Raw genomic sequence first — 126,781 nt, 5'->3', positions numbered from 1 at the left:
CTGAAGAGACCTTGCTTATTATGTGAAAGCTGTGACACCATGGCCACAGCTGACATCCACCCTAAAATCTCTGATGGCAAAAACATGGCAGTAGTTACCACTGCACTAATTATTTTGTTAGCACTAGTAGTCAAATATATAAGGGCAAATGCTTGGACTAACCTGGGTTCTTAAGAAAACCCTAAATTAGAGTTCCGACACCATTACCTTTGACATTCTGAGTTGATCTGCCCTAGGATCCGGATCTTCATCTCAGTGCTGCTGAGGAACCAAGGAATGGATGTGGAAGCTTCACGGGCTGATGGGCAAAGCCCCTCAGCTACCCATTAACTATGGAATCATGGGGCGAGTAATCAACTTCCCTAAACCACACTTGCCAAAGAAATAAAAAGTAGGCTACAATAACACAGCTACTTTGCAAAGCTATGCAATGACTATACAACTGAACGGATGTTACGCATAGGATATAGTGTCTAGTCCAGGGTAGAACACTCAACAACTGCTTTTGTTCTCTGCATTCCCTTAAGAAACACATCATTTTCAGTTCATTCATTTCCTTTCCTTTCCTTTCCTTTTCCTTTTCGTTTCATTTCATTCCTTTATACTTTCAGAGTGAGTGCACACAGAAAGAGGGAAAGATATCCCACGGAGCCTGTCCACGCAAAACCCGACGTGGGGCTTGAACTCACAAACCTGAGGTGAAATCAAGAGTCACACCCTTAACCGACTGAGCCACCCAGGTGCCCCAACAAATGTCATTTTTACAAATCCATACAAATCCTACCTGGTTATAGAGTCTTCCTCAGCATTCTTATCTGTTCCTAAAGAAGAAAGCAAAATACATGTTAAATCAACAGAATTCCCCAGCCTTCAGTAGAGACTGTTCAGTTTTAGGATGAAACACCCCCTCACAAAGTGGGCTCTATAGCTATTGTCCTTTGCAGCATGTCCAAACCACAGCAAACAGACTCTCCCTGGCCTTATTTCCAATGGCAAACTAAGAAGGAAAGATTGCCATTCCAGTTAGGTAAAGTTCTAACCTCTTGAGACTGTCTCTTTCCATTGCTATAGAGTCTATCTCCACCCACCGCACATCACAGAGGAGGATGCTCCCAATGTGAGTGCTATGTAGTGGTTCATGATGTCATTTTTCTCAACCCTCCCCATTAGGTGACACACATCTAGAGCAATCATGCTTTTTTTCATGGAAGGCATAGGTCATCAGATCCTCTCCTGGTGAGCAACAAAACAAAACAAAGGGCAAAGAATGTCTTGAATGCCTACCTTCAATTACCAGGGAATTTTAACTTTCTAAACATTCAAAGATATCCACTGTATGATTCTAACTATATGACACTCTGGAAAGAGCAAGGCTATGGAGGTAAGGGTTGGGGTGAATGGAGGGATAAAGGGGCACAGCACAGAGGACTTTTAAGACAGTGAAACTCTTTCACACGATACCACAAAGGTGGATTCACATCATTACACATTTGTTAAAACTCACAGAATGTGTAACACCAAGGATGACCACTAATGCAAATTAGAGATTTTGCCTGAAAATGATGAGTTAGTGTCCATATAAAATGCACGACTGTTCTCAGGGTGCCTGGGTGGCTCAGTTCGTTCAGCATCCAAGTCTGGATCTGAGCTCAGGTCATGATCTCACAGTTCATGGGATCAAGGCCTGCATCAGGCTCTGTGCTGACACCACAGGATTCTTTCTCCCCTCTCCCTCTGCCCTTTTGCTGCTCACACACATGCATGCTCTCTCGCTCAAAACTAAACCAAGGAACTGAAAAAAATATACTACGAAAAATGGACCACTGTCGTGCAAGATGTTGACAACAGGGGAGGCTAGGTGTGTACGGGGGTATGGTATATGGAGACTCTCTGTACTTTCTATTATATTTTGCTGTGAACTTAAAACTTGTGTAAAAAGTAAGGCTTATTAAATGTATAGAACAACACCAACAACAAGACATGGTATCCACTGAAGCTACTCTTAGCATATATTAACGCATGATACAGTCACCTTGAAAATGAAGATAGAGATCAAAGTAACACAGTAGGGGGACTGTCTCCCATATGGAAGTATATGAAAATACATAAAGCAAAATGCAAAAATACAAAAGTTATTTGTATACTTAGGCAAGAAAACATTTGGTGAATATGATCAAATATCTTATAACTATAAACAGGGATTCAGCATATAGGAATCAAACCTGGGTTTTCCATATAATTACGAGATTTCATTCTAATTTTAAATCAAAAATCATTATGTTGATCATATCTAAGAATCATAATGAAAGCTTAGCCACATAAAAAGATTATAATGAACTAATATTGCCCTAGTAATTTTTGTGCAAATACCTACCTCATATGGATGATGAAACTGAAACCAGTACCATGGTAACCATCATATTACTTGCTAGCAAAATAAAATCTTAAGACAGCACCAAAAATTAAGTCAGGGCTATAATTCCTATGCAGAACAGGTTTCATCCAGCGGGCCAAAGATGGCTACCTTCCGAACATCCTACTTGAATGACTGGCCCTTGGTGGTTCCCTGGGATCTTGGATCTCAGGAGGGTTCCCACCATTCCCTAGCTGGTTAAGAGTCGCTCACTCTGCCTAAGTGCTGGTACAATCAATGTGCTTCAGGCCGTACACTTGATTTCCTTCTGGAAACCTGGAATTTGGGGACATGCTAAGGAGAAGATGCCTATGTGATCAGCATTTGATGAAACCTCGGGCACTGAGTATCCATAAGCCTCGTACTGGCAGACAACATTTCACTTGTGCTGCCCTAATTGCATGCTGGAGGAATTCACATCCTGCTAACTCCATAGAGAAAGGGTTCCTGGAAGCCTGCGCTTGGTCTCCTCTGGCCTTCACCCCATGCACCTTTCCTCTGTGGTGATTGGCCTTTCAGCCTGTCCCCGTACCAAACCACAGGCACGAGTACAAGTATATGCTGAGTCCTGTGAGCTCTTCTAGTCAATAATCAAATCTGGGTGTCGTTAGGGTGCTTCCAACACAACTGTGTTATATGAAATTTTTATTATTTGGGTTGATGTCTTACACGTGGTTACAGTCAGAAGGTTATGTCACAGAACACTTTTCCCGGAAACTCTTTTTCTTGGGATTTGTTGAAAATTCCTACATTCCTATATACCCATTTGAAGAAAGGTTTAAAAGGAATAGATGAAATCATGTCAGAAAGTGTGAAACAAGCAACAATCCTATTTTACTCAGAAAAAAAAACAAAAGAGAATCCTGGTGGTTGCCACTATGTTCTACCATATACAAGTTCCTCTCAAATATGAAAAATCAGTTAATCTTCTCCCACTAACTAGGTCTTAGTTCATTTTTTCTGGCAGATAGGAATCAAGAGAAGTAACAGGGATTGTTCTAGAAAAAAAACAGAACTATCAGACCCAGTATAACAACATACTATTGATTATAGTGTTTTGCTTGTTTGTGTCTTTTCCTTAATTTCTTAGAAAATTAAAAATATAGTTCACCTATTAAAGGCAGTTATTGCCAAGATAATCAAAAAGTCATAATTACTGTGTCCTCATTCCTGCTGCTCTCCTCTGTTCATCTGATAAAGTCCTACTCATTCTTCACGCCCAATTTAAATGCCTGCACACCACCTGGAAACCTCTGAATCTTCTGAGAGTTCTCTCTCACCCCCTAACTTTTGATATTCAGGAATCACAAATTCATATTAACTATACTGTTTCGGTCTCTGCTTTATCTTTCCCGTGCCAGTGCCGTAGTCAAACATGAGTTCTTAACTGATAATTTTCGCAGGGAAAAAAAAAGCCACCAAATATTATTGGTATTTCTTAAATGATTAAAAAAAGTTAACCAAAACAAATGAGAAAGACACAAGGCCCAGAAACAAAAATTAACGGAGTAAATTGAACCCCCTGACGTTTTCAATCTACACAGCTGAAAGTTTCATAATGGACTAATACTAGGCTAAGAAAACAGGAGCTTCCTCTGCCTCCCAGTCTCTATATGTGGTTTCCTATAAGCGATCCTCCATATGAGGCTTCAGCAAACTACGGCCACAGGCCAAATCCAACCTGCCATCTGGTTCTGTAAACAGTGTTTTCTTGGGGCATAGTCCCATGTCTTCACTTACATATTGCTATGGCTGCTTTCACACTACAAGGGCAGAGCTGAGAGACCACATCACCTAAAATGTTCACTGGCTCTTTAGGAAAAAGGCTTGGTGATCTGTATTTTATGCATCAACCAGAGTGTCCTAACTCAAATCTAATCTTATTAGTCTTCTGCTTCAAATTCTCCAAAATCCCTGCATCAAATACTGCTGGCTCCCTCCTTCTAAGAGCCATTCCGTATTCTTCATTCTTGCTAGAGAATCACAACTTTATTTGGATATTTATTGTCTCCATACACAGAGAAGGTGGCCTCACCCTGGCTTCAAAAAGAGAAAGGATTATTCTAAGCTAATCACAGTACCTGATTTACCAGGGACCCGTTGAGGAATGAGTGTGTGACCTAACCTAGTCTTTAAAATGTTAGAGGAAGTCTACTGCAAGCCTCTTCCTAGTGAAAAGAAACACCTAAAGAAAAGCAGTCTTTCCCACCCACTGGGTGTTCCCATGAGAATATGATACCTGGAACCGTTGCTAATTAGCCACCCCAGAAAGGAGAAATAAAAATACCACCAACTCCAAAACTGAACAAGAGACGACTGGCATCCTGATGACATCACTGAACCATCAAAACATTTCTGTTTCCTACTGCTTTAGTCACTGATAGAAGTCACCTATTATTTGCCGCTAAAAGCATTCTACCAAAGAAATTTCCCAAGGCCTATCGGGTAAGATCTACTCCTTTCTATAGCACTAACAAACTTCCATAAGCTTGTCTTACCTAGGTACTCACCTCATTCCCAACCATTGCCATAGCACACGTTTTCTACCAGCAAAACCAAGCTGCTCCTAAATCCTGCTAAGTTCACTCGTACACCTTCGCCTCTGCACTGCTGTGTACTCCACCAAACACGTAATCGTGATAGTTTACAAACACTGTCAAACACACCAATGTTGGTCCTTCTGCCTCTCTACCTGGCAAACTGAACTACTCACTCTGCACGCTTACCGTAGGTTCTACCCAGTCTTTGAAAACTCGGATTCCTCACCGGGAACTTACGGTAACTGGAACAAATGCCAATACAAAATAACAATGATAATTATAAGCTCTACGAGACTCTGGCACCTAGAAAGCACTAAACAGAGTAAATAATACAAAGGACAGTGGTAACAACAAACTCCTGGGGTGCAGAGACTGGTTTTGGAACGTTTGTATTCTACAACAGGATAACACTTAGTAGCTAACAGGCACTTAAGAGTTACTTGTGAAGTGAACAAATGGCCATGAATAAAAATGAATTCCTTTGAAAATTATTTTTAAAAACTACAGAAAGTTTCCTGTTTCAAAAACCCCAGGGACAGCTCTATTCTGTTATGAGCACCTTAATGATCCAAACACTGTCTGCTCGATCTCTGTCTTTCCTGTAACTTCCAAAACTAACTTACAGAAGGTCTTTGGTAACAGCCTACCAAGTTAAAGCTTTCTTCCTACTTTTCAGATGGTACAGTGCACTAGTGTCCGGCTTCGGCTCAGGTCATGATCTCACGGTTTCTGGGTTTGAGCCCCACATCGGGCTCTGTGCTGACAGCTTAGAGCCTGGAGCCTGCTTCGAATTCGGGGTCTCCCTCTCTCTCTGCTCCTCCCCCACTCCTGCTCTGTCTCTCCTTCTCCTTCAAAAATAAATAAAAACAGTACAACATTTTTTAAATAGAAAAAAATTAAAAAGCAACTGACTGTTACGCCAACAGTTCCAGAAAGAAGGGTGGGAGGTGTCTCTGGGAAAGGCTGTGACAGGCAGGGATGTGGCTCCTCTGAACCCAGAAAATGGGAGAAGGAAGAGTTGACTTGACTCCCGATCCTCTAGGCAAAGAGCTTCCCTATGCCACTCCACTGGAGCCTGGCTCTCTGATACTGGGGGGGAGATGTTCCCCAAAGAGGTGGGCAGAGAAAGGGAAGGAGAGAGGAAGTCGGCTTTGGTGGGACATGGGCTTGTGGCCATGCTCTCAGGGGGCACCCGGGCTGAACAAAGGGCTGACAAACAGAAGACCTGAACTTGTCCTTTACTTGTTCTCTGCCCTTGGGACATCATTTATTCTCTCTGGGCCAGTTTTCACATCCGTGCGATGGACATCATCCACCACCCGTGCTGACATTGCAGTGCTGCGGACACGTGGATGGACACGTTTGGGTTATGAGAGGTAAAAACCTGGCTCTGTGCCAGACAGACCTGGGGGTGAAGTCCCTGGCTCCGCACCCTGTCGGCCATATGCTCTTGAGCAACTCACGCCTCCCCTCCAAGCTCGGTTTCTCTGTCTCTAAAGTGGGGACAGTTGCACTCACCTCAGAAAGTTACCTGTCCACACAAGGTACGGCACAGAGTAGCCTCCAGTAAATGGAAGTTCTGATTCCTGAAACGATGTGCCCCAAGAAAGACAGAATTCAGAATCAGCCACCAACTCACTACTGTAAGCCGTGCCTTCTGACTGCAGATCCGGAGTGAATGGGCGCTAGAGGCCTTTTGCCCAAATCTGCGAGGTTCTGTCCCTGCCCCCCTGAGGCACCAAGGGGGATGCCACACAGTCTCTCTGATCAGGCGATGGCCTTGGCCTCCTGTCAGGCAGAAAGCTCATTCCATGCCCCAAACTCGGCTGCTCCCAGGAGGCAGGATGCACGCCCACACCTCTGGTCACCAGGGGCAAAGTATACCCACCCCACCACCCCACCCCCCCTCCCCGCGGCCAATAATCCAAACTAGACTGACATGGGTGGGACCTCCAAGGACGCTCCTTCTCCACGTGTGGAAACTGAGTCCTTGAGAGGGGAAAGGACTTGTCCAGGGCATCGAGGGAGCTGCTGGCAGAGCTGGGACCAGGGTCCCAGCTGGAGCCCTGCCCAGAGGCAGATGCCTTGTTCACACATTCTTCTGCCTGTGGCCCCCACTCCCAGTTGAACAGCCAACCATTTCCTTGAAAACACAGCAATTCCAGTTGCAAACATCTGGAGAGCACATATTACAACCAGGTTTGGTTAAACAATGAGCAAAGAGTCTGCAGGTTTTTAACCTGAAGGCTTTTCGGGGAGGTGCTAGAGACACCCTCCCCTAACATAGTCATCAGAATATTGTAGGTCTGTATGTTTTGTTGGAAGGTGGTCTATCTACACAGAGCTTTCTTCAGGTCCCCACAGGGCCTCTAAGAGGGCTAAACTGGAAACATCTGGGCCTTTCTGAGGAATTCCACACATCCCACCTTATTCCGAAATGCGAGAATGAGGGGTGCCTGGGTGGCTCAGTCGGTTAAGCGTCCGACTTCGGCTCAGGTCATGATCTCGCGGTCTGTGAGTTCCAGCCCCGCGTCGGGCTCTGTGCTGACAGCTCACAGCCTGGAGCCTGCTTGGGATTCTGTGTCTCCCTCTCTCTCTGACCCTCCCCCATTCATGCTCTCTCTCTGTCTCAAAAATACATACACGTTAAAAAAACAAAACAAAAAAAAAAGAAGAAGAAACGCTATAATGTACAGTCAGCCCTGGAGCTGATTCTTTCAACAACGCGGGACGCGCCACACCTAGAGACCTACACGCAGACACATATGCCCGAGCTTTCTGCGCAGGGAGGGGCAGCAACCGGTCCCGGCTTCAAGGCTGTCCTTTGGTGGCTGTCTGCCACCAGGAGGGGAGGGGCTTCTTGGTGCTCAGTGATGACACCAGAGGCGGACACCCTCAACACACATCCACAGGCGCAGAAATGAGGCCAGCCCCCAAGGGCTGCGGGCATTTGTGGTCTCAGGCTGAGGACTCAGGATACAGGGCTGGGGCAGCTCAGCAGTGGCAGGGTCCCAGGATGTGAAGTCACGTAAGGAAGGCAACAGACTCACACACAATCACACGTACACGGTCACGGCCTCTCCCATGTACACAGAGACTCATGCATCACACAGATGCACCTCATACTCGCGGAAACACATAAACACACAGACCCGTGTACACGCGATAAGAAGATGTACTTGGATATCTCCAGACCGATGCACAGACATTCTCAGAGGCACACACTCACAGCCACATGTCCTCGCCCACAGAGGCGTGTGCATGCTTTACACACACGCACACACACGGTCCAAGCATCTAAATGCTTCCCAGGAACCAACCACTACGGATTCTCCCCTCTGCGGGCAGTCCAGGGCTAGAAGCTAAAGGCTGGACTGGGTTCCCAGTTGGCCCCAAGGAGAGGGAAGGGGCAGAGGGACAGCTGAACCTTGCTTGCTTCTCACTCTACTGCATGTGGGGGTGGGGTAGGGGCTAAGGGACACCCAGCTGCCAAAACAGCAGGGGACGAGCCCACAAATGGAGTAACCCACTTGCCAGGGGCTTTCAGGGATGGGGGCGGGGGGAGTCTCTTGGCTCCTGGGGGTGGCTCCAAGCATTGAGAATTTGCGGGAAAGGGCAGATCTGGGATGAGGGGCATTTTTCCAGTGAACCTTTCCCCCCTTCCGAAGTCTGGTCTCCCTTCTGCAGCTCCATTCAGCCCCCCACCACCCAATACGCCCAGTCAGCACCCCCAGGCGCTGGCCTCACCTGACTGAGACCCAACCACAAGAGGAGGTCCTACCCACACATATCCAGGGGTGCCCCACACGCGGGGGGCCCTCCCGCTGCACCCGCCCCTGCACGCAGCATAAAAACATCCAGAGTCCCCCTATACCCCCACCCCCAAACTCGGCCGCCTTCAGTTCCGCGGGAGGTACATACCCAGCCAGGTGAGCCCCAAACCGGAAATGGCCGTCCCGCCGCCGAAACCGGCTACCTCTCCTTCCAGACCCTTCCCCGGGGGGGCTTGGAAGCCCCCTCCCCCAGGATCGCGCCCCGAGCCCCCGCCCCCGCCCCCGGCACCCACCTCCTTCTTGACGGTGCGCAGCAGCCTCCGTCGAGTGTCGGCCTGTGGGACGAGACGAGGGGGCACACGGTCAGCCAAGCGCTGGGGACGGGGCCGGGGCTGCCGTCCCGCCGCCCGCTCGCCCTGCGCCCGCTTAGCTGCGGCGCCGGAGGCCATGGCCGCTCGCGCTGCGTTCCAAGCCCAGGCGGCGGCGGTGCCGGCTCTCTGGCTGCGAGGCTTCAGCCGCGTTGGGGCGGGGCCGAGCGCCCGGTTACGTCAGGCCGCGCCGCGCCGCCGCCCGCGCGGAGGGGGGAGGAGGAGGGGGGAGGGGGGAGGAGGAGGGGGGGAGGAGGGGGGAGGAGGAGGGGGCAGGAGGAGGGGGGAGGAGGGGGGAGGAGGAGGGGGGAGGAGGAGCCGCCGCCTGCCCTGCCGCCGCGCAGCCTGGCCCCTGGCGGGAAGGTCCTCGGGGCGACGCACGCTCTGGGCCCCTACCACCCGCAGCCCCGCCTCCGCGGGAAGCCCCGCCTCCCACGCCCGGCGGCCCAGCTACCACTCCCCCTCCTTTGGGCAGGGCGGAAATGTATCCTTCATTCCTGGAGCAGCTCCTGGCCGGGCTGCAGGGAAGTGGCCTGAGGCGGTGGAGCCTGTTACGGACACGCTCCAAGCCCCATGGTTCCCATCTTTAAGATGGATGTAATAGGGGCGCCTGGGTGGCTCAGTCGGTTGAGTGTCCGACTTCGGCTCAGGTCATGATCTCATGGTTCGCGGGTTCGAGCCCCGCGTCGGGCTCTGTGCTGACTGCTGAGAGCCTGGAGCCTGTTTCCGATTCTGTCTCCCTCTGCCTCTGCCCCGACTCCGCTCGTGCTTTGTCTGTCTCTAAAATAAACAAACATTAAAATATATGTGTACGTATAAAATGGATGTAATAGGACCGCCTCTTCGGAACGATACCAGACATAAACGAGATAGTGAATATAAAGCACTTAACAGAGACCTAGGAAAAAACACCAGCAACCATAAAAGCTGCCATCATCATCATCATCATCATCATCATCATCATTGGGTCTTCCAAGATACAGTGGCTCTCCACCCAGACTGGCCAGGCCTTACGTGGCTCCCTCCCCCACACGCAGGTCACTGCGAGAGTGGCAGAGAGGGATCCTTCCAGGACCCCAATAGGGCACTTGTCTGCCAGGAGTGAGTCAGCCAAGACCCTTTGCGACCAACGCTCGTTCCACCAAGTTCCTGACCGCGTCCACCCAGACGGCAACTCGGGTTTACAAACGTTTATTGACACCTACCACATGCCAGGTTACTGTACTGAGGATACGGAAGTGAGCAAGATGGGCAAAAGCCTGCCCTCACAGGGCGTGGGAGGTAGACAGAAAAATAAATAAGCAGATGATGTGGTATGTTGGAAGTTTCTGGAGAAAACTGAAGTAGGCGAAGGAGACAGGTGTATTTTTGAAGTAGGGTGCTTGAGGCAGGCCCCGTGAGGAGATGCCATTGAGCAAAGAAGAGAAGAGTAGATTGGGGGATTTCTGGAGGAAGAGCATTCCAGGCAAAGGGAACAGCAAGTGCAAAGGCCCTGAGGTAGGAGGGTGCCACTGGGTGGGACAAATAGCTAGGAGGCCAGTGGGGCTGGAGTGGCATGAACAAGAAGGACTGGCAGTCTTCCAAGGTCCTGTTAAGGCCTTGAAGTCCACTTAAAGGACTTGCATCCTGCCCTCAAGAGCCCCCCGGGTTTCAGCCCTCCGGTCACTAGGACTGGGGACAGCTCAGAGCAGCCCTCTTGCTGAGGAGATTCAGAGTCCCTTGTCTCCATTTGTCAGTGCCATAAGCCAGAGAAGATGATTTTCACTAGCCTAGGGAAAAGAAAAGAAGCTGGAAGGATAATGGGCCTTCCCAGAGTCCAAGGGGGGCCTGGAGGACTGGGCTGAAAGCAAGGTAGCTCCAGAAAGAGAGACCCTTGGGAATAGTCGCCTGGCAAGGACGGAGTGGTTAGGGTGCCACCACTCAGGTGGAAGGAGCTCCAGGGGTTGGAGGTTCCCGTTCCAAGGAGGGAGCATCCTACTGGCCTGGCCTGAGACCTACGCCTGCTTCTTGCTGGGCAAGGGGAGTCTCAGCCACAATCCCACCACCCCACTATCTCCAGTGAGAGTCCCTGGGGAGCCCAGAGAATGTGAAATGGTTGCTTGGTAGCCAACACCCCCCCCCCCATATACTAGAACCATATATTGAGGACCCGCTGTGTGCCAGCCACTGCATTAAGGGGCTTTAGAGTTTGGGTTGCCTGCTTTCAACACAACACGGACATGAGCCCAAGCTTCACTTTTGGCCTCTTAATACTATCTTCTTCAATATATTACATTGTGAAAGGTGAAATGAAAGAGTCACTTATGTCAACAGGTTTTCAAATGGAGCCAGAGGCCAGTAAGGAGATGGGCCTTATGCACATCCTCACCGGTAGGAGAACCACAAGTGTTGGAACCGGGCCAAACTGCATGTCTTCCAGGGCCTCTGCCCAAACACCCGCAGCTTGCTATAGTGAGAGACCCCGCTTAGTGATAGCCTTAGAAACCAGGTACGGTCACCAAGTTTACTCTCCTGCCACCAACACCAATCTTGGTCATCAGAATTCTTAGTAAATGACATATACAAGCATTCCCTTTTGTCTTCAAAAACCTCTTACTTTTCTTCCCTGGATGGGGGTGGGGAGGGTAGAGGCACTCTTTTGGTTGCTGCCCACATGTGTCTTTCCCAAACTGCAATTCTGAGACCCCAGATAAATAACTTTGTTTTTATTTCAGCTCTGCCTCTTCTCTCAGTTGACAGATTACATCCTGCATCGCTAAGTAGGAATGCACAAATCCTTTCTTCACAGCTTCTAGGCCTCTTAATTTTGATACAATTTGAAACCTGTGGGGGTGGTGGGCGGAGGAATTCAAGCCCCGCACAAAGCATCTTGATATATTGATCAACCGAATTCATCAGTTGTTAACTGCGATTCATCAACTGTTAACATTTGCTGCCTTAACTTTATGTTCTCTGTCTCCCTCTCTTTACAACAAATTGCACACATTCATTGTATACATCTCGATGACTTTTCTCCTATGCACTCCCCTGTAACACCATCACTATAACCAAGGTACTAAACATACCCATCACCTCCAGAAATGGATGTGTGTTCTTTCGTGGTTATTTATTTCTTTGGGTAGGAACGTGTAGCATGTGATCTATCTCCTGGCAGGAGAGGCGTGGGAACAAGGTGTGGGAGGGAAACATGAAGGAAGCAGAGAGGGAGCAATTGATGTGATTTTATGCAAGGTGGTGTAGACAGCCATCCCTTTTACCCAGGTTTCTCCATTACTTTGCAGAGGCCTGCTAATTATTCCTCTTCTCCTTTCCCTCTCTGTGATCATTTCTTCTCCAGAGTGATCCAATGTATACAGTGTAATTCTGGATAACACCCAAAGGATAAAAGTAAATGTGTGTTTGGGGGCCACAAATTGTTGGAACTCTCATATTGTTAAGGTCTCTCTTGGACAACTCTTTATGTGAATGAAGGAACACATCTCCCCAAATACTGAACCCAGTACCCATTTTTGGTATAAAGCTTATAGGGAAAGCATGTTAAAAACAATGATGGATACCTTCCATATCAACCATTCTGGATTCACTCTACATTTCTGTAATGAATAATTTGAATACATACTTTTGGAGTTTTAAAAGATCCTACATTACAATAGACATTGCCATATGTTTTCTCCTAGGAATACCTAGTGGTGACAAGAAAGGGGTGCAGGATATAGGCCACTTTTCTCAATGAAGAAAAAATATCAAGAGAGCTATCTTGATAGAATAACCGAAAATCAAGAGATAAAACAAAACTATAAAACATATTCATAACTCCGAACGACCAGATAGAGGAGATTTTAAACCATGGAAAAATATTTTGAGCAACAGCTAACTGTCCAGTTAGTAGCAGACAGTGTTAAGAAGATCTTTATGAACATACCACGGCAGCAACAAATCAGATTGCCCATCTTCGAAGACGCTAGGTATAGATCTGAGAACTCACTCGCTATCAGATTTGAAGTGCTCAGCTCAGAGACTGGCATTTGGAAAAACGGGCATCTTACATCATTTCATCGCCATGGCAACAGAGCTTTCATGGGGAATGCAGGTGCACACCGTCCAACGTCTGCTGTGTGGACAGGTGCGGCTCTACAGACACAGGGACACCATTGGAGATTAAGTGCTTGTGTTTCAAAAGCTGAATCCTGGTCTCACACATTGTCATTCTCTGTTTTGAAAATAAATTACATGAAGGGAAATGACCTGACCCCTCCAACACCAATTATAATAACTAGTCAAAATTGCAGGGTGAAGAGGGAAAAAGAGAATATTTTGAGAATAAAGAGAGGTCCCATTTTTTTATTTGCAACACAATCCATACCCATTTCTACCAACCTCAGTCCCAGGACACCTCTAGAACAAAGTTTAAATTTTGTCCCAGATGAAATATTAGAAGTAATCATTATATCTTAAAGTAATTTAGTCAGGTTATAGACCCATTAATTATAAACACAATTTGATGTAGAGTAATTACACAGAAGGCATATTTATTTTCTTAGCAAAGGTGTGGGACAAGGAGTTTACCTTTAGCTCTTCACTGAAACACACATGCCTGTGTTTTTGATAAAACACTAACAGCTACATTAATTACATGTCTTTTCTCTACCAAATTAGTCTAGGAGTTTAGAATCAGGGATGGTACATATAGAAAAAGTCATAAAATGAAAAATAGTAATTAAAATAATATTTACATTAAGAAAAGATAATAAAAAGAAAATTTTCAGCTAAAACTAAGGGAAAATTTTCTTGTGTCAATATGGGAAAGGTGAACAGAAATGTTATCGTGTTCTTTTTGAATGGTAGAATGAGACTTCTATTAATTTTATATGTTCTAAATCTTAAGATTTTCTACTCTGCCATTGTATGTATGTTTTCATCAGAAAAACAATAGGAAAGGTATTAAATTAATATAGATTTTATAAAGGTATAAAATTAAGTAATAAAGATATGTATTTACATTGCAAAAAAAGAAAAAAAATGTCCAGGGCTTTGAGCTGAGATGCAAGGAGGACCCAGACTTAGCAGGATCCCCCGTTCTGTCTGCATGTACTACCTGGCCTAGACATGAACCCAGGACAAGGGTGACTTTCAGGATTCCAACAGGGCACAATTCTCCACCTTCCAGGTCACTGTTCTCTGATAAAAATTATGCAAAGCACATACATAGTTTTGGCTTTGCCAGTAAACACACTGGAAAAAGGAAAATCAAAAACAGTAAAACAGTGAAGCTAATGTGAGTAATATATTTTTGATCCGATCCATCCAAAATGTTAAGATTTCCACTGTGACACATGAAACGTGACCACATTTCAAGGGCTCGAGAGCCGCTCAGAGCTGGTTGCTACCGTAGAGGAGAGTGGAGATGGAGATCATTCACAGCACAGCAATAGAGTGGACGGTACTGTTCAGGATCTCCTAGGCTATACTTTAGGAACATAATGAAATAATCCACTTTGTCAGACTGAGTACTGAGAATCACATCTCTGCCTGGAATCTCCAGACCCAGAGTCAGTGTGTGACAAAACCACATCCGTGTTGCCAGGCATGGATTGGATGGTCGGCACTCAGTAATGGTTTAATCATCTAAATTCTCCATCTTGCTATCTCCTTAGCCATCTTCTTTAAAATGTGAGAAACCAATTAATTTAATGAATGTATAGGAATCATTTGAATTACCTAAAAGAATTCAGCGCTCCCCTCACCTCCCCTTGAATCCTGGCCTCCAGACTTACATTGGAGTTTCTACGAAACTTCCCTCTCTACCTCTGGTGACGTCCTTTGTTTCCAACTCCGCTGTATCTGATGTGAATTAGAGCTTCTCCGGCCTTCTGATGCTGTTTGCATACCTTTTTCTGTTCACTCACTTCTTACCTCTCTGTGTCTTTCTATTTAAAAGAAAGGAAATTCCTGTAGACCCCGTATACTTGGATCTCACACTTTTCTCTGTTCTGGCCCTGCTACTTAGTTATTTATGTCCTTATCACTTACAGATTTTTTTTTAGTTTTTAATTTCATTTATTTGTTTTTTCATTTACGCCCAAATTCGTTCGCATATCGTGCAACAATGATTTCAGGAGTAGATTCCTTAGTGCCCCTCCCCCATTTACCCCATCTCCCCCCCCCAACCCCTCCCGTAACCCTCGGTTTGTTCTCCATATTTATGAGTCTCTTCTGTTTTGTCCCCCTCCCTGTTTTTATATTATTTTTGTTTCCCTTCCCTTATGTTCATCTGTTTTGTCTCAAAAGTCCTCATGTGAGTGAAGTCATACGATTTTTGTCTTTCTCTGACTAGTTTCGCTTAGCATAATACCTTCCAGTTCCATCCACGTAGTTGCAAATGGCAAGATTTCATTCTTTTTGATTGCCGAGTAATACTCCATTGTGTGTGTGTGTGTGTGTGTGTGTGTGTGTGTGTGTGTGTATGCACACCACATCTTTATCCGTTCATCCATCAGTGGACATTCGGGCTCTTTCCATACTTTGGCTCTTGTCGATAGTGCTGCTATAAACATGGGGGTGCATGCATCCCTTCGAAACAGCACACCTGTATCCCTTGGATAAATGCCTAGTAGTGCAATTGCTGGGTCGTAGCGTAGTTCTCTTTTTAGTTTTTTGAGGAACCTCCATCCTGTCTTCCGGAGTGGCTGCACCAGCCTGCATTCCCAGACAGATTTTTAAAAAATAATCTCTATACCCCACATGAGGTTCAAACTCACGACCCCAAGATCAAGAGTTGCATGCTCCACCGACTGAACCAGCCTGATGCCCTAGGCTGAGCCTTTTTTGTGTGTTTATTAACACTAGATGTGATTATTGGTATAGTTCGATTTGGGTGTATCATTTTATTCTATTTTTTAAAAATGTTTGTTTACCTTTGAGTGAGAGAGCACAAGCCGGGAGGGACAGAGAGGGGGGGACAGAGGATCCTGATGGTGGAGCTCGAACCCATGCACCGCCAGATCATGACCTGAGCCGAAGTCTGATGTTCAACTGACTGAGCCCCCCGGGTGTCCCTCAGTTTATCATTTTCTTGTTTTCTGTTTGGCTTAGTTTTTTATTTTAGAATTGCATTTTAACTTACTGGCTTTTTAGCTGTACTGTCTTCACATAATTTTTTTAGCGGAGGCTCTAGAAGTCACAATATACATTCTCAGGTTTTCAGTCTACCTAGAGTTAATGTATCACTTCCCATAAAATGTGGAAATCTTGAGAAGTGCCTGGGGGGCTCAGTCAGTTTGGGTGTCCGACTTCGGCTCAGGTCACGATCTCACGGTTCGTGGGTTCGAGCCCCGCGTCGGGCTCTGTGCCGACAGCTCGGAGCCTGGAGCCTCCTTTGGAATCTGTGTCTCCCTCTCTCTCTGCCCTTCCCCTGCTCACGCTCTGTCTCTGTCTCTCAAATACAAGTATTAAAAAATTTTTTTTTTATGTGGAAATCTTGCAACTGTATAGGTCTGTTTACCATCTCTGTCTTTTATGGTCTTGTTATGTATTTCAAATTAAGAGGAAAAGTCTTTTATATTTATGCACATATTTACCATTTCTGATGCTTTTCATTCCTACTTAGAGACCTGGTATCATTTCCCTTTGGCCTGAAGAATTTTTTTTTTTAATTTTTCTAATGTTTGTTTATTTTTGAGAGAGACAGAATGAGAGGGGCAGGGGCAGAGAGAGAGGGAGACCCTGAATCCAAAGCAGATTCCGGGCTCTGAGCTGTCGGCACAGAGCCCGACGCGGGGCTCGAACTCACGGACCGTGAGATCATGACCTGAGCCGGACGCTTAACTGACTGAGCCACCCAGGCGCCCCTTTGGATCTGTAAACTTAATACCATTAATCAGATTTGGGAAAATTGTGGCCATTGTTTTTTCAGATTGTTTTTCTGTCCTATGTTTTCTCTTCTCTCCTTCAGAGACCTTGCCTACAAGGGCGCCAGCAGGCCTCTGTGTGGTCCCTTCCGTGCCTGAGTGTTCTGTACCCCGTTCCCACGCACACGTGCCTATCAACTTCTGCTGTGTAGAAGGTTCTCTGATGATCTCCTTTCCGTTCTGCTAAGCCCGTATAAGGAACTGACTGGATTTTGTGATTTTATATTTTTCAGTTCTACAATTTCCATTTTATGGATTTTTTTTTTTTTTAAGTTTCTGTCTCTCTGCTGGCACCTCCTGCCTTCACATTACCCGCATGATTTCCGGCACATCCCTGAGCACGGTTAGGACAGCTGAGTCCTCCCCTAACGATCGCGGACTCCCTTGTTTGCTCAGCCTGACACTGGATTATCTCGGCGTCAGTCTTGGTGGCCTCTCTTGAGAAGGGGTCTCATTCTCCCAATTCCTCACCCATGAGACGGCTTCAGATTCAGTCTTGGATGCGGTAAATGATGCGGAGAATCGGTTCTATCCTGTGCCTCCCAGATTTCCTCGGTGTGCGAGTCCCCGGGGACGGTGCCCAGGGGTGGGGCCAAAGCTGTAAGAGTAGGAGACTTCCCTAGAGCCCTTGCCTCTTCTAAGTGTCAGCGCCCCTCTGGTCTCTGCCTGCTCCTGGTTTTCGGCAGTGTATTCAGCTGGGTTTTTATATCCCGTCCAGGGTCTATAGTTCATAGTCACGGGAGGGCCGGTCGGCGTACCAGAAGCCGACCCTCTGCTATCGCACTACGGATGCGTGTGCGCCTGCATCGGTCTGCAAACTCCCAAGAGATGCGTAGATTTTGAGATCCGAAGGGGTCATTTGAACTTGGCGGAACCGTTCGGACACACCCGTTCTGAGTCTTAACTCAGTGGGATGAGACGGTGTGCCTGGTTTCGCGCGGACGCGCTCTCGTCCCGGGGAGAGCGACGCCTCTTAGTGTCGCGGTTGAGAGTGTGGATTCTGGAGACCCTGTGGTCCTGGCTCTCGCGCGGCTTCACTCGCCGTGTGGCTTTGGACACGTGAACTGGCCTCTCTTGGAATCAGGCCAGCCCCCTGTAAAAGGAGTAGGGGTAGGGTTGTGGTAGAGGGTACACAAGGTATAAATGTCCAGCGCTAAACCCTGCACAGCACTTAGAAGACACTCTCTAAGCTGTTGGTGTTATCTGATTTTTCTTTCTTTCTTTTTTTTTTTAAATTTTTTTTTAACGTTTATTTATTTTTGAGACAGAGAGAGACAGAGCATGAATGGGGGAGGGGCAGAGAGAGAGGGAGACACAGAATCAGAAGCAGGCTCCAGGCTCTGAGCCATCAGCCCAGAGCCCGACGCAGGGCTCGAACTCGCGGACTGTGAGATCGTGACCTGAGCTGAAGTCGGATGCTTAACCGACCAAGCCACCCAGGCGCCCCAACTTTCTTTCTTTTTTTAAATTTATTTTGAGAGAGAGACAGAGAGTAGGGGACAGAGCGGGGGAGGGGCAGCGGGAGGGGGACAGAGGATCCCTAGCAGGCTCGGAGCCCGACCCCGGGCTCGAAATCACGAACCAGGATCATGACCCGAGCCGCCCATGCGCCCTACGTGATCTGATTTTGCAGACGATTTTCCTGAACGAAAGTCACTGCCACGATGCCCTGCACAGAGGGGGCAGGAATTCTTGGTTGGCATTCCGCGACATGGTTGGGCAAAACGGGACAGCAGATGGCCCCGAATCAGATGACTTCAGAGGGATCACGGGGCTTCAAGTTTCAGAGAAAGAAAAACCCATTTCTGCGATCCCCTGTGATCTGTAGATTCCCCCTGGGGCAGGTGAGAGTCTGCAAGGGGGAGTGAGGTGCAGACGTACGTCCAGCATCTGGCCCGACGTTTCCGAGGCCGAAACAAATCTTGGGATTGAGCTCAGGTGTCTACAGAGGGAATCGACTGAAGTTTCAAAAGGAAGTGCGTTTTTTGGTATTTCCAAGCATGTCTTGAGTATTCGTTTCATGGTGATAGAAAACAACCTTCCAGAGGTTTTACTATGTTTTTCCTGGTTTCCGTTAATTGCTTTTAATTAATTAATTAATTAATTAATTTATTATTATTTTTACTATATCTGAACTCCCCTCCCTTCCCTTTTTTGTAATGGCTCGGGTTTTTATTTGGGCCCAAATGAGTGTTCATCGTTTGGCTGCCTGAAGTCTGGCCAGGTCTTTAATTCTTTATTTTTGTCTTTGGTCCTCTGGTATTCCTAATTTATTTTTCTTTTTTAATATCAACAGTATGTGAGTGGTGCATTTTCTGAACCCTCACATGGCCGGCATTCTGTTGGTTCGCACAGGCAAGGCCTTGACTGGGGCATCCAAACCTTGGCTTTCAAACGCCCAGATGTTTGCTATTGTTTTTCGGTGTCAGGGAAGAGGAAGAAGCTTTATGCCTGTTTCTGAGTGTCATTTCTGTTTCATTACATACGGTGTGAGTTTTTCTCCTTAGACACTTCTATATTTTCTTTCTCCTTCAATCAAAAAAGGTCACCAGGTGGGGCGCCTGGGTGGCTCGGTCGGTTAAGCGTCAGGCCAACTTCGGCTCAGGTCACCATTTCGCGGTTCGTGGGTTCGAGCCCCGCGTCGGGCTCTGTGCCGACAGCTCGGAGCCTGGAGCCTGCTTCGGATTCTGTGTCTTCCTCTCTCTCTGCCCCTCCCCTACTTGCGCTCTGTCTCTCAAAAATGAAAAAAACATTAAAAAGTCGCCAGGTTATTTCTAGGCGTGGTCTCTTCCTTAATAGTTCTTAGTATCGGGTGACCCTTTTGAGGTTTCAAGACTGGCCTTATTTTAGACCATTTTTTTCCTACTACTCAATTGTTGCTTTTTTCTCTGCTCTGTTCCCACGGAACCTGAGTTTTCTGTCGCATCCAGTCTGCCGTTTACCACTCTTCATGTCCTTGTCGATTCAACAGTTAGATTTTTCCCGTAGAAAATCTTTCTCCCTCCAGATCGGACCTGGTCACGCTGGCTTTGGTCTTATAAATGTGCACGTACACGCTGGGCTTGGCGAATCTCTTTTTTTATTTCTTTCTTCTTTCTTTCTTTCTTTCTTTCTTTCAATTTTTAAATGTTTATTTAAAATTTTAAATGTTTTTATTTATTTTTGAGAGAGAGAGAGACAGAATGTGAGTGGGGAAGGGGCAGAGAGAGGGAGACCCAGAATCCGAAGCAGGCTCCAGGCTGTCAGCACAGAGCCCGACGCGGGGCAAGAACACACGAACGGCGAGATCATGCCCTGAGCCGAAGTTGGTCAGACGCTTAACCAGATCTTGTTTCTTTCATGGGGACACGTTTCCTCTCATCCCTCAAGTTGATCTCTTTGCAAATACTCTTTTTTTTTTGTTTAACATGTCCACCTGTCCATGAATGGAGGTCTTTTAGGAGGAGATAGACGTCCAGGAGATCCTCTGGGGGCCTGTGCGGAAGTGGGCAGGAAGGGTCCAGACGCAGGACTCCCATGGAAGGCGAGGGAAGAAGGGAGGCCAGTGTAGGAGGAGTCCCAGACTGCAGCGCATTTCCCAGGAAGGTTCGGCCAAACCGACGAAGGAGCCTCCAGCTAAAGTGACCTGTCAGAAGGGGCATCTTGCCGGCTGGGGCTGCCTCAGTGCTGCCGCCGTGCTGACTGGCCAGAAAGCGTCGGCCCAAAGTGTGGCCCTGGTGGACCAAATCCTGCCTTTCCCACCTTGTAGTAGCGTTTTCTCAAACGAGCTACGTAAACTTTCCGAGCATCCGGTCCCTAAACCTGCCACGAAATGGGGATCCTATCCGTTCTCGGCTCCCGAGGCTTAAATAAGATTGTAGGTAAATGCTTGACAGCTTGTGGGTGCTCAATAAACAGAAGGTGCCGGAGTATTCTGGGGACCACCGTCGTCCGATAGAAAAGCTGCGTGAGCCGCACACGTAATCTGAAATTTTCCCACAGTCACATTAAAGAGTATAGGGGCGCTGGTTAATTAAGCATCCGACTGCGGCTCAGGTCGTGATCTTGTGGTCTGTGGGTTCGAGCCCCACATAGGGCTCTGGGCTGACGCTCGGAGCCTGGAGCCTGCTTGGGATTCTGGGTCTCCCTCTCTGTCTGCCCCTCCCCTGCTCATGCTCTCTCTCTCTCTCTCAAAAATAAACAAACATTAAAAAAAATTAAAAAAGGAAAACGAACATTTTATTGAACCCAATACATTCAAAATATCATTTCAACATGTAATCAATATAAGACAATAATAAGATAGTTCGCTTTGTTTGTTTGTTTGTTTTGTTTTGGTAATAAGTCTTTGAAATCTGGTGTGTTTCACTCGGTCCGGACTAGCCGCTGCCCTTTCCCATCTGCCAATGCTCCCTACTAGTTATTTTACTTATCAAATATCCCTCTCCCCCCACGGAGAATAAGCTCCATTCATGGCAGAGATTTTTGCCTGCTTCGTTCATGCCGGGTAATAGTTATTGAACGAGGGAACGTACTGTTGGACTAATGTGATGTATCCTATAAGGCGATAATAGAATTCCAAATATTCTCCCCGTTCATCAGTGGGTCACACGGCCCATCCACGGGGTGTGTTTGAAACCTGCGCCTGCCGACATGGGATGCCTTGGACGGCTGTTAAGGAAAATGACCGGAACTGAATGGTTTACCGAAAGCAAATCCGAGAGCAGCCCAAGCGCCCGTGTGAGAGGCTGTCTGTCCTACATGCAGCAAGGGGTCTCCATTCGCCGCCCAGCTCTGCGAGGAAGGCAGGCCCTTGTTGCCAGCAGGGGGAGCTGGGCGCCTACAAACGGGATCGGCAAGCGAGGAGGGGCTGGCGGCGGGGAGGGTCCCTCAGACCCTCAGACCCACCGTCCCCCACACAGAATAAGGGACAGCTTACGGTTAGAGGCGGCCGGCCTGGACTGGACCAGACTCAGTCCTTCCTGGCTCTTGGATTCTCCCAGTTCCCCTCTGCCTCCGCGCCGCAGCCGTGAACCCATCATTTACAGTCCCCCCCAAACCTCTGCTTCTCCATAAATGCTTCCTTCCTACTCACTCTTGTTTTCTGCTGGAGGAATTTGCATATTTGACAACCGCTTCCTTTTTGTGTTATAAAACATATTGGGGGGCGGGGCACCTGGGGGGGTGGTGCTCAGTGGGTGAAACTTCCGACTGCGGCTCAGGTCATGATCTCCCGGTGGTTCGTGCGTTCGAGCCCCGCGGAGGGCGCTGTGCCGACAGCTCAGAGCCTGGGGCCTGCCTCGGATTCCGTGTCTCCCTCTCTCTCTGCCCCTCCCCCACTGGTGCTCCCGCATGCGCAGGCCTGCTCTCAAAAACAAAAGTAAAATATAAAGAAATAGGGTTTGTTGATAAAAACAATTTTGAAAGCATTTGGGCATTCATTCTTTATGGAAACATGGGTTTTGGAAAAACGGAGAGTCCCAAACTGGGTAAAGGGGAAAGAACGGGTGAAAATGATGGCAAGATGTACGAACGGAATATCGCACCTGGGGTACAGGTAAGAGCGGCCACATATAAAAATCGTGCGTAGAGAACGCAAGATCATTATGCGAAAACAAAGATTATACCTCGGGAAGACGTCCCAGGACATACAGGGGAAGGTTCGCCGGAATTATCACTGGGGGTGTGAAACGGATTATTTCCCCTCCCCGCCCCGATCTCCACGTTCCCTACCTAATCTGTGACTTGGGGGTCGAAAGCTACTCTCCCGCCCCTGACACAACATGGCTGTCAAGCTGGGGGGGGGGGTTCCGCGTGCCACCCCGAGGTCTCCCGTACGCAGCTAGTGCCCGGAGCTGAGCGGGGAGGCTTGGCGGCCACCCTTGACCCTGAAGCCCCCAGCAGACCTCCCCCCGCCGGGCCTCCCCAGATAAACACAGCATCTGAGCGCCAGCGCTGTGCAAACACTTTCTATCTTGCTTCTCACAACCGCCCTTCAAAGCAGACCCTGTTTCCACCCCGTTTTACAGACAAAACACTGAGGCTGACCAGTACTGACCCAGGCACATGACGCAGAGAGGCCGAGGACTTGGGGCTCTGAGGCGCTGCTGTTTCCATCACCTTCCGGCCTCCTCGTCCGCCCAGCCTCCCCGAGCCCGGCCTGGTCGGCCGGCCTCTCCCTCCGCAGAATGGCCCCAGAGCACCCCTCGGGGAGGCCGGGCTCAGCCTCCAGCCCGCGGGGCCCAGCCCGCGGCCCAGAGGGGAAGGTGCCAGAAAGGCCTCTGAGGACCTCTGCGTCGCCCTCTGCCCCTGTGGGGCCCCTAGGGTTTCTGGGTGAGGGTCTGAGTGTCTCCCGAGGAGAATCCACCTCGTCCCCACCCCGGCCCGGCTGGCTGACCATTCGACCTCCGTGAGCCTTACGTCCTCACTTGTGAAATAGGGGCCAGCGTCCCTGCCTCCTAGGTGGCCTCAGGATTCAACGAGGCACTTCCCTAAAGCACCCCTCTTGGGCCCAGTGCCTTCTAGTGCTGGGGGGCTGGAGCTACGACCCTGTGCGGTCAGACAAAGCCCAGGAGTCGGGAGTGAGTGGGGCTCTTGGACCAGACCCTGCTGGAATGAGAGCCCTTATGGATGCGAGTTCCAGGCCAGCGTCCTGTGCCCTGACACGTGCCGGGCTTGGAGACTTGCAGTGGCCCGACATGTGGGCTTTTATTGGTTGATTTAAAAAAAATTTTTTTTAATGTTTATTTTTTTTTATTTTTTATTTAAAAAAATTTTTTTAAATTTTTTTTTAACGTTTATTTATTTTTCAGACAGAGAGAGACACAGCATGAACGGGGGAGGGGCAGAGAGAGAGGGAAACACAGAATCGGAAGCAGGCTCCAGGCTCCAAGCCATCAGCCCAGAGCCCGACGCGGGGCTCGAACCCGCAGACCGCGAGATCGTGACCTGAGCCGAAGTCGGACGCTCAACCGACTGAGCCACCCAGGCGCCCCTAAAAAAATTTTTTTTAATGTTTATTTATTTTTGAGACAGAGACAGAGCATGAACGGGGGAGGGTCAGAGAGAGAGGGAGACACAGAATCCGAAGCAGGCTCCAGGCTCTGAGCCGTCAGCACAGAGCCCGACGCGGGGCTCGAACTCACGGACCGCGAGATCATGACCTGAGCCAAAGTCGGACACTTAACCGATTGAGCCACCCAGGCGCCCCTTAATGTTTATTTTTGAGAGAGAGACAGAGCATGAGCAGGGCAGGGGCAGAGAGAGAGGGAGGCACAGAATCCGAAGCAGGCCCCAGGCTCCAAGCCATCAGCACAGAGCCCGACGCGGGGCTCGAACCCACGGGCTGTGAGATCGTGACCGGAGCCGAAGTCGGGCACCCAACCGACTGAGCCACCCAGGCGGCCCACGTGTGACTCTTGATCTCAGGGTCAAAAGTTTGACCCCATGGTGGGGGTAGAGATTACGTAATAGATAAAAGTTTAAAACATAAAATGCAAATCAGATCGTGTCACTTTTCTTGGCCTAGAACTCCTAGCGGCTTCCCAGGGCTCTGAGTCAGAGCCCTCCCATGGCCGGAGACCCCCTCCTCCTCCAGCCCCTGCCCCTTGCCTCTGTCTGCAGCCGCATGGGCCACTTCCTGGAACACACACCTCGCCTTTTCTGGGCCCCACACCCCTGCTGCCTCCCTGGATCGGCCCTCTCCACCCCCCTTCATGCTGGCCCTTTCCATCCCAGACGACCCCCCGCCCCTCTCGGGGAGGCCACCGCTGTCACTCTCTCTTTCATGACCCTGTTTACTTCCTCTCCCTTATCTGGTTTCTCTGGCGTCTTCTTTATTGTCTGTCTCCCCTCCTGGAAGGGGGGCCGTCCAGGCCCAGGCCGCGTCTGGGTCACAGCTGCCAGGCTTGGGGAGGATGTGCTCACGGGCGCCTGGCTGAACCCGTGGCTTGTGACTGTCCTACAAGCTCATCTACAACAGCAGTACTGGAGGCGGCGGTCGGCCTGGGAAGGGGCCGACCTAGACCGATCGGGGTCCCGGCTCCCACCCGTCCCCGCGCCCGTACCCCCGGATCACTCAGCGGGACAGGGTCAGGTCCCCCCACCTCACACCGAGGGAGGGGACCCCACCCCAGGCTCTTCTCCTTCCTTTCACAGGATGTAGGAGACAGAGACTCTGACAACATTGGGGGAAAAATAAAGAGCTTGAGAAAAGAGCCTGTCGAATCGTTTAACCACAGGGAAGAAAGAAACCCAGGGCAACATAAGAAACTTCTTTGAAAATTTTCCCCAGAGAAAGAGCCCAAGTTCCACTCATCTGCATTCAGAAGTTCGTACTGGGGGGAAATCGATCCAATATACGCAAAAAGGAACTTAGTTTCCAATCACGCGTGTCTGCAGAAACACGTAAACTTACGTGGTGAGAGAAAGACGACCAGGCCCTGGTTTCGAGGGCGGGCAAGCCTCGGTGATGTTCTAGGGAAGTATTGCTTCCTGCTCTCAACTCGTCCTTTCATTAAGGGGCCTTTTTCTTTTCTTTTTTCTTTTCTTTTCTTTTTTAACGTTTATTTAGTTTTGAGACAGAGAGGATGAACGGGGGAGGGGTGGAGAGAGAGAGGGAGACACAGAATCCAAAGCAGGCTCCAGGCTCCGAGCTGTCAACACAGAGTCCAACGCGGGGCTCGAACCCATGGACCCCGAGATCGTGATCGGAGCCAAAGTCGGACGCTCAACTGACTGAGCCACCCTGGTGCCCACAAAACAAATGGAAATGAACAAACTGACTGAGCCACCCAGGCGCCCCAATGGGGCCTTTCAATAAATGTACCGCTGAATGTCACTTACAGAGAACCCGTGACTAAGCCGCAGTGCACAGGGTGGCTTGTTTACAACGGAACTGTGTGACCAGCACGCGCAGTGAGAATCTGATCGTCACCAGCACCGGCAAAGCCCCTTGAGGCCTGCTCCTGGGCCACGCCTCCCAAGGGCACATGCCATCCTGGCTTCCGGAAACCGAACGCGAAGTCAGTTCTGTTGTGCGCATGTCCGTGTGGGATTCCGCATACCGCTCGGGCTAGTTGTCCATTCACATTTGTTGCCCTGCCGCGTCCGTTCTACGACCGACGGACTTTTGCATGGTTTCCGGTGTGGGAGCATCACCGACGGCCAGCTATGAACGTCCTAGCACATGCTTTTGAGGAACGCGTGACCCTTTTCTGTCGGGTACACGCCTACGCCGGTCATAGGAACGGATGCGCTCGGCTTTGGGAGACACAGAGAAATGTCAACCCTTTCTGTCCTTCCTGACAGCGGATTGTGGCCCGATGACCAGCGAGGCTGGGGTTTGTCGGCCACGTGGACGTCCCCTCTCTAGTCTGCAAGACCATTTCGCAAACGCTCTACATCTGAGGGCTTGGAAGGAAGTTCCTTTGACTTTGTGGGTTAAGGAGTGTAGCTCAGCCTGTGCGGCCAAGAAGCACTTGAACGTTTTCCCAAAGTGTAAGGGCAGCAAACAGCCAATCCATAAACAGCCTGGTTGAGTCTGACGTCCCTGGGGTGGGCACGACTCTTCCCCCGCGGCATCCCCTCTGGCACAAAGCGTGGCGAAGGGACGAGTCAGGGAATGGGCGCTTTCTGCCAGGCCGCCGCATCTGGCATTCTTTTCGCCCCTCGTTGTGCCTAACCAGACCCAGTGTCACTGGTTACGTCACTCACCCAAGGTTCTAAGCGGGCAGGTTATTGTAACGCCGTCTGTTGTGACGAGTTATCTGTTGTAACACCAGCATCGGTGCATTCAAAACAGCCAAAAAAAAAAAAAAAAAAAAAAAAAAACCAAAAACCACCCCAAAAAACCCCTCATTTTTCTGATTCTGGAACAAAAGCTTGCAAGAATTCTGGAAAACACAGAGAGTATAAAGATGACATTAAGGGGTGCCTGGGTGGCTCCGTTGGTGAAGCGCCCGACTTCGGCTCAGGTCATGGTCTCGAGGTTTGTGGGTTCGAGCCCCGCGTCGGGCTCTGCGCTGACAGTGTGGAGCCTGCTTGGGATTCTCTCTCTGCCCCTCCCCCACTTACACTTTCTCTCTCAAAATAAATAAACTTGGGAAAAAAAAAAGGCGGCTCCTGTAAACACACCTGCTGACCGCCAGCTCTTCACAAGGGGTCCTCACTGACCACCTGCCTGCGTGATGTTCCCTTCCTGCCGCCCAGGCTGTGCTGTTCCGTCCCTGCTCTGTGGATGGGTCCTGTCTGAGGGCCCTGGGGTCAGTTAAACAGCCTCTGGGATCCTTTCTTTTCGTTTTTTTATTTTATAAAGCACTTACCTGGGGCTTTCCGTGTTCTGGCAACCGTTTTAAGTGCTTCATAAGTACTGATTTAACAACCCTGCAAAGGCTGGGCCTTCTCCTTGTTCTGAGGATGGGGACGATGGCTCAGGGGCCAGCTGGGCCTGACCAGAGGGTGACACTGCCTGGCAGGAGGCACTGGGGCCACTCAGAAGCAGGGAGGGGGGGGTCTCTGCTGGGGGAAGAGGCCAGCCGGTCTGGCCTGGGTCTCAGGCACACATTTCCTGATTCATCACTCTATTTCTTTTCCTTTCCTTTCCTTTCCTTTTCTCTTTCCTTTTTATTAATATTTAGTTTTGAGAGAGAGAGAGAGAGGCAGAGAGAGAGGGAGACACAGAACCCAAGCAGGCTCCAGGCTCCAAGCTGTCAGCACAGAGCCCGACGCAAGGCTCGAACTCGCGAACCTCGAAATCATGACCTGAGCCGAAGTCAGACACTCAACCGACTGAGCCCCCTACCCAGAAGTGGCCCATCCACTGGGATCAGGGGCTTGTTCCCCACGAGATTAAGGAGCCGTGGGGCAGTCTGGCTGCTCAGGGGCCCTGGGTTCAAATCCCGGTGGGGCCCCTGACAGGCTGCGTGGCCTTGACATGGAATTAGTTTGGGCACTTTGGCCTCGGTTTCCCTTCCCAGCCTCCACTGTTTTGAGGGTAGAGACACGTGAGGGCCTGGAGCCCCGGACAGACACACACCGTGGGCGCCACGCCATGGGGGTAAGGGCAGGCAGCCACGGGGCCCCAGCCTGCCCCTGCTCTTGGTCCTGCTGAAGAAAGGGGACATGGGACACCATTTGGGGTCCCTGCCTGGACTTACCTCTTCTCCTCACAAGGGGCTCTGCCCTTAGACGGGCTTCAGCCAACCCCCGGGGAAGAAACTGACGTGAGGGCAAAGGCCACTGGGGGGTCTGCCCGGAGACGTCCCACAGAGGCTGAGGCTGGCCTCTAGAAAGTTCTAAGCTTTCCTCCCACCTTTCCCACATTCGGGAGCAAGCCTGGTGATGTGGCCACAGCGGAGGGGGGCACAGGGAGCCGGAGGGGCGAGGGCCTGTCTCCACCGAGCCTCCTCCCCTCCTGCCCCCTCCTCATCCCCTCTCCCACGACGGCTGGGACCAGAGGGGGGGTCAGTGACGCACTCAGCTTGCACGCGACATTCAGGAGGCTCCGGAAACTCAGGAGTCAAGATAAATACTGTCTTAGTTGAGAATTTCAAAAAATCAAAATGAATGCCAAAGTGTCACATTTGAAACTAAAACCAGAATGGGTCTCAGACTTTGGCTTCTGCGACATCCCGTTCGACTTCCATCTAGACAATTCCCAGGTTTCTACTTCCAGCCCTGACCTCCTCCCTCCAGCTGCGTCCTGGAGCTTCTGGAGAGTTCCACCTGGGGTCGCTGCCTTGGGTCCACGAGGGGTGAGCGAGCCCAGCTGGAGGCCGCCCTGCGGCCCTGACTGTGGTCCTGACCGCAACCCCCAGGGACCCTGGGCCAGAACCATCTAGCAAAGCCGTTCCTGGCCCCGTGGCCCGGCCTCCGTGAGATGGTACGTACGTGTTTGGTGTTTCGGCCACGAGCCTCAACACCAGGCACCTGTCCCTGGAGAGACTTGGGCAGACCCCTTGTCTTCCCGCGTGTCTTCCCAGGTGGCAGCTGTCCCCCGGGCTGCGAGCACCGGCTCGGCACGGGTGACCCCAGAGCAGACGCAGGACCCCTGCATTTATCTGGCGACACAACAGACCGTCTGCGGCCCCGGGGCCGAGGCGCCAGGCTTGCGTGTGCTGTTTACACGTTTGCAAAGCGACAGAGGGACCAAGTCACCCACGGGATTGTTGAAACTCTGAGGGGAGGATGGACTGCCGAGCGGGGGAGGGGCTGCACCTGGGGTTTTTGAGCGGGGCGTCCACCGGGTCGTGTAAGTTAACACACACACACACACACACACACACACACACACATCATGCGCACGCACGCACACCCCCCCCCCAACTCGTCTCTTTATTTTTTTTCAACGTTTTTTTTTTTTTTTTTTTTTTTTATTTATTTTTGGGACAGAGAGAGACAGAGCATGAACGGGGGAGGGGCAGAGAGAGAGGGAGACACAGAATCGGAAACAGGCTCCAGGCTCCGAGCCATCAGCCCAGAGCCCGACGCGGGGCTCGAACTCACGGACCGCGAGATCGTGACCTGGCTGAAGTCGGACGCTTAACCGACTGCGCCATCCAGGCGCCCCCCAACTCGTCTCTTTAGAAACCCCACCAGCTCCCACCAGGAACCTCTTGGAGCCAAATGCTCAAGGGGCAGCAAGAGCCACGCAGGAAGCAACAGGTGTTCCCAGGAGGTGCGGGGGCTGCGCGGTGGCCCCGGTGTCACACTCCCTAATGAAGAGTGGGGAGTGGGGGAAGCAGGCCGGAGGGGACAAAAGGGCCAAAGCTCGTTTCCTTCCCCAGACAGCTCCTGACAAAAGGCTGCGGCCTCCCGGGGGCCCCCTGTGCCCTTAGCCCACCTGCCCCGTCCCCCCCGGAGAGCCCACACATCCTTCCTCCCCGCTATCAGCCGCCCTGCCGAGAGAGCCTCCCTGCTGCTGCTCCCGGGCTCTGGCTCCACATGACCGACTCGGTACCTGCCGCCTGGAAAATGTGACTGCCCGTCTAGGGGCGCCTGGGGGGCTCAGTCCGTTAAGCGTCCGACTTCGGCTCAGGTCACGATCTCGCGGTCTGGGGGTTCGAGCCCCCCATCGGGCTCTGCGCTGACAGCACAGAAACTTCCTGGGATTCTCTCTCCCTCTCTCTGCCCCTCCCCTGCTCATGCTCTCCTTCTCTCTCCCCAAATAAACAAATAAAGATTAAAAAAAAGAACTCGCCCACCCATGTATTCTCTCGTCCCTTCCTCCCTCCCCCTGCCCCCCATCCCCACCCCACCAACCCTGAGTGCCAGCTGTTTGCCAGGCACCGGGCTGGGCAGGATTACTGGTTCCAACCAGAGGCTGTCCGTCCCCGGCCAAGCTGATAACTCTGTCTGGCACCAGATTGCCAAGAGGGAGTGTCACCCGGTGTTCCCATGAGGGGTCAAGGGCATCCAGGGAACAGAGGGAGGACCGGGCAGGGAGAGAGGCGGTGGTCAGAGCACCAGCGAGGGGTTTTCATGAAGGAAGTGAACTTTATGTTACACCTGCCAGTGGAGACTGTCTCCAAGGCAAAGAAGAAACGGAGGGCCAGCCAGTAGCTGACCTTCCCCGGGCTGTTCTGTGAGAGGCCAGGGTGCTGCTGGTGGCAGGGGTGGGGGGGTGCGGGGAGCTGGGCTGGGCCTCGGGAGAGCCTCCAGGGGTGCTCGGGAGGAGGAACCTGGGTCTGTGTCACAGAAGTGACAGGCTGGGGGTCCCCCAGGCAGAGGCGCCATGGTTCAGACTTAGCACTGGCCTCCTGCTCCTGGGCCAGGGCTCTGGAAAGTGAAGATAGCCAGAAAGACAGAAAAGAGTTTTTTCGCAGGAGAGGGTGGTGGTGGAGAATACTTATTTATTTATGTTCTAAATGTGTATTCGTTTTTGAGACAGGGGCAGGGGCAGGGGGGACAGAGAGAGGGAGACACAGAATCCGAAGCAGGCTCCAGGCTCCGAGCTGTCAGCCCAGAGCCCGACGCGGGGCTCGAACTCACGAACCGCAAGATCATGACCTGAGCTGAAGTCAGTCACTTAACCGACTGAGCACCGCCCCCACCCCCCGCGCCCCGAGAATTAACAGAGATTTAGAGGGAAATGTTGACCCACAAGGTGTGAACTCCAGAGTGTTGAATAGGAACCTCCGTTTGCATAGATCGTGATTTTGTTTGGAGCGTTTAGAGAGAGAAACCCCTTTCTGTCCCTCTCTTCTTACTCTCGAACGCTCAGGTAAAGCCCAGAAAAGACCTCACGACAAAAATTCTTTTCCTTTTTTTTTTTTTCCTGAGCCCTTTCTTTCTTCTCTCAGGCAATCAGGAAGCCAAGGAATTGTCTGGAACGGGCCAGGTTACCATGCCCTTAATGGCAGAACAGATGTCGTCTCCCTCACAGGCCTGCTCTCACAGTCCCAGCCAGCCTCCCCCCTGCGTCTGTCGGATTCCTGGACCCTGTAGCCCAGCGAGGCACACTCAGGAGGCCTGGGGTCCAGCCGTCCATGATTTTGCAGCTTCCTGGGTGATTCCGGGCAGAAATCACCGCACCCCGGGGCTCGCCCACGGAATAAACCTGACCTGGGAGGGAAGGTGCCAGAACGGGGCAGGTGCGGGGCGGGGAGCCCTCCTGCAAAGCTCAGGGTGGCCCGCGCTGTGGCTCTACCACGGCCAAGCCGTGCAGAAAGACTGGGCCGGGCAGCACCGGGTCAGGGAGAGCCACCGCAGGAACCAAGGAGTCCCCGACGCAGAGGTCGGAGCCAGCCGGAAGGCTGGGCTGTGCACCGGCCACCCGAGGAGGAGGGAGGGGACTTGGGTCGTGTGCTGAGCCCGAGTGTGCATGCATAGGGGTGCGGAGTACTGCCTACCCTTGAACGATGTGGGGGGGGTCGGGGCGCCAACCCCTGTGCAGTCAAAATCTGCGTGGAACTTTCAACTTCCCCCCAGTTTAACCACCAATAAACAGCCTGCCGTGGACCAGAGCTTACGGACAGCATAGCTGGTGAACGTGTAGGTTGCATGTTCTGTGTGTTATATACCGTATTCTTTTTTTTTTTTTCAACGTTTTTTATTTATTTTTGGGACAGAGAGAGACAGAGCATGAATGGGGGAGGGGCAGAGAGAGAGGGAGACACAGAATCGGAAACAGGCTCCAGGCTCCGAGCCATCAGCCCAGAGCCCGACGCGGGGCTCGAACTCATGAGCCGAAGTCGGACGCTTAACCGACTGCGCCACCCAGGCGCCCCAATATACCGTATTCTTACAAGGAAGTAAGGCAGAGAAAGGAAAGTCACGAGAAAGGGGCACCGGGATCCTCAGTTGGTTAAGCATCTGACGTCGGCTCAGGTCATGATCTCATGGTTCGTGGGTTCGAGCCCCTGCGTCGGGCTCTGTGCTCATAGCTCGAAGCCTGGAGCCTGCTTCCGATTCTGTGCCTCCCTCTCTCTCTGCCCCTCCCCCGCTCAAGCTCGCGCTCTCTCTCTCTCACTCTCACTCTTTCATAAACAAACACACAAACCTGAAAAAAAAGGTCTTTACAGAACTGGAAACCTACAGTACAGGGTGGTAAGTGGCTTGGCCTTCTGCCTTACAAAGCCCCGGGGGAGCGAGGGCTGATTTCGACAGCTTTGTAAGTCTTCCTCCCACGAGGTCAGAAGAGGTGATTTCGTAGTTCTCCCCCTTTTCGAGCCCACTCTGACCCCACAGGCTGCCAGACCAGACTGTCCACAGGTCACAGTGTTTGCAGGGTGGGCCTGCTTCCCGGCTCCGCATGACAAAGGCCACCACCCTCCCTCCTGCTGGCTGATGAGTCCCTCGGAAAAAGCGTCCCAATCCACATTCGTGTTTTTTCTTTTTGGCCACTGGCTAATTGCCCAATTACTTTATTTCCCCAGCAGAACTTCAGTCGGCCTGGAATCCACATTCGGGACCAAAAGCCTGTGCCCAGGAAACCTCAGGAGTCAGGGGGGCTGCCTGTCTGTCTGCTTTTCTGTGGCCCCCGTCCAGTCCAAGCCCGACCCGGACTGACCGAGTCCCCAGCTCACTGGGGCCGCCGGGTGTGCCCTGCCGGCCTCAGCGTGAGGCAGGAGCTCTCAGCCTGGGAACTGGATGGCCTGGCTTCAACTGTCAGCCATCCGTGACTGTGCGAGTTTGGCCAAGTGGTCGCCTCTCTGAGCCTCGGTTTTCTTGGCTTTGAAAACGGGAGGTGGGGGTGGGGGAGAGGGGCGCCTGGAGGGGCTGCGTCGGGTAAGCTTGATCTGGGCTCAGGCTAGGATCTCCGGTTCATGAGATCGAACCCCGCATTGGGCTCTGTGCTGACAGTGCGGAGCCTGCTTGGGATTCTCTCTCTCCCCCTCTCTCTGCCTCTCCCTCTCTCTCTTTCAAAATAATAAACAAGTAAACATAAAAAATAAATAAAGTAAAACCGGGGGGCGGGCAGAATGGCCTGGACGGTGCATTTCAGCTCTCAGATCCCTGAGGCTACAGAGTACGGGGTGCGGGGGGAGAATTAGGGGCACCTTGTGGGGCAGTCCCTCTGGGGTGGGAGCTGAGGGCCCCCAGGCTCTCCCCTGAGGGAGGTCCCCACAATCCTGGAGAGCCACCTGCCCAGGTGCCCACGGCCCCCTGAGCACCCGGGCCCAGAAGCCCATTCCTCAGTCAGAGGTGCTGGGTGTTGACTCGCAGTCCAGTTCGCACTCAGGACTCGGCTCTAGAGTCTTCTCCGTGCTGGGAGGCCAGGCCAGTAGCACGGTGACAGGCCTGGGGGAGGCAGAGATTCCAGCAGAGGAAGGTCTGCAGGTCTTTCTGCTTGACTTTCTTCTTGGGAAAGTGAAGTTTCAGGGTAACCGGTCAGTTACCCCTGGTGCAAAAGGGACTTGGGGCACAGGGGGCTCCCAGAGGTGTCGGCGGGGGGGAGCATCCTGTCCGCTCACAGCAGCCTGTGACACCTCGTCCTTGCTGGAACCAGCACAGGGGCCCATCGGCCTCACCGCGAGGCTCCAGCCCCAGGGAGCTCCTGGGGCCGGGATGTTGGGGGCCCGGGGAGGGGTTCCCTGGCATGCAAGAGGCAGCCCAGGTGTTACTTCCTTGGCACCTACTGGCCAGTGATAAGCCACCGGGCTTCCGCTCACCCCGCGGCAAGGGTGATGGACCGTTGCATATTTATGGGACACCAGCTCAGAATAGCTGCCAGGACTAAGGGACACGGTCCCGCTTGCCTGGGAATGTGACACTTCTGCACCTTTTGGCCCAAATGTTTGCATCAAGTAAGTCCCTGCTAATCACTCACCAAGAAAAGTGACAGCTTCCCTTCTGCGGGAGAATGCACTTGGCCCAGAGCGAGCGGGAGGCCTGTGGGGCCGCTGGGGGGGGGGGGGCGGGGAGGGAGGGGTGGCGCCTCGCCATGCAGGGGCGTTCAGACTATGGGAGACGTGAGCTCTGACATGGGCTCCTGCCTGTGAATTACACTAATTCTGCAGATGCGAGGCGGGTGGGGACGGGCGGGGGCGGTGGAGAAGGAGCTGAGGCCCCGATTCTCCTCTGGTCCGGCTGCTGCCGGGTTTCTGTCTTACCCTTCCACGTACCGGGGACATATGTGCCAAAACCCGTTTCCTTCCCTTCGGACGACCTCGGGCAAGCCAGGGAGCAGTGTCGTGGCTCAGTTTCTTTCCAAAACGGGGACAATAGGGCATCTGGGTGGCTCAGTCTCTTAAGGGTCCGACTTCAGCTCAGGTCACAATCTCGCAGTTCATGAGTTCAAGCCCTCTGTCGGGCTCTGTGCTGACAGCTCGGAGCCCGGAGCCTGCTTCGGATTCTGGGTCTCCCTCTCTCTCTGTCCCCTCCGTTCACGCTCTCTCTCTCTCAAAAGTGAATAATAACCATTAAAATTTTTTTTCGGTACTATCTTAAAGCTCTCGGCATAAGGAGAACAATTCTGTAACTACGTGTGGTGACCCATGTGAACCAGACTTACTGTGGGGAGCAGGTGGCCCAGTAAACAAATCAAGTCATTACTTTGTATACGTGAAACTAACAATGTTACATGTGGATTACACCGGAGTGTAAACAAAAGAGTTAATATGTGCAAAGCACTCAGAACGTGTGTAAGCCGCAGGCACTGTTACCATGAGGTTCACGATCAGTGTTATTATTCCTCCAGTTCTAAGCACCGCCCCCTCCCACCATTATTACAGGTTATTACATATTTCATATGCATACGCCCATGGTGGCAATTCCGCCCTTGAGCATGAGAAGTTTCTCTCTTCCTCTGCCTGGGATGTGTGGGAGCACAGAGGCAGGGGGGTGGCGTGGGAGACCTGTCAGTGACGCAGCGAACCTCAGAGGAGGCGGGGGGCTTCCTGGCTGCGGGGCCCCTTGGCGCTCAGGCACAGGCCGTGTCAGAACACTGGGCTATGAGGCCCACATGTTTCCTGCACCTCCCCAAATCCCCTGCGCCACACAGGGGCTTCTGGGGACAGATTTGGGCACTGGCCTCCTGGCCTCCAATGGCTGAGTGAGCCGGGACACCTTCCTTCCCTGGGCAGAGCTCTGGCTGCGTGTCGGGAGGGTACGCCTGCCGCCTCCGGCTGCTGTGAATCGTGTTCAGAGCTTAGAAGGCTTCCTGGCACACAGGGGGCACTCGAGAAACGATTGTTCTCGTTACTGGCATTTTTAGGAAAGCCGTGCCCTGGAGGTGCACTGGGTGGACAGGTGATCAGGGTGGCAAACCCTTATCGTGCACCCACTACTTGCCAGCGGCCGGGCTGAACATCCTCTGCGTGTTAATCCGTTTGATCTCCGGACCAGCCCTGTGAAGTAGACCGGATTGTTACCCATCCTTCAGATGAGGAAACTGAGGCACCGAGGCGTAAGGAACTTGCTGGCTATTAGACCCGCCCCATATTTGAACCCAGCCAGTCTCAACTGTGCGCTTTGTGGCACTGGGGGCTCCCACCCCCGTGGGCGCCATACCTGAGGCTGTGGGCAGGACGAGACTCTGGGCAGCTGTGGCCTCTGTTTTAGGGCATGGAGGGCCCCCAGAATGAAGTTCCTGCCTAAAGAGCTTCGAGTCTGTCATGTGACAGCAAACACTTGCAAAACTGCTCTTCCTGGGACCCCTGGAGAGCCGGTCCTGATGGTCCTGACTGCAGGGGCCTCCTCTGTCATGGACGGGACACAGTCTTCCCAGGGCCTGTGGAGGGGAGCCGGGGTGGGGGGGTGGGGGGCTGGCAGGGACAGAGAAAGGGGCAACATGGGTCCAGGGGCTTCTGGGGAAGCTCGCTGCAGGAACCCAGAGTCCTTCCTGCCTGATGACCAAACGGAGACCCACACTAGCCTCCAGGAGAGACTTAAACGGTCTCCTAATAGGACTCTCGTTCTCCCAGAATAGGCCCCCTTTTTCGCAGACTAGGACTGGGGCAGGGCCAGGGAAGTTCAACAGACACTAAAGTTATCACTGAGCTGCCCAGACAGCAATAGCCAGAGGCCCCGGGCTGGTGCGGCATCCAGACGGGCCTCTGTGCCCTTTCCAGACGGCCCCCTCCTCGAGGCCCAAGGACCGTCTGGCTGCTGAGCTCCCAGGAGGTCCGAGGGGTGTGACCTCCCCCCTCCGCCCGGGCCCAGCTCAGGGCTGCCTATAAAGCTGGCCCGGGCCCGGTCCTCCGCACACCGGGCTGGGACCCTCGCCGAGCCTCCTCGGGGGACGCGTGCGCTCTGACCCCCGCCCCCCCATCCCCGGGCGGCACCATGAGGCCCCTGTGGCTGTGCTGGGCGCTCTGGGCGCTGCCCCTGACGGGCCCCGGGGCCGCCCTGACCGGCGAGCAGGTGCGGGCCAGCCTGCTGCGGCAGCTGGGCCTCCGCGAGGCGCCCGTCCTGGACCAGCGCGACGTGGAGGGGCTGGTCACCCCGGCCCACGTGAGGGCCCAGTACGTGGCCCTGTTGCGGCGCAGTCACGGCGCCCACTCCCGCGGGAAGAGGTTCAGCCAGAGGGTCCGAGGTGAGGTCCCCCTCCCACCGCAGCCCGGTGCTCGTTGGGAGCGGGGAGGCTGAGGCCAGCGGGCCTGTCCCGGGGTGGCCGTCGTGGGGGTGGGGAGCTCCACGGGACTGTGAGCGTGGCTGCATCTGGGGCCCTGGGCTCCGTCTGCACCAGGGGCCCCACTGGCAGAGGCGAGGCAGGAACGACACCCTCGTGGGTGCAGAAGCCCCGTGGGAGGAGGGGAGACAGAGAAAGGGGACTTGGGGCTAGTGACAGGGAGGATGGCCTTGGCCGGTCAGGCGCCTGGAGGCCTGGGGACGAGGAGGCTGGTCCTGAACGCTCTGCAGAGCTGACCGCTGGCGGCCACGTGGCCCGTGGTCAGGTGGCCCCACCGTCAGCCCGGAGCCTCAGGCGTTGGGGACACGGGGCCTGGTGCCTCTGGGGAACAGGAGCTGGCAACAGGCCCCAGGTGCCTCTTCCTCCGGTTGGGGACATTTCACTGGGCAGGAGCCCCTCAGGCAGGGAGTGGAGAGGAAGTCGGGGCTCTTGCCCTCCCTCCTGGAAAGGCCACTCTCAGCTGGTGACCACAGATATCCACGGTGGCTCTCTGCCTCCCTCTCTCCGCTGGCCCTCCCACTTTAGCTGAGCGCCTTCCCCTAAAGAAGGCTGCGTGTCGGGGCGCCTGGGGGGCTCAGTCGGTGAAGCGTCTGACTCTCGGTTTTGGCTCAGGTCGTGATCTCGGGGTTCGTGGGATCGAGTCCCACGTCAGGCTCTGCGCTGTCAGCACGGAGCCTGCTTGGGAGTCCCTCTCTCCCTCGCTCTCTGCCCCTCTCCCTCTTGGACTCGCTCTCTCTGTCTCTCTATGAAAATAAATAAATAAACTTTAAAAAAAAAAAAAAGGCGGCTGTGCAGGTGAGGCCCCGCCCCCACCTCTCCCTGCCTTCCTGGGGGATTCTGCTCACTGGCTCTGGGCCCCGCGCCCTCCCAGCGGGCCTGACCTGCCTGCTGACCCTGCTCCCGTCCCCAGAGGTGGCGGGCAGGTTGCTGGCGGCCGAGGCCTCCACGCACGTGCTGGTGTTCGGCATGGAGGGGCGCCTGCCGCCCAACAGCGAGCTGGTGCAGGCCGTGCTGCGCCTCTTCCAGGAGCCGGTCCCCAAAGCGGTGCTGCGCAGGCTCGAGCGGCTGTCCCCGCACGGCGCCCGCGCCCGCGTCACCGTCGAGTGGCTGCGCATCCACGAGGACAGCTCGAACCGCACCTACCTGGTGGACTCCAGGTGGGGAGGCCGTGGCCGGGCTGCCAGTGGGGAGGGGAGGGGAAGGGGGCGCAGGTGGGCCCAGCAAGGCAGGGTGGGTGGGGGTTGGCGGGGAGTGGGGGGGGGAGGGGGACTGTTGGAGTGGGGACGGGGTGGGTGGGCCCCGTGGGGGGGAAGGGGGAGGTGGAGGGGGCTGGAGGGGGAGAAGGGGAGGGTGGCATGTGGCCTAGTGTGGGGGAGGGGGGGAGAGAAGAGGGGGAGGGGAGGGGGAGGGGGCAGGTGGGCCCAGTGTGTGGGGGGGGCAGGCTCCCCCCAGGGGGTGTCCCCAGCCCCAGCTCAGGCCCCCGTCTCCACGGGTGTCGCAGGCTGGTGTCCCTCCAGGGGAGTGGTTGGAAGGCCTTCGACGTGACCGAGGCCGTGAACTTCTGGCGCCAGCTGGGCCGGTCTGGGCAGCCGCTGCTGCTGCAGGTGTCCGTGCAGAGGGCGCACCTGGGCCCGCGGGCCTCGGGCGCCCACACGCTGCTCCGCTTCGCGTCCCAGGGCCAGGAGGGCACGGGGCAGGGCGAGCCCCAGCTGGAGCTGCACACCCTGGGCCTCGGGGCCTACGGGTAGGCGCCTGGGCCCTCGGGGGCCCCCACGAACGGGCGGGTTGGCGTGCGGTCTCCCAGGGGCGCCGTGGGAATCAACGGACGCGGGGTTCCCCCCCCCCCCCCCCCCCCCCCCCGTCCCGGGACTAAGGCCACGTACTGCGCAGGGTCTGGTTATTGGTGGTTCCCCGTCCGCGGCGCAAACCCCAGCCTGTGCAACGTGACGAGAGCTGGCGGTAAATCTCCCTCCCGGGTGCCCTCCCAGGCCCGTGACCTCAGCTGACCTGCGCCCCTCCCGTCCCCGCAGAGCTCAGGGCGACTGCGACCCTGAGGCGACGGAGGGCGCCCGCTGCTGCCGCCAGGAGACCTACGTTGACCTGCGGGGCATGCGGTGGGCCGAGAACTGGGTCCTGGAGCCCCCGGGCTTCCTGGCCTACGAGTGTGTGGGCGCGTGCCAGCAGCCCCCGGAGCCCCCGACCTTCAGGCGGCCGTTCCCGGGGCCAAGACAGTGCGTCGCCTCGGAGACGACCTCGCTGCCCCTGATCGTGGGCGTCAAGGAGGGCGGCAGGCCCAGGCCCCAGGTGGTCAGCCTGCCCAACATGAGGGTGGAGAAGTGCAGCTGCGCGTGGGACGGGGCGCCCGTGCCCAGGAGGCTGGGGCCTTAGGGCTGGCCGTGGCCACCGAGGTCTCCGATGGACCCGTGCACCGCCCGGGGCCTTGGTGCAGATCTTCCAATTTAGCACCATAGCCCTGGCCCCTGCGGTAACTTTCCTGCCTACGTGCCCCTCCCCCTGTCCTCCTGTCCCTCCGTCACCCCAAGCACTTACAGGAGTAACTAATGCAGCGGGATTGCCAAATTCCAGAAGGAATCCCAGACTGCTCTGTAGAGGATGTAGCCAAGCACGGACAGATGGTCAGCCGGGACCTTCTCTGGCAAATTCGCAACGAAGCTTGGGGACAACACACCCCAATGATGAGAATGGGAGAAACAGACTGATTTACTCTATGGCAGGAGGGATTAAAACACAACCAAAAACTTCCCGTTTCCCCTACAACCGTTTCCCCAACACGTTGACCCATTCTGGACTTTTGTAAACGCCCTTGGGTCCCCCGCTCCCTGGGAGATGGCTGGGAGGGAGGACGAGGGGCGTCCGGCTGGGGGCAGTGGGCAGGGACCCAGGACACCTGGTTTCTGGAGCCAGCAGGGCCACACCTGTGACCTCAGGCAGATGGGGCAGCCTTTGGGCCACCGGGTTCCTCTGAAAAAGGAGGAGGTGGGAATGAGCTGTAAGAGTCATTACCCTCTGGGGCAGGGAGCCCTGCCCTCACCCGCACCTCCCCAGACCCGGCTTTGCCTGTGCAAAGTTAGCTTCTTTCCCCACCCCCGTTTTAGAGATTTTACCACCAGAACCCACGCGTGTTTCCTTTTTTAAAACAAATGTAGCAAAAACAATGGAGTGTCCACCCAAAGAAAATAAAGTGATGTTTCACTGGGTCTCTGCGGTTCGTTGTTTCTAGCACTCTTTACACAAGACGAACGGGGGCGGTAACAGGGAACCAGGTCACGTGATGACATGAAGAGAGGGGGTGACAGACCCCCAACCTCTGGGGTGCCGAAGACAGAAATCGCCAAGTTTGGACTACATTTTGTTTGTGTGTCCTCCCCGGAGTCTCATTCCAAAACTAGTAAACTAGATCGCTCACATGTGCCTCCGCTTTAGAAAGCACGTCTGGGGGGCTCAGTCGGTTAAGCGTCCGACTTCAGCTCAGAGCACGATCTCGTGGTTCGTGGGTTCGAGCCCCGCGTCGGGCTCGCTGCTGTCAGAGCAGAGCCTGCTTGGGATCCTCCGTTCCCCTCGGTCTCTGCCCCTCCCCACTTGTGCTCTCTCTCTCAAAAATAAATAAACATAAAAAAAAGAAAGAATTTAACTCTTATGGGGACACGGCACGGGGTGACAGTGGTGGGGCAGGCAAGCTAACACGTCCTGAGCGCTCCCCATAAACCAGGCCACCTTGTATACGTGACAGCACTTAATTCCTGCAACGGATTCCTTGAGGTAGGTATTATTAGTCCCATTTTTCAGGTGAAGAAATCAAGACCGAGGCGATGCAGATCTGTGGAGAATGCGTTATAAAGCTCCTTCCCGCTGCAAGCCCCAGGAAGCGTGCCGGGCTGACGACCCGGGCATTAGTCACCGGGTCATTTGGAAGCTGCCACATCGGGCAGTCCCCCTGCATTCACCTTTCCCAGTCAGCTGGAGTCCCTTCTGCATGGCTGTTGAAGATCTGGGACTCAGTTTACCCGCAGAGCTAACGAAGAACAACTGGACGGTGGAGGGGAAGGTGGCGTTAGTCTCTGGACAGCCAGGGTCTGAGGACGTGGCAGGCATACCGTTGGAGGTGGGGAGGGAGGCCGTGGCTCTGACCCAGAGATGGCTAGGTCACCTCCAGAAGACAGCCTTCCGCGTGGGATGCTGTGGGCACCAGGCACAGCTGTTTTCTCTACAGGAAGGATATCATACCCTTCTAAAGAATCCTACCAGCTACTCCGTGACCTCTCCGTGGCTCTAAATGACCTGTGGACCCCCAGCCAGTCACACTCCATCAGGGGCAGGGACGAGTCTGTTCGCATCATCCGATGTGAGCTAAAAAACAAATCCAGGAGATTGACTCTGTTTCAAAATGTAAGGACGTGTTCATCAGCGCAGGGAGACAGTGCGGGAGACAGAATATTCTCCCCGAGTACATCCAACCCCCCCAGTCCTTGGAGCCCGTTAGGTTACATGTCAAATGGGATTTTGAAGATGGGATTAAGGTTACAGACCTCACAATGAGGAGGTGATCTTGGATGACCCAAGTATATCTGATCTTATCACATGAGTCCTTCAAAGCAGAGAACTTTCTCTGGCTGGAGGCACAGAGATGAGGCTACTTGGGAAGGTCAATGAGAGGACGTGACTGCCAGTTGACCTGTGAGCTGGACCCGGGCAATGGAGGCGCCTCACCTCCTCTCCTGTCCTTGCAATGTGGCCCCGGGACCCCTCTCCGGGAAGCTGCCCCAAGGACGGCCTTGAGACAGAGATGTGGCGCCGGGACCATCTGGAGGGTATGGGTGACCGAACCCCGTTGCGGCCGCTCTGTGACCTGTTAGGACGTGGCGGGCAGGTGCGGGGGTCCAGCGTCCTGCAGCCCCAAGACAGGCCTCATAGGTCAGTTCCCTGTGTTCACAGCACCTGCCCCCTGCCCCCTGCCCACCTGGAGCGGCCTCTTTCCTCTGTCCCTCCCTGTCCTCCGTGTTGGGGGGCCGGACTCAGATCACAGCCGGGAGCTGCCAGCAGGGTGGGAACCAATAGAGGCAGAAGAGGAAGTCCCAAAGACTTGAAGTGGGGAGCCTGGGTGGCATCCGATTCCTAACTTTGGCTCGGGTCACGATCCCATGTCAAGCCCTGCATCGGGGTCTGCGCAGACAGCATGGAGCCTGCCTGGGACTCTCTCTCTGTCTCTGTGCCCCTCTCCCGCTCACACCCCCACTCTCTCTCAACATAAATAAACACTAAAAAAAAAAAAGAAATCAGACGCAGATGTAATACGTGCCCGATTTGTCAGCCAAAGAGGCGTCGAGCTATACTCCGAAGAGTCACGTGGGATCTCTTTAGGTGGTGGGATTAAAAGCAATGATCGTTTTTCCCTTTGATCACACTACATTTTTCTTTCTACAGCCAACACGAATTGCTGGATTGCTGGAAGAACTGCACGCACAGTGTGCTTTCCTGGAGAACCTCCTCAGTCAGGAAGGGTTGGGGGCAAGGGCTCTGCCACAGGGTTAGCGGGAAGCAGTTCAGAATCCTCCCTGGGTCATGTGTGGGTCACGTCCATTCCTAGAACATGGGAGCCTGCTCATGAGGCCAGGAAGGAGGGCCCCTGGGATAAGCACCTGGACAAGTGGGGGCACTTTGTCAGGGAAGGGGGGCGGGCGCTGTGGGGAGGGAGGAGGGGGGAGGGGCCTCAGCAGCTGAAACCCCCTGAATGGAGGAGGAGGTAGGGGTGAGGGAGGGAGGAGGGGAGGGTGGCCGTCACGGGGAGCCTTTAAAGCCACTACCATGTTACGGCGCCTGGGTGGCTCAGTCGGTTAAGCGTCCGACTTGGGCTCAGGTCATGATCTTACGGTTCGTGGGTTCGAGCCCCACGTCAGGTTCTGTGCTGACAGCTCGGAGGCTGGAGCCTGGAGCCTGCTTGGGATTCTGTGTCTCCCTCTCTCTGCCCCTCCCCTGCCCATACTCTGTCTGTCTGTCTCTCTCTCAAAAATAAATATTAAAAAACATGGGGTGCCTGGGTGGCTCAGTCGGTTGAGCGTCCGGCTTTGGCTCAGGTCATGATCTTGCAGCTTGTGAGTTCGAGCCCCGCGTCAGGCTCTGTGCTGGCAGCTCAGAGCCTGGAGCCTGTTTCAGATTCTGTATCTCCCTCTCTCTCTGCCCCTCCCCTGCTCATGCTCTGTCTCTCTCTGTCTCAAAAATAAATAAACGTTAAAATAAAAAAAATTTTTTTAAATATTAAAAAACAAAAGCCACTAACCACATGTAACTAAGGAAATAACCAAAGAGTTAGGCAAAGGTTTCCTCACAGTAGTGTGAATAATTTTAAAAACCGATGTAAGTTTGTGAGGACAGGGACTTGGCTTTGCCAATGGCTGTTCCCCAGAACCTGGCTTGGTAGGCATCTGTGCAATGAATGGACCTCACTCTGACCTTTGGGACAGCGGTTACATCTGTGTGGCGCGTCCACATAATGGAATGCCAAGTAGTCACTAAGATCTTGTTTCAAATAACTTTTCAGTGGCATTGGGAAATGCTTACTACGTATCTAGTATAGAAATTTCAAGACTGTTACGTTTATCATTTATTTCCAAAGATGGAAAAGTCTATACGCCTGTAAAATAAAACGTTAAGGAAATACACCAACAATGTTTCCAAAAAACTATCCCTAGGAAGTGTGATTGTAGGTGATTTTGACCCTTTTTAACTTTTACTGTTTTTGTATTTCCCGTATTTTCCTCAATATGCATGTATTCCTTTCTTTTTTGAGAGAGAGAGAGAGAGAGAGAGAGAGAGAGAGAGCGCGCGCGCCGGAGCAGGGGAGGGGCAGAAGGAGAAAGAGAAATCTTGAGGTTTCAGGCCCAGCGAGGAGCTCCATCTCAAGAGGTGGTGAGATCATGACCAGAGCGGAAATCAAGAGTCTGATTGACCTGAACCCCCCAGGCACCCCTGCCTGTATTCCTTTTCTAATCAGAAAAAGTTATGGGGCACCTGGGGGCACTCAGTCTGGTTAAGCATCCGACATCACTCAGGTCATGATCTCACCGTTCTGGGTTCAAGCCCCAAGTTGGGCTCTGTGCTGACAGCTCAGAGCCTGAAGCCTGCTTCAGATTCTGTGTCTCCCTCTCCCTCTGCCCCTCCCCTGCCCAGGCTCTGTCCCTCTCAACCTCAAAAATAAGTAAACATTAAAAAAAATAAAAACAAATAAAAACTTTTAATATAAAAATAGTGAACATTTGGCCTGCACCTTTAAGGGTGCAAGAACTGAGAGGGTGGGGCCTGCTCAGGGGGAGCAGGTAGAGGAAGCTCCCAGCCCAGGGAGGGGTGCAGGGAGGGGGCAGGGGCGGGGCTGCGGAACCGCCGGCAGACCGGGGCTGGGGAGGCCACGGTCTCTCCCGCTCCTGCGAACCCTTCAGGGATGCTGCGTTCTTCCTCCGTATTTTTTGTCACCCGGTCCCCGAGGCCCCTTACTTACACCTTTACTGCGGATGGAAGTGGAAACCGCCGGTGTGTGGGGCGTATACACCGAGTGGTGGGGTGGCAGAGGCATAGACCTCCCTGTACTTGGCGGGGCCCTACCTGTACCCAGGGCGCAGGGGGCGAGAGTACCCGGCCCTGGGGGTCCCAGACAGACCAGATTCGGCTGCTGGCCACGCACAAAATCAAAGGCAGAGAGAGACGGATGGTGGGGAAACAGGAAAGGAATTTATTTCGGTGAGACCACCACCCGGAGACTGCAGACTAGGGTCTCAAAGACCGTCTCCAAAGTGCTCAAAGCATGTCCAGGTTCATATAAAGAAAGTGTGGGACACAGGTCGTGGGTCCGAGCAGGTGGGCAGTGAAGGTCAGGTCACCACGGTCTTGGGGTCGGACACCAGGCTCAGGGCGGTCCCTGCGCTCCAGGGGGAAGTCTCGGTTCCCACGGGGGACGCTCTGCCCGCAGGTGGGTGCCTGGGTGATCAACCGGGAAGGGCGAATTAGGAAGCACAGACGGCGGTCGACCGGCAGGGGGCTGGCCGCCTCCCTACTTCAGGAGTCCATCCTCCCAAGCACCGGAAAGGAGCCTATCCACCACGCCTCGGGACCAGTTCCTGGGAGCCCTGCAGGTTCCAGCCGAGGACCGGCTGCTCGGCCACCACGCCCGCGGGCCGGGAGCGAGCGGGCAGCTGGAGCTTCCAGCGGCAGCCCCGCTCAGCCGGGTGCGCGCCGCCGCTAGCCGGCCCGATCCCCGCCCCATTCATCCCTGCAACCCGGTGACGCCTCCCGCCCACAGTCGGCGGCGCCGGTCCGCCCCAGGCACAACTCTGGCCACACTTCCGCCTGACCCGCGCCCGGAACCCCCGGACGCCTGGAGGAGCCCCCAGACGAACACGCCAGCTGGGGACGCGACTTCCGGCCTCCGCTCCGGAGGTTCCGACCGCCCAATCCCGGACGCAAGGGGCGGGCACACGGCCCGAGCTCCCAGCCGCGGACTGGTCCGTCCGAGGTTCTGGCCGCGGACTGGTCCGTCGAGCTTCTGGCCGCGGATTGGCCGCCCTCGCGGCGCCGTCTGCCGCGGAGGCAGTGGGGAGGGGTCCCGAAGCCGCCGGAAGCCCCGCGGGTCTGGCTTCCGGGGCGCGCGCGGGCCTCTGGGGCTCTGTCGGCCCAGCGTCGTGCAGCTCCCGGGTGGCGCCGAGCCCCTTCCCGCGGTCATGAGCGTGGGCTTCATCGGCGCGGGCCAGCTGGCCTGTGCGCTGGCGCGGGGCTTCACGGCCGCAGGTGAGCGCGCGGGGGCGGACGGGCCGCAGCCCAGTCCGGGACTCCCGGGGGCGCCGGCTGACGGGTCCCGTTCTCCGCAGGCATCCTGTCGGCCCACAGGATCATAGCCAGCTCCCCGGAAATGGACCTGCCCACCGTGTCCTCGCTCCGGGTAGGCGGGGCCGGGGAGGCCGGGGCCGAGGGGCGGGCGAGGGGGCGGACGGCGCGGGGTGGGCCCGACACTGATGGAGGCCGAGGTGTGCTAAGCGCCCGGCACACTGATGCGCGGCGAACAAACTGCCTAATTCACCTGCTGGCAGTGCGACGCTAAGGTGCTCAACCACGCTGAGCCTCAGTTTCCTCTTTTGCAAAGCGGAGCCCACGGTAGCCCCTTTTCGGAGTTATTCTGAGGCACGAGTGATCGCTGGGAAAGCTGGCTGAGTTAGTTCTTCACCCTAAATCTGGGCAGCTCCCAGAACTGGAGGGCCCCGGTTTTCAGTTCGGAGTCCAAAGCGGAGGGGTGACCTCCGGGTCGCCCCTGGACCACGCGGAGACCGCGCGGCCTGGCGAACAGGTGTCCATTCATGGTCCAAGGCTGGACCCAACTCCTCTGTCTCCCACTGGCGCTCCCGGTTCACCTTTCCCTTTGCCTGCGCCTCTTTCCATGCGAACCCCTGGATGGGAGACAGCTGTTTCCTGGCTGCCTCGGAGAAGCTGGTCCGTATCTGGTATTTAGCTCGCCCGCCTAGTAGTGGAACCGGGGACTTCGGGCCCCTGGGGGGAGGGGCAGACTCCCCAAGGGACAGGAATTCCAGGCTGCAGGGGCAGAGTGGGTTTGGCAGGGGCTCGCTTGCTCCCGGAGAGGACCTGGGCCCAGCGAGGCCGCCCCGCGCCCTGAGCCTGGACCATCTCCTCCTGCAGAAGATGGGCGTGAACCTGACCCGGAGCAACAAGGAGACGGTGAGGCACAGTGACGTCCTGTTCCTGGCCGTGAAGCCGCACATCATCCCCTTCATCCTGGACGAGATCGGGGCGGACGTGCAGGCCAGGCACATCGTGGTCTCCTGTGCTGCCGGTGTCACCATCAGCTCTGTGGAGAAGGTGCCCCCTCTCTTCCCCGGGGTGCTCCTGTGGGAGGGGGCGGGGTGCCGGTGGAAGCTGCGCCGCAGAGACTCACTTGGGCATCTTCCGCGTCCCAGAAGCTGATGGCGTTCCAGCCGGCCCCCAAGGTGATTCGCTGCATGACCAACACGCCCGTGGTGGTGCGGGAGGGCGCCACGGTGTACGCCACGGGCACCCACGCCCTGGTGGAGGACGGGCAGCTTCTGGAACAGCTCATGAGCAGCGTGGGCTTCTGCACCGAGGTGGAGGAGGACCTGATCGACGCTGTCACCGGGCTCAGCGGCAGCGGGCCTGCCTACGTGAGGCCCTCTGGGGACGGAGGGTGGCAGGCGGGCTGTAGGCAGACTGGGGCTGGGGGCGTGGCCAGCTAGCGGAGGAGGTCAGCCTCTGCGGCCAGTTCTGGTCGCCAGTTCCGGTCACCCGGAGAGTGGGCCCTAGGGAATGCCCCGAGTGCCTGCTGCCCTGGGGCTCAGCGAGTGTCCCCGCAGGCATTCATGGCCCTGGACGTGCTGGCTGATGGCGGGGTGAAGATGGGCCTGCCCCGGCGCCTGGCCGTCCGACTGGGGGCCCAGGCCCTGCTGGTTGGTATCTACACGCTGCACGTTCTGGACCGGGGTGTGGGATGGGGGTTCCGTGGGTCCCTGAACTGGGGGTGGGGCACGGTGGGGAAGCCGGGGTAAGGCTGGGGAAGGGCGGGGCTGGTGTGGGGAAGGGTGGAAGTTCCGAAGGCCCACCGGCCGCTCCCGCCCCCCCTCCTTCCCTCCCGCCCCAGGGCGCTGCCAAGATGCTGCTGGCGTCAGAGCAGCACCCTGGCCAGCTCAAGGACAACGTGTGCTCGCCCGGGGTGCCACCATCCACGCCCTGCACTTCCTAGAGAGCGGGGGCTTCCGCTCCCTGCTCATCAACGCCGTGGAGGCCTCCTATATCCGAACACGGTGGGTTAATCTCCCCGTGGCCCGTGGGCCAGCCCCGTCGGGCAGATCCTGCCGTCCCTGGTCCATTAGCGGCGTCAGAGTCTGTGCTCCGGTCAGAGCCACGGTTCATTAGACTTGATTCAGCTGAGAGTTTGCAGGCCTTACTTCGCTAATGCCCACCGTGGCCGTGGTGGCGGGGTGGCTGTGATCTATCAGGGTGAGGAAGGTGGGGCTCAGAGACGACGTCCCCAAGCTCAGGCGGCCAGTACGTGGTGGAGGCAGGGCCGGGGAAGCGTTGACTCCAAACCCGGGGCTTTTCCATGCCGACTCCTCCTGTGACCGCAGGCACCGTGGGGAGCTGCACACCTGGTGGTGACTCACACGTAGCTAAAGAGCACTTCTGAGAAGCTTCCGGGCGTGTTTGATCTGGGGGCTTGTGGTTTGGGGCGGGCTCGGGTTCTTGGGGGCCCGGGGTCGTGCGCACCGGGTGGCCTCGTGAAGCTCGGGCTCCCGTAACCCCCGCGGGGTTCTGTCCATAGGGAGTTGCAGTCCATGGCCGACCAGGAGAAGATCTCCCCGGCCGCACTCAAGAAGACCCTCCTGGACAGAGTGAAGCTGGAGTCCCCCACGGTGTCCACGCTGACCCATTCCAACTCCGGGAAGCTCCTGACGAGAAACCCGGCCCCTGGAGGCAAGAAGGAGTGAGGCCACCAGGCCTCCGATCCCCGAGGGGCTGTGCAGGACCGGGTTCGGCTCCCTAGTGTGCAGGGCCTTGTGACGAATCCTCCTCAGACGTTTTCAGGCCGGGCCACGCTGGTTTCCCATCCCGTCTGTGGGACGCTGCTCCGGGGGTTGATGCCGGCGGTGGGTGGGGGCGGTCCCGAGTCCCACTCGGCAAGAAGGTCTGCAGACCTGCAGCCGACGGCTCCTTCGGTCACGTCCTCCAGCCGGAGCCTGAGGCAGGGTTGGCCTGCTGCCGGGTTGAGGACACAGAGGTACAAACGTGAGCGGGGCTGTTCGCTTTGAGTTACAGACGGGAAAGGTACGAGCAACTTAAAATTGTTCCAATTAGAAAAGTGCGCAGATATTTAACTCGCCTGCTCTAGGTGTCCCATGGAACAAAGTGTTCTCTGGTTTGCTGTTTAGTTGCTTGAATAAAGTTTTATTTTGTATTTCCCTGCTTTTTTTTTTTTTTTTTTTACACGAGCTCTACCCTCCACGTGGGGCTTGAACTCTCGACCCCAAAGTCAGTAGTTGTGCACGTCCTAGCAGCCGGGCCAGCCAGGCGCCCCTCTTCTCTTGTTTTTTTATGCTTAATATTAATTTCTTCTAGGGAACTCCAGGACCTTACTGGGTGCCCCCACCCTTCTGTGGGGAGCACTGTCTAAAGACAAGAAATTGTGGGCTAGACCCTGAGAGCTGGAAAGATACTCTGCTCCGTCCCGGCCCCTGGGAGCAGGTCAGGAGATTGTTCTAGAATGGACCAGAGCTCATGGCAGAGAAGAGCCTAGTGGCTGGGGTGCAGGAAGGGAGGGCAGGAGCCCAGACACAAAGGTGGAAGCTGCCAGCTCTGTCGGGCCTCTTACCTGCTGAACGCTGGGTCCAGACAAGCGCTCTCTGTGGGGGGAATGATTTTTCTCTCACCTTACACAAGATGCCGAGGCCCAGGGGCAGCTCTCATGGAGCCGCTGGTCGCTGGTGGGGCCGAGGCTGGGTGTGCCGTCCACACAGCCGGACTGAACTGCGGTTTCCCCATGCAGGCCAGTGTCCCTCGCGCGTGTCCCCAGGGGCTGGCCGCCTGTGGCATTGGCATCAGCGTCGCTGGGTTCAAGTCTTGGTTTTTGCCAATCCCCCCCCCCCGCCACTGCCAATTTGCTGGTAGTTTATTTTTACTTTAATTCCATCTAGTTGACCTACAGTCGTATTCGTTTCAAGTGTACGACGTAGGGATTTGGCACGTCCATCCGTCGCCGGGTGCCCATCGCGACAAGTGCACTAGTCCTCCCACTTTCAGCTGGGCAACCGGGAGATGTTAGCGAGTCCGGTGTGCAGGTCTCATCCTGTAAATAGGGGATCACGCTTCACCGAAAGGTTCCGGCGGGTGTGCAGTGAGACCTTGCGGAGTGGTCCAGCACGCGGTCTAGAACATGGTGGGCCCCTCGCGTGAGTCAGACCGCCGGGCTTCGACTCCAGACCCGAGAGCCTGTGGGCCAGGTTCGTCCCTGTGGGGCCAGAGTGATAGGCTCAACCCTGCTAAAAACCTGGGGCGCCTGGGGGGCTCAGTCGATAAAGTGTCCAACTTGGGCTCAGGTCACGATCTCACAGTTTGTAGGTTCGAGCCCCGCGTCGGGCTCTGTGCCGACCACTCAGATCCTGGAGCCTGTTTCACATCCTGTGTCTCCCTCTCTCTTTGCCCCTTCCCCCACTCACACTCTGTCTTTCTCTCTCTCTCAGAAATAAATGTTAGAAAAATTCTTTTTAAATTAAAAAAATGTGAAGTGAGTCACCCAAGTGTCATTGGCTGGAGAGTAGGCCCAGGACTCACACCCATGTCTGACACTCGATCCCGGCCTCTGGGCGCTGTGCCCGCTGGCGAACTGGCCTAGGTGACGGGTGACCCTCATCTTTCCTTCACCCCCCCCCCAGGCCACCCCCTCCCGGGCCTAAATCCACCAACACGCACTTACCCAGGACCTGCAACTGCCGAGCCCTGGCTCGTCCCTGGTGCGCGGGGCCCACCCGGCACAGGGGGACCTCACCTGCTAAGGGCGCCTGCCCTTCGCTTCGGCCCTTTGACCCGGTCAGGGCAGGGCTGGATTCGACCTCCAGGGAGAGGGAGGAGGGCGTCACCCCCCGGAGGACACTTGCGTCCAGCTTCCCACAGAGCTGAGGGGCCCTGGGCTGGGGGGGGGGGGGCCGGAGCTGCAGGCAGACAGAACCGGAGGCTGGGAGCTCCCGGGGGGGTCACGGGGCCCCCCGAGAGTCAGGCCTGCGCAGGTTTCGAGCTCGGGCCCGAGTGCCCCCTGCAAGGCTTTTAGGAGTAAGAGCTGGTGCTGGAGGCCCGCGCAGCCTCGCCGGGAAGTGCGTGCCAAGGACTCCCCTGCCCGGCGCCCTTGCGGCCTGGCGGCGCCCCGGTCCCCGGTCAGTAAGACCGTCCTTGTTTGGGGTGGCCCGGGACCAGGGACACGTGTGGACACGGGACGTGGAGAATGTGGCAGGCAGAGGAAAAGGCGGTGCGGAGAGGGCTGGGGGTGTAAGGAAGGCGTGTGTATAACTGCCTGTCCTGTCCCCCTCCCCCCTCCCCACTGCCCCCTGCTCTCTGCCCTCTGCCCCCTGCCTCCAGCACCCCCACCCCCCACCCCAGCCCCTGCCCCCTGCTCTTCCCCACCCCCGTCCCCTGCCCCCGCCCCCATCAGGACCAGAGCAGGCCTCAATCCCCATTCCACAGCTGGCTTCTCTCCAGACCCCCCAAACTTCCTTCTCTGCTGCCCCAGTTTTGCTCTCCTGGGAAATGGTACAAATCTCGGCCCCGCTGTTACCAGTAGTTACTTCCGGAAAGTGGCATCGAGGCGGTCTTCTCACCTGATTTTCTTTCTCTCTTTCCCTTGAGGTCGTGGCAGCCAGCATGCAGACCCGGCCTCCCCAGTTAGAAGTGGGGGACGTGGACTTGCCTCTGTGTGCCCGGGTAGCCCTTACCAGGCGGCACACCCTGTCGCTGTTCCTGGTCAACAGCTCCTCCTGTGTGACCTAAAACACGCGAAGTGCCTGAACCGACCGAGCGCCAGGCGCAATGTTACATGTGCGAGATGCACGACCTCATTTCACCTTTAAGTTGAGAATTATTATTATTATTATTTTGAGAGAGAGAGAGAGAGAGGGAGAGAGAATGAGTGGGGGAGGGGCAGAGAGAGAGGGAGACAGACCGAATCCCCAAGCAGGCTCCCCGCTGTCAGCGCAGAGCCTGTCGTGGGACTCGAGTCCACAAACCGTGAGATCATGACCTGAGCTGAAACCCAGAGTTGGACACTTACCCGACTGAGCCCCCAGGCGCCCCTAATTTGAGAATTATGGTGGAATTAGTATTTCCCCATTTTACTGATGGACACTGGAGCTGGGAGAAGTTAGGAACGCAGCCAGTGAGGAGGAAAGCCCGTGGCCTAAACCTAAGACCCGTTTTCCGGAGCCCTGAGCTGTCCTCGCCCCTCCGACGGGCCCTCCGCGGGAGGAAGGGCGGGAAGGCCCGGCTGGTGAGGAGCTGGGGTGGAGGCAGGGGTCCCTGGCAGGGGCCTGGGAAGGAGACCCAGAAAGCCGACAGGGTCGGGACTGGCCTCCTCACAGCCTACTCTGGAGGGTAGGTTCTGACGGTATTAAGCCTCTGGCAAACGTGCTTCAAGAAGTAGACGTTTTAGTTTTTTCTGTTTCATAGAAGCAAATATTCCTACTTCCCTTTTTTTTTTTTTAATGGGAAAAACTTCAAATTCCTAGTTGCTGACATTCTGAGTCAGTAAAGTCTTTTATTGATTTTTGAGAGAGAGAAAGAGACAGCAGAAGCAGGGGAGGGGCAGAGAGGGAGGGAGACACAGAATCTGAAGCGGGCTCCAGGCTCCCAGCTGTCGGCACAGAGCCCGACGCGGGGCTCGAACCCACGAACCGCGAGATCATGAGCTGAAGTCGGATACGCAACCGACTGAGCCACCCCGGCGCCCTAAATTATACTTCAAAAAAAAAATACAAGTTATTCAATTCATTTAAACTAAACAAGAAAAACACTTCACCCATCTCATCTACCCCACAGCCACTGCCTCTGGCAAATACCAATATCCTCTGTATCTATGATCCTGGTTTTGGTTTTTGGTTTTTTAAGATTCCACATGTAAGAGAGATCGTATCATATAGTCTTTGTCTTTCTCTATCTGACGAATTTCACTTAGGATAATGCCCTTGAGATGCGTCCTTGTCGCAAATGGCAAAGTTCCACTCTTTTTTATGGCCTAGTAATATTCCCCCATATTTATGCTGCATTTTCTTTGTCCGTTCACCTGTCGATGGATGGCTGTTCCCGTGTCTTGGCAATTGTGAATAATGCTGCAGCGAACGTGGGAGGACAGACACCCTTCCGAGTCAGCGTTTTCATTTCCTTCAGATGAAAACCCAGAAGTGGAGTAGTATTTCTGTTTTTAATTTTTTGAGGAACCCCCGCGCCGTTTTCCGCGGTGGCTGCACCAGTCTGCATTCCCACCAACGGTGCCCGAGGGTTCCCCTTTCTCCGCATCCTCGCCCACGCCGGTTGTTTTCTTGTCTTTACGATTTTAGCCATTCTGACAGGCGTAAGGTGGTATCTCATTGTCTCGATTTGCATTTTCCTGATGGTGAGTGATGTTCAGCATCTTTTCACGTGTCTGTTGGCTGTTGTCTGTCTTCTTTGGAGAAACGCCTCTTCCGATCTTCTGCCCATTTTCTGATGAAATGATTGTTACTGTTGTTGAGCTGTGTGGGTTCTTTATCTATTTCTGCTATAACCCCCTAATCGGATATGCTGTGTTCCCCTAGTCGGTAGGCCACCTTCTCATTTTGTTGATTGCTTCCTGAGCTGTGCAGAAGCTTTTTCGTACGATGTGGTCCTACTTGTCGATTTTCACTTCTGTTCCTTCTCCTTTTGGTGTCAAATTAAAAAAATCATCAGGGGGCGCCTGGGTAGCTCAGTCATTTAAGCGTCCGACTTCGGCTCAGGTCACGATCTCAAGGTCTGTGAGTTCGAGCCCCGCGTCGGGCTCTGTGGTGACAGCTCAGAGCCTGGAGCCTGCTTCGGATTCTGTGTCTCCCTCTCTCTCTGCCCCTCCACTACGCTCTCTGTCTCTCAAAAATAAATAAACATTGGGGCGCCTGGGTGGCGCAGTCGGTTGAGCGTCCGACTTCAGCCAGGTCACGATCTCGCGGTCCGTGAGTTCGAGCCCCGCGTCAGGCTCTGGGCTGATGGCTGGGAGCCTGGAGCCTGTTTCCGATTCTGTGTCTCCCTCTCTCTCTGCCCCTCCCCCGTTCATGCTCTGTCTCTCTCTGTCCCAAAAATAAATTAAAAACGTTGAAAAAAAAATTTTTTTTAAATAAATAAACATTTAAAAAATTAAAAAAAAAATCATCACCAAGACCAATGTCTAGTAGTTTACCACGTATGTTTTCTTCTGGGAGTTTTATGGTTTCAGGCCTTAACCTTCAGATCTTTAATCCATTTTGAGTTAGTTCCTGTGTGTGGTGTGAGAAAACGGTCCAGTTTTATTCTGTTGCATGCAGCTGTCCAGTTTTCCTGCCATTTATTGAAGAGACTGTCTTTCCCCGGTTGTATACTCTTGCCTCCTTTGTCGTAATTGCCTGCCCGTATGCGTGTGGGTTTATTTGGGGGCTCTCTGTTCTGTTCCCTCGATCAACGTGTCTGTCTTCCCGCTGACACCATACTGTTTGTGTTATTGTAACTTTGTAACATAGTTTGGCGCCTCCAGCTTTGCTTTGGCCGTGCAGGATCTTTTGTGCGTCCACACGAATTTCAGGATGGTTTGTTCTATTTCGGTGAAAAATGCCCCTGGAATTTTGATAGGCAGAGCATCGAGTCTGTAGATCGGGTTGGGCAGTACGGACCTACCTGCCTTTTGGATTAAGAGAAAGGGACAGGAAGTGAGCATTTCCAACCCCATGGCCTGGCTCTCCCCGGAGGCTCACTTCACCCTGCACGGACGTGTCTGTCTCTGCTGACGCCCTTCCCCGCCGCCCTCCCCAGCGGCACTTACACCGTTGCCTCTGCGGGGGATGCCTTCTCCTCCTTGGCTCCCCTGCCCCAGCCCCTTCCCCCACACCAGCCCTCCATCCATCCTTGGCATCCGGGACCTGCGCTGTCACTGTTTTCTCATGAGCACAATAGTTTGCTCTTCAGCAATGCTTTTGACCTGGCAAGGAGCTGTCACCTGTCTCTCCAGGGTCCCCGAGGCAGGCGGGGGTGGGTGGGCGTGGGCATCCCTTCGCTTACATGAAGAACCCAAGGCACTTATTTAAAGCAGCTGGGGCCGGAATCCCAGTCTTCAGACCCCACTTCCTCTTTCCAGTGTCCCCCATTGTCCCCCAGAGAGCGCTCAGGGACAGCAGGTGGCTCCCATACGTGCCCCTGACAAAGGGGACAGGCCCGGGAGGACGTTGTGCTCTGGCTGCCGGTGCCCCACTGCCCAGCTGCGCCACTAGAGGGCACCAGCCGCTAACCGCTGAGGCCCAGGTCGCCGGACACGTGAGGAGACCCTGCAGGGACACCGGAGCCATCTCATTGCCTCTGCCAGCTGTGACAGGTGATTTCACGTATTCCCCGCGACACAGTGACAAAGCGGCTTAGTATCCCTTAGAAGGAAGCTCTTGAATCTTCCTCCTCCTCCGAGCCTCTGCCCCTGCCCCCAGCATCACCGTCCCCGGTGTGCAGGCAGGTGACCTCTCGGCCGCCCTCACCCCTCGCTGCCTCCTGGGTGGCCCGGCTGAGGGAGGGCCTTGTGGAGCGGCCCCCCATGTCCAGGCTTCTCCTTGGTCTCACCAAGAGGTCTGGAGAGTCACATCCCTTGGTAGCCATGTGACCTGAGGCAAGTTGCTTTGTCCTCCGGGAACTCACCTGCTGGGCTCGGTCCGACAGGACGGACGCTGCTCCAATAACCAGGAGTTGCTCTTGTTCTCATGGGGATCGGAAAGGAATCTGGGGCTCAGGGAACATAACAGCTAGGAAGGCAGGTCCCAGATCCAGAGCTCTGGTGGGGGGCGGGGGGGAGGGGGCAGCCACGGCCCCTGTTCCCGGCACCACTGGCTCCAGACTGGTTCTCAAACCAAGTGATCGCCTGCCCTTATTTTTAAAGTCATCTCTACGCTCAACGTGGGGCTCACCCTCACGACCCGGAGATCAAGAGTCATGCTGCACCGAGCAAGCCAGCCAGTGCCCCCGGTCGCCTGCCTTTCTTTTTTCTTAAGTTTGTTTACTTATTTTGAGAGAAGGAGAGAGAGTAAGCGAGCAAGGGAGGGGCGGAGAGAGGGAGAGAGAATCCCAAGCAGGCTCCGTGCTGTCAGCACAAAGCCCGATGCGGGGGCTCGAACCCATGAACCGTGAGATCGTGACCTGAGCCGACACCGAGAGTCGGATGCTGAACCGGCAGAGCCCCCCGGGCGCCCCAATCGCCTGCCTTTTTTTTTTTTTTTAATTTTTTTAACGTTTATTTATTTTTGAGACAGAGAGAGACAGAGCGTGAACAGGAGAGGAGCAGAGAGAGAGAGGGAGACACAGAATCTGAAACAGGCTCCAGGCCCTGAGCAGTCAGCACAGAGCCCCACGTGGGGCTCGAACTCACGGACCACGAGATCATGACCTGAGCCAAAGTCGGACGCTCAACCGACCAAGCCACCCAGGCGCCCCTCGCCTGCCTTTTTTAATGGAGGCCAGTGGAGAGGAAAGCAGCCTTGAGTCCCGTTTCCACTCTTACTGCCCTCTGCTCTCCAAGATGCTCCCTGAGCCCAGACCCCAGACCCAGCCTCGCCCGCACGCGCCCGGCCTTGTCTTGGTCGCCTGTCTGAATTGGCGGGTCGTCGTCTCCCACCCCAAACCTCAGAGTCCTCGGGTGGTCGGGGGGGCCGCCTCCTGGCACGTCCTGTGAGTCTGAGAGATGCTGTTGGACGGAGTTGAGCTGTGGCCACAGCCAACACGCCTGGGCGTCGGAGGAGTCACGCCAGAAAGGAGCCGAAGACGGAGAAAAGACGTGGCCGTTACCGTCAGGAGGCGTTTATTTACGGCTTATCTGGAATGAGCTACAAAGTATTTGCATACCGAGACCCTCGCTGAGCTGCTGTCAGTATCCTGAGATGTCCAGGGCAGCCCTAGGGGTCGGACACCCCGGGGACCGCGGGGTCAAGGGACAGGCAAGGCAGAGATGGAAGGTGGCCTTGAAGCCACCTTGTCCTTCCCCGGCCGCGGGGGGTGACATGGGCGGAGGCGGAGGCAGCGCCCGGTTCGGTGGGAGACTCACGTGAGGTCAGTGATTTACTCGATCTGCACGCCCGGAGCCCCACGGCGTGCGGGACACCAGAGCGGCGGATGTGACCCAGTCTCTTCCTCCCCAAAGGGCCTTCTGATCTGGTGGGGGAAGGAGACGTGGAAGGATGACCGTAAGTCCGTCCCTCCGGGCGGTCAACGCTCGACAGGCGGTAAGAGCGCCGGGAGCGGACAGCAGGTGCTTGCGAGGAGCCCGCAGAGGCGGTGACGCTGCGATTGGGCCTGAAAGATAAGGGGACCTTCCAGAGGGAAGAGGTGCCTGTGCCAGGCGGGGACTGCCCGCCAGCACTCGACGTCGGTAGCGTCTTCCGCATGGCAGGCGTCCAGAGCTGGTGTGGCACGGCTGTGGGACCCCACGATCGAAGGTGGGAGCACCCACGGGGGTTTTAAGCAGGGGGTGGAGGGCGGGCCTATTTCCACTTAAGAAAGGAGACTGCAGGGGCGCCTGGGGGACTCCGTCGGTGGGATGTCCGACTTCGGCTCAGGTCACGATCTCACGGTTCGTGGGTTCGAGCCCCGCGTCGGGCTCTGTGCTGACAGCTCGGAGCCCGGAGCCTGCTTCGGATCCTGGGTCTCCCTCTCTCTCTGCCCCTCCCCCACGCTTGCTCGTTCTCTCTCCCTCTCAAAAAATAAATAAGCATAAAAAAAACTGCAAAAACTGAATTTAAGAGGCGCCGGGGTGGCTCAGTCGGTTATGCATCTGACTCTTGATTGCAGCTCAGGTCTTGATCTCAGGGTCATGAGTTCAAGCCCCGTGTCGGGCTCTGTACTGGACGTGAAACCTACTTTAAAAAAAAGAGTTTGTGTGATCACTGTGCACATAAGCTGCCCCCACCCCCCCCCAACAGGCTTCACCCTGTGTGCTCAGTAAACACCCTCACTCGCTGAGAAGGGGCTCGGTGGGGACCGTGGGCAGGTGAGGGAAAGCAGGGGCCGAGGCCTCCCGCTCGGCGACTCCCTTCACTGACCTGCCAGATCCTGCAAGGAGGTCAGGCTTGTGAGAAATGACCGAACAGCGGCTGCAGTCCTTGAGCGCCGAGTACAGGTTGCAGCCCGGCCCGGGCCCTTCACGCCGGCCGCCCCGAGCCTCACAAGCCCAGGCCTCGTCTTGGTCGCCTGTCTGAATTGGTCGCCCCGTCAAGTGGGCGTCTCGATCCCCACTTTTACAAGCCAGGAGAACGAGGCTCCGGGTCGCCCAGGGCTGTGGTGAGCCGCAGTAACTTAGAGCCCGAGAGCACCCATTCTGCCGGGGGACCCCATCTCCGAACAACACGTGGGGGCAGAGGCCGAGGCCCCGGGTGTGGACGCACTAGCCTCAGCGTAACTTAGAGCCGGGTAGTTAGGACTCTGTGCACATACGAGTGAGGACATCAGAATATCCGTTTCCTTGGACTGTATAGAGAAGTCCCCCAGCCCGGGGGGTTTCAGCAACGAAAATCCCCTGTGGGCACCTACGCGACCTTGTTTTGCCTCAGTCACCTCCTTAGAGGCCGTACCTCTGAGTACAGTCACGTTCTGAGATCTGAGGCTTAGAGCGTCCGCCCATGAATTCTGGGGGACAGCATTCAGCCCATAACACGCAGAGTCTGGGGAACAGGGACGTCATAGGGAGAAGGGGAAGAGAAGGACCAGAGAGCAAAGGGCAGGCAGTCTGGGCAGGGGCGCGGGGGTGCGGGGAGCTCGCAGGACGAGGCGGAGGAGAGGCCTGGCCGGCGACAGAGGCCACAAGTGATCCGGGTGGAGGGAGCTGGGCTCTGGAACCAGAACCCGGGGGAGTGGGGAGGCTCACGGCAGGCGAAGGTCGTGGCTGGAGCGGCTGCCTCCACCTTGCAGAGTCAGTCATCCGTCCCACCAGTGCGGTCATGGGGGTCACCTCCGGCCGCCGCCGGTCGGGGCTGTGGTGTCTCCCGTTCTGTTCCTTTGCTGTCCCCAGGCTCCCCATATCTGGAGTCTCCCTACAGCTGTCCCCGCTCCGGAGACACCAGAACATCTCCTGGGACCACCCCTAGCCTGCTCATGTCCCCTCGGTCCCCAGTGCTGCAGGGAAGGGATTGCACCATCACGCACACACGCACACACACGCACATGCACGCACCCCAGCGGATGCTTCTGTTTCACTCAACTGCTGCTCACACAGAGCGGACGCCTCTCGCGGAAACCTCCAGTGTAAAAAGGGACTCAGAATGAAACAGAGACACGTCTTGGATGATTCCCGACCAGGGGAGACGGCCGTGGTCTCGAACTGGCGTCTCTGGAGGGATGTGAGCACACGCAGGTCGAATCCCTCTTGTCCCGAGAGGCCCCTGGGCTGCCCAAGGTCACACAGCTCACTGGTCCCGCCCGTGCCCCCTCGAGGCTCCCTCAGCCACCCCAGGGGCTGTGTCACACCAGCCCGCAGGTGCCCGAGACTTTTCCCCCTGCCTCCCACCTCCCCTGCAGCCTCCTTCCCTTCTAGGGCTCAGGGCAGGACACTGGAGCCCTGCACGGGGAACACGGAGCCCTGGGGACCGGCCCTCCCTCACTTGCCGTGTCTCTCCAGTTTTAACTGCAGGGGTGAGGCTTTCTAACTGGAGTTTTGTTCTCCCACAGGAAAGCCCCGTGGGCCCACTGCACAGAGCATGGGGGGCGCGTGGGGCTCCGGGGGCCTAGGGTTGGAGACGTGGGGGGGGCGGCGTCCCATGACCGAGACATTTGACTCCAGCCTTGCCGCTCCGTTAGCAAGGACCTCAGCAGGCCTCAGTTTCCCCGTCTGTAGAACAAGGAAGCTTGCCCTCAGAGCCTTTCTGGCAGCTCTGAGCCTTTCCATACCTGCCTGCCCGTGACCGTGACCACAGCCCCCGCCTGTGGCGCTCTGCACTGTGCCGGGCTGGGGTCTGGGTGTTTCCTGCTGTTCTGATTCTTCCCTGTCCTGTGGGGCTTCCCTCTCCCCACCCCGTCCCCACCAGTGTGACCCCCACTCGATGCACAAGGTGTCCTCCTGTTAGGAGATGCCCTGGGACGGGGCGGGGGTGGGGGTGGGGGAGGGCCCCTGTGGGCTCCCGGGGGGTGGGGGCAGAGCCTCTCCTGGGCCTGGGGAGACCGCACACCTCAGAGCTATTTTCCGGAGAAGGAAATGAAGTCGGGCTCACCTCCTCAGTAAGGCTCAGGGTCAGCCCCGCAGCACAGAACCAACTGGGGCCCCTGTGCGGACCTGGGGTCCCGCTCCTTGCTGGGACCGGGGTCCCAGGCGGGTACAGAGACTTCCCGGTCCACAGCAGAGCTCGCTGCATGAGGAACGGCCCTGCCCTCATGAGCCTGGTGCTCCCGGGGCTCCGGGGCAGGTGGGCCACAGCTGGGGAGCTGACGACCCTTCCCGGTCCCCGGGAGGCCATCCTTGGCGGGAACCTGCAGCCTCTTAGGCGGACGAGGGTTTGTGCAGGGAGAAGCCCCCCACCCTTCGCTCTTTCCTAGTGCTTTGGAGCTGGATGAAAAATCGAGTTTACGAAGAGACGGAGATCCTGAGACGTTCCCCAAGTTCACACAGAGCTAAGACTCCATCTTGCCATTCGTTACTTCATTTATGCAATCAACAAATATTGATCGACTATCCAGCACAGGGGGCTGGCAGCCGTTCTCCCACAGGGACACAGCCGTGAATGGGCCGGACAAAGTCACCGAGCCGTGGTGTCTACATTCTAATGGGGAGTCGGTCCACAAGCAGTTAAACAAACAGATAAAGAAGGTGATTTCAGATAGCACCAAGCAGCAGGAAGAAAATAAAGCTGGATGATAAGAGAGACCTTGATGGGTGGGGGCAGGAAGGGACGCACAGATTTTATGCATGGGCAAGAGAGGGCTTTCTGAGGACGTGACGTCTGATCTGAGTTCTGGATGATAGGAATTAGCTAACCCTGCCAAGGTCAGGGCTCAGCACCTTGCAGCCAGAGGGGACGGCTAGTGCGAAGGCCCTGGGGTAGGACCGGCATGGCAGGTGTGCAGACGGTAAGAAGGCCCACGTGACTGGCTGTCGGGGAGCAAGTGGGGAACCGTGGGCTCAGAGGCAGGGGGGTGAGCCTGGCCCAGGTCAGCCTGGGCTTTAAGATATTTGAGTTCCATCCAAAAGTACAGCAGGAAGTCATTGGAGGGTTTTTGCTTGGTGGTGGTTGTGTTTTAATTGACTTGATTTTTTTTTTTTAACATATGTTTATTTTTGAGAGAGACAGACAGAATGGGAGTGGGTTAGGGGCAGAGAGAGAGGGAGACACAGAAACAGAAGCAGGCTCCAGGCTCGGAGCTGTCAGCACAGAGCCCGACGCGGGGCTAGAACTCATGAACTGTGAGATCATGACCCGAGCCGAAATCAAGAGTCGGATGCTTGGACCTCCCAGGCGCCCGCATATATTTTTAAAAGTAAACTCTACCCCCGATGTGGGGCTCTTACTCACGACCCCCAGATCAAGAATCATTTGCTCCACTGATGGAACCAGCCAGACACCTCTGTGGCTTTGCATTTTGGACTTAGATCTGTGATCCGTTTTGAGTTAATTCGGGAGGGTTTTAATTAATAGAGTACCTCTGATTAAAGTTTGTCTGGGATTCCTGTGGACTGTGGGGGCAGGGAAGGCAGAGGGAGGTGGCAGTCACAGCCTCCAGGACGAGGGATGGATGGTTGGTCCCAGATGGTCACCCCCCAGTGTGGGGGGTCGGGCCAGACGCCCCTGCAGCCGGGAGGAAAGAGAAGCCGGTTCATTCCCTGGCCTCCTGCCGTGTGCGGCTCAAGGGGGCCCTTCTGGCCCGGGGTCAGAGACACGGTGAGTTGCCTTCAATACAGCAGGCTGAGTGTGGACCCAGCACGGGGACCAGTGGAGACAGAGGGCCACTCTCCCAGACCTGTTAGCCCTCTGCAAACACAGCCCCTCTCCCGGATGTGGATTCCACTTGGGCTCAAGAGTTTTGCTGGGGACGTAAAACAACGGGGCAATCAAACAGAAGAAAGCCACTGTGGACAGGGACATTGGTCACGGGGGGGTCGGCCCCCACGTTTGTCATGCACGGAGAGGGGCCCTGCCCCCCAGGCTGTGGGTCTAGGCAGAGCCAGGCCTTCTGTGGGGTCTGCTGGGCGGGGAAGTCATCTCAAAGCCAGACCTGCTGTCCCTGAGGGGAGGAGGGGGCGTTGGGGTGGGGAGAACGAGGAGACCCTCGACAGCTCTGACCGAGGGCCTGCAGTTGAGGACATTTGGGGACTTGGGGCGGTGAAGGCTGGAGCCCAGGAGTGGCTTCACATCGGCATCACCCTGTCCCCTCCTTTTCAGGGCCGGCACCGCTGTGGGTGCCCCAGAGACGGCCCGAGGCCCGGCCCCAGGTGCCCTGGGCTGTCCCAACAATGCCGCCCTCAGCCTCCCAGACCCCGGGTCTGGGGCCCACGTGGCCCCTTGGGGTCCTTCCAGGATGGCCGGGGTCCACAGGGCCGCCCTTGCCCGGGGCTCCCTCTGCAGGAATGGAGACCCACGTTTCAGTTCGTCCAGCCCCTTCCTGGCAGGAGTGAGTCCTGGGCTCTCCTCGTTGTGCCGTCCACGAGCTGCGTGTCGTCCGGCGAGTTTTCTACCCTCTTCAATATGTCTCCACCTGTAAACTGGGAATTATGTCCTTTTTTTTTTGGCAAGGAACGTCTTGGGGTTAATCGAGATGTCAACAGAGTGCCCATCATATACATACAGTAGGTGCTTAATAAACAGGAGGAGTCTTTCACAGTGCTAATGTTCACAATGTTTTACTTTAAGAAAGTTAAGTTTGGGGCGCCTGGGTGGCTCAGCCAGATGAGATGAGAGAGAGGCAGAGCCCCACAACTACGGGGTGGGGTGGCCCCCCGAGTCTGGAGGCTTCCTTGGGCCAGAAGCTGTCTCGGAGGGGGCACCGCGATCTGGGGGGCACGTCTGGGGACAGGGGTGGGGTGGCCCGGGTCGTGCCCAAGAGCGGTGGCTGGAGGAAGGAGGCCTCCCGCAGCTGCGGAGCCCCCTTTGGCCCTTTTCTCTCCCTGGGGACAGTTTGGGACAGTGTCACTTAGTTGTCTGAGGCTGGAAGTACCTGAGGGGATGGGGGGGAGGAGGGACCGGACTGGAGGTGGGGGACATCAGGTCAATGTGGGGGCCCCCATGTCCCCATATTCAGAGCCCACCAGAGTCCCAGGGAGGCTGGCTTTCCTGTCCCTGAGCTGTCCCACCCACACCGTCCTCCTGCCCGTGTGACCCAGGCAGGCTCGGGGCTCCCACGCCACCAATGCGGCCAGCGGCTGATCTCTGGGGGGTGACATGGGGCCTGCAGGGCTCCCGGCGCCCTGGACTGGGACTACTGGTGTGTGGGGAGGACCTCCCCCCCCCCAAGTGCTTGTCCTCTGTGCCCCCCCGGAGGGCCGCATGGGGACCCGCACCAGCCTCCGCGCAGCGGTGCACGGTGGGCGCATGCGTGGTTGCACGGGGACCTCCCTCCCCACCCCTGCATCTTCCTCTGGTGCTGGGGCAGGGGGAGCCGCTGGAGGGGGCAGGGCGGCTGGGCCCCAGAGGGCTTGGAGCTGGTTCCTCGCCAGCTCCCACGGGGCCCCCTTCCCCGCAACTTCCACGACGTATCTGACGAGCCTGTCTTTTGCTCTCTGTGTCGCGGGCCTCACTCCGCCCAGAACAAAAGCACGGAAACTCTGGTAGGACCTGGGATGGGTGACACAGGTAGGACAGGTAGGTCACCAGCGAAGGAGCCCCGGGACAGGCAGCGATCCCGGCGGGTGGATGGGCTCCCTCCCAGTCGGTGAACCACGGCCCCGGGGTCGAGAAAACACCCAGGTGGTCCTCTGGAGGACGAGCATCGGTTCCGGCCCATCTCCAGGCTGTGCTCCCGATGGTCGATGGTCGCTGTCGCCTGCCGCCTGCTGGTCTCTGTCCACAGCGCTCTGGCCTGCCCTCCTCCCCATCCACACCTCCTCAGTGCAGACGCTGCCCTCCCTCTCCCTTCTAATGACCCAGAGGCCCAGGGCTCAGAAACTCCAAACAGAACGATCACTGTTAGGCGGTAGGCCAGCGCAGACGGCTCCCTTCCTTCCTTCCTTCCTTCCTTCCTTCCTTCCTTCCTTCCTTCCTTCCTTCCTTCCCTCCCTCCCTCCCTCCCTCCCTCCCTCCCTCCTTCCTTCCTTCCTTCCTTCCTTCCTTCCTTCCTTCCCTTGTTTCCTTCCTTCCTTCCCTTGTTTCCTTCCTTCCTTCCTTCCTTCCTTCCTTCCTTCCTTCCTTCCTTCCTTTCCTTCCTTCCTTCCTTCCTTCCTTCCTTCCTTCCTTCCTTCCTTCCTCCCTTTTCTCTTTCTTTCTCTCTTGGGGAGAGTTGTCAGCAATAATACTCTCTTTTTTGACTACCCAGTAAAAAACGTTCAAAAACAAAAATGCCCACAGAAGCCAGTCTCTTTCCCCAAATCTTGCCCTGAAGAAGGATCTTCTGGAAGCCATGCATCTCCATAACCCTCTCTTCCTCCCTCCCTTTCTCTTCAATTAATTAAGCAAATATTTATTGATGACTTGGCTCCTTCTCTGTGTCCTGGGGACACCTGTGGGGACAAAGAGGCAGCTGACAGGAAAGGAAGCCCAAGTGCAGTGTGGGGGCCCAGGGGACCGGAGGCACTCCCTGCAAAGCTGTGTTTAGGAGCCAAAGGGTGCCCCACTGCCCATTTTGGGGGATGCACAGTGGGCACTCTCACCCCTGCAGAGCCTGGTGCCTCCCTTCCCTTTGGGGACCTCACGGTTCTCCTTCGCCCTCCCCACACCCTGGGTGGAAAACAATGTGGACATTTCACAGAGGCTCAGAGCAGTTGAGGCCTTTGCCCAAGGTCGTAGACTGTTAATGAGAGCACTGAGGGGTGCCCGGCCTGGCCCCTGACCTTGGACAAGTTCATCACCTGCCTGTGTGTGCTCTCCTTATCTGTCAGATGGGGGCATTAACAATGTGTATCCTGTGAGCTCATGGGAAGGGGCTTAGGAGCCCGGATCCACATCAGCTCTCCTTGTCTGAATGCAAAGGCGTCCTTCCAGAAAGGCTCTACTGGCCTCACCCAGCTGACTAGCAGATAGCTGTCAGGAGGGAGGTTTAGTGACTCAAGAGGCCACACAGCTCGTGGGTGGCACAGCGAGGAGAGCCCAGGACTCACTCCTGCCGGGAAGGGGCTGGACGAACTGAAACGTGGGTCCCCATTCCTGTGGAGGGAGCCCTGGGCAAGGGCGGCCCCATGGACCCCGGCCGTCCTGGGAGGGCCCCACGGGGCCATGTGGGCCCCAGACCTGGGGTCTGGGAGGCTGAGGGCGGCATTGTTGGGACAGCCCAGGGCACCTGGGGCCGGGCCTCGGGCCATCTCTGGGACACCCATAGCAGAGTCGGCCCTGAAAAGGAGGGGACAGGGTGATGCCGACGTGAAGCCGCTCCTGGGCTCCAGCCTTCACTGCCCTGAGTCCCCTCTGCTTCTGAGCCCAGGTCCGGTCAGGCTCGTCCCCCAGCATGGAGGCTGAAGGTGACCTCCGAGCCCACGTTTTCCCGTGGCCCTCACGTGGCAGCCTGGACTCTGGCTGGGGTCAAATCCTGGCCCGAAGGGGCAGAGGGAGGTGGTGGCTCCCACCTCCTGCCCAGCCCGGCCCCCACCACCCATCTCTCCGGGACGAGCTGGGTGCCAGGTTCGCTGCCCACATCTCAGGCCGGTCCGGTGTCCCCCACAGTGCCCTTGACTGGGTCCAAACAGGCCCTCAGGCAGTGGCACTGATCCCTCATTCCCTCACCCCCCTCTCCTCCCTCAGGACACAGGATCTGGCCCCAGGGCCGTTGAGGATCTCTGGCCCAAGGGACCCTGTGCAGGTGGAAGCCAGACTCCCACCTCCGCATCACCATGGATGGGGCTGCCACGGCCCATTGTAACAAATGTCCCAATCCACACTGGCTTTCTGGCTGCCAGATTTAGCAAATCAAAGTATAGGACTCCCACTGAAATCCGGACTTCAGATAAACGGCAACTAATTAGTGAGTCTGAGTATGTCACCCCTCGGTTTCTGGCTCAGAAGTCGGAAGGGGCCATGGATTGGTTTCCCCCCTCTAATGTCTGAATCCATGAACAGCCAAGAAGAGGGGGAGGGAGGGTCCTTATTGGACACCCACCCATCGGTGCTAAATGATCATAGGTTCCCTGGCCTGGGAAGGGTCCCCGGAGCAGGAATTTCCAACCGGGGACAGCCCAGGATCTCAGCAGTCCCCACCGCCCTGCGAACACCAGGCTGGAGGCTCATCCCTGCACCAGAACTGGTCCTTGATCCAAGAGCCCTGGTGGCGGGCAGGCACTCTACCTGCGGCCAGCAACTGGACGCCAGGGCCACACTCCGGTCGGTTCTGTGACTGGGGAGACTGGGAACGTGGCACAGAGGAGACGCCTGCTTCTTCTCCAGGAGACACATCTGTGAGGTTAACAGGGCAGGCGGCGCGAAGCAAGGCAGGGCCTCCCGGCCACCGTGCAGATAGCAACAGCCAGCTGTCCACAGTCCAGACGGGCCTCTGTGCCCTTTCCAGACGGCCCCCTCCTCGAGGCCCAAGGACCGTCTGGCTGCTGAGCTCCCAGGAGGTCCGAGGGGTGTGACCTCCCCCCTCCGCCCGGGCCCAGCTCAGGGCTGCCTATAAAGCTGGCCCGGGCCCGGTCCTCCGCACACCGGGCTGGGACCCTCGCCGAGCCTCCTCGGGGGACGCGTGCGCTCTGACCCCCGCCCCCCCATCCCCGGGCGGCACCATGAGGCCCCTGTGGCTGTGCTGGGCGCTCTGGGCGCTGCCCCTGACGGGCCCCGGGGCCGCCCTGACCGGCGAGCAGGTGCGGGCCAGCCTGCTGCGGCAGCTGGGCCTCCGCGAGGCGCCCGTCCTGGACCAGCGCGACGTGGAGGGGCTGGTCACCCCGGCCCACGTGAGGGCCCAGTACGTGGCCCTGTTGCGGCGCAGTCACGGCGCCCACTCCCGCGGGAAGAGGTTCAGCCAGAGGGTCCGAGGTGAGGTCCCCCTCCCACCGCAGCCCGGTGCTCGTTGGGAGCGGGGAGGCTGAGGCCAGCGGGCCTGTCCCGGGGTGGCCGTCGTGGGGGTGGGGAGCTCCACGGGACTGTGAGCGTGGCTGCATCCGGGGCCCTGGGCTCCGTCTGCACCAGGGGCCCCACTGGCAGAGGCGAGGCAGGAACGACACCCTCGTGGGTGCAGAAGCCCCGTGGGAGGAGGGGAGACAGAGAAAGGGGACTTGGGGCTAGTGACAGGGAGGATGGCCTTGGCCGGTCAGGCGCCTGGAGGCCTGGGGACGAGGAGGCTGGTCCTGAACGCTCTGCAGAGCTGACCGCTGGCGGCCACGTGGCCCGTGGTCAGGTGGTCCCACCGTCAGCCCGGAGCCTCAGGCGTTGGGGACACGGGGCCTGGTGCCTCTGGGGAACAGGAGCTGGCAACAGGCCCCAGGTGCCTCTTCCTCCGGTTGGGGACATTTCACTGGGCAGGAGCCCCTCAGGCAGGGAGTGGAGAGGAAGTCGGGGCTCTTGCCCTCCCTCCTGGAAAGGCCACTCTCAGCTGGTGACCACAGATATCCACGGTGGCTCTCTGCCTCCCTCTCTCCGCTGGCCCTCCCACTTTAGCTGAGCGCCTTCCCCTAAAGAAGGCTGCGTGTCAGGGTGCCTGGGGGGCTCAGTCGGTGAAGCGTCTGACTCTCGGTTTTGGCTCAGGTCGTGATCTCGGGGTTCGTGGGATCGAGTCCCACGTCAGGCTCTGCGCTGTCAGCACGGAGCCTGCTTGGGAGTCCCTCTCTCCCTCGCTCTCTGCCCCTCTCCCTCTTGGACTCGCTCTCTCTGTCTCTCTATGAAAATAAATAAATAAACTTTAAAAAAAAAAAAAAAGGCGGCTGTGCAGGTGAGGCCCCGCCCCCACCTCTCCCTGCCTTCCTGGGGGATTCTGCTCACTGGCTCTGGGCCCCGCGCCCTCCCAGCGGGCCTGACCTGCCTGCTGACCCTGCTCCCGTCCCCAGAGGTGGCGGGCAGGTTGCTGGCGGCCGAGGCCTCCACGCACGTGCTGGTGTTCGGCATGGAGGGGCGCCTGCCGCCCAACAGCGAGCTGGTGCAGGCCGTGCTGCGCCTCTTCCAGGAGCCGGTCCCCAAAGCGGCGCTGCGCAGGCTCGAGCGGCTGTCCCCGCACGGCGCCCGCGCCCGCGTCACCGTCGAGTGGCTGCGCATCCACGAGGACAGCTCGAACCGCACCTACCTGGTGGACTCCAGGTGGGGAGGCCGTGGCCGGGCTGCCAGTGGGGAGGGGAGGGGAAGGGGGCGCAGGTGGGCCCAGCAAGGCAGGGTGGGTGGGGGTTGGCGGGGAGTGGGGGGGGGAGGGGGACTGTTGGAGTGGGGACGGGGTGGGTGGGCCCCGAGGGGGGGAAGGGGGAGGTGGAGGGGGCTGGAGGGGGAGAAGGGGAGGGTGGCATGTGGCCTAGTGTGGGGGAGGGGGGGAGAGAAGAGGGGGAGGGGAGGGGGAGGGGGCAGGTGGGCCCAGTGTGTGGGGGGGGGCAGGCTCCCCCCAGGGGGTGTCCCCAGCCCCAGCTCAGGCCCCCGTCTCCACGGGTGTCGCAGGCTGGTGTCCCTCCAGGGGAGTGGCTGGAAGGCCTTCGACGTGACCGAGGCCGTGAACTTCTGGCGCCAGCTGGGCCGGTCTGGGCAGCCGCTGCTGCTGCAGGTGTCCGTGCAGAGGGCGCACCTGGGCCCGCGGGCCTCGGGCGCCCACACGCTGCTCCGCTTCGCGTCCCAGGGCCAGGAGGGCACGGGGCAGGGCGAGCCCCAGCTGGAGCTGCACACCCTGGACCTCGGGGCCTACGGGTAGGCGCCTGGGCCCTCGGGGGCCCCCACGAACGGGCGGGTTGGCGTGGGGTCTCCCAGGGGCGCCGTGGGAATCAACGGACGCGGGGTTTCCCCCCCCCCCGTCCCGGGACTAAGGCCACGTACTGCGCAGGGTCTGGTTATTGGTGGTTCCCCGTCCGCGGCGCAAACCCCAGCCTGTGCAACGTGACGAGAGCTGGCGGTAAATCTCCCTCCCGGGTGCCCTCCCAGGCCCGTGACCTCAGCTGACCTGCGCCCCTCCTGTCCCCGCAGAGCTCAGGGCGACTGCGACCCCCCGAGGCGATGGAGGGCGCCCGCTGCTGCCGCCAGGAGACCTACGTTGACCTGCGGGGCATGCGGTGGGCCGAGAACTGGGTCTTGGAGCCCCCGGGCTTCCTGGCCTACGAGTGTGTGGGCGCGTGCCAGCAGCCCCCGGAGCCCCCAACCTTCAGGCGGCCGTTCCCGGGGCCGCGACAGTGCGTCGCCTCGGAGATGACCTCGCTGCCCCTGATCGTGGGCGTCAAGGAGGGCAGCAGGCCCAGGCCCCAGGTGGTCAGCCTGCCCAACATGAGGGTGGAGAAGTGCAGCTGCGCGTGGGACGGGGCGCCTGTGCCCAGGAGGCTGGGGCCTTAGGGCTGGCTGTGGCCTCCAATGGACTTGCCTCTGTGTGCATCCAGGCATCGGGACAGCTGGGGACTAAGGACTGCTGATGGCTAACGCTGGGCCATCTACTGAGCTCAGAATTTGCTTCCTGTGTCCATTCAGCTCACCTCCTAATTTTTCTGCCCAGGGTCACGACTCCCGTGCTTTGCTCTGGTCATTCACTGCACATCCCAAGCACTTACCTCTGTCAGTTCCCAAACTGTCACTGTCTCCTCGTCCCCTCACTGGGTCTGGGCTAAGCTCTGTGGAAAGGGCCTACGTGGTCCGGTCAAGTACGGGTTATGCATTTCCAACCCGGATTGTAAGGGCATTATCTAATAAACAAATGAAACACGTTTTATTCTGTATTTCTCTATTTTCCCCAGAACCCCAAGGGAACAGAAAGTTCTATAGAGATTAGGTCAACCTGCTTAGAAAATCAAGGAAGGAGCCGAGCAACACAGGAAGCTAGGATTGAAACACATTGAGCCCTGTGTGTCTGTCCTCTTACAATCGAAACAGACATCTTTTTGTCGTGGTGGACGCCTTACGGTTCTGGGCACAGCAAGCCGGCTTTGTTTCAATTCTACTTTCTACAAAATAAAAAAGTCTGTGATGAAAATCATCAGTCACACAAGCCTGTAGGTCACTCCTTTAGATTTAGGGGCACATGAGGGGAGCAACTGTGGAAAACGCTGGCTATGACAATTTATTTTTATTATTTTTTAATGTTTATTTTTCAGAAAGACAGAGACAGAGCGTGAGCAGGGGAGGGGCAGAGAGAGAGGGAGACCCAGAATCCGAAGCAGGCTCCGGGCTCTGAGCTGTCCGCACAGAGCCCCAAGCAGGGCTGGGACTCAAGGACTGTGAGATCATGACCTGAGCCAAAGTCGGATGCTTCACCGACTGAGCCACCTGGGGGCCCCAGACAATTTAGAATGCCCAGATTATAGGGGCTGTTAAGTTGTGACTGTGTCGCAGGATCCCAGCCAGGACTCCTTAATTCCTAGCCGGTCTGCACAGCGTTAATTAGCTCTGAATTCCACACTCTGAAAACCCCTATTTCCTTCCCCATCAAACAGAACGATTCCTGACTCCCATATACTTACTGGAGATTTAAGGAAACCGTGTTTTCCCAAGCACCCCTCATACTGTCTGATCCATAACAGGGGCTGTGGTTAGTTACCTCAACACACCGTCTCACCCATTTGGCCTTCTCTTGATTTTGAAATAAACTTAACCTACTGAAAATAAAATTTAGAAATCCCTTCGCTGTGAAGTCAAAGACCCTGACGTTTCTTCTTTTCTTTTTTTGGTCAGTGGGTGGCTTCACCATTCTAATTACAGAGATTAGTTAGAACCAGGCACTTGCTGGGGCACCTGGGGGGCTCAGTGGGTTAAGCATCAGGTTCTTGATCTCAGCTCAGGTCATGACCTCACAGTTCTTGGGTTTGAGCCCGGCCTGGGGCTCTGCGCTGACAGTGCAGGGCCTGCTTGGGATTCTCTCTTGGTCTTTCTCTGCCCCTCCCTGTCTTGTGCACGTGTGCCCTCTCTCTCTCTCTCTCTCTCTCTCTCTCTCTCTCAAAATAGATAAACTTAGAACCAGGCATTTCCCTGGACCCTTCAGCACAGACCAGGCAGGTGCTGGTGGCATTAATTGAGGCAGGGAGGCAGTGGGGACATGCAGGAGAGGGGTGTGAGAGGAGGTCTGATAAGTCTGGGGAGGTGGGGGGGCAGACATCCAGCCAACACCCCCCACCCCCATCACCTTGGGGGGGATCAAGTGTGAGGCTCTGGGCAGCGGAGGTAAGAGCAGGAAAGGATAGATGTCCACACACTTGCAGGGTGGAGCGTAGGGGCTGAGCGGGCCGGGCTAAGTGGATCAGGGTTGAGTGGACCAGGGCTGAGCGCAGAGGCTGAGCAGGCCAGGCCGAGCAGGCCAGGGCCAAGCACATGGGCCGAGTGCAAGGGCTAAGTTGACCGGCCGAGCAAACCGGGGCTGAGCGGGCCAGGGCTGAGCGCAGGAGTAAGGGGACCCGGCGGAGGGGACCAGGGCCCAGCGGACCGGGGCCAAGCGCAGGGGTGAGTGGACCAGGCCGAGCAGACCAGGGCCAAGAGCAGGGGCAGAGCGCAGGGACTAAGTCGAAGGGGGCCGAGCTCAGGGGCCCTCTGCAAACTCCAGGAAATAACTAGTGGGGGCGGGAGCGGGGTGGGGAGAAGGAGGAGGCCAGATGGGACGGAAAAAACCCCTCAGGGAAGCAACAGGAGACACCCGGACCCCAGCCCAGCGCAGGGAGCCACAGGCCGGGGCTCAGGTCAGGGTCACGGTGATGAGTAGGGAGATAAGAGAGCGCCTTTATCGCTGCAACCACAGGAGGCCGGGGCTGCAAGGGCACATGCCATCCAGGTCTCTCTCCCCAGCGGGACCCCTAGAAGGGCCCCAGGAACAGCCGCCCCCGCGCCCCGGGACCCCTGGACCTGCGCCCCCTCCCCCCGCGGGGCGGCCCCGGGTGCGCAGGGGCGGGGTCAGGTTCCGGGCGTAAGTCCCCGGGCGGCGCGCGGTCGGGCGGGGGCGGGGGCGGGATCCGAAAACTGGGCTCGCGGTGCGCATGTGCGGGAGGCGCCCGGAGTTTCACTTTGAAACTTTTCGGGGGCGGGACCCGCCGGTCAGGTGCAGCCGCCGCGCGGGCGCCGCAGGTACGGTGGGCAGGGGCGCCGGGTCGGGGTCGCCCGCAGCCCTCCCGGGGCCGAGTCCAGGGTCCCGGCCCGCGCGGACCCCCTCTCTCCGGGCAGGGCGGGGACGTGCTTCTCTAGCTTCCCCGCAGCCGTCTTGGACCGCCCCCCCCTCCCCTCCCCCCCCCCCGCCTTCGCTGGGGGGCTGACCCGGCCGGCCGGGGAGCAGGAGCGCAGCCGGGGGGGGGGGGGGGGGGGCTCTTCCTTCTCAGACGCCCCCCCCCCGGGGGGTGCAGGTGGGAGCCACTGGGCCCTTTCCTCGGTGACCCCTGCCCGCGGCCCTGCTGGAGTCCAGGGGGGCCGGGGTGTGGGGGGAGGGGGCCTTGCAGGGAGGGGAGGAGGAGGAGATCTCCACCTGGAAACCCAAACCGTCGGGTTCGGGGACCTGATAAGACGACGGGCTACCTGAGACTCCGGGGCGGCCTGCACGTCCCAGCCCCGGGTGGGGCGGCCGCTGGCGCAGGACTTGCCCGGGGTGATTGACCAGACGACCTCGAGCTTCCTTCCAGGCCCAGGAGTGCCTGCGCGCCACCCCCGCGGTGTCCAGGCTTCGCGGTTAAGCCAGGGGGCTGTGCCCACCAGTGCAGCCCCGGGCACAAGGGGGCAGGGGAGGGAGACCCGCCTTTCTGAGTCCCTGGCTCCTGCTCAGACAGGGCTGAGGCCGTGGGGGATGGGGACAGACTCCAGATCATCCCGAACCCGACCCGAGAAACAACCCGTATTGTTTCTCCTTTCCCCTCCGGCCCGCATCACTGTCTTCCTCCCTCCTCCCCTCCCGGCGGGACACCTGTCACAGCCCTGAGTCGCTTCTGCCTCCACGTGGACGTGAGCAGAAGCAGAAACCTCTCTTCACACCACTTCTTTGTTCAGTGTTGGGGCAAAGGTCTCCCTGGCTGTTCCCTGGGCTCTAACAGGGGAAAAACCTGGACCGGCTGCTGACCTTGTGTTTCCCATTGGCTGGAGAAGTGACTTAAAATAAAAGCCAGGAGCCTTTTGGGTGCTCACGGACCAGGTGCTGGGCTGAGTGCTTCATGCACACGGTCTCAGGCGTGTGCCTCCCAACAGCCCGGGTTGAGAGAAATACCACCGCCCCGCTTCACAGGGGAGGAAGTCAAGGCACTGAGCGTGTAAGCCGCTGTCTGAGCCCAAACTCCAGGGCTGCTCAGGTATCTGCTGGGCGCGCTGCCTCCCACTGTAGCCAAAGGCTGGGCCGTTTTCTTGACGCTCCAGGGCTGACATCTCTGGAGGTGGACAGCTCTCCAGGTTCCTGGGGAACCCCCCCCCCCCCCCGTTGTGTTTCCTTCACAACCTTCTTCTGCGTCTGGGAGCTCCGAGTCCGCTCCTCCCGTGGTGGAGGGACCCGGGCTGCTTGTGGTCTTGTAACAAAACCGGAAGATCTGCGATGATAAAAATACCCTGAATTTGTGTGGGGCCTTTTTGTAAGAACTGATGATGCTCACGCACCTGGTGCTACGTTCTGGCGTTTCCGGAAGGAAGGGGGAGGTGGTCAGGTGTGCTGCGTGGGCCGGTCCTTGCTGGACACACGTGGGCCGTGAGTTAGCACTGTGGCAAGTGGGAGACCAGCTGCTGGACCCAGCCCTCCCTCCCGACGGCCACGGCCAGGCTCTGGGGTGCACCTGGGCTGAACTTTGAGCTGGGGACCCGAGTCACCTGCTGCTCCAGGGGCTGCGGGGCCTCCACGGTGACTGTGGCTTTCCTGCCCTCACGTTGGTAGTGGAGAACCCTCTGGAAGGCATAGATACGTGCTAGGCACTCACATAGGTCTGTCGACGCACACAGGGAGGACTGCGCATCCATGAAGGAGGGCCTCCTCCCCAGCCCGCGAGGCTGCCCTGTGCTGGCTGTGTCCCCAGCGGCCTGTTGGGGAAAGTGCAGGGGAGCTGGCCCTGGAGGGAGCGCGACCTTTCAGCAGAGTTTGGACGCCATGTGTGTCCAGCGCAGGGACAGTCCGCGATCGAGCTGAAAGGTCTGAGAGAGACCACCACCCCCCAAAGCTGTGCCCTCCCCCGGAAGGGGGCTGGCTCTGGGGAGCCCGGAGCCCCCCCCCCACCAGGCTGGCAGTCCTTGCTGGCCGACCTGGCCAGTTCTTATCGGACTGTGTAAAACCAGCCAGGGAGCCAGTTTGGCAGGAGGGAAGGGACCCAGAGGTGTGCCCGGGGTGGAAGGGGGTACAAGGAAGACGAGGAGCCTCGGGGGGCTTCCTCCCACGGGACCTCTGCTCTGCTCAGCCTCAAGCAGCATCGGCCAGGGCCGCCCGCCCCCAGCAGCCACTCCTCAGGGACAGTGCTCCCTCTGTGAGCATTTTATGGGCGTGATTTTTCCTTTCCTCTTTACCTTTCAAGCCTTCCCTGTTCTGCTGTGTCCCTTTTCCTGATTCTGGCCCTCGGGTAGCAGCTGCCCTTGGGGAGGCCCTTACCGGGGGCCCACAGCCACCCATGCTTCTGTGGAGTGGACCCTCCCTGGGCCCAGCGAGGCCTCGAGCCAGAGGTCAGGCTGCTGAGGCTGGAGGAGGAGGAGAGGGGCAGGCAGCACAGAGGAGCGCCCAGAACCAGTTTGGGTGGTGGTGGGGGATTGGGGGGGGGAGCTGGGCGGGGGAAGCAGGGTGGAAACACCAAAGGCTGCATGTGAGGCCCTGAGTTCAGAGGCTTGGGGCGGGCGTGAGCCAAAGCGGAAAAGGCAGCTCCTGGTGACTCTGCGTTCCTTCAGGGAGGCCTGGAAAGGCCGTGCGGCCCAGTCCTGGGGTCGGGAGAGCCCAGCAGGAAGTGAGTGGCAGGCCTGAGGCAGCTTGGGAGGCGGCCGGGACTGTTCCTGTCTCTGCCGGCACTGGCTGAGGACCTCGCCCAGGGACTCGCCCGCAGTCCTTCCTTCCCTGGGCGTCTGGTATGTGTGAGGCAGGACAGGGGTTTTGGGGGGGGGGGCGGCAGGCGCTGGCCTCACAGCGTCAGGCCGGGCGCTCTGTCGGGGGTGGTGCTGCTGGGCGACCCTTAAAGCAGGGAAACCAAGATCTGCCTCCCAGAGGTAGTCTTTGTGACTCTGTTGAGGGCCACCAGCTCCGTGGCTCTGGCGTCACATCGTATGGCCATTGGCAAGCCTCTCATAAGGGGTGAGAGAGTGACTCAGGCTCCTGGGTCATCCTCCCATGTCCTTGGAGCTGCCTCTAACCGCTTCCTGCAGTCCATCCTTGTGTGTGTGTGTGTGTGTGTGTGTGTGTGTGTGTGTGTGTGTGTGAGAGAGAGAGAGAGAGAGAGAGAGAGAGAGAGTGTGTGTGTGTATGAGACATTGTCCCCAGCCAGCCCGTCCTGGGGGTCGAAGTGGCAGTCACCACCCCAGCCACATCGCCAGGCAGTCCAAATACCTCCGTCCCTTTTCTTCTGGTCCCCAAGATTTTTGTCCCTGTGGCAGGTTAGAGATAGCAGACCTCGCAGAAGTTCCCTGACAGACGAGTCAGAGCTTGAGGAAGGGTTGCTGAGTTATCGCTCCCGGCTCTCCAGCCACAGACGGTGTGAGGGGGCGCTAATTCGGGGGCCTTCGGGGGCCTTCGATGACAGGGACAAACACTGGTGGTTTCCTAGCTTCCTGGGGCTCCCAGAAGCCTCAGAGAGGAAAGGTCTACGAGCAGCCTGGAGTAACCTGGAGTCGTATTTGCTTTGAAAAGGCCGGGCCTTCCTGTTAGACTGGGGAGGTGGGGGGGGGGTTTCCCCGGGAGGGTGGGGGTGTGCCCCTCTTTCCCACCTGCTTCCACCACCCCCCTTGCCCTTTCTGGCTGCCCCTTCAGGGCCTTCCTGGAGCTGACATGTGTGTGCGTACTTGGATGGACGTTCCTGATTTGTTTCTTCCTGCGTTTTCGTCTTTCCCACCTTTATCTCCTTCGTTTCTGTCCCCCGACTGTCCCCCCAAGCCCCCAGGGGCTCCCCGGGGAGGACTTTCCTGGCAGGAGCTCAGGCACCTCTTAGGAGGCAGGCCCCTGTCCCCCCACCTCCCTCCCTGCTGTGTCCTGATGAGCTGTCCACCGGGCCATCTGACCCTTGGGACTGTTCCCACAATGGGGCTATTCTCCTGGGCTCTGCCAGGCACGCGGGGCCCGGTGCCCGCCTCTCCCTGATTGCTTGCTGCTGGCTGCGCCTAGCGGCCCCTGGGCCCACCTCGGGCCCTGCCAGTGCGGGTGGGGGACCCTCCGGGGACCCCTGGTCCTGACTGTCTGCCCGGTTTGCTCTCCAGGGAGGAGGGGCACGATGAACAACTCCCTGATCCTGGAGCTGTGGCGGTCCAAGGCGGTGTCTGTGCGTGAGCGGCTGGGCATCGGGGACCAGCCCAACGACTCGTACTGCTACAACACGGCCAAAAACAGCACCGTGCTCCAGGGGGTCACCTTCGGGGGCGTCCCCACTGTCCTGCTCATAGACGTCAGTTGCTTCCTGGTGAGTCCCCTCCTGAATCGTGTCCCCCCCTCTCCTCCCGGGCCTTCTGGAAAACTCAGGTATGGGATCAGGCGTGCCCGAGTTCACACGTCACCTCTGCCCCTCACCTGCTGTACCCCGGGGAGCCGCGCTCTGCGGGTGACGCAGCTGTCCCCCTGGTCACAGAGTCAGCCTGTTGCGTGGTGAGGCCCGTGGAAGGGGTCAGTCCACAGGGACCAGAGGCATGGGCTGGAATAGAGTGGCCGCACCTCCCAGCTTAGAAATGTCACCTCCTGTCCCCCGCTGGGTCCTGGGCCTTTTAGGGGATCAGTCGCAGAGCAGAGGACACAGCTGGGGAAAGGCCCACCTTCGTGGCCTTCAGTGGCCCAGACCTGCCTGTTCCCAGGGGGTCCCCCGGTTTGCAGTATGCTGTTCTTCTCCCCCGCGGGTGGTTGGGTGGGATTCCCCGGGGGCCACGGGGCCCCTTCTTGTGTTCCTGCCTGTGGGGTGGCCATACCTCTCGCTGAGGGTATAAATGAGTAGCTTGTGCTGGGGAGGGGGTGTCCCCAGGACTCAGATCTGCCCTGTTGCCCCAGGATTTGCCTCACAGTGGCACCTTAGGGGCTGGCATGGGAACCCACCTGCCACTCACGTCGCTTTCACGAGAAAGGGCTCTGTGGGGCGCCCAGGGGGCTCAGTCGGTCAACCGTCCGACGCCTGATCTCGGCTCAGGTCCTGATTTCACGGTTCGTGGGTTCGAGCCCCACAGTGGGCTCTGTGCCGATGGGGAGGAGCCTGCCTGGGATTCTGTCTCCCTTTCTCTCTGTTCCTCCCTGGCTCTTGCGCTGTCTCTGTCTCTCTCTCTCTCTCTCTCTCTCTCTCTCTCTCTCAAATAAATAAACTTTAAAAACATTTATGAGAAGGGCTTTTAGGTGCCAGACAACCTGTTTCTTGGAGTCCACGTGTAGGTTGAGAACACCAGCCTCGGGTGACAGGGGTGGGGGGTCCCGGGGGTGCGCCGGTGACGCTGAGGGCTGGTGGGAATAACGAGAAGGGGCGCTGGAGAGCGAGGGTGGACACGGCTGCAGGGGCGCCGGCGAGGGGAGCTGGGTGTTTATCAGGGGATGTGATGGGTGCACACGTGAGCCAGAGCGGCTGGGAGAACATGGGCGCATGAGACACACACCCCAAGAAGGCAGCAGAGGGGGCGGCGGGGTTGGGGGGGGCACTTGCCGGACGGCCTTCAGCTTTGTCCTGAGACGTGACTCACCTGCCTCCGGGAATAGTCACCAGCTTCCCCGTCCACCTGGAGACGGTCCCGAAAGGGACGCGGCCCCTGTGGGGTTCTGGCCTCTGGATTCCCTTTAGGGAGACAAACCCACATTTAAAAGGTCAGTTCTGGGCGCCTGAGTGGCCCAGTCGGTTAAGCATCTGACTCCTGATTTCGGCTCAGGTCATGATCTCCGAGTTCGTGGGTTTGGGCCCCACATTGGGGGAGCCTGTTTGGGATTCTCTCTCTCTCTCTCTCTCTCTCTCTCTCTCTCTCTCTGCCCTTCCCCTGGTTGCTCTCTCTGTCTCTCTCTGAAAATAAATAAATAAACCTTAAAAAAAAAAAGCTTAGTTCCTAAAAAAAATAAGTAAATGAAATAAAATGAAAATAAAAAATAAAATGAAATAAAATAGAATGAAATGAAATAGAATGAAATGAATGAAATGAAATAAATGAAATGAATGAAATGAAATAAATGAAATGAAATGAAATAAATGAAATGAAATGAAAAGAAAATGAAATGAAATGAAAGCCTGGTTTGTGACCGAGGCCGGCAGGGGTAGGTGAATTGAAAACGGCTCTGTGTCACCCTCCCTGAACCTTGAAGGGCGGTGGTCTGTCCAGGCAAGACCGGGTCTGAGGACCGCCAAGGTGAACGCGGAGGAGGTGGTGTGGAGCTTACAGATTTTACAGCTGGACGGGGTTTAGAGCGATTGGCTGAGGGCCCCAGGCTGTGGAGACCGAGCTGCCAGAGCCCAGGCTCCTCGGTGGGCACTGTCCCCCGTCCAGGCCCCATGCTGGCGTCCTCGGGGCTTGCCTGGGGGAGCACCCGGCTCGGCCTGGGGGAGCTCTGCTTCCTCGCCCTGTAATTAAGTGCAGTTCTGTGTAAGAGGAAGGAAGCGGGTCCTGGGCGGCTGTGAGGCCTGGTCTCGCCTTCCTGCTCAGGAGCACTGAGGGCTGATCAGCGCAGGGTCGGTGGGGTGGGGGTCCTGGCTGTTGCTGCCCTGAGAGCAAAGAGCGGGGCCGATGCTCATGGTGAGGAGGGCGCCGGGGCCAGCTCAGGGACGGGCTCGTGGCCTCTGTGCCCTGGCATCGGCGACAGGCGCTCGTGAAGACGGTGGGCAAAGGGTCGGATGGTTGAGCTGTGTGGCCTCGGGCGGCTCGGTGCCCTCTCTGGGCCCTTGTAGCCCCGCTGGGTTCAGGCTGGTGGGCTTTGCCCCTAAGGCAGGTGTCTCTAATGAGAAGTCCCTTTACTTGGTTTCTTCTCTCCTGTCAGTGTTTGATCTTGGTGTTTTCCATCATAAGAAGGAGATTCTGGGATTATGGCCGTATCGCCCTGGTGTCAGAAGCGGACAGGTAAGCAGGACGTGTCACCTCGAGAGCGTGAGTGTGTGTGTGTGTGTGTGTGTGTGTGTGTGTGTGTGTGTGTCACTGGGACGGGGCTGGGGGCCCACGCGTGTTGCTGACACTACGTTGTGTCCACTGAGCACATCCGTCCGCCAGGCCTGGGTCAGAAGCCGTCTCTCCTCACCACAGGTGCCTCTCCCACGGCCGTGGCCTGGCCGTGAACCTTGCTGGAGGAAGTTTAGTTCCTTTACACACTCGGGGCTTTCGTTATCAGCTGAGACGGATGCCACTCTTCTTCCTCACCCTGAATGTTGAAAGAGTGTCCCTTCTCTGACATGAGTTAGCTGGGGGCTGGGGGCGAGGCGAGCCCCCGGGGAGCTGCTCCTGTCCCCGCTCAGGGTCAGCGTGGGCCGGTGGCCCTCACTCAGCCAGCGTCGGGTGAGTCTGGTGCAGCAGGGACCCCCTTGGCTGGACGTCACCTGGGCTCTGCTGGCTGCTCACGACTCCTCAAGGGGGGACCGTCCTCTAGGTCCGCACCCTGGCGTCTCCAGCCCCGGCTGGCTGTCACACGGCCTGGGACCTGGTGTCAGATGCAGGACAGGAAGCAGTGGGGGGAGACACCCCTGTGGCCAGGCTCCCCCCACCGGGCCGCTCGGCTTCCCCAGGCCGACCTCCACCCTTGCTGCACAGGCGTTGGACTGTGGTCTCTGTGCGAGGCACGGGCCGCGTCGCTGCGAAAGCTCCGTGCCGCTTCCTGCCTCCTGGGTCCTGGCGTTTGCGAAAGCCCGAGGGTGTTCACCTTGCCCCGAGGGCTTCTTGGGAGCCTTAGACAGTTTTGGGGGGACTCTGGGGACGTGATGTGTTTGTGGCACCCCGAGTCCCAGGAGGGGCCGTGCACTGGAAAGGTACTGAGCCTGTGAACCCCAGGAGGCCCTGCTTCCTCCTTGGCTGCAAGGCCGTGGTCAAGTCCCCACCTTCTGGGGTTTCTCTCCTCCTGTCCCCTGTCCCCCGCAGGGCACCCAGAAGGTCAAATGAGAGAGCTGCCTGTGAAGGCTTTGAAAGTCAAGGTTCTTCCTGTCTTCTGCCCCTGCGAGTGAGGTTTTGGAATCGGTTCTAGAAAACTGGAAGTGATAATGAACATAATTCACACACCTCAAGCGACCCCCCACACACAGGGCAGGGGAGGGGAGCCCCCCCCCAGCATCCAGACGCCCACGCTCCCATTTTCTTGTCCCTGAAAGTGGGGTGCCGCTTGTCATCAATGGCGGTCACACTTCAGTCTTTCTCATCGGTTCATAAGATTATTATGTCCCTGGCAGCCAGTGGTGGTGTCGATTTGATAAAACGAGGTTAATCTGACGTGCCGGGAGACGTATCGCAAACGTCAACAGTCTGAAGTCCCCTTGGGTGGGCCCGGAGCCGAGGCCCCAGGGTGCGGGGTGCGGGGACGGCCTGCCAGTGCCCTGACCCCTTGTCACCCGGCCCATGTAACGCGGGGGTTTCGCGTCTTGCACGCCCAGGTGCGGTCGCCGCCCTGGTGGGTGTGTTTCACGGGCTGAGTTAGATCTTGTCCCAGACTTGGAGGAAGGCCACAGCTTTGGTCCCGGGCTCTAAGGGATGGCGGGATACCGGACGGAGGTTTTCAGACTTCGAAAAAGGATTTCCTGGCATTTTTTTCCTTTTGTGTTCCCAGCGATTCCAGGTTCCAGAGACTGTCATCGTCGTCCTCTTTTGGGCAACAAGATTTTGAAAGCGAGCTGGTTGGTATCGACGGGACAGGCGTGGCTGTGGCCGTGGTGGGGGCGGGGCAGGGCAGCCGGGTACTGGTTCGGGGGCCGACTTGGCCCCCCGCGTCCTGAGTGGCAGGTGCTGGTGGTGAGCCCCCTGGACTTGGGACGGACCGCGGGGAGGGTGCAGCGGGGAGGCCCAGGGGGTGACACGGGGTTAACTCTGAGGCAGGAGCTCCCGAGTCCCCTGTGGTCCCAGCGCTCGGCTCTCATCACACGCAGGGATCTGTGTGACGGTTCATTGCTGACGTGCCTGCTGGCGGCGAGTCAGAGGTGGGCGGCCCAGCCGGGTTCCCCGGCACCTGACCCTGAGGAGGTGCCCAGCGGGCCGGGGTCCAGCCCAGCTTTGGGGGTGGAGGGGTTACGATCAAGAGAGGCGATGGACAGTCAGCCGACGGACCCTCTTCCCTCCAGAGTCCCACCTGGGGGGGGGGCCTGTCCCATCCGTGAGGCTTGTTTCCTTGTGTCTGTCCTGCGTCTCGGTCAGCACTGCGGGCCATCCAGCAGAACAGTTCCAGAACCGCTCTGAGCTCTCACCGGCTCTCGGGTCAAGTTCAGGCCTCGGCCCTGGAGCAAACTGTCAAAACTTGAGGGGTTTTTACGAGAATTCCAGGCACAGGGTGCGTGTCCCAGAGGACTGGGGGCCGGCAGACTCTGTCGCCTTGGGGACAAGCCGTGGCCTTTGCTGGATTTGGGACAAAAGCGCTGCTTCTATATAACGGGGGGTTAGATGGTTAGTGACCGTCAGAGGCGGTGATTCCATCCGCCTCCCGGGGACAGAGATGCTCAAAGCTAATCCCTGATCTCTCCGTTCCCAGGGATGCTGTCCCTGGCTGACTGCCATCTTTCGCCTGCAGTGAGTACAGCGGGTGTGTGCGTGAACGTGGGTGGGTGTGTTAGTGGGTGGGCGCGCGTGTCTGCCTGTCTTTCCTCGGGTGGCTTTGCCTCTGCGCTTGGCCGGCGAGGAGGAAAGGAGCCGGGATGCCTGACGCCGAGATGGGTCCCTAGATGCTTCTGGGTTCGAGGCGGAGCCTCGTGTGGGGGCCGGGCATGCAGGTGGCCCACACGGCCCGCACAAGCCACTTTCCCCCTCGCTTTGGGCAGGAACGCTTTGCACCTTCAACTCCTCCGCTTCCAAGTTTCCTTGTTTCTAACGTTTGGGGCCCGTGGGGAGAAATCCTGTGAAGCTGGGAGCGGCTGGGAGCGGAGGAGGTGCGGTTTCGGAGGTGGTGAAAGAGGAGGGCCTCTTAGAATTGATGAAATGCGGTGGTTGCGGGACGTCGGGTACGTCCCTCTCCCTGGGCCTCAGTTTCCACGACTGTAAGAGGGGCCCAGGCGACACAGCGGGAGAGGTGGGTCGGCCGGCCCCTGCCTGCCCACCACCGCGAAATCACGTCACTGGGACGCGTTTCCTCCTGACGTGGCAGGTCACTCCGAGCGCGGGTCCGGCGCACACAGAGAGGATTTTAGGTGTCCTAGACCCTCCCCTGACACGTGCCCACGGCGGGTGCCCCTTGGGGGACTGCGGCCTGTGGCCACTGCTGGGTGGGGCTCAGGCTGCTCCCCTGTCCCGGCGGTGGGGACCCCACTCAGCCTGGGTTGGGTGGGGCGGCGTGAGACACGCTGCGTCGTCATTTCATGGTAACCCGCAAAGGCTGTTGGCAGATCTGCTCTGTACCCCTCCTCCCTCCACCCCTCCTCCCCATACCCCCTCCTCCACCCACACTTGCTCCTCCCCACACCCCCCTCCTCCCCATAGACCCTCCTCCCCATACCCCTCTTCCCCTCCCCCAACCCTCCTTCTCCTCCCATACCCCCCTTCCCCTCCCCATACACCCCTCCCCTCCCCATACCCCCTTCCCCTCCTCCCAACCCCCTCTTCTCCCCCATACCCCTTCCCTCTCCCCATACCCCCCTTCTCCCCCATACCCCCTCCCTCTCCCCATACCCCCCTTCTCCCCCATACCCCCTCCCTCTCCCCATACACCCCTTCTCCCCCATACCCCCTCCCTCTCCCCATACACCCCTTCTCCCCCCATACCCCCTCCCTCTCCCCATACCCCCCTTGTCCCCCCATACCCCTTCCCCTCCCCATACCCCCTTTCCCTCCCCCCAACCCCCTTCTCCCCCCCATGCCCTCCTTCCCCTCCCCATACCCCCTCTCTTCCCTCATACCCCCCTTCCCCTCCCCATACCCCCCTTCCCTTCCCCATATCCCGCCTTCTCCCCATACCCCCTTTCTCCCCTCCATACCCCACCCTGTTCCGTGCTCCTCCCCCCCGCCCAGTTCCCTCTGCTGGCACAGGCATTTCTCTGGAGGGGGGCTGTCACTGGTACTCTGAGTGTCCCCACTCTGTCCCTGTAACACTGTATCAGACACTGGGATGCCGCGTGTCCCCCGGCTTTGTCCCTGTAACACTGTATCAGACACTGGGACGCCGCGTGTCCCCCGGCTTTGTCCCTGTAACACTGTATCAGACACTGGGACGCCGCGTGTCCCCCGGCTTTGTCCCTGTAACACTGTATCAGACACTGGGACGCCGCGTGTCCCCCGGCTTTGTCCCTGTAACACTGTATCAGACACTGGGACTCCCTGTGTCCCTGTAACACTGTATTAGATATGTTTTCAGTGTCTACTCCTTCCTGTTGCAAAAAGGATACTTTGACTGTTTTAAGGCCACAGTTGCATTCTAACAGCTGCTCGCGGCCAGTGTTGCAGGTGACATTCAAAGCATCCCCTCAGTTTCCTTGGCTTTGCCTTCCTGGCAAGATAGGGAGTCGGTCAGAGGTGTGTCTCCAGAAAACCTGTTGAGGAAAGAAAGTCGGAAGTCGCCGCCGGGTTAGGTTTGGGCCCCCATCCTGTTTGTTCAGTGCGCACGGTTGGGGGCAGGGCAGGTACTTTCTGGCAGGTGATTGGGAAGTGCAGCCAGTGTGGTCAGGTGCAAAGCTCTGTCCTCCAGGTAAACAGCACGCAGGGTAGCGTCCGTCCCCAGGCTGGCTTCTGAGCATCTGCCCGGTACCCGGCCGGCCTGGCGTGCCCACCTCACCGCCTCACGTGTGGCCCGTGGCTCCCGCCGGTCTCCCACCTCTCGGATCTGCTTTGGTGCCGTGACACCCGCTTCTCTTACCACTGCCCGCGCAGAATTTTCCTGCTTTTCTGGAAGCCGGACCCTCAGGGAGACCCCCCTTTTCCCTCTGTGGCATTCTGGCTGTCAGCGCCTGGAATTTTCCAGGTCCCCAAGGGGGCCGGAGCGTCCAAATAGGGCAAGGAGGAAAGGGCGGAGCCCCCATGAGGCCAGCAGGACACAGGGAGGGGGCCGGACGGCAGGGTGGGAAGCCCGGAACAATTGACATGTTGACAGAAGCAGGAGGGGCTGCGGGACCTCCCCCTGCACACGTGTCTGCAGGGATGCGGGCAGCAGGTGCCTGGGGGTGTGGTGTGGGGGGTGTGGTGCAGGGCGCTGGGAAGGAGGCTCCTCCGGGCTTGTCCTGCCTCCGCCCTCCCGAGCTGCGCGACTGAAAGCTCGGTGTCCTGGGATGTGAGGAGACGGGACAGCCCGGCCCGGCCCTGCCGCTCACCCGGGTCCCCTGTGCGTGTCTTGGGCAGCGATGACCAGATTCTGGAGCGGTGTGGGGAGGACGCCATCCACTACCTGTCCTTCCAGAGACATGTCATCTTCCTACTAGTGGTCGTCAGCTGCTTGTCCCTGTGCGTCATCCTGCCCGTCAACCTCTCGGGTGATTTGCTGGGTAATGTTCCCTCCTCTTGTGTGACTCACGGCCCGGGGTGGGGTTGGGGGGGGCTCGTGGGGCTGGGGTGGGCCCAGGTGTCAGGAGGCCTCGGGGTGACTCCGGAACGTTCCCCTCTGCCTGGCCGTGCCTCTCAAGAGGCACCCCCCACCCCCGGACCTGAGCCTGGGCCAGGAGCTTGGCCCCCGGTGTGAGCTTCGGTTCTAAGTAAGGGGAATAAAACCCCAAGACTCGTAGGATCGGGGGCCTTCGGAGAGCGTTTCATACTTTCCTGCCCCCACGTGATCACAATCGGGAGGCCACAGTGAGTGGGTGTGGGAGATGTTCGTGACGCTCAAAGTCACAGCCTGGAACCGTGTGTCCTGCCAGTGCGGGAGGCTGGCTTCCAAAATGCCAAAGAATCCGCTTCCTCCTCCCTCCCTCCCTCCCTTCTTCTCTCCCTCCTCCCTTCCCTCCTCCCTCCCTCCCCACCTTCCTCCCTCCCCACCTTCCTCCCTCCCTCCCTCCCTCCCTTCTCTTCCTCCCTCTCCTCTCTTCCTTCCTCCCTCCCTTCTTTCCTCCCTCCTCCCTCCCTCCCTTCCTTCCTTCCTTCCTCTCCTTTCCTTTTCCTTCCTTCCTTCCTTCCTTCCTTCCTTCCTTCCCCTTTCTCCTTTCTCCTTTCTCTCTTTTTCTCTTTCTCTCTTTCTCTCCACCCAACACGGGGCTGGAGCTCACGACCCCGAGATCCAGAGTCACACACTCTGCTGACTGAGCCAGCCAGGGGCCCCACGAATCCACTTCTCATGCCCAGGGATTCCCAGCTCGGTTTTGGGACCCGTTCAGGAGGATTTCAGATTCTCAAGGAATGTCACAAGAATCTCAAAGCAAGAGAAATTCCGATTGTGACTTACCCACGCGGCGGGTCGGGAAGAGGTTGTCGGGTAAAGTGGGGCCTTGGGTTGGTGCAGTTCTGAAAAGACCGGACGGCCGGTCCCTGTCCTCTGACGGGCCTGGCCGTCTCGTGCTTCCTCAGAGACCCACGGACCGAGGCGGGCCGCCCCCGTCCCCCTTCCCTAGTGTGACCCTAAGACTAAGTGTCTTGCTTGTCTGCAGACAAAGACCCTTATAGCTTTGGGAGGACGACCATCGCAAACCTGCAGACGGAGTGAGTATGGGGCGGGGGCCAGGGCTTTGCGGGCACTGCCTGCCCCGGGCAGTGCTGCTGTGCGGGGTGGGGGTGGGGGGTGGTTAGGAGACGTGGAGGGCCCGCCCCCCCGCAAACCCCGCCCTGTGTGGGAGCCGGGCCCTGATGGCAGGTGTCCCCGCTCAGCGATGACCTCCTTTGGCTGCACACTGTCTTTGCCGTCATCTATCTCCTCCTCACCGTGGGCTTCATGAGACACCACACCCGGTCCATCCAGTACCAGGAGGAGAACTCGGTGAGCGAGGCGGGGAGGGTCACGGGTGGGGCCAGAGCGGAGCCTTGACCCGGCCTGTTGCCAGGACACGGGAGCCGTGCGCTTAAAGAGGCCTCTGTGGGACCTGGCTGGCATGTTTGTGCTCACGGTTGACTTCAGCTTTTCGTTCATTCGTTTGTTAATTTTTTTTTTATTTCATAAATTTCTTTTTGTTTCATGTTTGTTTTTGAGAGAGACAGAGACAGAATGCGAGTGGGTTAGGGGCAGAGAGAGGGGGAGACACAGAATCCGAGGCAGGCTCCAGGCTCCGAGCCGTCGGCACAGAGCCCGACGTGGGGCTCGAACCCACGAACGGTGAGATTGTGACCCGAGCTGAAGTCGGACGCTCAACCGGCTGAGCCACCCAGGCGCCCCAATTCACTTGTTATTTTTAAGGTTTTTATGTGTTTATTTTTTGAGAGAGAGAGAAGGAGAGATAGCACGAGCAGGGGAGGAGCAAAGAGAGAGGGAGAGAGGACCCCAAGCAGGCCTTGCCCTGTCAGCACAGAGCCCGATACGGGGCTCGATCCCACGAACCGTGAGATCGTGACCTGAGCCGAAATCAGTGGTCGGACGCTTAACTGACTGAGCCACCCAGATGCCTGACATTAGCTTCTAAAATTTTTCTGATTAGGGGCATCTGGGGGGCGGGGGTCAGTCAGTAAAGCATGTGAAGGACCCCCTCCGGGCTCTCCCAGGGGAGCACTGGTCCCTCCGAGCTCTCACTGTGTTCCGTGGGGAGGGGCGGGGCTGGGTGGGCTTGAATAGGGCGGAAACCCTGGGCCCACCTGGGGACTGGCGTGCCTTGGGGTGACATCCCCCGCCCCCATGTGTGTCTCTGGCAGGTGAGGCGGACCTTGTTCATCACGGGACTCCCCCGAGACAGCAAGAAGGAGACAGTGGAGACCCACTTCCGGTGAGCAGGGCTGTGGCCCCTCCAGGCGGGGCAGATGCCTCAGGCGGGCCGCTCTGTCTTCTCTTTGGGCGCCCAGAGACTTGGCGAAGGGCCTGGCCCTGCCATGCGAGCATCCCATGGCCGCCGTGTGCCAGCCTGCTGTGGAAGGCTTCTAGAAGTCTGGGGTCTAGAAGGCCTGTCCGCTGCAGGCCGCCCCGGGGGACCACAGCAGCTGGAGCACAGGCCAGGCTGTAGGTGCAGAGAAATAGCTCGAGGGCACGAGCAGGTCTCCGGGGGGTGGGGGGGGCCTGCGCTGGCACAGGCGTCCGCCCACGGGTGTCTCTGGAGGGAGCACCTGCACCAAGGAGTCCTGCGGTGGAGGAGGAGGCAGGGCTCCTCTGGGGGAGGCCGTGTGTGTGTGTGTGTGTGTGTGTGTGTGTGTGTGTGTGGTACCAGGGATGCAGGGGAGGGGGGTGTGGAGCAGGAGAGGGGAGGGCAGGTGCAGAGGCCCCGGGACCCCGGCTGGAGGGCTTGCCCCAGGCGGCGAGCTGAGGATTCAGTCCGAACGCACCCCTCCCAGTCCCGCAGCCACTAACTTGCCGCGGGGACTCGGGGTGACCACGGTGTAACTCAGCACTATTTGCGGACGACGGCGATTCGTAGAAACAGAGAGCGAGTGCCTGATTTTGTGTGTCTGGTGGGCAGGGAGCATCGTTTAGCGGCCACTGGTGCCCGGCTGCCTGGATTCACATCTGGGCTCCAACAGCCACTCGCGGTGTGACCTTGGGCACAAGTCGCTTAACTTCTCCGGCCCTTATTTTCCTCATCTGTAAAATGGGGACAGAACCTCCCAGGCTATGGTGAGGACGGCATAGTGAATACCGTGGGAGCACCCGGCCGGTGTGAGTCCACACACAGCACACTTGTGAGGGTCGTACTACGGTTGTTAATGCGGGTGTAGACGTTTGCTGGGCTGCGAGCCCCCTGCGTTCATTGAACCTGAAAGGTCTGTGATCTTCAAAAAGGGGCCACACGCTGGGTAGGATTTCCGCACGGTCCAAGGTAGGCGTGAGCCAGAGCAGACGATAGTGCTCTTCCTCCGGGTGGGTGAAGGAGGTCACGAACCGGATTCATCTGGCCCCACACGCGCCCGCTGACGTACAGCCAAGCGGGCACGAGCCTTTCAGTTTCAGGCGATTGCTTTCGTGCTGTTAAAAAAAAAAAAGCCCTCTTTGTGTTGAATTTCAAAATTTCACCCTTTGTAAAAAGACGAAAGGAAAGAGGTTTCTGTGGTACCCCGAGTACCCTCGGGGACTTGGGGGGGATCTCTCCTGCCGGGTGGGGGGGGTTCTCTTTTCCGACGGCCTGCCTTGCGCACAGGGACGCGTATCCCACGTGTGAAGTGGTGGACGTACAGTTGTGCTACGACGTGGCCAGGCTGATTCACCTGTGAAGGGAGAGGTGAGCGGGGCTGGTCGGTGGCCGGAAGCCTGTCCCTCCCTCCTGGGCCGCCCACCCTGCTGCCTCGCTGCTGGTGGGGGGTCTAGGCGGAGCCCCCAGGGGGGAAGGCAGGAGGGGGGGCTCTGCCCCTTTCTTGTTTGGAAAGCTGACCCCCTGGGGTGCCAGGGGGGCACAGTCGGTTAAGCCTCCGACCCTTGGTTTCGGATCGGTTCGTGAGTTCGAGACCCGCATCGGGCTCCGCTTGGGCAGTGCGGATCCTGCTTGGGATTCTCTCTCCCCTGCTCTCCGCCCCTCCCCGGCTTGCGCTCGCTCTCTCTCTCTCTCTCTCTCAAAATAAACTTTAAAAAAGAAAGCTGAGCTCCTGGGCCTGGCAGTTGGACAGTGGGCGTGGGGTCTGTGCCGCAGGGTTATGGTGACTCTGACGTGTGTCCCCCTACCCCCACCCCTGCAGGAAGAAGACAGAAAAGAGCCTGATCTATTACATGAACCTGCGGGCGAAGACAGGCCAGTGGACCCTCATCAACCCCAGGCCCTGCGGCCAGTTCTGCTGTTGCAAAGTGCCGGGGTGCGAGTGGGTGAGGGCCCGGCCCCCCGCGGGAGTGCCACGGGGTCCCCGCCGCCCGCGCAGGGCCCGTGGTCACGAGGGGGTGCGTGTCCTTAGGAGGATGCCGTCTCCTACTACGCGCGCATGAGGGACAGGCTGCTGGAGAGGATCGCGGATGAGGAACGCCGGGTGCAGGAACAGCCCCTGGGCATGGCCTTCGTCACTTTCCAGGAGAAGTCCATGGCCACCTAGTGAGTAGGGCGTGTCCGGAGCCCTTTGTCTCCTCCAGGTGACTTATGACCCGCCCCTGGGACGGGTTGGGGCTGGGGCAGGCCACAATCCCCCCATCATCCCAACCCAGGTGCGTGTGACACGTGTGGGGTGATCCTCGCGCGAGGTGAGTCCCTCGTGGGTTGACGTGGCCTCACCCCCGGGCCGAGCTCCCACCAGCCATGCCAGGGAAGGCGTCCAGCATTCTGCCACCCCCCTTCAGATGTCCACTCTGGACCGCAGATGATCTTCTGTGCTGGGTTTTCCGTCGCACAGATGCACAGACCCCAGGCACTGCACAGACCCCCAGCTCTGCAGCAGGGAGACCCCGGGGCCAGGCTGCGGAGCACACGTGGGCCCCAGCACGGGGCTCTGGCTCCTGGAGTGGCGTCACGCCTGGGGTGGGGGACGCAGGTGGCCACACAAGTGCCCCTTCCCAGCCCTCTCTGCGGGCACCGCACACCCGGGAAAAGTCCCCTGCAGCCAGGCCAGAGCCAGGAGGGGCTCGTGGAAAGGGGGGGCGTGCTGAGGCAGGAGTGAGGGGCATGGAGACGGCGGGGGTCCAGGTGGCAGTCCGGGGGGGCCCTGGGCGTCAGGGTGGGAAGAAGTGAGGACAGCTAGGCCCTGGCCCGGCCGCGCAGTGCGTCCGCGGCCCCGACTTCCTGGGCGGCCGAGGGTGATGATGGCGCAGGGAGCAGCCGTGGTCCAGGGGTGCAGCGGCCAGACGGGGTGCGCACCTGAGCCGGAGAGCCTCGGGATCCTGACGCGGAGGCAGGAGTGACCCCCGGCTCGCCGCGTGGTCCTGAGGATGAGGCCAAGTCCTCCCCGTGAGCTGTAGTAACGGCTAACCTAGCAACCCGCTGATAGAGCAACGGCCCCGGGGCCCCGCGGCGTCTGCCCTCACTCTGCGCGTGTGCGCGGTGCCCCGGGTGTCTGGGCCACGGCCACGTCTGCTCTTCCTTCCTGGCAGCATCCTCAAAGACTTCAATGCCTGCAAGTGTCAGAGCCTCCAGTGCAAAGGCGAGCCCCAGCCGTCCTCCTGCAGCGCGGAGCTCCGTATCTCCAAGTGGACGGTCTCCTTTGCCACGTACCCCGAGGACATCTGCTGGTGAGGCCCCGGCCCTGGACTGGGGAGGGGGGAGGGGCCCCAGGCCGGGCATCACAGGTGCGAGCTGGCCTTCAGGGCCCCCCCACCATAGCTCCTGGCTCCGCTCTGGGCCTGGGGCGGGCGTGGGGGGATGCGTCAGGTGGGGGGGGGCATCCACACCCGGCACTGCGCTCCAGTGATGCCCCCCGGCATCCGGGGTGTCCGGGAGCCACGTCTATAATTTCCAGTTTCCTTTCGGCCGCGTTGAGAAAGTAGAAGGAAACTGTTCAACTTAATTGCATAATCTCTCTCTCCTTATATATCCGAAATATTATCACTCTAACGTGATCAGTTACCTTCTAGTGGAGATGCGTCTCTTTTTCATACTTAGTAGCTTTGAAATCCGGCGTGTATGTTCTTTTGAGTCGGACCAGCCCCGGTTCAGGGCTCGGTAGCCCCTGGCTGCTGTGTCGTGTGGCGTTAGGTCTAGCCTGGGGACACGCTGCTGAGCTCGGCCGCGTCCACGGGGGCCGTTGGTGAGCCTTGAGCACAGTGCCGCGGGTGAGGGCAGCCCCAGCAGAGCCCCCAGCGTGGCTGGCTTCAGCTCCCTGCCCAGAGCGAGCTTTGGGAGCGTCTCCGTGGCTCCAAGCTGATCTCTGATGGTTCACAGGGCTTCCCAAACGTGGGGGCAGCGTGCTGCTGTGTTCTCGGTGGGGTGAGAGGCCAGCATGACCGCCGTGGGGCCTGGGCACTGCTGTCCCCTGCCTCCCTCCCTCTGCGTGCACCCAGCCCCCGGCCCTGTGTCGCTGGTCACCAGGCATTTTAGATGTGGCCGTGTCGTAGCCTCGTTCTGTCTGTCTGGGTGACCGTGGAGTCCCTTTGGTGGGTTCTGGCCCCCGGGCTGTGGCCGGGGAGCCGTGTGAGTGGTGGATAACCTGTTTTCTCTCTGAACTCAAGGGGACCCCGCATTTGACCTTGCTGGAGCTGAAGGTCGGTACAGAGGGCTCACCTGTACTCCTGGGGTCCAAGTGCCTCAGTCTGGTCTCTCGCCGGGCCTCGATGTGACCCGCTGACCCACCTGAGGGCACCGGGGGCGTGGTCGGCAGCCCGGCCTGGGGGGGGTCTCAGCCTCCAAGCCTGTGTCCCCTCCTGCAGGAAGAACCTCTCCGTCCAGGGTTTCTGCTGGTGGCTCCAGTGGCTGGGCATCAACTTCACTCTGTTCGTGGGGCTCTTCTTCCTGACCACCCCCGCCATCATCCTGTCCACCATAGACAAGTTCAATGTCACCAAACCCATCCGTGAGCTCAACGTGAGTGACTATGCTACAAGCCCGTCCTGCAAGGCTGGGGACAAGAAGGCGTGGGGGGGGGGCGGTGGCTGGAGCCCAGGGACGTGGGGGCTGAACCAGGAGCCGTGCCTCTCAGCTCACGTCCGTGCCTTTAGGCCTTGAGCAGGTGTGGCCACATTTACGACACTGGTTTACGACACGCGCGCGCCCGTGCGTGTTTTCGAAATCAATCTGAACGTTCAACGGTAGGGTCGTGTGAGCTGAAGGGCATGTACTGATGGAAAGTTAAGTATCTGTTACATAATCGTCAACTCATTGATTCTAGATAGGCAACAAATGATTATTTAAAATCTTAGACAAATCGAGACAACGAAACGCTTCCTGAAGTGGCCTCTGCTTGAAAACAATATTGGTTTCCCCAGGGCACCTGGGGGCTCAGGTGTCCACCTCTTGGTTTTGGCTCAGGTCGTGATCTCACAGTTCGTGAGATCGAGCCCCTGTGTCGGGCTCTGAGCTGATAGCGTGCAGCCTGCTTGGGATTCTCTCTCTCCTGCTCTCTCTCTGTCCCTCACCTGCTCGCTCTTTCAAAATAAGTAAACGTAAAAAAATTAAAAAGATACTGATTTCCCATAATTGGCTCTGTTGAAATATCCCCCTAAATCTTTTTTTTTTTTTCTCCAGTTCCACTTGGCATTCAGTCAGTCACGCTCAGGGCAAGCACGCGGGGCTAGAAGGCGTGAGGGCCTCGCTGTGCCGTCCCCCAGCTGACGAATTCCGAACGCTGGGTTTTCATCCCAAAGCTGGGGCGAAGGCACCTGCCGGATGATCCTTGCGGGGTTCTGGTGATGGTGACCACATAAGCTGCTGTGTGGCCCAGGCCTTCTTACCCGAAAATAACCCCTTGCGCACATTAAGAATTTTGTTTATCTTTAAAAGCGTGTCAGTGTTCACGCCTTTGCGCATCTTTGGATGTATGGCCAAGTCTGTTCTTTTGAGGGTGGAATCGGCCGAGTGGAACCCTCTTTGTCGATTCTCCCTAAACCAGTTTCGGTTTCTTATGGTAAAGCAAGAATCTACAGATATTTGCAACACTGTTCTAAGAACAGGACCCTCCTGGCTCTCATTCCATCCGTTTTCTACAGTTCATTTACTCTCGTCTCATTCAATAGCATTAAAAAATTTTTTTTTATATTTATTTTATTTTTGAGAGAGAGAGAGAGAGACAGAGTGCGAGCAGGGGAGGGGCAGAGAGAGAGGGAGACAGAGTCCGAAGCCGGCTCCAGGCCCTGAGCTGTCCGCACAGAGCCCGACGCGGGTTTTAAACCCACAAACCGCGAGATTGTGACAAAGTCGGATGTTTAACCAACTGAACAACCCAGGCGCCCCTCAATAGCATTTTTTAAATTTTTTGTTTGAGAGTGTGCATGGGTGGGGGGGGGGCAGAGGGCAAGAGAGAGAGAGAGAGAGAGGGAGAATCTCGAGACTCCAGGCTTAGTGCAGAGCCTGACGTGGGGCTCGATCCCACGGCCCTGGGATCATGACCTGAGCCGAAGTCGGACACCCAACCGACTGAGCCACCCAGGCGCCCCAGTACGCAGCTTTTTAAAGATGCCTGTTTTATCAGGGAAAGTAGGCAGCTCCTGTGATTGCAATAGTGAGCATATCAGGCACAGGCAGTTAGGTCACTGCTGGGCAGGAGGGAGCTGAGCGGGCAGGCCTCCTGGGGAGGCCCTGGCTTCCGTGTTCCCACTTGCCCTTGGTTGCGCAGAGGGGAGCCGGCAGTGGGGGTCGGGGGGGCGCGGTCGCTCTGGGCAGTCAGACAGGTGGAGATCGGTTGTATGTGAAGTTACTTTCTCTGCTCATCCAGCCCTACTAACACCAAGTGCAGTTCTGGTCTGTTCGGCCAACGGCACGGGACACCTGCTCTGTATGGGGCACAGCGTCAGCCCTGGGGGGCAAGGCAAGGGCGACCGGGAGTTCCCGGAGTCGCCGTGACAGCAGGTCGTGGCCTCCAAGCCCCCATGGCCACAGCCTCTCCACCTGTGTCTTCTGTGGGCCGTGTTTTGCAGGACCCGGTCATCAGTCAGTTTTTCCCGACCCTCCTCCTGTGGTCCTTCTCGGCCCTGCTCCCCACCATCGTCTACTACTCCACGCTGCTGGAGTCTCACTGGACCAAGTGAGTGAGGACGCTCGCCTGACGGCGTCCGTGGGTGCCCAGCAGGGGTCTTGGGGGGAGCACCGGGCAGGGCTCACCTCTGACTTCCTGCAGGTCAGGAGAAAACGAGATCATGATGTCCAAGGTCTATATATTCTTGATCTTCATGGTGCTGATCCTGCCGTCCCTCGGCCTCACCAGGTACGCGTCGTCACCTCCTGCCCTGAGTTCACAGTCAGGATCTGGACAGCTCCGTCCCCAAGTGGTTTTAGAGGATGCAGATCCCTGACGACACTTAAGCCGGTCCCTCCCACTTGGGGTGCCGTTGCGCGGCAGGCTCACGGATTGTTCCGGAGATCCGGTCTCTCTTCCTTAAAAAGAAGCTTGAAGACAACATTTCCGCCCAGGGGGAGGGTAGAGTCACGGCTGTGTTGATTTTAAGGGAGGGGGCCGCCGTTGGAGCAGCCCCTCATAGGCTGCTCTGGAGTGGGGGCACCTTAGACGACAGATGGGGGTCCCGATGTCCTGCCTGCTGGTGAGAGCAGGGAAGAATGAAAACGGGTCGCGATCACCTGGAGGGCTGGACATAAATTCTTACGGGATTCATTTTTCTTCCAGTCTGGATTTTTTCTTCCGGTGGCTCTTTTTTTTTTTTTTTTTTTTTTTTTTTCCAACGCTTTTTATTTATCTTTGGGACAGAGAGAGACAGAGCATGAACAGGGGAGGGGCAGAGAGAGAGGGAGACACGGAATCGGAAACAGGCTCCAGGCTCTGAGCTGTCAGCACAGAGCCTGACGCGGGGCTCGAACTCACAGGCCGTGAGATCGTGACCTGGCTGAAGTCGGACGCTTAACCGACTGCGCCACCCAGGCGCCCCTCCGGTGGCTCTTTGACAAAACTTCCTCCGAAGCCTCTATCAGGTTGGAGTAAGTATCGGCCACGTTGCGTTTTGGAGCCGTGGTCCCGGGGAGAGGTCCCACGGGGGCTCAGCCGTGGCTGCGCTGGGGCTGGGGGCGCGGTGGCCTGTGCCCGGCACAGACGTCTCCTCCTGAGGCCATCGGGGCCGGGGAAGCCCACGGCCCCTGGCAGGGCTGAGGCCGCCCTATGGGGGCTGACCCACTTTGTGCCAGGTGTGCAGAAGTGTGGTTAATCTTTTAGGCTGAAACTCCATCAGGGGCAGTCTTGTTCATTCTTGGAAACTCACTTACTTACTGAGAATGGAGCCGCTCAGGGAGAAGGAACCCGTGGGTCCCAGTGGTGCCGGGGAGGTCGGGGTGGGGACGGCCACGCGGCTGTGCGGTTGGGCCCGGGCCCCGTTTACCCCCGGAGAACAGAATAAACCTGTCTCTGGGGTGTGTCCCCCTGACAGGGCGTTGCGGGCTAAATGCTTTATTCTTTTTCTCGTTGAACCTTTACGGCAAGCTGTGGGGGTAGGCGCCATTGTTTCTCCATTTTATGGATGGGGAGACTGAGGCTCAGAGATGTTGGAATAGCTTGCCCTGGGCTACCCAGCCCGTTAACTCGGCCTGAGCCCCGACTGCCCTACCCTTTGGGCCCTAATACTGGCCCCCCGCCTTGGCATTGACTCATCCAACCCAGTGTTGGTAGGAAGGCTGGCCACGTTTCCTGGGAAGATTAGACCGAATTATTCCACGTGGGTTCTTGCTGGTCAGGCTGAGGGCTCGGGGGCTGGCGGCCACAGGCGGGCACCCACACACCCAGCCAGCTCCCGTCTGGGTGGACTGTGGCTTCCAGATGGCCAGATCTGGCGCTCGGGGCTGGGCCCTCACCTTCATGAACCGTCAGCCACGTCTGACACATCGTCACGCCTTCGTCCGCGAAGGCTCCAGGATGGCCCTGTCCCGGTTCTCTTCCCATCGCGGGTTCTCCTGCGTCTCCCCGATGCCTGTGGCCCTGCTCCCAGTCACCTCAGCTGGACCCCGGCCTCCGTGGCCCCGTGCTCCCGAGTTGGAGCCTGCAGGCCCCGTGCACCCGCGGCCCTGCGCCCAGGGCTGCCCACGAGTGTCTGGCTGCCCCAGCCGAGGGGCCCTGGGGCACCTGTCCCCTCTGTGCCCTCCCCCGCCGCACCTGGTCCGCCAGCACCCCTCCGGTCGCCCCGCCTCACCGATGCCAGCGGCCACCCCTGTGCAGCCCCAGCCCTCCCTGCACGCATGCCCTGCCTCTCCCTGGCCCGCGGCCCCCCTGCCCTGTCGGTGCGCGCGCCCCGCACCCGCCGAGAGCCGCTCTCTGCCCGGTCCCTGGACGCTTGTCCTTGCCCTCCTGCTCCGCGAGCACGGGTCTCACCTCCTTAGGCCTCTCTGGCGGCCCGTGTAACAGGGGGCACGTCGTCCCTCCTCTGCTCCGGTTCCCCCGAGCACACGTCACATCTGGCATGCTGTGTGTCCCCTTCGCTGGGATGCAGGCTCTCGCAGAGCAGGGCAGGGGCGGGGGTAGGGCAGAGGCAGGGGCAGGGCCCCCCTTTCATCTCTGAGCCCGGAACATGGAGCGAGCATCCGCACCAAATGCAGGGGCTCCGCTCCCGCCCTGCCGAGTGCCCCTCCCCGGGGCGGGAAAGAGGCTCACAGCCCGGCCGCCCCCCAGGTGCGTCTTCCTGCCCGACCAGGGCGCCTTCTTTGTGAACTACGTCATCGCCTCGGCCTTCATTGGCAACGGCATGGAGCTGCTGCGGCTGCCGGGCCTGGTCCTCTACACCTGCCGCATGGTCGTGGCCAAGACGGCCGCCGACCACAGGAACATCAAGCAGGTACACCCCGCCCCCCTCCACGGGGCCGGTGATCACCCAGGAGGCGCGTCCTGGGGGGGGGACGCACTCTGCACCTGTCCTCTGCGTAGACGCGGGACTCTCGGGCCTGCTGCGTAGACCCGATTGGAGCAAGGGAAACACTGAGAGAACGAGACTCCTTTACCCCTGGCGGCCTGGGTGTGAAGCGAGCAGGGCCGGAGAGGTCCGTGCAGACGGCACCCGGGGCGGGCCGGAGAGGTCCGTGGGGCAGGGGGCAGCCGTGAGCCTCCCGTCTCCAAAGTCCTCCCCTTACGGCCCCCGTGGCGTGGGCGGGTGGCGTCTGGAGCAAACCCTGCGCTCTGCCCTCTTGGCACAGAACCAGGCCTTCCAGTACGAGTTCGGAGCCATGTACGCGTGGATGCTGTGCGTCTTCACCGTCATCATGGCCTACAGCATCACCTGCCCCATCATCGCGCCCTTCGGTGAGTGTGGCCCCGGGGGCGGTGGCTGACCCCTCGGGGCACCCTAGGGGTGCCCCCCGCACACTGAGGACTTCTGCAGCGCCCGGGAGCCACAGGGACATCCCTGGTCCTGCTGGCCATCCCTGGTGGCGCCCTGATCCCAGCGTCCGGCAGCTACCGCCTGGCTCGCGGGTGACCGCGCCGCGCGGCAGACGCGCTCTGAATGTGTGCGCTCCGTGGGTTGTCACTCGTACCGCTCGACGCATCTCGTTTGTGGCCCCTTTCACACTCAGTGTGACACGAGTGAGGAGTAGACCCAGGATCTGAGCTGAGGACTGTTTGACTTTAAAGACCGAGGTCTTGCAGCTAAAATAAACGTGAGGAACTGCAGACAGGTGGAAGATTCTAGAAGGAAGTAGAACACCCAGCACACTGTTGGCACTGCAGCTGAGGTTTAGGGGCGGGAGGAGGTTTTAGTTTTCCGTTTACTCTTGAACTATTTAAAAAATCAACAGGTTTACTTTTTTTTTTTAGTGTCTGTTTTTGAGAGAGACAGAGCGCAGGTGGGGGAGGGGGGAGAGAGAGAGGGAGACACAGAATCTGAAGCAGCTCCAGGCTCCGAGCTGTCAGCACAGAGCCCAACGCAGGGCTCGAACTCATGTACTGTGAGATCATGACCTGAGCTGAAGTCGGACGCTCAACTGACTGAACCCCCAGGTGCCCCAAAAGTTTTACTTTTTGAAAACAAAACAGGAACACCCAGCTGGCTCTGTCAGTGGAATGTGCGACTCTTGGATCTCAGGTTGTGAGTTCAAGCCCTGTGTTGGGTGTAGCGATTACTTAACAATAAAACCTTTAAAAAAATAAAAAATAAAAAAACAAAATTTTAAAGATCCTGACATAACAGAAGCACATCCACCCTGTGTGCTGCCCCTGGGGCAGGACCCTCTGGCACCTGCCGCCTGATGAGTGCGGAGGGCCAGCTGGAGCCAGGAAGGGACAGAGAGAGGGAGCCCGGAAGGACGGTGGGGGGCTCGCGGGGGAGGGCCCGGGCAGAGGTCGGGCCAGGCATTCGGTACAAAGTAACTTCTTTCTGCAAAATGATCCTAGAATTTCTGTCTTCCCTAGGGACAGAATTACAGCTGCCTTTTACTCCTTGGGGTCAGGGGGAAACTGGGAGAGGGCGGGGGAGAGAGCGAGCGAGCGCGAGAGCGCTCCCGAGCTGCCGGGATCTGCTTTGAGCCCCACTTTGCCTTCGTGTAGTCAGATGGCAGACCAGCCCGGCCCCGTGGACAGATCGATGCCCCGGGAGGGAGGGGGCACGGGGGCCCCTGGGGCCCCACCAGGCTTGCTGCTCACGGCCCCGTGTCCGCAGGCCTCACCTACATCCTGCTCAAGCACCTGGTGGACCGTCACAACCTGTACTTTGCCTACCTCCCGGCCAAGCTGGAGAAAAGGATCCACTTAGCGGCCGTCAACCAGGCCTTGGCCGCCCCCATCTTGTGCCTCTTCTGGCTCTATTTCTTCTCCTTCCTGCGCCTGGGTGAGGGGCCCTCTGACCAGGGCGGGGTGGGGGCGGGTGGCGGCCCTCGGCCTCCTCTTTCCGCATCCACGCCAGCCCGACAGCATCCAAACCGGTGTCCAGTCGGAACGCGGTACCCGGGCTGAGGGCTGGCTGGGGACAGCGCCGACGCCCCGGTTCCCGAGCTGGCCTGAGCCCGGGGAACCCTGGAGGAGGCCGCGTCGCTCAAGAAGCCTTAGAAGGCAGTCCCTCTGTGAGCTCCGCAGGGGCTGAACCAGAGGGGACGGGCAAGGGGGCCGGATTGCTCTTTGGGGGATGGGGGTGGAGAAGGGAAAACGGACACTCTCGGGGAAAAGAAAAAGGCAGACAGGACGTGACCGTGCCCCAGCCAGGTGGGGGAGCTTCCGTCCCGCCTGGCCCAGGACGCTGGAGCCTGGAGGGGGCTGACCGTTGGCACAGGCCATCGACTCGGTGTCCCAGTTCCTGCAATCCAACCGGGGGCGAGGCCAGTGGGTCCCTCTGTCTGTCCAAGCGATGAAGACACCACCCCAGCTGCTGGAGGGTGGGGGGCGGACGCTCTTTTCTTCCCTTTCTGCCCGAGGCAGAGGTCACGCACGGCTCCTGCCCCAGACGTGGCCCCTCTCCCCCCACTGAGGCTGGCATCCCTGTGTCCCCAGGTCTGAAGGCCCCCCTCACCCTGTTCACCTTCCTGGCCGTCCTGCTCACCATCCTGGTCTGCCTGGTCTATACCTGCTTCGGATGCTTCAAGCACCTCAGCCCTCTGAACTACAGGGTAAGGGGCACCTCATCCCAGCGCGTGCAGATTCTCCGTGGGCAGGCCTGGGGCTGGGGTGCGCCCTGCGCTCCCCGCCCCTTGTCCTGCCCTGTGCCGCCCGCCCCGGCCCCTGCTGCCAGGAGCCTGGCACCAGCTGGTGCTCTTATCCCGAGCGGTGCCGGTCTGTGTGCTGGGAGGATGTTCATCTGGGAAGGGCCTTTGGTCTCTCATCGCGAGTTTCTGTTGTGTCTGCAGACGGAAGAATCGGCCAGCGACAAAGGGAGCGAGGCCGAGGCCCACAGGCCACCGCCGTTCACGGTGAGTGTCCCCGGGCAACGTGCCGAGCATCTCCTGTCCAGACAGAAGGGCCCCGACCGCGTGGCACCCACGTTCCTACGTTGAGGTCACGGGAGAGGGCATCCCGGTCCCGCGGGCTGGATGTTTCACCGGGCGCCCTCCTCCCTTCCCGGCGTGGCTAATGCCCGCTACGGCCTGCTGCGTGAAGCCCCCGGCGTCCTGCTCCGGGTCCCTGACAGGAGCCAGGGCTGCGACAGAGACCCCGTCAGCAGCAGCCTTCTCTCCAGCCGCTTCAGGCACTCTGATGGGTGTCAGTCCTTGGACCAGCCCCAGGGAGACGGTTCTCAGATTCACTACCCAGGGGTGCACCTGCCTCCGCGGACGAGGAGACGGGCAGGCGGGTGGCGGAAATGCCTTTCTTAGCCAGGCTCTGGGGGAGGGGCCGGCGGGGGGAGTGGGGAGGAATCTCGTGCCCAGCCCCCGCTCCAGGTGCTCATGCCCCCGTATGTTGGCAGCCCTACGTGCCCCGGATTCTGAGCGGCTTGTCCTCGGAGAGAACGGCCCTGTCCCCACAGCATCAGCAGACTCATGGAGCCGTCTGTGACATCAGTGGGACCGTCCTGGGGCAGTGTCCCGCCCAGGGCCCTGCGGACAGCGACAGCAGGCCGGCTGCCTACCAGGAGGCCTGAGGGTGGCCGGGCCAGGCTCCGAGGACGGAGAGGAGGAGACCCAGGTGGAAAAGCGGCTTGACTCGGGCCCCAACCAGGCCCAGGACTACTCTGACCTGTGTGAAGCACACCTGCTCTGGGAAGACGGACCCAGAAAGGTTCCCCGGGCCCTTGGCCGAGGAAGACAGGGCGGGGCCACCACGCAGGGAATGGCGGCCTTTCTGGTCACAGCAGCGGGGAGGGGGGCCGGTGCGTGCCGGGGACTCTGTGCGTCTCCAGGTCCCCCTTCTGCATAAATGTCCCAGCTCTGTAGCTGGGACACATCCCTGGTGATTCCGCAGGACCACATGTGGGAACGGTGCCCCAGCAGCCCCTGCAGCTGTCCCAGGTACCCGGGAGGACACAGCGAAGGACTGCTCTTCTGTGAGGATGGACTGCCCACCACCTCTGGGCACACACCCAGCGATAACCAAAGAGCCTGCGTGTAGCTCTGGGCGGGGCCGCGATGCTGGGCGGGGTTTCTTCCGGCCCCCCCAGACCCCCCCCATCACCGCATCCAGCCATCTCCCACCCATCGGGGCTGCGCCGCGGGAGCAGGAAGGGACCAGGCTCCTTGTTTCTGTGTCACATTGCCAGTGACAGTGGCTGGGTCAGGTCACCCTGCAGCAGGCAAGGGCAGGAGGACCACGAATAAAGCGCTCATTCGGCCAGACTGGTGAGGTCAGGGCCGCATCTACCTGCTCCCTCCCAGGCTGGGGCTAGTGCTCCCAGTGCCCTGGAGCCAGGGGGAAACCTGAGTGGGGCAGGGGGGAGGAGGAGAGGGTGTCTGCCCCTAGCTGGGCCAGGCACCATCCTTAAACTGTGAGGACAGGTGGCCCCTTGCCTAAATTTTTCTCCCCATGGGACAGGGACTCCGTTCTGGGCACCTGCCAGAGAAGCAGCCTCCCACTGCTATCAGGGGGCGCCAGAGGCCCAGGGGGGCCCTTGTGCACGGGGTAGGTGGGTGGGGGCGGGGGGTGGCTCCATCCTGCAGGGGCGAGGCTGGGGCTGGGGCTCCATCCGGCAGGGGTGGGGTGGGGCTGGGGGGGGTGGGCTCCATCCTTCAGGGAAGGGGGTAGGGGTGGGGCTCCATCCTGCAGGGGCAGGGCGTGGCCCAGGCCTCCTGAGACCCCACCCCTGCACCGCCCAGCCTCAGGTCCTGCTGGGTGTTCTAGGTGCCCAGGACACCCGGTGGGGGGGGGGTCGAGTGGGGCCTCCTTCCCCAGCCCAGACCGTATGCCTGCCAGCTCTCCTGGGAGGGGACCCTATGTGGGGCCGGGACAAGCAGAGGTCACCTGGTTCCAGCCGCTCTGAGGACTAAAATCATTTATCGGCATCCACCTGCGTGTGGGAGGGTGCGTGCAGCGCGCTTGGGGCCCAGGACGGGCAGGGGAGGGGGCGGGGGTGGGGATACACCTTCGCCAAGAGAAGCCGGGGGGGTGGGGGGGGAGGGAGAGGGAGGGGGATGGGGGGGCCGCACTGGGAGGGGGTGGCTGATGGGGAGGGAGACTCGGCCCCGGGGGCCACCCCCGTGGCATCAGGGCAGCTCAACCAGCCCCACGAACTTGCGGATGTCCTGGGCCAGCAGCTCCGGCTCCTCGAGGGCGGCAAAGTGGCCCCCGCGGGGCATGTAGGAGTAGGACACGAGCCTCGGGTACTTGCCCTTCACCCACCTCTCCGGTACGTGCATCAGCTCACACGGGAAGGCGGCCAGGCCGGTGGGCACCGACACCTTGACCCTGGAAGGGACAGAGATCCCCTGAGAGGCAACGTCGCATCCTGGTCCCCTGCTGTCCCCACAGCGGGGGCTCAGGGACGGGGCGGAGGGGACAGGAGGTCAGAGCCAGGGTTGTGACCGCGCCCTCAACTCCAACCCACCCAGGGCCTTTCTGGAAGGGCTGGCCAGGTTGGGGAACAGGGCCAGGTGGGACAGGTGTCCCCTGTCCCTCTGCTGCCACCTGAGGGTCTCCGTGTGAAGGTCCAAGGGGCCCCGGAAGCAGGGGTGGCACAGCGGGCCGGCCCCGCGTTCCCTTCCTGAGCTAACTCTAGACGCACAAGATTTCTCCCAGCACCTCCGGCCTGCCCACAAATTCGTTCTCAGGCTGGGCGTCTGCCCTCGGGTTCAAGGCCGGCTTGTCTTGCGGCTCCCTGCCCTGGAGGCCTCTGGGCTGGGCCAGGCTTACCGATCCTGCTTGAAGAGCTGCCCCCTGTTCTCCTTGTAGAAGCGCTGGGAGGAGGTGATGGCGCCAGTTGTCCAGTAGAGCATGACGTTGGTCAGCAGGTCGTCCAGGGAGAACTTTCTGCGGAAGCAGAACCAGACGGCCGCTGAGCCCCGGGTGCACCAGAGGGCAGCCTCCAGGCCTGCCTGCTTTCCCCCCCCTCAGACATCACTGCGACCGGGGCACAGGCAGGCTCCGCCCAGGGTCACCAGCCACCATGATGGCAGGTGACGCGGCATGCGGACCGTGCATGAGGCAGGTTCCGCTGGCCCTCACGGCCGCCCGCACCCCCGACCACCCCCAGAGCGGTCCCACCTGGGCAGGAAACAGCAGGTGAGGACAACCGAACCCAGAGGCTTTGGGCTGGTCACCACCGGGTGCCTGGAGGTGGCTGCCCACCTCTGGCCCTCGAGGACCATCCCCAGGTGGGCTCGCCCCTGCCGGGGCCTGGGCAGGACGGGGTTTCCAGGCAGCGTTTGGAGCCCCTGGACGCGCCTGGCATTACCCACAAGCTTCCCGCCAAGTGAGTCACCCTAGGAGTCATGGGGCCCTGTGCAGACCCCCCCCAACACACACACACTCAGGCTGGGACTGCTGAGCAGGGGGACCCCACCCAGGCTGCGGGGCTCCACCCTTGGGGAGGAAAGAGCCATTTGGTCCTCTTGACCCTAGAAACCCCACATCCACTGCGCACAGACCCGCCAGCTTCCCACCCTGTCCCCTCTCATTCCCACAACGCCCTGCCAGTGCCCTCGGCCACCCAGACCCACCTGCTGGTGCGCAGACCCCAGGGGACTCCAGCTCTGGGGACGGGTCCCAACCCTCGGTGCGTCCCGATGGCCACGTGCCACCCACAGCCCCCACCCCGCCAGCCTCCCTGAGGGAACCCAAGTCTGCACAGAGCTCCCCTCGGGCCTTCCCTGCTCCATTCCAGTCCTGGGGGCTTAGGAGATCTAAGCTTCCTTGTCGGGGGGCCCGATCCCTCCATCCGCCTCCAAGTCTCCCTCCCCTGCCCACGGTCTGCCGTCCGATGCCACCCGGGCCTGCCTTCTGCCTCCCCTCCCCCGCCCCACCCATCCCCCATGCCTCGGCAACCCCCCCCCCACCGACGCTGCAACTCTCCATCCACACTCGCCCTTCTCACTATGTTCTGTCTTCCCAGACCTCCCTCCGTCCCCCTCCCAGTAAGCAGCCAGTAAGCCAGGGGTCCCCCCAGCACCCCCCGATGCTGCCCCACCTGCACTGATGCCAACTGCTAATTTCCCCGAGCACAGAGAGGGTCATTTCCTCCCATTGGACCCCTCCCCAGGCTCAGATGTCAGTCCCGTTCCCCAGTGGGCACCTGGCACCCAGCACGTCCGGGACAGAAGTGTGCTCTGTGCCCAGCCCCTCTCGGACACACGCTCACGGATGCAAGTGCATGCGCACATGCATACTTCGAGGCACCCCTCCTCCGCCCCCCCTGCCACCTCCCTCACACCGACCCCACGACGCCCTGCTTGCCCCCCTCGCGGGGGGAGGCCCCGCAGCGTCACTGCGCCTGCCCAGCTCTCCGCCTCCAGGGCAGTGACTTTGACGAACCGAAGCCAATTTGCCGAATTTACTTGTTTGTGTCGGCTCTTGGGAGGCCGTCGGCCAAATATGCTTTTGTCCTCGGCACCACGATTCACCCCTGCCCTGCTCCCCACCGGTGCAGCTTGAGATAGTGACGGGGGAAGGGAGAGCATTAACATTAATATGAAAATACGAAGGATTTGGGAGAAAAGAGGCTTCTCCAGAATGATGAACACGTTCATCAGGAATCTTCGTTTCCACATTCTTAGTCTCCAGCAACAGCGGCCCGGAGCGGGAACAGAGACAAGGGAACCTCCAAATGGAGAGCAGTTGATGGGAACAGAATGGTTAGAATCGGCTCTCAAACCCTGTGAACTGGGCTTTCAGCGAGGTGGCTAAGGGCTCCCGTATTCCCTCGGCTCCGGTCCCGGCTTGGAAACTACCACCACACCCGTCTCTGGCCTACCGCAGTGATCTTTCTAGAACACAGAGCTGATGGCGCCTGCCCCCTGCTCCAGGCTCTGGTGCCCCCGGGGGCCAGGCAGCAGCTACAGTGGGTGGTCAGCCCGGGGGGGGGGCGGTCTGGTGGGGATCCTCACCTGGCTGCAGGTACTGTTGGGCAAGGAACAGGGCCAGCCCTGCCTAGGAGCTCCTGGTGGAAGCCCATCCCCCCGGGGTCCTCTCCAATGTGGGATGGGGAACAGATCCCAAGGTGAGGGCTGTGCACGGGTTCATGGCCCGGCCCCTGCGTCCCTGCCCTCTGCCCTGGCCTCTGCCGAGCCAGCCTTTCCAGGAGCACCTGGTGTTTTCTCTTCGCCTAAATTCCCTTCTTCCACCCTGTCCGCCGGCAAACTCCTCCTCATCCCTCAAAGCCCAAGTCCAGTAGATTCTCCCAGTCATTTCCGCCCCGCCCCTCAGACAAGGCAAGGCCTCCTTTCTCTGGACGGTCTCTCAGAGCTCATCCGTCCACTACAGATTTGTCGATTGTGTGAGTCGTTCAGAGCGCAGCCTGGCGAGGGGAGAGGCGGGGAGTGACAGAGGCCTGGGACCCGCGAGCTGGCCGTCAGGACACGGGTTGCTGCGGGCCCCACAGGGCGGCGCCCAGGTCGGAGCACGGCTCTGCCCTAACTCTTGGGGTGCTCTGCACCCCGTCTACTTAACCCTTGGCCTTGGAATCCTGATCTGAGTAAAAGGGGGACACCCTCACGGCTTCTTGGGGGCCCACCCACTACGCGGGCAGCGTCCTGTGTTCGGGGAGGTCCACAAGCGAGATCTGTATGAATGCTGTTTTTTAAAAGGTGGGGTCTCAGAGGCACCCGGTCGGCTCATTTGGTGGAACGTGCGACTCTGGATTTCGGGGTCGTGAGCTGGAGCCCCTTTTGGGTGTAGAGATTACCTGCATACGTAAATAGACCCGGGGGCGCCTGGGTGGCTCAGCTGGTCAAGCGTCAGACTCTTGATCTTAGCCCGGGTCATGATCTCAGGGTTTGTGAGTTTGAGCCCCGCCTCAGGCTCTGTGCGAACACCGCGGAGCCGGCTCGGGATTCGCTCTCTCTCCCTCTTTCGCTCTCTGCCCCTCCCCTCTCAAAAATAAACATTAAAATAAATGAATAAACTAAAAAAAAAAAAAAAAAGGTGGGGTTGGGGCGCCTGGGTGGCTCAGTCGGTTAAAGCGTCCGACTTGACTTCTCAGGTCATGATCTCGTGGTTTGCGGGTTCAAGCCCCACATCAGGCTGTGTGATGGTGCAGAGCCTGCTTAGGAATCTGTCTCCCCCTCTCTCTGCCCTTCCCCTGCTCACTCTTTCTCACGATAAATAAACATTTAAAAAGAAAAGGTGGGGCTTTTGGTTTATACGCTCTGATCAGTAAAAAGTAAGAAGCAGCCTGAACGTCCAAAATAGGGGATCTGTTACAAATGGACACGACCCCCTCCACCCCCCACGGTCCTGGGGCTGCCGGGCCCCCGGGCTTCCTGCTCCGTGCAGGCTCATAGAGTCCAGGGGTCAGGGGTCAAAGCCAGTGCACACGGCATTCAGCTCAAGCTGTCGTCTGGGACAATTGACCTCAAATGACCTCAGCGGAGACACGCAGCCTAAGAAAGAGCTCAGGTCCCTCCCAGGAGGTGTGCATCCCTGGAGCGCGGCTTCTGGGGCGGGTGAGCTCCCCCCCCCCACCCCCCCCCCACAGCGCCCGGCTGGATGGAAGGGGAGTGACCCCCGCCCTGGCCGCCGTGTCCCGAGCGCCGGCTCACCCACGGTGTCGGGCTTGGTGCTCTGGATGTGCATGTAGCCGCTCTCCCGCAGCGGTCTGTAGAAAATCTTCTCCTTGAAGGGCAACATCAGCTCCATATCCCTCTGGGTGAAACCGAAGAGCCTCGGGCAATGCCGAACCAGGAAGAGGGTCAGGATGCGGCCATTTAAAATGAAAACCATGTTCAAGTGCAGGCCTTTCACATGGCTGTGAGGGCGGAGAGCGGGCCCCGGTGAGGCTGGCGTCAGGGCCAGGGCCAGGGCAAGGGTGGGGGGAGGCCGGCAGGAGGAGGGAGGCGTTGGGGAGGGGGAAATACAGAGTTTCCAGAAAGTTCTGGCTTCTCCCAAGGCTCAGGCCACCAGAAGGGTCCACTCTGACGTTCCCCTCCTCTATCTGTCCCTCTCTGTCTGGGCACCTGGCCCAGCGTCACCAACCCCGTGTGATACCGAACGGAGAGGATCCACACCAAAGAGCTCTGGGCGCGGCTGGGTGACAGGGGCCCCTCCGTCCTCTCCCCCTGGGCCCACAGACACCCCGCCCGGTGGACCCCCGCAGGCAGATCCTGCCGCCCCCGCGCACACAGTGACCTCGCGGGGGCTGTGCACACGCACACTCACCTGGGCACCATCTGGGCCATGTGGGTGCAGATCAGGGCCCCCCAGTCCCCGCCCTGAATGTAGAACTCCCGGAAGCCCAGCTGCAGCATCAGTTTGTAAAAGATCCTGGCGGTGGCCACTGAATTCAAGCCTGGTTGGGAGGGAAGGAGAACAGAGTCACAGGAAGTCACTTGTGGGGTCCTCTTGGGCTCCTGTGAAATTCCTCACACCCCTCTCGCCCCCCCCGCTAGGGTGACAGCAGCTCACAGGAGGGGAGGAGGCGTCCCGGGGCCCAACGGTGGTGGCGAGGCCGCGGCCAGTGCCCCGCAGGGAGCGAGCCTGGTGTCCGCGTGGCAGGGAGGGACAGCGAGGGGACAGCCAAGCAGCGAGGGCGCGACGGGCTCAGGCCAGCCACCAGTGTGCTCCTGTGGGGCTCGGTCAGCCTCGCTGGCCCGGGACAGCCCGGGGCCCAGATGCGGGGAGCTCCCGAGGGCACGGGAGTCGGGGCCCCGGGGCCAGCGTCGGTCACCACCGCCCCTCGCCCGCCTCAGAGCCCGAGAGGGTGTGCTGGCTCCCCGCCTGGCGGGCAGGCCCGGTCCACACCGCCCCCCGCAGCCCCCATACCCTTTTTGGAGGCTGCCTCCGAGAAGGCGTAGCCAGGAATGGAAGGGCAGATGACTTCGAACACGTGCTCCTCGCTCAGGCCGTGGTTCGCAGGGTCAGTCAGGAGGGGGATGATCTTATAAAACTCGTAGAAGGAGCCGGGCCAGCCGTGTACCATCAGCAGGGGCTTGGGGGTGCGGCCGGGCGGCAGCTGGGGCGGCCTCACATGGACGAAGTGGATGTCCAGCCCTGGGGAGACGAGCACAGTCAGGCCGGCAGGCATCGGAGATATTGTCTTTATTTTTTTAATGTTTATTTGTTTTTGAGAGGCAGAGACAGCGTGCGAGCCTGGGAGGGGCAGGGAGGGAGGGAGACACAGAATCCGAACCCGGTTCCAGGCTCCGAGCCGTCAGCACAGAGCCCGACGCGGGGCTCGAGCTCACGGACCGCGAGATCGTGACCTGAGCCGAAGTCGGACGCTCGACCGACTGAGCCACCCAGGCGCCCCAAGATTTTATTTTTGTAAGTCATCTCTATGCGTCTCCCTCTCCCTGCCCCTCTCCTGCTCACACTCTTTCTTTCTCAAAATGAATAAATGAACTTAAAAAAAAAAGTTAAGGGGTGCCTGGATGTTTAAAAACCCAGAGGCGAGAGCTATTAAAGGGCTGTTCCCTTCCCGGAAACCGCCTGACCCCAGGACCGCCTCGGGGTTCCCCAGGACGTCACAGCACGAAACACTGAGTCGTCCGGACAGCGGCCTGCTGTGGCTGCACCCAGGTGCCGTGGGCCTCGTCCCCGCGCTGGTGGCCTGGCCCGGGCCCAGCGAGCCTTCGAGAGTCTTCCCCTGGCTCCCCGGCCCGGGTGATCCCAGAGGGCCTCCCTCCTCTCCATCGCCTGCCGTCCTTGACCCTCACGCCCCGAACTTTCTGGGGTCCTCTCTGCCCCTATCCCCGGGCTCCAGCCTCTGTGCCGGCTTCCCTGTTCTGCAAGGAGGCCTGGGCCTCCCTCGGGGGGTGAGGCAGGGCCTTCAGAGACAACGGCATTGCTGATCACAGGGAGGCCGAGGTTCAGGGCCCTTGTCCCTTCGCCTCCAGCCTCTGTCCCGGCGGGCGCTGGGCCAGGACACCCCCCTCCAGGCCCCTCGCCACCCGTCAGGCCCGGGCCCAGCTCTGCTCCTGGGTTCTGAGCCCGCAGCCTGGGTCTGGGGTGCCTGGGGCTCCACAGACCTGCCGGGAAACAAGGAGGGCTTCCTCTTTGATTTTTAACATCTGTCTTCATTTTTTTTTCAAGTTCATTTATTTATTTTTGAGAGATAGCACGTGTGAGCAGGGGAGAGACAGGGAGAGGGAGAGAGAGAATCCCAAGCAGGCTCTGCGTCGTCAGCACAGAGCCCGACTCGGGGCTCGAACCCACAAACCGTGAGATCGTGACCTAGAGTTGAACACTCAACCCACTGAGCCGCCCAGGCACCCCTTCGCTTTTAAAATTCAAACATTTAGGGGCGCTGGGGCGGCTCAGTCAGTTAAGCGTCCGACTTCGGCTCAGGTCATGATCTTGCCGTCTGTGGGCTCGAGCCCCACGTCCGGCTCTGTGCTGACAGATCGGAGCCTGGAGCCTGCTTTGGATTCTGGGTCTCCCTCTCTCTTTGTCCCTCCCCTGCTCGTGCTCTGTCTCTCTCAAAACTAAAATAAACATAAAAAGCAAGAAAATAAAATTCAAATATTTAAAATTCAAAAAGGATACAAGGGAACAGTGAACAGTCAGCCTTGGCCTCGGCCCTTCCCCCAGCCACCAGTCCCCTCCCGGGGGACAGCTTCCAAGGACCGCCGTGCGCACGCCAGCACGGGCGCGAATGAGTGGGTGTTCCCTAACTTTACACTCAGATGAAAAGGTGACAATCTGAATTCGAAATAACCGCACGCCGTGCAGTATGTTCCAAAGGAGGTAAGGTCTCCTATGAATAGGAGTGCATTCATTTTTTTTATTTTTAAAAAAAAAATTTTTTTTAAACGTTTATTTATTTTTGAGACAGAGAGAGACAGAGCATGAACGGGGGAGGGTCAGAGAGAGGGAAACACAGAATCCGAAACAGGCTCCAGGCTCTGAGCTGTCAGCACAGAGCCCGACGTGGGGCTCGAACTCACGGACCGCGAGATCGTGACCTGAGCCGAAGTGGGCCGCTTAACCGACTGAGCCACCCAGGCGCCCCCGAATAGGAGTGCATTCAGCAACGCGGAAGGACCCCGGGATGTGTTGTCAAGTGGAAAACCACGTTCCAAAATAGAATGTACATAGGCTTCTATTTTTGCTCAAGGCAAGTTAGGATCTGTGAGCCTTTTGTAAAAAGTCTGCACTGTCACAGTCCAGAGGAGCCTAGGGAGACATGGAAACAAAGCGTAATGGGGTGTCCAGGATGGGGTCCCGGGAAAGAAATACAACATTAGGTGAAGACTGAGGAAATCTGAGCCATATCCCATTGTCTGTGGACACTGTGTTGTTCAGTCTTTATTTTATTATTATTATTAAAAAAATTTTTTTTAATGTTTATTTATTTTTAAGACAGAGACAGAGCATGAACGGGGGAGGGGCAGGGAGAGAGGGAGACACAGAACCGGAAGCAGGATCCAGGCTCTGAGCCATCAGCCCAGAGCCCGACGTGGGGCTCAAACTCACAGACCGTGAGATCGTGACCTGAGCTGAAGTCGGACGCTTAACCGACTGAGCCACCCAGGCGCCCCTATTATTATTATTTTTTAATGTTTATTTTTGAGAGACAAAGGGACAGAGCATGAGCGGGGAGGGGCAGAGAGAGAGGGAGACGCAGAATCCGAAGCAGGCTCCAGGCTCTGAGGTGTCAGCACAGAGCCCGATGCGGGGCTCGAACCCACAGACCGTGAGATCATGACCTGAGCCGAAGCTGGACGCCCAACCGACTGAGCCACCCAGGTGCCCCACAACCATAGAATTTAAAAAATAAAGATGTTTTTGAGGCACCTGGGTGGCTCAGTCGGTTGAGTATCCGACTTCGGCTCAGGTTATGATCTCGCGGTCCATGAGTTCAAGCCCCGTGCCGGGCTCTGTGCTGACAGCCCGGAGCCTGGAGCCTGCTTTGGATTCTGTGTCTCCCTCTCTCTCTGCCCCTCCCCACCCCAAAATAAATTAACATAAAATTTTTTTAAAAAGTAAAGATGTTTTTAACACTAAGGGAATCTGAATAAAGTATGGACTTTAGTGGAGGTATTAACATATCAGTATTGGTTCATTCCTTGTAACAAATGTACCAGACTAAGGTTAACAGTAAGGGGAAACTGGGAGTGGGTACAGGGGAACTTCCCGTACCGTCCTATTTTTCTGTAAATTTGAAATTGTTCCAAGGAGTCCCTGGGGGGCTCAGTCAACTGAGTGTCTGACTCTTGATTTTGGCTCAGGTCATGATCTCACGGTTCATGGGTTAGAGCTCCATGTCAGGATCCCCACTGAGTGTGGAGCCTGCTTGGGATTCTCTCTTCCTCTCTTTCTGCCGCTCCCCTGCTTGCTCTCTCCTTCTCTCAACATAAGTAAACAAGCATTCTAAATCAATCAATCAATTAATCAATCGTTCTGGGGTTAAAATAAGTGTTTCCAACAGATGAACGGAACAGAATCACAATAAACCTGGGCATATGCAGTCAACTAAGCTTTGACAAGGGAGCCAAGAACACTCGATGGAGAGGAGACGGTCTCTTCAGTAAATGGCGCTGAGATAACTGGATGGTCACATGGAAAATAATGAGACTGGACCCCTACCTCACACCACTCACAAAGATGAACTTGAAAATGGATCAAAGACTTAAATGTAAGACCTGAAACCATGAAACTTCCAGAAGGAAACAGACACAGAGCTCTCTGACGTGGGTCTTGATGACAGTTTCTTGGAGGCTACATCCAACTAAAAGGCTTCTGCACAGCAAAGAAAACCATCAACAAAGCGAAAAGGCCATCTGGGGAATGGGAGAAACTAACTGCAGACCATGCATTTGATAAGGGATTAGTATCCAATATACATAAAGAACTCCTAACGACTCAATAGTAGAAAAACAAATAACTCAATTAAAACAATGGGCAAAGGACCTGAATAGACATTTCTCCAAAGAAGACAGACAACAACCAACAGACACATCGAAAGATGCTCACCATCACTCATCATCAGGGAAATGCAAATTAAAACCACATTGAGATACCACTTCACACCTGTCGAATGGCCATGATCAAAAAAGGGGCACCCCTGTTCTCTCTCAAAATAAATAAATAAGCTTTTTTTTTTTTAAAGACAAAAAGAGATACCAAGTGTTGGTGAGGATGTGGAGAAAGGGGAACCCTTGTGCACTGCTGGCTGGTGGGAATGCAAACTGGTGTAGCCATTCTAGAAAACAGTATGGAGATCCCTCAAAAACTGAAAAGTGAAATATGGTCCACTAATTCCGTTTCTGGGAATATATATAAAAAGATAACGGGGGCACCTGGGTGGCGCTCAGTCAGTTGAGATTTCGACTCTCGATTTTGGCTCAGGTCACGATCCCAGGGTCGTGGGATCAAGCCCTGGGTTGGGCTCTGCACTGAGCATGGCGTCTGCATGAGATTCTCTCTCTCCTCCTTTGCCCCTCTCCCTCACTCGCAGGTTCCCTCTCTCTCTAAAAATAATGATGATGATGATGATGATGATAATGCACCCTCGTTCACTGCAGCGTTATTTACAGTAGTCGAGACAAGGAAGCCACCTAAGTATCCATCAGTAGATGAACAGATAACGAAGTTGTGGTCTCTCTCTATAAATATAAATGGAATACTATTCAGCCTTTAAAAACGAAGAAGCCTTGGGGGCGCCTGGGTGGCTCAGCGAGTTAGTGTCTGACTCTTGATTTCAGGTTCAGGTCCTGACCTTGAGTTTCATGAGTTTGAGCCCTGAGTCAGGCTCTGTGCTGACAGCATGGAGCCTGCTTGGGATTTTCTCTCTCCCTCTCAAGCAAATAAAATAAATAAAGTTAAAAAAAATGAGGAAGCCTTACCATTTATTTATTTTTATTTTTATTATTTTTAATTTTTTTAACATTTATTTATTTTTGAGGCAGAGAACGAGCATGAACAGGGGAGGGTCAGAGAAAGAGGGAGACACAGAATCCGAAACAGGCTCCAGGCTCCAAGCTGTCAGCACAGAGCCCGACGCGGGGCTCAAACCCACGGACTGTGAGCTCATGACCTGAGCTGAAGTCGGACGCCCAACCGACCGAGCCACCCAGGCGCTCCAAAGAAGCCTTACCATTTATGACAACATGGGTGGACCTTGAAGGCACTGCGCTAAGTGAAACACGCCAGAGACAGAAAAAAGACAAATACCGCGTGATCTCATTTATGTGTGGGATCTAAAACGAAACGAAAGCCGAAATCGTAGAAAAAAGAGACGAGAGGAGGGTTGGGGGTGGGGGAGCTGGAGGGAGGGGTCAGAAGGTGCACACCCCAGGTCAAGGTGAGCCCTGGGGGCGTCCGTCCAGCCTGGTGATGGGACCTGGCACTGCTGTGGGTATGTAGGGAGGTTCAGGGTAAGTCCTGAGAGCTCAACACGGGGAGAGGAGTTTGTTCTCTCCCTGTATCGTCTCTGCAGGAGAAGCTGGATGTGAGCTGAACCCCCCCCACACCCCCTCTCCCCCCAACCCAGGCGATCACTTTAGAGCAGAAGTCAATCAAACCATCATGCCCCACGCCTCACACTTACCCGCTGATGGGCGTCAGTTACTTCTCAGCAGAACTGGGGAAAATGCTTTTCTGCCCAGGAAACTATTCCCTCACCCAAATGATCTTGAGGTCACCTTGCCAAGACAGTTTTGGGCGGGAAGGGACCTCCCAGGCGATGCCGAGGGACAGCGGCGTCCCACAGCGGCAGGACGCCAGGTCTCGAGCCGCAGACAGGGAGGGCAATCGTTCTCAGGACCTTGACCGCCGGGCTGAGCGCCCTTGAGCAGTCACGGCGTCACGGACTCCAAACCCTCACGGAGCGGCGGACCAGATTCTGCGTATCTCTGGCTTTCAAATTACTGACGTGTCTTCCTGCCTCGCTCTAAAGCCCACTGGATTTGTGGGGACTCTGCATTCTTTTTGCCCCAGTGAGGTCAGCCTGTAAATACACCCCAAGGACCAGAAATTGGATCCTAAGTTGGGTCCGGGTCCCCTCCGGAAGCTACAAGGCCGCTCCTGAGACACACACCCCTCTCCCGCTGGCGTCTGGGGAACATACCTTCGATCCTGGTCTTGAAGTGAGGGTACCTGTTGAGCATCTCCACCTGCTTCCTCCAGTCAAATTCATTCCGCCAGTAGGAGAGGATCTTCTTCAGGTAGTTGGAGTTGAAGCCATAATGGAAGCGGCTGTCCTCCAAAGGTGGGGTTAAACGGGTCCCGTCGATCCTGCGGTGTAAGTCCTGGAGCGAAATGCAGGACCCCAGGGAGAGAGGGGTGGGTGGGGCAGAGCACAGAAGGTTTGTTTCCAGAAGGCGAGCAGACCCGCAGCGGCCAGATACTGTGACAGGGGAGGCGAAGCCAAGTCCCTCGGGGAGGGTGAGGTCCCCCGGGTCCGCCACAGGTGCCCTCGGGGTCGTCCGCTTTCCCCAGAAGGCACCTCGTTTCCCATGACCGCAGCTGTTCCCAAAGCTGTGTCCTTCACCCTCGACGTCACCCGTATATCTCCTCTTCGTTTTTAAGTGCATCACCGCTACATGCATCTTTAACGGACCTAGGCTGACCTCTGGTGGGGACCGCCACACTTTTTTGTAAGAGGCCAGGCACTATGAACGTTCTAGGCCCTTTCCAGCTGCAGCTGGCCCACTCTGTCCTCGCAGTGTGGACGCAGCCACAGACACTGCGCGGACCAATGCACACGGCTGTGTTCCCGTAAAACTTTATTCGCAGACACTGACGTCTGAAGGCCAGGTGGTTCTCACGGGTCACGAGACATTATTCTTGTTATGTCCTCAGCCATTTTAAAGATGTAAAGGCTATTCTTAACACGGGGGCTGTATAACCCGGGGGGGGCAGACAGATCTGTCCCAGGGCTGTGGTTTGCGGACGCGGGTACACAGCACTGAACGATACGCTGTAACTCGGCTGGGATAAAATGACAGACCGGGAGAGAAGGAAGGTGTGCACCTAGCAGGCGAGGCCAGGGGACCAGCCCGGGCCCTCTCGGTGTCCTCCATAGCACCCCGGGCTCCCAGATTCTGGACGTTTTAGACTCCAAGTCTAGGAACCCACGAAAGGCGTTATCCTCAGCCTGGTTTCTCTTGGGTGCAGCCCAGTTTCTGCTCTGTACTCTTTTCCTCCTCGGAAATCTCACGACTTGGGCACTTGTGAAAGCACGTACCCCCTGCTCATCTCTCAGCTACGTTTTCTCTGTGCACCTTCCTTTCTCAGCCACGGGACTAGGAGCTATTGGAGGGAGGGCCCCTCTCTTCTCTGAGCACCCAGCCCGTGCCTGCACACACACGTGCTCCGACGAGCTCAGAACGGGAGGGGACGTCCGGGTCACCCTCCTGGCCCAGCTCCCACGGCAGCACACCCCCCTGGTCACGTCCCAGCTGACTCCAGCGTGCGGGGTGGGGGCTGGGCTCTGGAGCTGACGGACCTGGGTTCAAATCCTGCTCATCCCTCAGTCACCTTGGGTAAAAAGCTTCAATTCCTGCACGTGCAGAGGGAACGACGGTCCTGCCTCCTACGGGGACTGAATGGGGCCTCGAACAGCTGTCACAGAGCAGGTGCGTCACCAATGCTGGCCCTGCGGCGGCCTCTCTGGACCCCAGCATCTGATGTCACCACGGCCCTGCGTCTCACTCAGGACCCCCGCCCAGGCCCTGATGACAACCTGCTCGCTTTCTCTGGCTAAACGCACCCCCAGGGTGGCAGGAGGGCGCGGAGGAGGGGAGAGCAGCTGCTGTCTGTGACCCGTGATGCCCGCGCCCAGGGCCAGCTGGCACCCCCTGCCCACCTGGTGCTGCTGGGCTCTGGGCAGGGGAGGGAGGAGCAGAGGGGCGGGTGGGCAGAGGGGGACGGGGTGGGCACGGGGCTGGCTGGGCACGTCTCTGTAGGATCTGCCCTTGGCCGGTGTGAGAACAGCGGAGGGCACCCCACTCCCAGCCTCCCCGGGGAACACAGCCAGGCGTCCCCGCCCTCCCCTCGGCTCAGCCCCGCCTGGGGAAGGGGCCTCACCTTGATCTCCTCGTCTGACGTCTCCACCTTGAAAGGGCGGATGCTCTCGTCCTCTGGGGCCGTGGGCCTCGCCCCGGGGCCCCACCACCCATCTTCTAGTGGCAGCGTTTCCTCCTTGTCCCGGGAAACAAACCAGTAGACGACAAAGGCCAGCACTGAGGCGAGGAGAATCTCCAGCCACATGATTCCTGCAGGAGCGAGGAGGGCCCGTCAGTGCGGAGACCCCCCCCACCCCCACCCCCGGCCGAGACCCTGACCCCCACCCTCCCTCCCACCCAGCCCCCGACTGCGGGAACTTGTGAAAGAAGAGTCTGAGCACATGGAAGAAACAGAAACCAGCAGGAAAAAGACAAGAGCTGTGGCATTCATCCACCGAATTGGGAAAATACCAACACAGGGTGGCCTCTCGCGGCCCTGGATGCTGGGGCTGCACTTCTGAGGCCTCTTGCTTTTCTAAGGGGCCTTCTGCTCCATGCTTCTGGAAGCTTCTCTCCACCCTCGTGTGTGTGTGTGTGTGTGTGTGTGTGTGTGTGTGCGTGTGCGCGCGCGCCCCCACCCCCAGGAATGCTGGGCTTCTGAGGCTCCGCCCCTGGCTGTCTCTGGGAGGGGCCTGTCCCCAGGGTGCCCATCAGGGGCCGGGCGCACCCGGTTTGGGCCCGGGGAGTGTTGGGGGCCCGAACACGGCCACGCGGCTCAGCTGTATTTTTTTATTTTTTTAATTTTTATTTATTTTTTTAATGTTTTTATTTATTTTTGAGACAGAGAGAGACAGAGCATGAACGGGGGAGGGGCAGAGAGAGAGGGAGACACAGAATCGGAAGCAGGCTCCAGGCTCCGAGCCATCAGCCCAGAGCCTGACGCGGGGCTCGAACTCACGGACTGCGAGATCATGACCTGAGCTGAAGTCGGACGCCTAACCGACTGAGCCATCCAGGCGCCCCCCGGTGGTATTTTTTTAAAGGAGGCTCCACGCCCCTGAGATCATGCCCTGAGCGGACCCTTAACCCACTGAGTCCCCCAGGAGCCCTCAGCTTTTTTTTTAAAACAGCTCTATCGAGGCATAATTCACGGGCCATATAATTCGCCCACTTAGAGTGTTCGATCTGGTGATTTTTTGTGTATGACAGACAGTGAGGCCATCACCCCAGCTTGACGCGGGGAGGCGGGGAGGCTGGGGAGGCCTCAGCCCTGCCACCAGGAGACTCAAGTGAGACATTTCCCTTTAAGGAGGCGAGGGCACGTGGAGGGCACCGTCGGAACCGTAGTGGTGGTCACTCCTAGAGAGAAGCTAGGAGAAGTCAACATCTAGCAGCAGACTTTCCCACCACCTCTCTGGAGCACTGGCGGAATCTACTAGAACTTGACATTCACAAACGCGAGGACTCCGCGATTCGCCCCGAGGCGCAGACCCAGCCCGAAGGTGCCCGAGGGTGCGCCACACCGAGCAGCTGTAGGTGGGGAGCCCCACACCTAGAAACGTCCCTGACGCCATCCGTCCACACAGGGGGGCCCCCAACAGTCCGCACCGAACGGGCCAGACACAAAACGGCACGTCCCGCAGACCGTTCCTAAAGGAAGGCCACTGTCAGGGCCACGAGACGGCAGCGTGGAGTTTCCTCTGGTGGCGGGGCCCGGCCCGGCACTCACCGCGATGACAGTGTGCAGGGGGCACAGGCCCGTGTGTCGCCTGGGCCAGAGACACCCGAGGAGCCAGGCTCGGGCAGGTGCGGGACACAACTCAGGGGTGCATGGGGTCACCGCCGCGGGGACACCCCGTGGGGAGCCTGGGGTGGCCGTGGTCACGGGCCTCCCGAGCCTGCACGCCGGCCCTTGACTGCGGCCCCCCGCCCCGCCCGGGTTCTGACTCTTTACTCGGCGAGATCTGAGGGTTCGGAGCCTGACTGCCGCAAGGTAACGGCTCTAAACGCAGGAGGTCAAGCCAGGCAGGTGCTTCCCGTCGCCGGTAAATGGAACGTCGGCCTCGGAGTTTCACCGAAGGCGGTGTTTCTGTTAGGCTCGGGGCAAAAATACAAGCTTCAAAACCGTATGTACACCTCATTTGAGGCTTGGTCCTAAAAGCCGAAGTCAACTCTTGTAAGTTGAATGCGGTCTGGAAGGCACCAGAAGTCACTCGTTCTTTTCAGGTAAGAGATTCGGATCGGGGCCCCGGGAGGGGAAACGCAAACTGGCTCGTGGGACCACAGGCGGGTTCGGCGGTCACTGCGTGGCTGTGACCGTGAGCCCGGCCCTTTGCAGGCACAAGAGGTGGGTCACAGCCCTGTGCCGCAGGAGCTCATGCTCTGGTAGGACAGGCAGACAGATGAACAAGTGATGACAGCCATCTACACAGACGAGGAGAAGCGTGCAAACGCAGCAGTGGTTAAGTCGGCCACAAAGGCTGCACGGATGAGCGGGGAGCGGAGCAGAGGTTTTAAGGATAAACAGGGATTTACGAGGCCGAGAGACAGTGCGCCGTGTAAGCAAGGAGCCTCTAGGATCTACATCCGGGTTCCACACAGGTGTGGACACTTGGGACCTCCGGGGCGCACTCTTTCCATTTCTACCTGCGCCGGCCGAGACGGGTCTCTACCTCACCTCCTTTGTACGCGGTTCCTTTTGCATGATGAAGCCGGCAGTTTTAACTCAGAAATCGGGTTTGCCATTCGGATGGCCCTCCTGTAAATTACAAGCCAACACTCCGGAGCGAGGCGAGGACGGGCACTTGGGGAGGGGAGCACGGCATGGCTGTGTGAGAAAAAGGGGGCCTGGGCAAGTTCCTCAAAACTCGGCACCCTAACTCCGGCCGCTCCGCAAACGCGCCCTCGGGTTGAGACACGGGGTGGCTGAGCCTGGCGGCTAAATTCGCCCCTTCCTTCCTCGCGATGGAATCGAATGGAGGGAATCGTTGTTGTTGGCAAAGCTCAGCTAAACACTGCATTTCCTGGTGCTCCCTGCAGCTTAGCATCGAGCTGAGGATTTGAAGGAGCGATTAGGTGCTGACAAAGAGCTGTAAGTGTATTTGGGGTGGAGCCCCCCCTCCTCCCCGCTCGTGGCCCAGACAGTACCTCCGTGTGAATCAGGAAAAGACCCCATTCTTCAAAACGCTGCCAGAAAATTAACCTAATCTGCTGCTCTTGTCATAGGATGCCTCATTGCCATCTGCCAGAAAGCACTTGTACGTAGATCTACATACATCTAGAGGATGACGTGCGTGGCATCCTCTAAGATTGTGCAGTGCACAACGTGCACAACGGTGCATGGATCCTGCCCGTGTGTGGAAGACTGGAAAGAGCCTGGACTCGGCTGGGAAGCACGTACCTTTTGCCCTTCCCCCTTCATGCTTCCTGGGGCATAGGTGTGATGCCTGGACTCTGGTAGCCATTTGGGGCCATGAGGTTTTCTTGAGGAAAGAGGTCAGCACCAGGACAATGATGGAAAGTGGGTTCCTGCTAACCGCGGGACGACTTACTCCTAAACTTCCTTTGGGTGACAGGGAAACACATTTCTACATTGTTTGAGCCACTGCTGCTTTGAGTTTTCTATTATATAAACCTTAACATCCTCACTAACTGAAAAAAGTCAGCGGGGGAAATAATATATCCAGTTCCCCGTGGACAAACTCTCAACAACAAATGCTCAGCCTTCAAAATTGTCCTTTCGGTTCTTACAGATTTTATTTTTAAGTAACCAACGTGGGGCTCGACCTCACGACCCTGGGATCCAGAGTTGCAGGCTCCACCCATTGAGCCCCCCAGGCGCCCCTCAGGCTGCTTCTCTAAGTGAGAATCAACTTCCTGACAGGTGTCAGAATGCAAAACACCAGTGGCCCCTGCCCGCCCCGCCCCAGCCCTGGGGGCAGGGAGGGGGCCTCTCTCTGCGGAACACTGACCTCTGTTTACATACAATGTGGCCTCCGCAGCTGGTGTCTCCCTGTTCTCTCCGTAGAAGGGTAAGACTGGCCACCAGTTGGGGATGAAATGCGCTGTGGCTGAGTCACAGAACGAATCTGTGCCCCTTCGGCAGAGGGATTATTTTATGGTTGTTTTTTTTTTTTTTTTTTTTTTTTTTTTTTAAAGGGGAAAGACCAGAAGGGCGACGGCCTTCCTGCGGCCCCACTTCCACAGTGCGTCAGACGCCCTCTCCACACAAGAACAATTGAGCAGCTGTGGCTGGGATCCTGCTGGGTGACTTTCTAGCGGCCAAGGACCCGTGGGGGGGGGGGTGTAAAAAGGACGATCTGGAAACCCACAGGCCTCCGGAAACCAGTGGGTCAACAACGAAGCTGGCTGGGGCGCCAGAGAACCTGTGTCCGAATGGGGCCACCCTTTCCGCGAACGTGGCTCCCGCCGTCACCCCTGCACAGACAGACAGGTGCGTGTTTCCCACCAAGACCCCAACAGCCCCCTGCCGCCTCCCCTGCTCGTGAGCATCTCAACATCCCCTCCTCGCGCATCTGCGATCGCACCGTGACCTTGGGCCCCTGAATTTGTCTCCTTCGGGGTTCCCTCGCTGTCACGGGCACTACCCACCCCCCGAATGGCAAGCCAAGAGCCCAGGCGACGTCTTTGAAACCCCCTCCTTCGTTCCACCCCCGTGGAGCCAATCAATCGGCAAGTTCCAAAGTCGATCTCAATCCACCTGCACGGCCGCCTCCCCTGGAGCAGAGCAAAGGCCCTGTCCTGTCCCCTCACACGTGCTCTGCCTCCCTGTCCCGCCCCCAGCATGCCCTGTGGCCAGAGTGACTTTCTGCAGATACAAACCTGACCTTGCACATCCCTGGTGTAAACCCCGGGACAGCTTCCTGCTGTCCTTGCAACAGCGAGATGCTTGGTTAACCCTTCAGGGCCTGTGCTCTCTGACCCGCCCACCCCTCCCCTCCTCGCCCTCCTGCGGTGGGGGAGCACCCTCTCCCCTCAGCTCCTGAACCCCTGCTCATCCTTCAGATTTCAAATGCAGCGTCCCTCCTCCAGGCAGCCTCCCGTGACCTAGTTCAGCTCTGTGCGCCTCCCACCCCTAGCTCGAGTCACGGTCACATCTGTTCAAGGTCCTGCGGCAATATCGCCCCCACCCTCCCACCGCACCCCGGAAGTAAGCTCCCCGAGGGTAGAGGCCATGTCTTCTCTGGCTCCCCGCTGGTCCCCGGCACCTGGCACGTATTGGATGCTCAGAAAATCTCTGCTGAAAGAATGAATTTAAAAATTCTTCGAGGGGCGCCTGGGTGGCTCAGTGGCTTGAGCGTCTCAACTCTTCATCTCAGCTCAGGTCACGATCTTGCGGTTCGTGAGTTCGATCCCCGCGTCCTCTGTGCTGACGGCGTGGGGGCTGCTTGGGATTCTCTGTCTCCCTCTCTCTCTGCCTCTCCCCTGGCCACACATCTGCACCTGCCCGCGCTCTCTCTCAAAATAAATAAACGTCAAAAAATAAATCAAAATAAAAAATTTTTCACTGACAATGTTGAAAATTTCCAGAGCTCGTGCCCAGAAAGATGGCTGAATTCTCCTTGAGGAGTTATATATATCATCTACTTCTTAGACTATTCTGAGACACGGGCCGTGGGATGCAGGGAGAAGGCTGAGTAGGTGGGAGGTGGTGTTCTGGCAAATTCCCCCTGAAGGAAGACTGGAGAGCCAGGGTGTCCGGTGGCCGGCAGATATCAGGATTTGGGATCCAGAAGATGAGGCTCAGACTCTGGACCTTGCTGAACACTAGTGGGGAGTCCTGCCAGCCTGTCCTCAAAGACCCCCGCCCCTCCCCCGGCCTCACACCCAGGCAGGTGCGAGAACCCTCAGACCAGCTAAGCCCAGTTCTGAGCGCACCTGTACTGGCCGGGGTGGGGGCCGGGCATCCGGGACTCTTCTTCGAGAAAAGAGGCCGGGAGGGCCCAGCTCTGTGCACATGAGGCCTCTGCCCTCTGCCCTGCTTCCTGAGGGTTTCCTGCCAGTGACTCAGACTCACATGAGAGCGAGGGCCTCGGCTCCTTCTGGGGGAGGTCTGTCTGGACAGCACACTGCGGGGCAGGGCGAGAACGGGGGAGGCGAGCCAGACAGAAAGTGGGGCGCAGGGGTGTGTGTGCCTCCTCGGGCCCCGCGCCGCCTTCCCCACACCTCTCTGGAGGAAGGCAAAGGAACATCCAGCGGAAAGGGAAAAGCAGATGGTTTCCCGTCGGAGCCAGGGCGGGACTGCCAAGGCGGCGGGGCAGGGAGCCTCCCGCCCTCCTGCCGCCAACGCACGGCTCCCAGGGGCTCCCCGACGCCATCCCTGCTCGCTGTTGGGTCTGGTGGCAGCTGGCCCAGACAGAGCGGGAAAGCCTGGGGAGGGGGGGGAGGGGGAGGGATGGGGGGAAGAGGGGAGAGAGGAGGGGGAGAGGACGTCCGGACCGCGCCCCCTCTGCCCCCACAGCCTTTTCCCTGGAACCCCAGTGGCCAGACGAGGACGGGGACTCAAGATGGGTGAGGCGGGATGGGCCCTGCACCCCTGCCCACGACAAGGGCCTTGTTTACCTCCTCCAGGCCGGGAGCCAAGCCCTGGGAGAAAGAACAGCCCAGAGCCAAGCCCCTAGGGAAGGGAAAATGCAGTTTGCAGGCAACCACAAAGCAGAATAATAGAGAAGTAAAAACAGGGTGGGGGTGGGGTGGGGGTGGTGCAGGCTTCCTGGTGGGGGGGGGCCCTGCTCTGGGCCGCAGTGAAGGGACATACAGCTGCCTTGGAGGGGACGCTCCGGCAGACCCCTCGCCCCCCAACCCGACTCTCCAATTGCTCCTGAGTGGACAGACAGACAGACAGACAGGACTCGTTTTGCTGGTGTTACAGGGGCGTCCAGGGAGCCAGGGGTCAGCCGGCCGGTGTTTAGGCACCAACCTCTGGCCTCCAATTGTGCTCCTGCCACTCGGCAGCCACATGACTTCAGGCTGGTGGCCCCACTTGTCCAGGCCTTGCTGAGCTGGGGATTCAAGGAGTTACCTCGGTCAAGGGGTGGTGCCCCCACACGGGCACTCGCTAAAAAAGGTTTTTTTTTTTTTTTAATATTTAGTTTTGAGAGAGAGAGTGCCAGCAGGGGAGAGGCAGAGGGAGAAGGAGAGACAGCATCCGAAGCAGGCTCCGGGCTCCCAGCTGTCAGCACGGAGCCTGACGCGGGGCTCGAACCCACGACGCATGAGATCATGACCTGAGCCGAAGTCGGACGCCCAACCGACTGAGCCCCCCGGGCGCCCTGGGCATTCACTTTTGCACTTAAATCCCGAGAACGCGACAGGTGGGTGAGAGGGGGCGGAGGCCGAGGGAACCTTCCCTGAAGACATGTGCTGCTGGGACCACGACAGGAAGCTTGGTGGTCTCTGTAGAGGGAAGAGCAGGCGGGACCCGGGGAACATGAGCCCCAAAGCCCAGGGTGGCGGAAGGCAGAAAGCGAGGGACGCCCAGCACCTGCTGCAGGGGCCTCGGTGGGAGGAGGGAGGCCACCCGGCTGGGCTAGAGGCCCCCGGCACCTCTGGGGGGACTCGGCCGGCCCGAGTCGAGCCCTCCCCAGGCTCGTCTACGCAGCCTTCCACGCAGGCCTGAAGCTGAACAATGCGAGGAGGGGCTTGGGGGCTCGCGCCCAGGGAGTCACTTGAGACCCTGTTCTGTCTCCTGGCTCAGTTTTCCATCGGTTTTAAGTGACAAGAGAAGGAGCCCGAGCGGACCACAGCTCGCCGCCTCGCGGAAAGAGCGCTGTGCTCCGTGGGGTTTCGGCACTTGGCATCTCTGAGCAGAGAAAAGACTCCGATTCCCGAGGATAAAGGTAGCGGGCCAGGTGGCGCCCGGCCGAGCACCCCGGATCTCCTTCCCAGCGCTGACCTCACTCTGCCGCCCTGGCCCCCCAGCTCAGCCAGCCCTTGACCAATGTGCTCCGGGCTCAGGATGCCTCCTCAGGGCTGTGTAACCAGAGAGCGCCGCTGGCTGGGCCCTGGCTGAGGAACCTAAGCCGCCTTCCCGTCTGGACGGCAGCGAAAGGGCCTCTGTGCTTCCCGTAGGGCGGCCCCTCGGGCCCGGGGTCCGGTGTCTGGGAATGTTCTGGGCCTGGGGTTAGTTTGCTTGCGGCGAAGTCTGGGCAGCAAAAAGGAATAAAAGTCGCAGAAGCCAAAAACGACTTCTGGAACTCCATCGAAGGTCCTGGTGGACAAAACAGCCCTGCCTCTGTGGGAGGGCGGGGACCGGAGCCGGGTGAGGGGGACGAGGTCACCCTCCCGCACCTGGTGGCAGGGCCCGTCAGCTCCTGCGGAGACAATGCGGCCTAGCAAGCAGGTCCTCCCACAGGCAAAAAAAAAAAAAAACCTGGAAAGCCGGAAAGTACATCTGTTTGACCCCCCCCCCGACCCCCCAAAAACCTGGTAAGAGACTCAGACTTCCCCGAGCTGTGCTGGTCACTGACCGGACTGATCCTGGTCCCGGAACCAAAGCACTTCTCTTACTTTCCAGAAGGCCCCGTCTGTCCAGTCCCGACAAGAAGGGGAACACACGGGAGGATCACCACTCAGTGAGGCCAAGGGCGCCCGTCCCCTAGGGAAAAGCCAAGTCCCCGCTGCCCGGGGTGGTGGCCCTCAGGGAAGGCACAGGCCCACCTGGGCCTCCTGTTCCTGGTCACCGGTTTCCTGCGCCCTCCCGGGCTCTGGGGGCAGGACACAGCCGGCTGAAGGCCACCCGTGGGCCCCTCGTGGGGACGGTCCATCTGGGCACCACGGCCTTCTGTGAGGAGGCAGGGAGAAGCCCTGGGAGGGAAGGCTCTTCGAACACCCACTAACCCCGACAAGTGAGGGCTGGTTCCTTCTGTTTTAAAGAGACTCACAAAACCGAAGCTCGGGCAAAGCCGTTCTCTTGAGCCCACCGGCTCAGAAGCCCCAAGAAGACCCCTGAACACAGTTTACCCGGCCTCCCCAAAGGCAGCAGAAACCCCTGTTCCTGACCTGACCTCCTGTTCCTCCTATGGAATCTTCTGGAACATCTCTGAGCTCCTCAGACAGAAGAGCCCTTTTGTTCCCGAAATGCAAGCACCTCCAGTGAGGCCTCAGAGGGGGAGGCTTAGCTGCAGCGGGACCGTGTCCCCAGCCGCTGGACACAGACGATGGGGGGGCCACTTCAGGTCTGTGAGCCCCGCTGGGGGGAGGGGCCTCGGGCAGGCCTTCAGGAGTCAAGAAACGATGAACTAGGACCTCCCTTGGCAAGGTAAACACACCTCAGCAAAAGCAAAAACACCAGTTTGAACTTGGCTGGCTCAGCTGTGTTACGTTATGTAAGCAGGGATGGGATTGCGAGGTCCTCTCCCGGGCGCCAGGGAGGATTTCCTGGAGCACCAACCACTTCTCCCTCCTCAGGGCAGCGGGTGGCTGGGTGCTCTGGGGGATCTGTGCAGGGGGAGGCCTTCTCCCTGCTGCACCCCACCTCGTCCCCATGGCACGCTCCTAAAGCGTCTGCTCCTAAAGGGCCACGCCCAGGCCAAGAACACCCACCGGCAGTCCCCCGCTATCCCCAGGAGGCCCGCCGGGCTGGGCAGTGACACTTCTGTGTCGATCTGAAGTCCCTGCCCTCTGTCCCAGGGTTTGCCCCGCACCCTGGGGCCGGAGCCCTCACTGTCCTTGAAGCTGCCCTCAGCGGGCCTGGCACGGGCTTCAAGCCCACCCTGGCCCCATCTGAACCGACCGCACCCCGCCTACAAATTTCCTTCCCTGAAGATCAGTTTGGACTTAACCACACAGTCACCACCCGCTGGAGCCACGAGGAGCCTTGCAGATAGATTGGCCCGGCCTCCTGCATCCCTGGACCAGGCCCGGGCAGGGGACGTCTCGGCCCGGCCAGTGCATGACCCCGCTCTTCTCTCCACACCAGTTCTCTGTCCACATCGCTGCGTTCCCTCCAATCACTAGTGATGGGCTCTAGGGCCCTTGCAGAGGTGGGTTTTGAGCATGAGATCCAGGGGGTCCCCCCGAACCAACACGCACCTGCTCTTTCTGCACACCCAGCCCCGGGTGGGTATGTTCTGGGCTCCTCCCTCGGCGGTGGCAACCCGCTCACGTTTAGATCTCCCTTGTTCATTTATTTTTAAGATTTTATTTGTAAGTAACCTCCACACCCAACTTGGGGCTCGAACTCACAGCCCCGACCGAGATCGACACTCACACGCTCTACGGACTGAGCCGGCCGGGCGCCCCCAGCCCTCGCTTCTCCCCTAAGCCCAGCTCTGTGTCATCCGCTCAAGGGTGGAGAAGTGGGGCCTGGGCCTGGGCCGGGAGCCCGGGAGGGAAGTCAAAGCTGTCGGGTGAGCGATTACCAAGCCTGTGCAAGCTGGGCTCTCAGATCAACGGCGGGGGGGGGGGGGGGGGGCTCCCTGCGAGCTCCACCTGGTGCCCGGACGTGAGCGGGAGGTTCCTGGGGGTGGTGCTCTGCTTCCTGCAATGGCCAGTGCTCCTTCTCGAAAGGCCCCCCTGCCCAAGGGCATTCGGTCACTTCCGGCAGGCACCCCGCTCCCCGAAGCCGGTCTGGCCAGGGTGCCTAAGGCACAGGGGAGCACGCGGGTTGGAGCAGACGGTGTCGAGGTTCACCTCGGCCGCCCTGCTGAGCAGTTACTGGCCGTGGAGCTCCTCCCGTTCCTGGAACTGGGGGGTCGGGGAGAGGCAGCATAGGTTCAGAAGTTCTGAGTCCTCTCGCTCTCAAGCTCGTTCAGTTTACGCAAGAGGTCATTCACACCAAAGGACACTGCTGGCAGCCAGGCCCGCACGCAGCAAACAGACCTAAAGCTCATCCATGCCAGGACTGCTCCTGCCACAGGGCCTTTGCTCCTGCTCTTCCCTCAGCCCGGTGCACTGTCATCCCCGATGGCAACTGGCCACTCCCAACTCCTCGGGGTCATTCAACCACCATCTCTCAGACGAGGCATCCCTTTCATCGGACACCCCCCTTCCCTCTTCCAGGGCTCTACACCCGACGGCACACG

At 58.2% G+C, this 126,781-nt stretch overlaps 2 protein-coding genes and 3 pseudogenes across 2 annotated transcripts; 4 read left to right on the top strand and 1 right to left on the bottom strand.

Annotated features, from left to right (window-relative positions):
- Positions 1–36,216: 36,216 nt before the first annotated feature.
- On the top strand, positions 36,217–40,160 carry LOC131495940 (left-right determination factor 1-like). Its single transcript, XM_058701114.1, has 4 exons — positions 36,217–36,955; positions 37,962–38,208; positions 38,553–38,795; positions 39,082–40,160. The coding sequence occupies exons 1-4, from the start codon at positions 36,706–36,708 to the stop codon at positions 39,437–39,439; spliced, it is 1,098 nt and encodes a 365-aa protein (XP_058557097.1). The 5' UTR covers positions 36,217–36,705; the 3' UTR covers positions 39,440–40,160.
- A 5,534-nt stretch (positions 40,161–45,694) lies between these two features.
- On the top strand, positions 45,695–49,031 carry LOC131495888 (pyrroline-5-carboxylate reductase 2-like; annotated as a pseudogene).
- A 17,651-nt stretch (positions 49,032–66,682) lies between these two features.
- Positions 66,683–69,411, top strand: LOC131495884 (left-right determination factor 1-like; annotated as a pseudogene).
- Positions 69,412–72,006: 2,595 nt separating this feature from the next.
- On the top strand, positions 72,007–101,039 carry LOC131495920 (CSC1-like protein 1; annotated as a pseudogene).
- Positions 101,040–101,815: 776 nt separating this feature from the next.
- LOC131496460 (epoxide hydrolase 1-like) lies at positions 101,816–125,898 on the bottom strand. Its single transcript, XM_058702018.1, has 9 exons — positions 125,790–125,898; positions 115,819–116,006; positions 113,858–114,038; positions 107,611–107,838; positions 107,008–107,137; positions 106,392–106,597; positions 105,113–105,148; positions 102,550–102,745; positions 101,816–102,105 (listed from the first exon to the last, which is right to left on the bottom strand). The coding sequence occupies exons 1-9, from the start codon at positions 125,881–125,883 to the stop codon at positions 101,904–101,906; spliced, it is 1,461 nt and encodes a 486-aa protein (XP_058558001.1). The 5' UTR covers positions 125,884–125,898; the 3' UTR covers positions 101,816–101,903.
- Between the last annotated feature and the right edge of the window lie 883 nt (positions 125,899–126,781).

This window comes from Neofelis nebulosa, chromosome 15 (assembly GCF_028018385.1).
Source record: "Neofelis nebulosa isolate mNeoNeb1 chromosome 15, mNeoNeb1.pri, whole genome shotgun sequence".
Classification (NCBI taxonomy): Eukaryota; Metazoa; Chordata; class Mammalia; order Carnivora; family Felidae; genus Neofelis; species Neofelis nebulosa.
Note: the sequence above shows the minus strand (reverse complement) of the source record. Positions and strands in the feature narration are given on the sequence as shown.

Coding starts and splice junctions, on each gene's coding strand:
- LOC131495940 (XM_058701114.1), top strand. CDS start 36,706: ATGAGGCCCCTGTGGCTGTGCTGGGCGCTCTGGGCGCTGCCCCTGACG. Junction 36,956..37,961: donor GTTCAGCCAGAGGGTCCGAG/GTGAGGTCCCCC, acceptor TCCCGTCCCCAG/AGGTGGCGGGCAGGTTGCTG. Junction 38,209..38,552: donor ACCTACCTGGTGGACTCCAG/GTGGGGAGGCCG, acceptor CGGGTGTCGCAG/GCTGGTGTCCCTCCAGGGGA.
- LOC131496460 (XM_058702018.1), bottom strand. CDS start 125,883: ATGAACAAGGGAGATCTAAACGTGAGCGGGTTGCCACCGCCGAGGGAG. Junction 107,839..113,857: donor CTTCAAGACCAGGATCGAAG/GTATGTTCCCCA, acceptor TCGTCTCCCCAG/GGCTGGACATCCACTTCGTC. Junction 102,106..102,549: donor CAGCTCTTCAAGCAGGATCG/GTAAGCCTGGCC, acceptor TGTCCCTTCCAG/GGTCAAGGTGTCGGTGCCCA.